Genomic DNA, 112,761 nt, shown 5'->3' with positions numbered 1-112,761 from the left:
AAATCTGGTTAAAAGAGCAAATATAGCCAGCTGGCGTTGCAAAGTTCCTTATATCCCATTAGATCAGTAGTTATCATGGGATTGGTAACTTTTTCACAAGGTGGATAAGGAACATTAGCTGACCCTAGCGTCCACAAGTTCTGCCTAATATAGGAGGGTCAGTGAACCAAAATGTAGCAACCAGATGGATCAACCATCAAGCTTGGTTAATTTCATTCTTTAATTTTGGATAGGGCCACCCCTGGATAAGCAACAATCAATCTTATAAAATTATACATTCTAGATAGTTAAACTAGACCTTTCCTTAATCATGATTGAGTATGTAATTTGACCTACCATGCTGGACCCCAAGGGAGGACACACTGATTCAGGCAGTATCTTCCGTGCCAAGATGTTGAAAGAATCTGGGACTGTTTCCAGCACTAGAGGGCAACTGTTGAAAGTCTCCAGAGCCCAGAGGGAAAAGCAGCATCCCTGGAGGAGATGGACAAACAACCTTAAATTAGGCAAATACGTCACACCTCCCATCATCCTAACAAATACTGCTTAATATGAGATGTGGGTTGTTAGGATGAGAGAAGAAAGGGGCTGAACCTGGAGGAGACTGGGATTCATGGAGAGGGACATAAATGATTAGGTCTTGTCAAAATCGGAGGATTCCCTTCCCTTGACAAGGCCTAAGTGTTAAATTACGTGAGACAACGGACATATCAACCCCTCAGAGACCAAAGGGCTATCCTGCTCCTTTAGAATAGCGCGCTCAACAACAGTGCACAATGTCCAGGTATGACTAGATTTGTTTCAGCCCTCAGCTTGTGGGACTAGCCTTCCACCCTAACACCATCCAACAGATGAATTCTGTTTTATATCCTGAGATATAGAATGTCTACCTTGTGGGGAGGAGAGCCAAAGAGCTTTGCCTAAAGCCAGGCATTTGCTTCAAAGGGGGAGGTGTTCTGACTTCTGAGATCATCAGCAGAAACCACATCCATGCAAAACTCCATGACCTCCTTTGAAGCAGGTTTAATGAGCAGATCCTTTTCTGTTCTTTGGTAGCAACATTAAACCACAAAATGTCATAATTTTAGGGAATAAAAAAAAATCCCAGGCTGCTCTGTAGACCAAATATTTCAGAATTTCTGGAGGTGAGGTGAAAACGTCAGCAAAGCTCCCCGGGAGGATTCCAAAGTGCCCCCAGGTTAAGAATCCCTGGTTAGACTATTGGGGAGCCACCTGGATCTGGCACCCAGTTGGCTTCTCTGGAGTTCAGGTGCTCCAGGCAGGTGTAGATACCTGAGTGAAACTGGCCTCCTGACAGGAAGGAGGAAGAGGGGCAGGCGTACCCTTTAAAGGGTTAGGTCCCAGCTCCTGCTTTGGAGAGGCAAAAAGAGTGTTGGATTAAGATCACAAGACCTGGATTCCGGTCCTGGCTCTGCCATTTAGTATTTCTGGGACCTTAATAAGTGACTTAACCTCTTGGCTTCCTCATCTGAAAATGGGCAGACGTGATATGCCTGATGAGAAAATCACCAAGTACAGAGCTGACAGTTTTAGGCAAGAAATTATTTTCTGAAGACATCACATAATTTAAGGCAATTTCCAAAAAAAGAATAAAGATAAAGTGAGCTGGTGTCATCACGTAGCTCATAAACCTATAATCAATGAATATGTTTTGCTTTAAGGCTATGTTTATGATGTATACAATTTCACAAGGCACTCTCTCTTAAACTTATAGGGTCAAGTGGCATAGCAGTTCTTGAAACTTTTCTACGGAGTTTTATTACATCTCACTTTCATTTTTCAACGCTAACATTAGCACCATTACACAATAAGTACAAGGGTGAGGTTATAGAATGTAAAAACATGTAAAATTATAACTACATTTTTGCCACCTTTGTAATTCTTTGTTTTACCTTTTTTTTTGGCCATACCACGTGGCTTGCAGGGATCTTATTTCCCCGACCAAGGATCGAACCCAGGCCCCTGCAGTGAAAGCACCAAGTCCTAACCACTGGACCACCAGGGAATTTCCTTGTTTTATTTATTTTAAATAAACTTTTTAAATATAAATTTATTTATTTATCTATTTTTGGCTGTGTTGGATCTTCTTTGCTGTGAGTGGGCTTTCCCTAGTTGCGACAAGCGGGGGCTACTTTTTGTTGCAGTGCGTGGGCTTCTCATTGCAGTGGCTTCTCTTGTTGTGGAGCACAGGCTCTAGGCATGTGGGCTTCAGTAGTTGTGGCGCGTGGGCTCAGTAGTTGTGGCACATGGGCTTAGTTGCTCCGCGGAATATGGGATATTCCCGGACCAGGGCTCCAACCAGTGTCCCCTGCATTGGCAGGCGGATTCTTAACCACTGTGCCACCAGGGAAGCCCTTAAATAAACTTTTAACTTTGAAACAGTTTTAGATTTATAGAAAAATTGCAGAGGTATTACAGAGAGTCCCATATACCCCACACTCAATTTCCCATATTAACATCTTTTACGTATTATTTATTTATTTATTTATTTTTGGCTGCATTGGGTCTTCGTTGCTGCACTGGGCCTTTTTCTAGTTGTGGTGAGCAGGGACTACTCTTCATTGTGGTGCTCGGGCTTCTCATGTTGTGGCTTCTCTTGTTGCGGAGCATGGGCTCTAGGCACGTGGGCTCAGTAGTTGTGGCACACGGGCTTAATTGCTCCACAGCATGTGGGATCTTCCTGGACCAGGGCTTGAACCCATGTCCCCGCATTGGCAGGCAGATTCTTAACCAGTGCACCACCAGGGAAGTCCTCCCACATTAACATCTTACCTGAGAATGGTACATATGTTACATTTAAGGAACCAGTTGATCCACTGTTATTAACTAACATCCATATCTTATTCAGATTTCCCTAGTTTTTACCTAATGTCCTTTTCCCACGCCAGGATCCCATCCAGAACACCACATTGCTTTTATTTGTCATGCCTCCGTAGGCTCCTCTTGGCTGTGCAGTACATTTTAAAATAACAGCTCAATCACATCACCACAGGAGGTGCAGAAGCAAATCAAAACAACTGCCAAGTTCTCATGACACTCACAAAGGAGGCGGTCATTTGTTTACTGGTTCATTAGCATGAACAGTATCCAATTTCCTTCATGAGCTTTCAAATTGTGAATCCTGAAACTTTGTTTTAATTGGAGGGGATTGGCTTTATTTTGCTTTTTGTGTATTAAATGGATTTTATATCACATGCTTTCAAACTACTCAACATCTCATAATATGCATCCAATAACACCACACAGATATAAGGCAGTTCCCTTATTGAGCAGAAGACAGATTCCAGATTGTGGGGCTCACCTCTGGAGACTGTGCTTTTGAAGGTCTAGGACGGGGTCAGAGCTATCTGTATTTTAATTCCGAGGTGGTTAAGTCTCCACGCTCCCAATGTAGGGGGCTCGGATTCAATCCCTAGTTAGGGAACTAAGATCGCACATGCCGCATGGCCAAAAAAAAAAAAAAAAAAGAAAAAAGAAAGAAGAAAAAGAAAAAAAAAGTCACCTTAATCATATGGAACAATCCTTTAGAATTTTTTTTTTTTTGGCCGCGTCGCGCGCTTGTGGGATCTTGGTTCCCCAACCAGGGATCAAACCCGTGCCAGGGAATTCCCAGCCTTTCAATTTAAATTCAGTGTCCAAGTAACACAGCCAGTCTGGACGCTAAAATTCACACTCAAGAGAATGAATGATGAATATTTCAGTGAACATGTGCCAAGACACATAAGTATACAGGCATCCTTCAGCCTACATGCAGGAACTGCTCCTAAATTTCATTTTTAGATTAGTTATTGAAACGAGAAATACATTTATTTACCTTCAGAACATTGTTATGACTATTGGATAAGTTTTCCTAACAACCCACAAAAATGTATTTATCCATTAACACAATGATACATTTAAAAGTGCTATCCAGGGACTTCCCTGGTGGCTCAGTGGATAAGACTCCACACTCCCAGTGCAGGGGGCCTGGGGTCAATTGCTGGTCAGGGAACTAGACCCCACATACCACAACTAAGGAGCCCGCATGCTGCAACTAAGGAGCCCGAGAGCCACAACTAAGGAGCCAGCCTGCCAAAACTAAGACCCAGCACAACCAAATAAATTAAATAAATAAATATTAGAAGTGCTTTCCAGGGGCTTCCCTGGTGGCGCAGTGGTTGAGAGTCCGCCTGCCGACGCAGGGGACGTGGGTTTGTGCCCCGGTCCGGGAGGATCCTACATGCCGCAGAGCGGCTGGGCCCGTGAGCCACGGCCGCTGAGCCTGCGCGTCCGGAGCCTGTGCTCCGCAGCGGGAGAGGCCACAACAGTGAGAGGCCCGCGTACCTAAAAAAAAAAAAAAAAAAAAAAAAAGTGCTTTCCAGGGTTGAGAACGACTGGTAAAGCATGGACTTAGAGACAGCCCTGCACTCCACTTACTAGCTCTGCATACTTGGGAAAATGACCTCAGCTTTGCGCCTCAGTGTCCTCACCTGTAAAATGGGATAATACTAGTACATAGGGCTCTTGTGAGAATTAAATGAGATAATGCACAAAGAACACTTAGCATATGCTAGTCACTAGAATGTACGCAATGACAGTTACTACTGCAGCAACTGTTGGTGCAAGTAAGGAGAGGAGAGATTTTCGGGGATGAAGACGCAGTGTCCTCAATGGGCGTCAGGTGGCGCCACAAGCCTAAAAACCAAGTCCAGCCGCGCCTGGGAAAGTAGATGAGTGAAAAAGTTGAAATCTCAGAGCACTTGTCAACCTGACACAGCTGCCACTTTGAATAGATGTGGTGTCTTAAGTCAGGTGTTTACATTTTAATGGACCCATAAAATTCAATATATAGACTGTTCCCCTCATCCAGATTCTTTCTAGTTATTCCTATATCAAGGGACATGTTGAAACATGCATTACTGTATGTATATTACTTATTATAAAAATAATATCATAACCGGCATCCCAAACAAGACAAGCCATTTCTGTTGGCAAATATGGCATTGAAACAATCGCCCTGGTGGAGAAAGAAAAGAGGAAAATGTAACAAACATTCGTGACAACTGTGGCGGAGATGGGAGGTTGCCTATCCCAGTATCACCCACCCCTCCTAGAATCCCAGAGATTTAGCAGGGTGCATAGCTTCTTGCAGTAAAGAGTACAATTCCCAGTTCTCCTTGAGCTGGTGTGGACATGTGGCTAATCTCTGGCCTGTGGGACGTGAATGGAAAGGGCAGCTTGTAGGAAATTTCCTTGAGAGACAGATGGCAAGTACCTTCCTCCATTCCCTGCCTGCAACATGGTTTTGATGCCAGCAGCTCCACCTTGTACCTGAAGGCTGGGGCTGCACCCTACGGATGATCCCAAGAGACTATGAGGGCTCCATAGGAACTCTGAATTGTCTACCTCTGGCCTTTTATGTGAGAGAAAAATAAATTTAAATCACAAGTAAGCCATTTTATTTGGGGTCTTTGGTACTCATAGCCAAACACCATCCAACTGATACTCCATGTAAGAACCCTGGTTTTGTTTTTAAAGAATACTTTTGTATTTTAAAAATATATGGATAAGGAACTTCCCTGGTGGCGCAGTGGTTAAGAATCCTCCTGCCAATGTAGGGGACACAGGTTCGATCTCTGGTCTGGGAAGATCCCACATGCCGCGGAGCAACTAAGCCCATGTACCACAACGACTGAACCTGTGCTCTAGACCCCATGAGTCACAACTACTGAAGCCTGCGTGCCCTAGAGCCTGTGCTCCGCAACAAGAGAAGGCACCACAAGGAGAAGCCTGCGCACCTCAACGAAGAGTAGCCCCCGCTCGCCGCAACTAGAGAAAAACCTGCACGCAGCAACTAAGACCCAACGCAGCCATAAATAAATAAATAAATAAACAAACCAAAGATGGGGGGAACCTAGCATAAAATATATATATATGTGGATAAAAAATGGAAGGTGAATAGACGGTGACAGAGATGTGAAGACAACTCCCAAACTTTTAAGACTGAGAAGGAGAAGGGGAATGTGGACAATAATACAGTAAAAAAGATCACTAATTTGAGTCTTCTTTCAGTGCAGTCTGAGAGCAAGAAGGGAAAATCCACAGTGGGAAGATTAAGTGAAGACCCGCAAAGCTCCTGCTGTTGAAACAGCTGGGCTCTCCCACTAGCTGTTTGAATGAGTCACCAAACTAGTAACCAGTGGGGCTTAATCAAGGCCAAAGGTTTCTGAGATGAGAGAGTAACAAGTGGAGGTGAAGTTTAAGGTACTAATCACTCAATAAATCCTTACTGAGTCACCATGGACAGGCACTCTTCCAACAAGTAGTTCGCTTTTACATTTACAGAGACTCTCTGGGATGGTAGTAAGGACTATTAGATAAAATACACTGTACTTACGTATTTAGTAGTAGTCATTTCCCCTGGGAAAAGGGATGCTTTGAGAGTAAAGACCAGAGGCCCATTAAATGGGAAAGTCACAGATGGGCTCCTCCCAGATAGCCAAAAACAAACAAGGCCCGTTACCTTGCCTCTAGTCCAGAGACGTCTTTTGTTTGATATTCGGTGGAATTCTTCTTGGGCTGCTAGATTTAGCAACATATAGACAACTATAGATGTTTGTGCTCTTTTTGATTTGCTTTTTTTTGGGAACCTTTATCTTTGGGTACTTATAATTGGTTTAAAAATAAAGTTCTGTGACTGAGTTGTTTTTGTGTTTTTGGCAATGCCCCGCGGCATGCGGGATCTTATTTCCCAGACCAGGGATCGAACCTGTGTCCCCTGCAGTGGAAGCATGGAGTCTTAACCACTGAACCACCGGGGAAGTCCCTGAGAATTTTTTTTTTTTTTTTTTTTTTTGGTGCGGTACGCGGGCCTCTCACTGTTGTGGCCTCTCCCGTTGCAGAGCACAGGCTCCGGACGCGCAGGCTCAGCGGCCACGGCTCACGGGCCCAGCCGCTCCACGGCACGTGGCATCTTCCCGGACCGGGGCACGAACCCGTGTACCCTGCATCGGCAGGCGGACGCTCAACCACTGCGCCACCAGGGAAGCCCCTTGAGAATTTTTTTTAAAAAAATAGAAGTCCTTCAAGCTGCCTTGGATCCAAAACAATCTGAAGTCTTCCTGTTCTGCTCTTCCTGGGTTCTCCTACAAGAATATCTATGTTGGGAGTCCCCAAGACCACCCTCAGATTTGATGATTTGCTAGAAGGCCTCACCAAACTCAGAAAGCTGGTTTATTACAGTGAAAGGATGCAGATTAAAATTAGCAAAGAGGAAAAGTGCATAGGGTGGAGTTCAGGAGAGAGTGGACACAAACTTCTGTTTCTCCTTTTCCTGGGGAATCACATGGACAGTGCTTAATTCTCCGGGCAACAATGTGTGAAAACCCATACAAAGTGTTGCCAACCAGGGAAGCTCACCCAAGCACTGGAGTTCAGGATTTCTGTTGGGGGTCAGTCATGTAAGCATGGAAAGCCTGTGTGACTGACTTTAGCTATTCAGTCTCCAGCCGATATGTGGCCCAAAGCCTGTAGGCATACAAAAACTGGTGTTCACCATGCATCACATTGTTAGCATAAACTATCTGGTACGGCCCAAGGCCTCAGATATACAGATACTTTTAGCAGGCAAGATATTCCGGGCTCAAAGGTTATCCCCCCAGGAGCTGGTTAAGGGCCAGTCTTAAAAATCTTGGGAATGCGCAGCTTGTGCAGCCCAGGCCTGCTGAGTTCGCCCTCTATTTTTACAATAAAGCCATAAAAGTTAATAATAATAATAATAATAAACCTAACATCTTTATAATAAAGAACCATTACCTGAGCTAGTTTCTGAAGACCTCCTTGGAAAGAGACCAATCCAAGCATATTTCTAACAGCAATGTGTCTAGTGTGGCAGCACTCAGTAAATGAGTCAATGAATATAGGGAGGGCCAATACTGGCGCCTCTGGAGATGTGAGATCTGTATCTTAGAGCTGCCCAGTTTTTCCAGCTGTGGCTCTGTGACTAAACCCACTTCTACAGCTCTTTCCCTTGGCTAGCTTCCTCCCAAGTGTTTCCTTCATTTTTCCTTCCATCCCTTTCTCTCTCCTCTAGCTGTTCCAAGACCCCAAAAATCCAGATTTCCATTCAGTCCCCTCCAAGCAAGGCATCCAGGCTCTAGGGCTTCCCTGCAGGGCCAGGAGTAGGCTGAGGCAAGTGAGGCACAGGTCACAATATTTAAGGAGGCATCACTCTTAGGGTCGTGCAAGAAAGTGAGTGCCTCTGTAAATTCTGTACCCCAGGCACTCACTCTCGTCCTGGAACCACATTTTGTCTTGAAAGAGTCTCTGCACGGGAACCTGTATCCCTCAGTTTTGCATGGGCAGGTATGAGAAGAAACAGAGAAGCCAGGTCCTGGGAAAGAGTCAAGCATTAATTCATATGAGCATGAATGCATCTTCATTTCCTCCTCTATACACCATCCCAATGGGTAATTCAATCAACATTAAATACCAGAAAATAACTTTAATGCCAGTATCCACTTGTCTCATTTTTACCAGGGCCCCTCTACCCTTCAACAGTTTCAAAGGCATAAGCGCTTTTTTACCACAGCACCCCGAAATCTTTCTTCCCAGTATAAACTACTTGGTAGTTTATACTTGGAGAAAATTTGCCAGGATCCTTCAAGACCTTCTTGCATTTCCCTGATTCCAGGTAGGAAATTACTACAAGAGCTAGCAAGAGCTTTGACCCTTATTGACAAGGACGTCTGAGCTACTTACATGGCATGACAAGTCAGAATGTTTCCATTAATTTCCAAGAATTGCAACCAGTGCTTTTCCAACTGATGTGGCACTTCTGATGATATAGAAAGAGGAACTGCAGACAAACTTACTTCCAGGTTTACCATCTGATCCATTATTCACATAAGAAATACATGAACCAAGGCAGTGCATACAGAAATCAGCTAGCAGCTTCGTGTCACAAAGTAAATACACAGAGACATTCCAATTGCTCAAGTTTTTATCATCTCTTTTTTTCACAAAGCAGATTCTCAGGCACAAGTCTAGCTGAGGGTATCCTCACGTTCATTACATTCATAGGATTCTTCCCTAAAATGAATTCTTTGATGTTGCTGTAAAGCTTGACCTAGGTCAGAGAACATTTCCACATTTATTACAGCCAGTTTCTCCCCCATATGCATTCTCCGGGTTTCAACTATAACCGAAGGCCTTCCAGCACTTATGATGTTATTCACAGGGTTTCTCTCCAGAATGAATTCTTTGATGTTGAATAAGACTCGAGCTGATTAAAGGTTTTACCACATTCAATAAATTATAGGGTTTCTCTCATGAGTAGGCTCAGTGACGCAGAATAAGATGTGGGCTCTGAGGAGCAGCTTTCCGGCAGTCACTACGCTTACAAGCTTTCTCTCCTAACATGAAGTCTCTGAACTGGTAAGGCTGAATTATATCTAAATGTTTCCCCACACTCCTTACATTCATAAGATGTTTTTCCAGTGTGAATTCACTGATGTTCAGTGAGACCCAAGCTGTAGCTGAGGGTTCTTCCACACTCGATGTACTCACAGGGGTTTCTCTCAAATGAATTTTCTGATGTTGAACAATGTATGAACTCTTCCAGAAACTTTTCCCACACTCATTACATTCCTATGGTGTATTTCCACTGTGAATTCTCTTGATGTTGAGCAAGTCAAGATTGCCACCTAAAAAAGTTTCCCCGCATTCCTTACATTCCTAAGGTTTTTTCCACTATGAATTCAGTAATACCTAACGAATTCCATTTTCCCTTTGAAAACTCTGGTATTCATTAGGCTTATATGATTTTTCTCCAGTATGAATTACTCTATATGGAGTATGGTGTACATTTTTCAGCCACTCATGTCACATTTTCACCTAACTCATTAGTAAAGATTAAAAACAAAAACAAAACCCTCATAAAACTTTGTTGGTGAGGTGGGGTGGGGACATGAGCCCTTGTTCACTGCTGGAAGACTGCCAATTGGTACAAATTCCAGGGAGAGCAAATTTTCCCAAATGAAAAATGCATGCACCTTTGACTGAACGATTCTACTTCTAAGAATGTGTTCTACAGATGGGCTTTATTGTGTGTAAAATCACAATTGTACAAAGTTATTTAGTGCAACATTGTTCATAATAGCAAATGGTTTGAAACAGTCTAAATGGATCCACAGGGAAGTGGTTAGACAAATTATGATACGTGCATAAAATGGGATACCTTGTAGCCATGACTAAGAATGAAGAAGCTCTTTACAAACCAATGTGAAACTATCTTAAAAATAAAAGTAAGGTTCAGAATAGTCTTTACTGAACATTACCATTTGTGTAACCAAAAACACAAAAACAAAGGAAGGAAAACCCCACAAATCTGATTGTATATGCACAGCCTGTCTCTAAAAGGATGGAGATCCTTATTCTAGGGAGAAAAAACTTCATTCTGATGCCCTTTTGTTTTGTTTTCTGTACCACACAAATGTACTGGTTTTTTAAAAAATTAAATTGAAAAAATCCTGGAATCTAGAAAAGAGACAGATGAAGAAATGTGAATTCAGGCAGGCGACAAGGTTACGATAGAGCAAGGAAGTCAAGAGAGTTCATTATTTAAAACTGTAATCTGTTGCAGTTTCTAGTTCCACATGTACAAAGCTTGGAAATTGCCACTCCATCCTAACAACAAGTAAAAAGCTAGACAAGCTGAAAAATCAAAAACTCTCCTAAGATCCATAAGAGAAGTGAGTTCACAGGGCAAATGACTGCCCCCCAAAATTGGAGAGACAGGCAAACACAGAGAATCACAACATACTGGAGCAGAAACCTCCACTGGAACAAGTGCTGGGCTAGGGAAGCCTCAACTGAAATTGATGAATTACTGGAGGCAATTCTGAGAGTGTGAACAAGTCTTAAGAGTTAAAAACTCTAGGAGTGGGACTTCCCTGGTGGTGCAGTGGTTAAGAATCCACTTGCCAATGCAGGGGACACGGGTTCAAGCCCTGATCCAGGAAAGTCCCACATGCCGCAGAGCACACAACTACTGAGCCTGCACCACAACTACTGAAGCCCACGTGTCTAGAGCCCATGCTCTGCAACAAGAAAAGCCACTGCAATGAGAAGCCCGCGCACTGCAACAAAGAGTAGCCCCTGCTCACCGCAACTAGAGCAAGCCCGCATGCAGCAACAAAGACCCAACACAGCCAAAAATAAATAAATTTTAAAAATAAATTTTTTAGAAAGAAAGGAAAAAATCTCAAGAGAACTTTAAAAATATTTTGAACTGAATGAAAATTAAAACACAACTTATCAAAATTTATAGGATGCAGTGAAAGCAGTGCTTAGAGGGAAATTTATAGCATTGAACAAATAGATTAGAAAAGAAGATCTAAAATCAATCATCTAAGCTTCCACCTTAGGAAACTAGAAAAAGAAGAGCAAATTAAATCTAAAGTAAGAGAAGAAATGAACTAATAAAAATTAGAGCAGAGGGACTTCCTTGGTGGTCCAGTGGTTAAGAATCTGCCTTCCAATGCAGGGGACACGGGTTCAATCCCTGGTCAGGGAACTAAGATCCCACATACCTTGGGGCAACTAAGCCCATGTGCCACAAACTACAGAGCCCACACGCTCTGGAGCCTGAGCACCACAACTAGACAGAAACCTGCACACCGCAACAAAGAGCCTGCCTGCTGAACGAAGATCCCGAGTGACGCAACTAAGACCTGACGCAGCCATAAATAAATTAATTAATTAAATATTTTTAAAAAAATTAGAGCAGAGGGCCTTCCCTGGTGTTGCAGTGTTTAAGAATCCACCTGCCAGTGCAGGGGACATGGGTTCAAGCCCTGATCCGGGAAGATCCTACATGCCATGGAGCAACTAAGCCTGTGCACCACAGCTACTGAGCCCACATGCCTAGAGCCCATGCTCTGCAACAAGAGAAGTCACCACAATGAGAAGCCCACACACCACAACAAAGATTAGCCCCCACTGGCCACAACTGGAGAAAGCCCACGTGCAGCAACGAAGAACCAACACAGTCAAAAAGAAAAAAATACATTAGAGCAGAAATCAATAAAATTGAAAACAGGAAATCAATAGAGAAAATCAATGAAACAAAGCTGATTCTTTTTTTAAAATTTAATTAATTAATTTATTTATTTATTTTGGCTGCTTTGTGTCTTCATTGCCACACCCGGTCTTTTCTCTAGTCGTGGCAAGCAGGGGCTACTCTTCATTGTGGTGCACAGGCTCTAGGTATGAGGGCTTCGGTAGTTGTGGCGCAAGGGCTCAGTAGTTGTGGCTTGAGGGCTCTAGAGCGCAGGCTCAGTAGTTGTTGCACATAGGCTTAGTTGCTCTGTGGCATGTGGGATCTTCCCGGACCAGGGATTGAACCCGTGTCCCCTTCATTGGCAGGTGGATTCTTAACCACTGCGCCACCAGGGAAGCCCCTGATTCTTTAAAAAGATCAATAAAGGGAAATCCCTGGTGGTCCAGTGGTTAGGGCTCTGCATGTCCACTGCAGGGGGCATAGGTTCTACCTCTGGTCAGAGTACTATGATTCTGCATGCCACATGGCACAGCCAAAAAAATTTAAAACGTAAAAAATAAAAAACAGTAAAAAGGTCAATAAAATGGACAAGCCTCTAGCCAGGCTGACTAAGAAAAAAAGAGTGTTCGGCTAATAACAGAAGTAAAAGAGGGGACATCACATCACTACAAAGCTTATGGACATTAAAAGGATAAGAAAGGAATACTATGTACAACCCTATTCCCACAAATTTGATAACTTGGATAAAATGAATCAATTTCTTGAAAGGCACTCACCCAAGAAGAATAGAAATAGGCCTGTTTCTATTAAATAAATTGAATCAATAATTAATAACCTTCCAAAACAGAAAGTAGTTTGGGTTCATTGGTGAATTCTACCAAATATTTAAGGAAGAAATTATACCAGTTCTCCACAATTTCTTTCAAAAGATAGAAGCAGAGGGAATACTTCCTATCTCATTCTATGAGGCCAGAATCACATTAATAGCAAAACCAGACAAAGAAAAGAGAACTACATACCAATTTTTCTCATAAACACAGATGCAAAAATCCTCAACAAAATACTAGCAAATAGAATCCAACAATGTATAAAAAGAATCATATGCCATGACTAAGTGGGTTTATTCCAGGTATGCAAATCTGGTTCAACATTTGAAAATCAATTAATATAATCCATCACATGAGCAGGTTAAGGAAGAAAAATCACATGATCATATTAATATCAAATTCAGAAAAAGCATTTGACAAAATCCAACATGTATTCACGATAAAAAAAAACCCTCAGCAAACTAGAAATAGAGGGAACTTCCTCTACTTAATAAGAATACCTGGGACTTCCTTGATGGTGCAGTGGTTAAGAATCCAACTACCAGTGCAGGGGACAGGGGTTCAAGCCCTGGTCTGGGAAGATCCCACATGCCACAGAGCAACTAAGCCCATGCACCACAACTACTGAGCCTGCACTCTAGAGCCCGTGAGCCACAACTACTGAAGCCTGTGTGCCGCAACTACTGAAGCCCGCACGCCTAGAGCCCACTCTCTGCAATAAGAGAAGCCACTGCAGTGAGAAACCGGTGCACCGCAACAAAGAGTAGTCCCCATTCACTGCAACTAGAGAAAGCCCGTGCACAGCAAGGAAGACCCAGTGCAGCCAAAAATTTAAATTTTATTTAATTAATTAATTTTAAAAATATATATCTAAACAACAACAACAACCCTGCAGCTAACATCATACTTAATGGTGAGAAACTTGAAGCTTTCCCACTAAGATCAGGAACAAGGCAAAGATGTTCTCTCTCAGTACTCCTTTTCAACATTGTAATGGAAATCTAATGCAACAAGACAAGAAAAGGAAATAAAAGATATACCACTTGGGAAGGAAGAAATAAAACTGTCCTTATTCACAGATGACATGATTGTTTAATGTAGAAAAATCTGAAAGAATTGACAAAAAAAGCTCCTGGAACTAATAAGCTATTACTGCAAGGTTGCAAGATACAAGGTTAACATACAAGAGTCAATCACTTTCCTATATACCAGTAATGAACAAGTGGAATTTGAAATTAAAAGCACAATACCACTTACATTAGCACCTCAAAAATTAAATACTTAGATATAAATCTTAAAATATACATACAAGATCTGTATGAGGAAAACTGCATACATACTGTTCAAAGAAATCAAGGAAAAGCTAAATAATCAGAGAGGTATTCCATGATCCTGGATAGGAAGACAATATAGTCAAGATGTCAGTTCTTCTCAACTTGATCTATAGATTCAATGCAAACCCGATCAAAATCCCAGCAAGTTATTTTATAAAAAGATTGACAAGCTGATTCTAAAGAGGAGGCCCAGAAGAGCCAATAAATATTGAAGGAGAAGAAAAAAGTTGGAGGACCGACACCACGTGACTTCAAGACTTACTATAATGCTAAGTAATCAAGACATTGTGGCATTGATAAATGAATAGACAAATAGATCAATGGAACAAAATAGAGTGCCCAGATAGAACCATATAAATATAGTCAACCAATCTTTGATAAAGAAGCAAAGGAAAAAAAAAAGAAGCAAAGGAATACAATGGAGAAAACATAGATTTTTTAAGTGATACTCAAACAATTGGATATTCACATGTAAAAAAAATGAATCTAGAATCCTCAAAACTTACACTCTTCACAAAAATTAACTCAAAATGGATCACAGACCTAAATATAAAATGCAAAACTATAAAATTTCTAGAAGCTAACACAGGAGAAAATCTAGACGACCATTTTAAAGATATGACACTGAAGGCATGAGCCATAAAAGAAAGTATTGATTATCTGGACTTTACTAAAATTAAGATATTCTGCTCTGTGAAAGGTACTGTCAAGAGACTGAAAGAACAAGTGACAGAATGTGAGAAAATCAAAAGATATATGCGATAAAGGACTGTTAAAATATACAAAGAACTCTTAAAACTCAAGAATAAAACAACAAACTGCCTGATTAAAAAATGGACTAAAGAGCTTAGCAGACACCCCACCAAAGAACATACACAAGTTAGAAACATGAAAAGATGCTCCGTGTCATATGTCTTCAGAGAAATGCAAATTAAAGCAACAATGAGATACCACTAACATACCTATTAGAATGCCCCAAATCCAGAACACTGACAACACCAAATGCTGACAAGGATGTGAAGCAAAAGGAACTCTCACTCACTGCTGATAGGAATGCAAAATGGTACAGCCACTTTGGAAGACAGTTGGCAGTTGACAGTTCTTACAAAACTAAACCTATCCTTACCATATGATCCATCAATCATGTTCTCAGTATTTACCCAAAGGAGTTGAAAACTTATGTCCACACAAAAACTGGCACATGGGTGCTTAAAGCAAATTTATCAACAATTGTCAAAACCTGGAAGCAACCAAGGTGTCCTCCAGTAGGTGAATGGATAAACTGTGGCACATCCAGACAATGGAATATTATTTATTGCTAGGAAGAAATGAGCTATCAAGCCATGAAAAGACATGAGGAAAACTTAAATGCATATTATTAAGTGACAGAAGCCAATTCGAAAAGGCTGCATACTGTATGATTCCAACTCTATGACAGGCTGGAAAAGGCAAAACTATGGAGGCAGTAAAAATATCAGCAGTTGCCAGGGGTTAGGAGGAAGGGCGGGATGAATAAGCAGAGCACAGAGGATTTTTCCGGCAGTGAAAATGCTCTTGTGTGGCGGAACCACACCACACTGACTCCATTCTGTCAGCTCCATCTTAGGACCGCAGTTCTATTCCCTCGCCTTTCTGTGTTCACAAAGAATGCGCCCAAGCCAGATAAGTTCCCTATCAACTTTCACCCTTACCTTCTTCATCTGATATGAAAGCTGGAAGAATGTCTTTTGCTGGTGCAGATAGTTAATGGTCATGATACCCACCGGGGGGAAGAAAAACCCAGGTTCCAGTCCGTGCAGCCATGCTTCTCACTTGGTAGTCAGATTCTATTTTTAGCTTTGGCCACTTTACATCCCCTTGTACCCTCTGGATTGTCCATTTGCCCAAGCCTTCCTACACATATGTAAGTTCCCCACAATAAATTTCATAATTGTACTTCGGAGCTGCCTGCTTCGTTTTTCTGTCTCAAAGTTCCTTCTCAGTTTGGAGGATATTATTCAATACCTCCTCCTCCCTGTATCAAGTCGGTATGATACGATGGTGGATACAGGTCATCATACATTTGTCCAAATGCACAGAATATACAACACCAAGAGTGAGCCCTCATGTAAACTATGGACTTTGGAACATGTTGATGATGTGTCAATGTAGGTTCATCAATTGTAACAAACGTACCAAGCTGATGGGGAATGCTGTTAATGCGGGAGTCTTGGCATGGGATATCTCTGTACCTTCTTCTCAACTTTGCTGTTAACCTATAACTGCTCTAAAAAATTTAAAAATTATGTACTTCCCTGGTGGCACAGTGGTTAAGAATCCACCTGCCAATGCAAGGGACATGGGTTTGAGCCCTGGTCCGGGAAGATCCCACATGCTGCGGAGCAACTAAGCCTGTGCGCCATAACTACTAAGGCTGTGTGCCACAACTACTGAAGCCCGTGTGCCTAGAGCCCGTGCTCCGCAACAAGAAAAGCCACCGCAATGAGAAGCCCGCACACCGCAACCAGGAGCAGCCCCCACTTGCTGCAACTAGAGAAAGCCCGTGCGCAGCAATGAAGACCCAGTGCAGCCAAAAATAAATTAATTTTTAAAAATAAAATTTAAAAAAATAGAAATTGTGATCTTTCCCACAACTCCATTCTCTTTCTCTGCTTTATTTTTCTCCATAGAATTTATCACCATCTGACATACTATTTATTTCACTTATTTGCTTTCTTTATTGCTTTTCCCTTCCATGAGAATGTCCATTGAGGGAAAGGCTTTTTTTCTTACTGCTAAATATTTACAGCCTAGGACAGTGCCTGGCACAGAACAAGTGTTCTATAAATAACTGTTGGGCTTCCCTGGTGGCGCAATGGTTGAGAGTCCACCTGCCGATGCAGGGGACACGGGTTCGTGCCCCGGTCCGGGAAGATCCCACATGACACGGAGCGGCTGGGCCCATGAGCCATGGCCGCTGAGCCTGCGCATCCGGAGTCTGCGCTCCGCAACGGGAGAAGCCACAACAGTGAGAGGCCCGCGTACCACAAAAAAAAAAAAAAAAAAAAAAAAAAAAAAAAAAAAAAAAACCTGTTGAAACTCCCGGCTCAGGGTCTCTTCCCACCGCCATCACGGAACTGCCCCGGAGCCCGAGGGGAGGGCGGCCTCACTGAGGCTGCCGGCTCTGGAGGGGCCCCGGACGAAGCTGCGACAGTCCCAGGGACCGTGGGCCGGTGTTTGACCTGTGACGTACCTTCCCTTCTGGAAGATGACAAGCACAAAGGCAGAAATGCTGGCCTTGGGCCCTTGAGAGAGTTGGGGCTGGAGTTCCAGATTTGCAAAAGTGGAAGTGTTGATGCTGTGGCAAGGGTTCCTCTTCCCTGCTTTATTGGTAGATTAAATCACAAAATGAGGGAACCTGTGTGTCTCTTTGACAAAGCATAGGCCCTGTTGCCATGGGACTCCCTGCAGTTTTCCACTATGAGAATTATTATAAAGATATGTGCACAAGAAGAACAGATGAAAGGACTCATCAAAATGAATGTGTTCTGGACACCTCATACTAATAAACTTCCTTCAGTTCTTTTAATAGAATATAAAGGACAGTGCTCTAGTGAATGGTGTCGTTCATCCATTCAGCAGATATTTACTGAAAGCCTCTCATGTGCTGGTGAGTGTCCCAGGCACTAGAGATACAGAAATGAACATAGTAAAAAATGCTCCTACCCTCAGGGAGCTTGCATTCTGGATATTCTGAAAAGGTTTTGCCCCTATAAAAAAGGATGCAATCCATTTTTCTTGTTCATATATCTTTACATTTGGTGCTTTTCTGCGCAGGGAAAGATTCCCAGAGGTGAGATTGGCTGTGCCACTAAGAATTTGGAGAGGAAATGATGAGACCACTACCTCTGCATAACCCAAGAGGAGGCCCCTCTTTTGCTCTGTCTTCAGTTAACCCTCAAGCACCCCTCAGAGTCTGTAAGTCACAGATCTCCTGTCTAAAGCTAGGACTGAGAGCCCTTAGGGACAAGAAGGAAATAAGGTTTAAATGGCAAAACAGGGGAGGCTTCCTTTTAAATGCTAGAGAGTGCAAAGGAGAAGATGAAAAAGAAAACAGAAGAACAACTACAATAATGAGAATTAATATCTATTGAGTGCTTACTAATTGATAGCAATTTACATACCTATTGTATGTATCTGTATAGAAAGTTTGCAAAAGGTTTGCAAGTATTACCATTTCCAGGAGGAAACAGAGACTCTGACACATAAATTTCCCAGATTACTCAATTGGTGAATTAAAGTGTGGACTGGAACTCGGGTGTGTCTGCCCCAAAAGTCCTTTATACAGTCAGACCTCCGCTTGCTGCGGTTCCGCCCCGCCACGGTTCCACCTCCCAGGTAGGAGGGCCGACTGTGCTATGCCATTTTATACAACGGACTTGAGAGGGCACCTGCTTTGGTGTGGACCGGGATCTTGGAACCAGTCCTCAATGGATACCGTATCACCATTTCCCTCTGTGGAGGAAGTTCTTCTCAGGGCCTGTGACCTTTGGGAAACTTGAGTGCTGCAGCAGGTAGAAGCCCTCTGTTTCTGTGGCGCATCATCTGTCCTTACCTCTTGCCCCCCCTCATTTCCAGTATCCAGATACCTAACAGGGCTGCCTGCTGGAGGGGCCTCGGTTGACTCTGGCCAATTCTTATGCTGCTTTTTACCCTTGCCATGCCCTGCCTGGCCTCACTTTGCTCCAGTCTTCCCCACACCCTGCCCAGGAGTCATGGCCCTCGCCATATCCTCATCTCAAAGACTCATTTGATGGTGGGGTTCCTTAAAGCTCGTTGACCAGCTTGTGGGATGGAGGAAGTCACAGGGGAAGTGTCAATCAGTGCAGGAGACCCAACCCCTGCAGCACTTGGCCCGCTGGTCCAGATACCTTGGCGGCCTTGCCCTTGCTTCATGCACACCGGGAAGCACTTAACCTGTGGGTATAAGTCAGGACCACAGGCTGGCCTCCCAGCTCCAGAACTGAATATTTATCTTCCTAATCTAATTTAAATATGGGACATAAATACAAGGTTTGATGATTCCTGACTCCTGTATTGTCTGCTGCTTATCTGAAAGTACTGAGGACAAAGATCACAGCCTGCCTACTGTTTCAATAAACAAAGGATACTGCCACTGTAAAGCCATCAGCCACTGCAGGCACCGCAGACAGTGCACCCTGAGGGGATTCAGGATGGAGAAAAACTGGATACTGGCCCTAGATAGTTAAGATGTATACGAAAGGAATGATTCAATAAGCCCAGGCTCTTGCATCTTCCCATGCAGAGAAAAGCACTAAAATAGTTAACTTGAAATGACTGTTTTTTGTGATTAGCAGTAATCTCTTAAGGTTCGACTACATTTTTTTTCCCCAGCAAATCTCTTAAGTATCCCGGTTCCTCCCTTAGGTCTTCAGAACAGTCCCTCAGAGCTCTCTGGGGGGCTGCCATCCCAGCTACAGCTGAAAGCTCAGTTAACTGCATTCTGAACTTTCTGCAAATGAGCAAGGAGGTGAGACCAGATCCTGGTGTTACTCCGACAGCATTATATTTCCCTCCCAGAAGGCCTGTTTCGGAAGCACCAAACCTCAGAACAAATAAACACTACTTTTTTGGGACAATGACCTATAGCTCCTATTCCCTTTACAATCACAGTTTGCAAGTTAAGCTTTGCCCGTTGAGTGGCTGTCCTGTCGCTGCTGTTTGCCTGTGACTGTGCACTGGAGCATCTGCTCCGTGTCCTGGTAACGCTCACTAGTGGCAAACACAGTGAAGGTGCTTCAGGGGCTTGTGAATGAGAAACACTGCCTGCCATATCAGTAAACAAAGGATGTTGCAGCCATCCAGCCATCATCCCCGCTGGTGAGCCCTGAGGAAACTCGGGATGGCAACAGGATATCTGCCATCAAGCAGTCAAACACAGCAGCCAGCCCCAGTGGCGCGTCCTGAGGAGACCCAGGGTGAGGAAGCACAGGGTACCGGCCTTAGTTGGCTGAACTGCATATCAAAGGAATGATTTTAATGAGCCCAGACTTTTGCATCTTCCCATACGTAGAAGAGCACTGCATTCATTAATTGAGATATCTGGTTTTCTTTAATTAACAATATTTTTTTTGGCGTTCAGACTTTCCTGGTCTTTGTTGCAAAAACTACATATCCTGGCTCCTCCCCTCCCTCTTGGGAGTCATCCCTCAGAGTGGTCCCAGAGCCTGCCTCCCGGGCTTGAAGTCCTCAGGAAGTTTGCTAAATAAAACATAATTCTCAACGTTTACATTGTGCTAGATTGAGTTTCTAAATTCAGTCCTAGATTGATTTTCTAAATTATGTGAAATATATTTTATAACTGAAAATAATAAATTTATTTTTTAAATTGAAAAAATAAAAAAATAATAACTGTTGACTAAAAGTACAGTTAGGACATACCTAATCAATATGCTTGCTCTTCTGCCTTCAGTAACAGATCTTGCCTCTACCTCACAATGTGGACCCACAAATCCAAGCTAAGTGCTCCCCCAGGTAATGGTGGGGGTCCCCAAAGGAGGTCTTACATGTATGTACCAATGGACAAGGCTGGTCATCCACAGACTGACACCAGACATTTCATGCACTTCTGCTCAGGACTCCTTCCACTGGGTATCAACTTGTCCTGGCTCCTAGAAACAGACAATGTCAGCTATTATTCCTCTGTTAAATGCTCCAAACCTTTGAAAGCTGTATAGAAACTGCTATTATAGAGTTATAAAATTTTTTTTAAGATTTTTTTTGATGTGGACCATTTTTTAAGTCTTTATTGAATTTGTTACAATATTGCTTCTATTTTATGTTTTGGTGTTTTGGCCAGGAGGGATATGGGATCTTAGCTCCCCAACCAGGGATCAAACCCACACCCTCTGCATTGGAAAGTGAAGTCTTAACCACTGGACTGCCAGGGAAGTCCCTAGAGTTATAAAATATTAATGCTGCAAGTGATTTTTAAAATCAGTTAGTCCAAGACTCTCTTTTAGTACTTGCACAAGATGAGACACAAAAAGCAGGAGTTTTGCTCACAGCTCAGTCTGGTGTCCAAGCCAAGCCCAGAATCCAGAGCCAGGACTAGACTCCCTGAGATTCCCAAGCACTCAACGGTTTGCTTAGATATAGTCATAGTTCTGTTATACTTTCTCACTTGGTTCATAGGTTATTTCATCTTTAATTTTCAAAGCTTGGTTTTCTCCTGTACTAATGGGAGGATAAATCAGCATCATTTGGGAAAGAAACAAGAGCCTTAAATGTGTCCATACCCTTTCACCCAATAATTGTATTTCTGGGAATTTACCCAGAAAAAGAAAAAAAAGAATTTGAAAACTTTTGCAATGGGCCCTTGCTGTTTTTACCTACCCAGTGTTTCTTTCCCTTTTGTTGGTATCTAGATCCTTCTTTCATCTCCCAATTTATGCCAGCAGGGTTTGAGACTTTCCCTGAATTCTAACCAACCAAAAATACTTATAGAATATGTTTTCCTTTGTTTTTCTTTGATACCTATTCAGAGAGAGCACTTTTTCCATACGCTTATTGGTCACTTGTACTTCCCATTTATTTATTGAATAATCCTTCCACTCTCCCCCTTCCCACAATTTTGTAATACGACCTTTGTCACTCTCATACTACTAGGGGATAACTCTGAGGTATGTCTCTTCTCTTATTAACCTCTCTGTGCTTGCAGGCGTGGCATTCTGAGCTGAGCCTGGATGATGAGGATTTCCACGAACAGGAATGGGGCAAGGAGAGCAGTCTGTAGGAACAGGGTGGACAGGCTGTGTTGACAAAGGGGCTCACTGTATGACAACATGGTGCTTCCCAACACTTTTATTCTCAATTTTACTACCCAGGAAATCTAAATTGTGGAGCCCAACATATATTTTAGAACATTTTTCTAATACAAATACTTGTCTTTTAATTTTGTCAATAAAGATATTTGACAAGGGGAACACTATCAACATCATTTTCTTTTTAAAAAAAAGAAAGAAAGAAAGAAAAAGAAGAAAACAAGGAAGGAAATAATTTCAGAATGAAGGAAAAGCCTTCCCAACACATTGGGAAGCCTTCTCACACACATTGCACACACACCGTCCGGGGTACCCAAGCACTTCCTTCGGGTCCAGGGCAAACCCCAGCGTGCAGCTTGTGTTTGGAAACTCCTGCAGTAATAGAGGAGAAGTAGGGTCTACAACACTCAGAAATGGATCAGGACTTTTCCCCACGGGTTCAAAGGTGCCTGGGTGGGGAGAACACAAGACTGTGGACAGTCAGACTAAGAGCATGGAGCCTGACTCTGATCTGACTGCCCCACGCTCCTCGATGTCTTTCCTTCTTTCTTCTCCCAGTCCTGCCTCCAGACCTGATTTCAGACCTACTGGGGGCCTATGATTCTTTCATGAAAGGCAAAGGGAGAATTGTCCTTTGCCTGACTTAGAGATTTATTTTGCTGTAGGGCTGAGACTTCTCTTTTGTCCCTGAAAATCACCATCTAACTTGTGGGGGACAAGGGGGATATTTTAGTGATATTTTAAAAGTGATCAGGGACTTCCCCGGCGGTCCAGTGGTTAAGATTCTGCGCTTCCACTGCAGGGGGTGTGGGTTTGATACCTGGTTGGGGAAGTTCTGCATGCCGCATGGTGCAGCCAAAAAAAAGTGACCATCGTTTCCTTTAAGACAAACTAAGTGAAAAAAAAGCAAGGTCTCACACACACACACACACACACACACACACACACACACACAGGTTTACCTCATTTTATTGTGCTTCTCTTTATTGTGCTTGCATTTTTTACAAATTGAAGGCTTGCAGCTACCCTGCTTCTAGCAAGTCTATTGGCACCATTTCCCAAGAGCATTTGCTTGCTTTGTGTCTCTGAGCCACATTTTGGTAATTCTCCCAATATTTTAAACATTCCACCAGCAAAAAGATTATGACTCACTGAAAGCTCAGATGATGGTTAGTATTTTTTAGCAATAAAGTATTTTTAATTAAGATATGTATATTCTCCTTTTTTAGTCATAATGCTATTGCACATTAAATAAACTACAGTATAGTGTAAACACAACTTTTATATGCACTGGGAAACCAAAAAATTCATGTGACTCGCTTTATTGTGATATTTGCTTTACTGCTGTGTTCTGGAACTGAACCCGCAATACTCTGAGGTATGCCTTATATATACATACACTCATATATATAGGAAAAAAGGTAAGTGTGTATGTGTATACCTGTATGCGCGTGTGCACAAGCGCATACACAAACACACACATTCAGCATTTATAAGAACTGCTGGTAGTTTTGGCTATTGTCTCTGGGGAATAAAACTTGAGGCCCTACATCAACTATACGTCAATAAAAAAAGATTTAAAAAACACCAAACACTTGAGGTCCACCATAGGAAGGAGACCTACTTTTTCTTATACATATCCTTTCATATTCACATGAATTTTTTTTTTTACCATGCTGTTTTCAGAGTGATTGTTTTAAAATCTTTATTTTGTCTCAAAAAAGGTAACAGATTATTTTCACTTTGGCATTCTCTTGCCCAGCCATTCTCTCGCCCATTTTTTGGTAGCTATAAAATAAAACTTGAAGAAAGATAAGAAAAACTAGTGACGATGCAAATTATCAGCTATGGACCTTCTAGATTTCTTTGTTGGTCGGCCAGGTTCTCAATGCCTACAACAGAACCTGCTCTCTTCATGTTTCCCTGACACGTGAGATAACCCTTCTTTAGGTGGTAACTGTGGGATTCAGCTTTTACCATCGCCCATTTTCTGTCTTTTCATTTCTCACAGCATTTTAGGTGGTTTGTGTGTGTTTTAGTTTTTAAAAATTCATTTGACTTGTTACTATTGAAATTTTGAAACACATACCAAAGTCGAGACAATAACATAAGGAACCTCCAAGTACTCATCACCCTCATTCAGCAAACATCAGCTCACAGTCAATCTTATTTCATCTATAACCCCATCCTCAGAGGGGACATTTGCCTCCTTAACTAAAGTTAGATCTGGAATTTGCTTTTCTTGGGGGACAGGGTAGGGGAAGCTTTTATTTAATAGCTTTATTGAGATATAATTCACATACCGTAAATTTCACTCCTTAAAGTGTACAATTCAGTGGTTTACAGAGCTGTGCAATCACCACCATCACCTAATTTTGGAACATTTTTTTCATCCCCAAAAGAAACTCTGTATGTACCCATTAGCAGTCACTCTCCATCCTATACCTTACCCCAGCCCTAGGCATCCACTGGTCTACTTTGACTCTAGAAATTTACCTGTTCTGAATAGTTCATACAAATGGGACCAGAGAATATGTTGGGATTGCTTCTTTATGCCTCTCATAACCTCAGTGACTCAACGACGTAGTCCAATGTCTAAAGCTCAGAGAAATCTAACCTCTGAACCTCCTCAGGCCGTTGGTCTTCTTCAATCTGGATCCAGCTTTCCGACAGCGGAATGCTGCTTTTGGGAGTGCCATGTCTCCATGGTTACTGTCCCGAACTCCCTCTCAGCTGCAGGGGAGCACTCAGTGCATGATGATGGTAAACTGCAGTGTTCTTTTAATGGAAACATAAAACCTGCTCAGGATGCACAGTTAAGCCTTCTAAGGTCTCTCCCCCCTTCTCCTTCCGTTCCCCCTCGCACAGCTGTACAGAAGCAGGAACAGGCCCCCTGCCTCGAAGTTCCTCTGATTGTCCAGTCCTCCATGGAAAATCTCATTATTTGTTTGTCAGAACAGAGACAAAATAAATGTCCTTAAAAGGAAAGAAGCAACTGCAGAGGAGGACAACGCTCACCCAGGCAGCCTCCTCCTTACCCCACCCCAGCCTGTACGGAGCAGGGGACAGGCAGACAAGCTTGGGTCCGTTCCAGGGAAGATCCCAAAGAAGGGTGTCTGTAGTCTGTCCCCTCCTTGAAAGAAAGCAGGGCTTGAAAAGGCTCCCCTTCCCTGCAGGCCTCCCCCTGGTGCCAGATGCAGGTACTGTGAAAAGCACGGCTGCAACCCAGGCCTTACAACAGGAAAAGCTTCTGAAACAAGTTATTTGTGGTGGAGGGCAGCAGAACAGGCCAAGGGCCAGCAGGACCCAACTTCGCTGTGTTTCAGAGCAGAGAATCACAATCAGAGCAACATGTTTCTTCTCCCTTTCACTCCACTAATTACGTTCTCTCACCTCTTCTCCCTGTAGCATCTCAACCTCTTTCATCTGATAATCCAACCTTGGCCGGTGGAATTAAAAAACCTATAATACCAAATACTTTTGGTGTAGATAGAAGTGCTTAAGAAAGGCAAGCCCTGGGCTAGCCATTAACCTTGGTTTTCCAGAAAGATAAGAAATAGGTGAGGAAATATTTACATACTAGGGACCACAAAATGTACGTTAAATCTTTACTTGTTCTGTATCCTGTCCTGCAAAAACTGGAGTTCAGGATCTTTTAGTTTTCTTTTTCTTTTTAACCTTCCCATTTTATTTTATTTATTTACTTATTTTTTAAATTGAGGTACAGTTGATTTACAACGTTTCAGGTGTACAGCAAAGTGACTCAGTTATCAGGACTTCCCTGGTAGGGCAGTGATTAAGACTCTGTGCTCCCAATGCAGGGGGCCTGGGTTTGATCCCTGGTCAGGGAACTAGATCCCACATGCATGCTGCAACTAAGGAGCCCGCCTGCCACAACTAAGACTAGGCACAACTTAATTTATTTTTTAAAAAGTGATTCATTTATATATATATATATATATATATTCTTTTTCAGATTCTTTCCCCTTACATGTTATTACAAAATACTGAGTATAGCTCCCTGTACTATACAGTAGGTCCTTCCTTTAGTTCTCCTAAAGGGTCAAAGAGCTTTTTCCATCAATATTAGAAGGGCTGTTTTCATGATTCTAAGAATCATTTGTCTGTAGCCTCGAGCCCGTGAATGTTACAGGAATCTTCATTTGTTTGAGTGTTTGGTATAGAAAGCTGTCTTTGTTCACTTAAGTTGTAAACTGTGTTAATCAACCCAAGACGTTGACTTTACTCAGGGACCTGGTCACTGTTAACCCTCTGGGACATCACTGCTCTATCTCTAATGAACTCCACTAATAGAAAAACCTCTGTGTGTCCTCAGGAACCTATCTAAAGGCATTCCTTCTTGTAAAAACAAAACAAATGCAAATTAACAAATAAATCTATAAGATTAACTGGAAAACACAACGCAGAATCTTACTTTTCCAAACTCACTTGTACACCCAAACCAAGGAATCCATGCAAATATCTAGAACAACGTAAAGCCGTCTGGGAGGATTTTACAACTCACCAGTGGTTCAGTCACAGCAGATTTGGGGATGCGGGAAGAAGTCACTAAGTCAGAGAGGGAAAAATTCGAATTACCTGTTGGTGTTTCCATACTGATGACAGTATTTCCCACTCTGACACTCTTCGAGGAGGACTGGACTAATGGTTAACACAGTATTGCAGGCTAAGTGCTCACTGACTCCTTAACACAGCCTCAAGAAGTAGGTACTATTATTCCTGTTTACTGTCGGGGAAGCTGATGCACAGAAAGCTTAAGTAACTTGCCCAGAGTCACACAGCTTGTGAGTGGCTCGGAGTCCACGCCACTGGCCACGACTCTTTACTGAATAAAAGGGAATCTTTCTCTCAGTCGACAAATATTTGAGCATCTACCACAAATTAGGTAATAAAATAAGGGAGCTCCACAAATACGATCTTTGCTCCCAAGGAGGGGAAAATTAATGGGGGTAATTTAGTAGGAGAAACAAGAGAAGTTCATAAGTAAACAGTGAAGCAGAACAAGATTAAGTTTCCTAAAAGAGGTATATACCTTTTTCCATAGGGGTTCAGAGCAAAGAGGAGATACTCTCACCTCATACTTGGTTTGGAAGATGAAGGTTTCACTCAGGAGATGGGATTTGAGCTGGATATTAAAGGAGAGCAGTATTCTGACCAGAAGACAGTGGAAAAGGCCAGAAGTTGCTCTAGGTCGAGGAAAAGACATGACATGTTGGGGAGTCCCATTTGGCCAGTGGGTTCTCATGTGGACCAAAGTGGATCAGATGGAACAAAGTATGAACTAGAACCAGGTCTCCTGACACCCCGTCTTGGGCTCCTTCCCCTACGCTTCACCGCCTTGTCAATCAGAACATTCACCTGTTGATGACTCGGGCTTCTACGCTTGATAGAACCTCCCCAGGACTCAAGGTCTTTAGTCTAGAAGGAAGTGACTCCTTCCCGGGCTACTTCCTTCAGCTGGAGGTGGACTTCTAGTTCTAGCCTACTGCCAAGAAGCCGTTAGTGACTTAATGCTACTCTTTTACTGTTCTCATGATATCTGCCATGCCCACCTTGACACACTCCTTTTATAAGCCTCATGATGGCTTCTCTCTCCTGCTAGTCTTTGCTCAAGGAGAATATGGGTCTGACTCAAAGATAAACAGGTTCAGTCCCTAACCTCAAAGAGTCCACAGTCAAGGGGAGATGACAAAATTCACAATTGCATCATCACATGGTACATGTAGTGACAGAGATGTGTCCAGGATAAGCTGGAAAAGAAAAGGGTCCCCAACCCAGACTGAGGGAATTGAGGTTTCCTGAGATGACAGCAGCTAAGCAGAGACTCCTGGGTGACAGGAGGAAGCCAGTCGAAGGGGGCTGTCAGGTGTGGAGGACTTTCTAGGAAAAACACAGAGGCAGAAAAGTGTGGGGTCTGTAAAAAATATTTGGTGGGAGGCAGAGAGCTCTCCAGAAAGAAGGCAGGAGAGGAAGATAGAGATATTTAATATGACTTTTGTGTCATCCAAAACACATAGGAAAATGCGTCCTAAGCAGTAGACCCTCCATAGTTTTTTTTTTAAATAAATACAATAAGATGACGGATTAAATGTTCTCTAAAGTCCCTTGCAGTCCCCCAAAGTCAGTTCTGCTGCTCAAGGCCTCTTTGAGATTTGAGTTCCAAAGACTGCAAGTTTCTAATGGGAGATATCAAACCTCATCTATGGGGTTATTTTCCAGAAAGTGTGCTCCATAGAAGTATCTACTTGGGTGAGGGGGAAGGATGTTAAACCTACCTTAAAAGTAAGCTATACTGTTTGCTGGGTTTGCTCTGCCCTTGGGTGAGTTGTCAAAACAAGGCCCTGGGGCTTCCCTGGTAGCGCAGTGGTTGAGAGTCCGCCTGCCGATGCAGGGGACACGGGTTCGTGCCCCGGTCTGGGAAGATCCCACATGCCGCGGAGCAGCTGGGCCCGTGAGCCATGGCCGCTGAGCCTGCGCGTCCGGAGCCTGTGCTACGCAGCGGGAGAGGCCACAACAGTGAGAGGCGCGCGTACCACAAAAAAAAACAAGGCTGTGGACTGGGGACAATCACACGGGAGGGGTAAGAACTGTGACCCTTTAAAACCACCACGTTGAAGCAGAGGTAATAAGCAAGATAAGGATCAGGCTGATTTGGGCTTATCTCCTCTGACCTCTGAGGCCAGTGTTCCTGAGACAGAGAGGCGGGGACGGGGCGGGGGGGGGGGGGGGGGGGGGGGGGGGCCCGCTGTGCTGCCGGAACAGAAGGGAAACAGCAGGAAGGAGGCAGCACTCACCTATGATCTCCTTCTTAGGCGACTGGCGACTCAGACTGAGTGGGATAAGTCACCAAAATCAGTCGAAGGGTTTACCCCACGCACAATGGTGCACGAGTGAAGGGCCTTCACAGCGCCCGCCCCAAGGCCAGTCTTCACAAGGCAATGAGGATTCTCTGTCCACCCTTGCTACCCACCCACAATATTAGAATGTTAAATGCTGCTGTGAGGTCTTCACAATAGGAACCCTAGCAATCGTCTAGGATCCCAGGTACAGTAAGTCCCCTACATACAAACCTTCAAGTTGTGAACTTTCAAAGATGCGAACGTGCGTTCAGGGATGAGTGAAAGTGCAGCTCGCCCTCCGTCTCCCGTTGCTGACCTCCTCTCCCTCGTCCAGTGAGTAACTCTTCTTGCGTGTTCCCTCGACGCCAGCCGCTGTATGTTAGCTGTCGTACTGTACTACTTCCTTTTCAAGGTACTGTACTGTAAGATTAAGAATGTTTTATTTTTTGTGGGTTTTTTTCTGTATTATTTGTGTGAAAAGTATTATAAACCTATTACAGTACAGTCCTATATAGCCGATGGTGTTAGTTGGGTACCTAGGCTATCTTTCTTGGACTTACGAATAAATTGGACTTACAGACACACTCTTGGAACGGAACTCGTTTGTATGTAGGCGACTTACTGTACTTTGTGGCTAACAGGTAAGGAAATTACAGGAGGGGAAAAGTCAGGGGATGGAGAATCCTTACCACTTGCCCCTCTCAGCTATCTGGCCTGGATATTACGAGGGACCACGCGGAAGCATCATCTTTCTTGTATGCAGAATGAAAACAGTGTTAGGTCCCCCTAACTCACTGACTCCCTATCTAAGAAGTGCTATTCAAAAAAAAAAAAAAACAAAAGAAGAAAGAAAAAAAACAAACATCTTTCAAACTAGAAAAAAAAGGAAAAAGTGCTATTCTGCCTGGCAGGTAAGAGCCTTAGGGCTGTTTAGGCACCGTGAGGCCGTCCACCAAGAAGCACAGGGATTCTCCAGGTGAGATGGGCATGTTAGACCCCTGTTCCCCTTGGTCATTCCCCTGCGCCCGTCCCCTCCCCAGGGCCACCACTCCTATGCCATGTCCCCCAGCTTCTACTCGTTGTGAAAATTCATGGTGAATCCCAGGTTTGAAGCACTTCCCACGGAGACCTACGTCTCTACTGACCTTCCTTCCATTTATGTCCACCCTCTCACCCGAGACGCGAACAAGTGAAACCGAGGGTGGTTTTCAGTCAGATCCATGAAACTCCAACTTCCTTAATAAATAATAATACACTGTAACCTACCTTCACTGATCGGGCTCACCTTAATTGTTTTTACAAAACTTGCATGTCCGCTAAGCTTCGCGTAGCCTAAACGATAAGAAGTCTGCCCGAGTTGTCGTCCTGTCGGCCGTGTCCAGTTTGAGCTCTAGCCGGTTAAGACTGGTTGAGAGCGCGGGCCTTCCCTCTGGGCATGCGCAAGTGTCCCTGCGGTGACCTTTTGACGTCAGCGGGACCCCAACTCCACCCTCAGAACGTGCTAACGGCGCCATTTGCTCAACAGCCGGCCCGTGAAGAACCCAGTAGCTTAGCTGCGCCTGCGCAGAACAGAACGTGGATTACCTCGTCTTTTCTTATTCTCATCACGTTTCCCCACGCTCCCCGGGCCTCAGACGGCCTTGCTTCTTTATCCCATAAACACCCCAACCCCTCTCATTCCTGGAGGCGGATCTGAGATTTGTTCCCCTGTCTCCTCGCCTGCCTCGTGAATAAACACTTTGCTGTAAACCTCGGGGTCTCAGCGTTTGGGTCACTGCAGGTGCCCAGTGATATTCTTCCTTAAGGAATATTCCACTTATTACTTCAAGTATCCATTCCTCCCTGGCCCCCAAACAAGAGGTGCTCTTATAATCCTACAAGCCATAAGCACCCCAGGCACACTTAATTTCTTTCTTTTTTTATCTTTGGCTGTATCGGGTCTTCGTTGCTGCCCACGGGCTTTCTCTCTAGTTGCGGCAAGCCGGGCTACTCTTCGTTGCGGTGCGAGGGCTTATTGGGGTGACTTCTCTTGTTGCGGAGCACAGGCTCTAGGCGTGTGAGCTTCAGTAGTTGCAGCACGTGGGCTCAGTAGTTGTGGCTCACGGGCTTAGTTGCTCCATGGCATGTGGGATCTTCCCGGACCAGGGATCGAACCCATGTCCCCTGCATTGACAGGTGGATTCTTAACCACTGCTCCACCTAGGGAAGTCCCCAGGCACACTTATTTCTGATAATACCTGTTCAAAGCCCACTCCTTGACCCTGTCTTGTGGGTCTTGCCTCTCCTGTAGTCTTTCTATCATCTGCTTCTCTTCAATAACAGAGCTTCATTTCTAAGACACAGAGGTTTCTTTAGTCTCAAACTCATTTCCAGAAAAGCATCTGCACTTAATTATTTTCCTTTCCCCGCTCTGCAAGGCCCCTATCACATAGGCAACATTGTCTATACATTGTCGTGATTCTTCTCATTATTTCCAGCCATTTAAAAATGTAACAACTGCGCTTAGCTCTCAGGCCATACAAAAACAGGCGGCGGGGACTTCCCTGGTGGTGTAGTGGTTAAGAATGCGCCTGCCAATGCAGGAGACATGGGTTCGAGCCCTGGTCCAGGAAGATCCCACATGTCGCTGAGCAACTAAGCCCATGCACCTCAACTACTGAGCCTGTGCTCTAGAGTACATGAGCCACAACTACTGGGCCCACCTGCCGCAACTACTGAAGACCGCATGCTGCAACTGCTGAAGCCCGCGTGCCGCAACTGCTGAAGCCCACGTGCCACAACTACTGAAGCCCGTGTGCCTAGAGCCCATGCTCCGTAACAAGAGAAGCCACTGCAATAAGAAGCCCACGCACCACAACGAAGAGTAGCCCCTGCTCACCGCAACTAGAGAAAGCCCACGTGCAGCAAGGAAAGACCCAATGCAGCCAAAAATTAAATAAATTAAATAATTTTTTTTTAAATGGCGGCGGGCCAGAGAGACCCCTGAGATGGACAATAAACAAGTGAAGAAGTACAAAGTAGCCTTTCAAAGAGAGAGGAAGGCTATGTGGAAAATAAAACAGGGTGAAATACACTAGAGAGTGTGGGTGTCTCTGGGTAACATGATGGGAAATCAAAGAAGGTTCTCTGAGGGAACACGATTCAGTTGAGACATAAATGATACACAAAGATGGGGAAAGAAAGTGCTTAGACACTCAGAGATAAAGTGAGAAAGGTGGGTGAAGACCAGATCCTGTGGACCTCATGAGCCATGGTAAGGAGACTGGCTCTCAATCTAAGTGCCCTGGGAACCACAGATTTGAAAGAGGGGAGAGGCTGTGAGGTTGGGCCCCAGAAGCTTTATTTCTAAGAAGCTTCATATGTGATTCTGATGTACAACCAAATTAAGAACTCTATAGCATCCTAATCATTTTCCTTCAAAGGTCTGACTCTGGATCTTCTGTCTAGAATCTTTTCAAAAGGATATTTCCGGGCTTCCCTGGTGGCGCAGTGGTTGAGAATCCGCCTGCCGATACAGGGGACACGGGTTCGTGCCCCGGTCCGGGAGGATCCCACATGCCGCGGAGCGGCTGGGCCCGTGAGCCACGGCCGCTGAGCCTGCGCATCCGGAGCCTGTGCTCCGCAGCGGGAGAGGCCACAACAGTGAGAGGCCCGCGTACCGCACAAAAAGAAAAAAAAAAAAAAAAGGATATTTCCAAAGGCCTTCTTTCCCCTACCATGTAGTGTGCAGTAAGGGCTTCTAGCTGAGTCCTGGTCTCACAGTCCCACATCCTGCCCATTTCATGACTGAAGAAAGATCAAGACGTTCTGAATCATAGAGAAAGCAAGCTGGGTGGTTCCTCCATCATGGGAGTGACAGCCACCCGCCTGGTTCTGCATAAACTTTCACAGGAGCTAATTCAAGTGTGGATGCCCTGGAATTTAACAAGGATGAGAATCCATCTGACTTTTTACCATATTTATTAAATGTATTTAGTTACTCTCCAATATAGCTCCTGCTGTCTACTACAAGTTATGATATAGCCAAAAGCTATTCATTATGTTTACAGACTATCTCCTTAGTAAGAATTATCCAAGAACTAATTATTATCTGAGAACTCAAGCTTTGATTAAATTTGTAGACTTTTTCCCTCCAGGACGAATGCTCTGAAACTCAATAATGTGAGAGGGCGTCCCTGGTGGTGCAGTGGTTGAGAATCTGCCCGCTAATACAGGGGACACGGGTTCGAGCCCCGGTCTGGGAGGATCCCACATGCCACGGAGCAACTAGGGCCGTGAGCCACAACTAGTGAGCCTGCGCGTCTGGAACCTGTGCTCCACAACAAGAGAGGCCGCGATAGTGAGAGGCCCGCGCACCGCGATGAAGAGTGGCCCCTTTTTGCCACAACTAGAGAAAGCCCTCGCACAGAAATGAAGACCCAACACAGCAAAAATAAATTAATTAACTCCTACCCCCAACATCTTCTTAAAAAATAATAATAATAATAATGTGAGAAATTCATTTAAAGCCAGAACCACATCTGCCTATCATGATACAACAGAAACAGTACCAGCCTGGAAATCTGAGATCTGGTCCCAGACTTACTAGATTCTAAGCAAGTTAGTTAGCGTTTCTGGGCCTCATTTTCCTCATGAGTATTAAAATTCTGATAGTGTTTACAATTTTGTATACAATTAACATGCATTATTTTGTGACTTTAAGTCAAATAAAAACCTTGCAAGAAAAAAATCAGAGAATTGGGCTAAATAATTTTCCCATATATATTCTCTCAGGTGCAATTCAATTCAAATACAGGTTGTAATGCCTTTATCATTTTCACAGCTTCTGTGTGTGTGTGTGTGTGTGTGTGTGTGTGTGTGTGTGTGTGTGTGTGTGTGGTTTGGTTTGGTTTGTTTTGCTGCTGTTTTGTTGTGTTTTTGTCGCCCCCTCCCTGCAGGGCTTGCAGAATCTCAGTTCCCAGATCAGCGGATAGAACCCGTGCCCTCAGCAGTTAAAGCACATAGTCCTAACCACTGGACCACCAGGGAATTCCCTCTGTTGGTTTTCTTCTCTGAAATCTTCCTAAGGTGATTGTCTTCGCTTTTGCTATGGGAGTTTCCCTTTAAGACACTAACATGCACGCATTTGCAGATTTCTGAAAATCCTGTTTCCTGGTCATCATTCATTTTCCTCTGCAGTCCCACACAACCTAACATGCTAAGCACATAGTTGGTGGGTGTTCAATAAATACTTGTTGAACAAACGTTTTAGGGTACATTTATAGGAGACAACAAGAGATCCTTTGCGGTGAGGAAATGAGGATTATTTCCATTTTCCTCCTTCTACTTTTCTGTATTTACCGAATTTCAAACAAAGCGAACCCCAATCCAAGAGCTCCTCTAGTATGGGGGAATCGTTGCCCCTAAGGTTGGTCCACTTCCCTTGCACCGTCCCTATGTCAGAGGGTGCCCAGTGAATGTCCCTTCTCTTCCCTTTCTTTGGAATTCCTGATCATCCATGATGGGGAAGAAAATACTAACTCTGAAGGGAGTGAGGTCGTTCCCTCTGGAAAACGAAGATGACAGCTGGTCTCGGAAGAAGAAATGCCTGCAGAGCTCCAGGCCCTACACTCCACACCCGTGCCGCTCTCCTCGGGCCCCCAAGTCCCCCAGCCTCAACCTTGGGCAGCTCCAAGCACGCGGGAAAGGGAAGCCCAACCTAGCGCCGCGTCACGTCCAGCCTCCTGAGCGCGCACGTCCCCCGGAGACTCAGGAGCGCGCCAGGCCGCGCTCTCTCAAGGTTCTGTGAACGCGCTAGCGAAACCTACCCGCAAGCGAACGTGCGCCCTTTCTCCCCCTGGCGGACAACAGTGGAACAACAGGGCTTGGGGGCGAGGCTTTGGTGGATACGGCGTACCATGCATCGTGGAGGGTTGAGCTGGAGAACACCTTCGACATTTGGGGGGACCCGACCTCATTTTGCGACACCTCCCTTCTTTTTCCAGTCTTCATTTCCAGTTCATAACAAGGGAAAAGGGAAGGCACCAACCTTGAGCTCCCGATATGTGCCAGGCCCTTTTCATGTATTATCTCATTAAATCTTCCCATTGATTAGTCCTAGTTACAAAGAAGGAAACTTGAGGCCCAGAGGGGGTGACTTACCCAGAGTAACACAGCTAACTGGTGATGAGTCTGGAACCCAGGTCGGTGTGCTCCAAAGTTTGACTGCAGCCCTAACCTTCTGGAGATGGGGCCCTGGGCTTAAAGAACAAGACCCTGCTTCTCCTCTCTGGCTGAGGAGTCTCTGTAAGAACAGCCAGAACCGTTTCCGTGATCACTTGAAAGAAGCTTAGCCCATTAGGCATGAGAACTTTTCAGGCTGGTCCATGTGCCTGGGGCATCAGGCAGGACCCCAGCTGCAGCCTAAGAGCTCCGGGAGCTCCGGGCAAGACCTTCCCAGGTATCGGAACACACAGTACTTCTCCAGGTTCGAGAGCAGAGGGAGCATAAGAAAGGACCTGGAGGAGTCGAGATGGAAATCCTCATTGATGAGGCTATCGGGGCATTGCAGGTTAATGTCAGCTCCTACAACTGTGGGATTGTTTAGGGATGAGAGAAGCAGCTTCTACAACATCCATCTGGTGACCAGATCTTTAGGAGAGACATACTATCCAGATGATGCCACAGTCTCCTCTTGCCTTTCAAGAGAGACAGAAGTGGGTGGGAGTGAGAATGTGTATAATGAGGCAGAGGCTGCTGGCCTGAATTTCCAAGGAAACCAAGGGTAAAATTGAGGGAGCTAGAAAGCTGGCAGGTTGTCTGCATGACTTTTGTCCATGATCCTGGAGGAGGCTTACAAATAGTGGTTCTCATTTCTTCTCAGGGCAGCTTTGGAAGAGACCAGAAACTAGAGGCAGGCTCACGTGAGGAGAAGGCAACATGGTTTCTAGGAGGAAAGATGATCGTCCTAGAGGCATGAAACAGTCTGAGTTTCAGTCAAGTTGACCTGAGCTGGAATCCTAACTTTGCCTCTTAGGAACTGTATCACATTGGGCAACTCATTAATCTATTCAAACCTCAGTCTTCCCATCTGAAAAATGGAGACAAAAAGAGTCCTTTACAGTTTTAAGGCTGATACGCATAAGGGATGCTAGCATGTGTAGAACAGATAAGAGATTAGTGGGCAATTCTCTGAATAAAATCTAAAATTCATCACATTTTAAAAGACTGAGTTGAGGGCTTCCCTGGTAGCACAGCGGTTAAGAATCCGCCTGCCAATGCAGGGGACAAGGGTTCGAGACCTGGTCCAAGAAGATCCCACATGCTGCGAAGCAACTAAGCCCATGCGCCACCACTACTGAGCCTGCACTCTAGAGCTCACGAGCCACAATTACTGAGCCTGCATGCCACAATTACTGAAGCCTGCACGCCTAGAGCCCATGCTCTGCAATAAGAGAAGCCACCACAATGAGAAGCCCTCGCACCGCAACGAAGAGTAGTCCCCGCTCCCCACAACTACAGAAAGCCCACGCACAGCAATGAAGACCCAATGCAGCCAAAAAAAAAAAAAAAGATTGAGCTGGAAGAGAGAAATGGATAAAAATGGTAGAAAACACTTATACAAGGTAGTCTTGAGGGGAAAATAATCCCACTGTATTTTAAATTGAGCTATCTTTCCCATCTCAAATCCCACAAACTGCCTGTACCACTCAGCTTGCTCTGACGTGCAGAGAACTTTGTAGTCTATCATTTTCTCGCTCACATTTAGTCTCCTTGACCAGATTATAAACTGCTCAAATAAACACAGTCAACAAACCATGCATTACATTCCAAATCTTGGGTCACTGTCAACAGATCCCTTTAGACCTGGCACTCAAAGTTGCCAAAATAAAGGTAGCCAGCGTCAGGGTGCAGAAACCAAGAGTAAACAATTGTAGCCTTGTCCAGGGCTGCGGTTTGGCTGCAACTGGGATAATGTCTATGGTTTTGGCTGCTTGCACCTCAAGACTGACATCAGGAAGCTGTGGGCAAGCAGCTCAAATTCTCAAATGGGTGGAAGTGTTTTCCTGAGGTTGAAAACATGGGGATTCTGGGGTTTGGTCTGGTGCAGGCAGAGCAGGGTTGCAATTTAACCTGCAAAACACGTACGGTACGGCACTGCCAGGGACATGCTCCTCCAAGCCAGAACGTTAAAACAAGCAGGCAACATCCTCCTTGAAAGCAATCTTAAGACAAAATACTATTTGGAATACTAAATGTGCCCTGATAAAAGGCAGGAAACACGAACGGGATTAAATAATCAGGTGGGTGCTGTAAGCTTGATCAACACGTTCATTGTAAAACACGCCCAAGACAGAACAGAACCTGGGGAAGTTGTGGCTGCTTGGGAGACCTTTCAAATAGCTAAGTGATTCAAAGACGCAGACCCCCCCCCACCGCCCTGTCCCCCCAATCCCTCTATTTCCTGTTAGGAACAGCCAGTTGGGCACTGCCAGGCTGAGACTCCCTCCTCCTCCCCTCTCATCCCTCCCTCACCTCCCTCCAGGACAATGACAGCAGTTTGGGGGGCAGAGATGGAGACACTGGGTAAGCAAAAATGAAAGGGATATAAGGAATGGGTTACACACTCAAGAGGAGATGTGATGCTGAACATTCCAGAAACCATGATGGAAACATTCTTCTACCTTAACCTGAGTGGTGACCTACACAAAACTTCACTGAGCCGCACTTGAGATCTGTGCACTTTACTTTTATATAACCTAAACCTCCATTGAAAACCAAAACCAAATGACCGCCAGCCACAAGTTCCCTCTGTTTTCCATCCTTTATTGGAAGGTCCCACATCCTCAGGGACCCCAGGCAAACCAGACACCAGCCAGGTCCCCCAAATACAGCAGGAGGCCTGAAAGGGGGGAGGAATGACTTGTGATCCCACCACACCTCCCTGGAAACAGAAACCCACCACAGACGGACAGACAGACAGGGCCAGGAGGGGGGAGACCTCACCCCCCTCTAGGTTCTCTCCCCTCTGCCCCCACTTGAAAAGAAAGTCAAACACCGACTACGCGGCACCCCAGCCCCCCACCCACCCTAGCAGCGTTTGTGGGAACCCCCCCCCCCGCAAGGGGCAGCCCCGAGGCAGCTTCCCATCGCTCTCCTGCACTTTGGTTCGCTCCTGGCAGCTCCGTGCCCTCTTCCTTCCTCCCTCAGCCTCCGGCCCAGTTACCCCTACATCTTCTATCACCTACTCGGACCTTCTCTCTGGTCTCTAGGGGCCTCCTGCCCCAGGGCTTCTGGGGAAGCAGCATCTCCTCCCAGCGAGGGGCTCCGCCAGGCCCTCTCTGCCCAAGATGCGGGGCTCACACGGCCGCCCCACTCTCCTTGAGGTCAGGGGCTGAGCGCTGCCGTCTCATCCGCGGGGGCGTAGTGTATGGGGGGTAGCGGGGCCCTGGGGGCCTCTGGGCTGGGTATGGTTGGGGCTGCTGGGGATAATAGTTGTGCTTTTTGGGCTGGAAGTGCTGGGGTTCGGGTTGTGCAGAACCCCCTCCCCGGGACCGACCCCCTCCGTCCAGGGAATTCCTGCGGGGACGGTGGGACCTGCGGGGACTTGGGGGCCTGCGGGCAGGGGTGGCCGGAGAGGGGGTGAGCTCCTCGGGGGGCTGGGGTGGCGCTGGGGACTCCCCGGCCCCCGCCCCCGGCCAGGACTCGCGGTGCTGGGGGTTGCTCTTGAAGGGGAAGCGCAGCTTGCAGTCGTGAGGGGGCACGAAGCGGGCGGGGGGTCTGCGCAGCCCCCCGCCCCGGCCCCCGGAGCCCTGCAGTCCCTGCAGCCGCAGCTGCTCCTGCTTGAGCCAGCGAAGGCGCCCCCGACGGAAGGCGGGGTCCTCCTCCATCAGCCTCGACACCCGCTCCCAGCTCGACAGGGGCGGCGAGGAGGGCCGCGCGGGAGGTGCTCGGTCACTGGGGGCTTCCTGCTCCGCTGCCTCAGACCCTTGGGGCTGGGCCCACGTGGCCTCAACAGCTTCTTCATTCTCATCCTCGTGATCCTGGGAGGGGGAGGGGGTGAGAGAAAAGGGGGCACGTGAGGAGAGTGGAGTCCTGAGGACGTGCAGATTCGGGAGGGCAAGCTGGAAGGCCCTGGAGCAGCGGGACGTCCAGGGGTCCTGAGACAGAGGCATGGGGACGAGGAAGCTGGAGGGACACTGGTTTAGGAGCCCGGACCCAGAGTCAGGTGGCCAACTCGGTCCGGGTCTGCCACCTCCTAGCTGTGGGTCTGGACCTCCAGCTTTGTAGCCTCCGTGCCTCAGTGTCCTCACACGTAAGATGTCATCAACAATGACAGTACCTATCACACAGGGCTGTTGTAAGATTGCCTGAGAAATTCTACCATGTCTCACCTAGTGGGCGCTCGGCAAATACTGCTGAATAAATGACGTGCCCTGGGGATATACCAGTCAACAAAGAGGGAAGAAAAATACCTGCCATCATTTTAGGAGACAGACACAGTTGATAAATAAATAAGAAAAATATATAGTATGGTACATAAGCTGTACTTCCATAAAATGTTAAATATAAATACGTAAGTTATTTAATATATATTATTTACATTATGTCTAAGTACCGTATTATATATTTTATATATTTTTTATATAAATGTGTATATATGTATGTATTTTATACACATAAAAATATATATTCACATGGAAAAGACCAGAGCAAGGAAAAGGACAGGAGGCCAGAGTGGGGGTAGATGCAGTGAAAGGACAGGAAGAGATTCACAGAGAAGTTACCATTTTAGGAAACACCCGAAGGAACTGAGGAACGAGCTCTATGGCTCGGAGAGGGAAGGGCATTCTGGGCAGAGGAAACAGCAGGTGCAAAGGCCCTGAAGCAGGAGCGCACCCGGCAAGTTCAAGGAGCAGCAAGGAGACCCAAGGGTCTGGAGAGGGGAGAGTGAGGAGAGGGGCAAGAGCTGCACTTGGAGCCATAAGCCTTCAACAGCCATGACTGCTGTTATGACTGGCTGCCTGTCATCCTCCTTTAGAAGGCAAGCGGGAGCACGGCAGAAATTCTGTCTGTTGTAAGTAACCCTAGTAGCTAGCACGATGCCCGGCACACAGTAAACACTCAACTATTTACTTGTTGAGTGAATAAACCGGGTAGGTGGTAACACTCCCACTCGCAGGGCCACTGTGAAGGTTTACACGGTGACACAGAAGTGCTCGACACAGCGGCTACCAGAGTAAAGGAAGGCTCACCCAGGAGAGGGGTGGTTCTAAGTGTGGACACCTACGGGAACACTCATTAGGTGGTAACTTAAGGACTGTACCCTTTCTATCAGTGGTTCTCAAACTGCACTGCATTTCAGAACCACCCGGGGTACTTATTATAAATGCAGATGTGTCCCCAAAGATGCTGATTCAGTAGGTCTGGGGCAGAACCCAGGAATCTGCATTTTCAGTTAGTGCCCTGGTGATTGTGAGGCAGGTGATTCACAAGCTATGCTGTGTTAAATTTCGATAAGATTTTTTAAAGGAAGAGGAGGAAGGAGGCTGGACTCTGAGGTGGGAGGTTCAGGTTGCTACAGGGGAGAGATGCAGGCGGGGGAAAAGCGGGGCAGGGCCCGTCCTACCTGGGTCAGGGGGATGACCCTCTCCATGCGAAGCATGCGGTCCCTCAGGGCCTGCAGCTCGCGGTCCTTGCTGCTGTTCTGCAGCTTCACCTCCTGCAGGATCCCCGTCAGCTTGTCGATGTGAGCCCGGAGGTCCTCCACCTCTGCGCCGCGGGCTCCCTCCTCACTGCCGCCACCTCCACCTCCGCTGCCTTCCTCCTCGCCCACCGTGTCCCAGACATCCCGGGCCACTGCCCTCCAGGCGTCCCCGGGCCCCTCAGGCTTGCCGTAGGTGCGGCACAGCTCCCGCATCTTGAGGGCAGCCAGGGCCTCAATCTCGGCCCGCCCGTGGCGGAAGTCGGCCAGGGCCACCTCGTAGCAGATCTCCTTCACTGCCTGCATCTTCAGGTCGGCCATGGTGGCCCAGCGGGGGTCTTTGCCCTGCAGCCGCCGTCGCTGGGGGATCTGGTACACCCTGCGGGGGGCCCTGCGCTTGCCGCTGCTGGGCAGGCCGCAGCGCTTGACGATCGTCTGGAGCGTGGTGGGCGGCAGCTGCTCGCGCAAGGACGAGATGAGCCGCCAGCTCTCTTCGCAGGAGCGCTTGTCGGAGTCGTCCCCGCTGTCAGAGTCCGCGTACTGAGAGAGGGAAGACAGACGGGGAGAGGGCTAAGGGCACCCCAGAGCCATGTGTCCCAGCGGCATGCAAACACTGTGGTCAGAGCGGCTCGGTGCTGGGTGCACGGCTTAACCTCTCCTGGTGTGCACAGCGGAGGTAATGATGGCACCTCCTCACATACACGTTTTGAGGATTAATGCGCTCGGAGCGTGTGGCACAGAGAAAGGGAGTATTAGCTGCAGCCGTACCAAGTATGGGTTTTGTGTGTATATATCGCTCAGGATGCGGTCAAAGATTTAAAAGTAAATCCATTCAAAGAACAATCTTTTTTTTTTTTTTTTTTTTTTTTTTTGTAAATATTTATTGATTGATTGATTTGGCTGTGCCGGGTCTTAGCTGCGGCATGCGGGATCTAGTTCCCTGATCAGGGATCGAACCCAGGCCCCCTGCATTGGGGGCGTGGTGTCTTAACCACTGGACCACCAGGGAAGTCCCCAAAGAACAATCTTAAGTAAATAACAACACGGGCGGTACTTGGATTTGGTAAAAATCATAAAGGTGGTACAGGTTCAGCTAGAGTCCAGGAAGCCCCAGTCACCTGGGAGGAACCCTAGTTCCCTGCATGGGTTCCTCCCTGGGTCACATTTCTCTCCCTTCTCCTAGATGCCACCTCTGCCCCCCAGCCCCGGGCCCACTCCCCATTCTGGCTCAGGCAGTGTGACCAAAATCAGAGTCAGGCTGAAGCTCTGCCAGGCCGGCTGCTCCAGTGCCCAGCAGCTCACCTCCCGCCTCTGCCTGCCCCACTGCACCCCTGGCCAGCCCCTCACCAGCCGCTGCTGCTCCAACAGAAGATCAGCCTCCTCCTTCTCTTTCCGGTACTGGTTCTCCAGATCCTGCAGCCTGGGATTGGGTGAGGAGGGGAGGAAGAGGTTCTGGAGCCACCTCCATAGGGCGTCTGACAACAGGAGCTCGCTGGGGGCTGGGCACCTGGGAGGGATGGTCAGCAGGGCTCTGGGGCAAAAGCACCCTCCCCACGCACCTCTTCTCCATCTCCAGCTTGATGTCAATGCCTTGCTGCTCCAGCAGTTCCTTCTGGGCAAAGTTCCAGTCGACGGGCTCGAAGGGCGGTCCTGGGGGCGGGGGGACCCCTCGCTCCCGCTCTAGCCGCGCCTGCTCCGGGTGGTTGAAGCGGAAAACGTGGTTCTTGCCCATCACAATCCTATTCCCTGGAGACAGGAGGGTGGAGAAGTGGACTCACTCTCCCACGGCAGCACACCGCTCCCCATGCCCACAAATCCCAGGAGCCCCAAAACAATCTCTTCCAGCACCCCAAGTCCAAGAGTGGCTGGAGCCAAGGCTCCCCTAGCTGACCCCAGGAACCGCCCTATCCCTGACAGCCAAAGGAAATCAGGAGCTTGCCATCCTCTTCCTGTTGCCCTGAGGCAGCGAGACAAACCAAACCGTGACTCCCTCTCTCTTCCCTTCCCAGTTCCGTCTTCACATTCCCACGCTGTTTCCTATTTGTTTCTGGCTCCTGCCCAGGAGTCACCCAAGAAGCTCTTCCTTGCACAGCCAGGGCCCAGGACGCTCACTGCCCCCTCCTCTACCTGACTTCAGCACCACGGGCTCAGTCACAAGTTTCCCGTTGACGTAGGTCTCGGCTCCTTCACAGGGCTCCAGGGTGACCAGTACTGAGGCAGGGAGAAAGGAGAGGGAGCGATCAGACCTGGGGGGGGAGGGGTATGGTCACAGATTCCCACCCTGCACTCCCCCCAACACACACACACCCCCAGTCCCACCACCCAGTACCTGTCAGGGGTGCCATGGCCCCTCTGGTGGCAGGCAGCACGGGAAAGGAAGAGCAGAGGAGGGTTAGAGCCCTGGCTACAGTTCCCAGAAGCCTCTAAGGGGGCTCCCTTCTCACCCTCTGCCAGCCTCCCCAGCAGCGGCTTAGCAAGCCCGGAATTCTCAGAGGGCGTGGTCTCTCAGGTCTAGCTGGTCGGCAGGCCCTGTCATTTCTGCCTTCCAGATGACCACTCCTTCCTTCCCAAACAACACTGCTGCTGGCCAGGTCTGGATTCCTCCAGCAGGCTCCTAGCCCCACTTCTGTCTGATGCATCTTGCACACTGCTACCTAACTAATCTTCCTAAGTCACAGTCAACTATCTTCAGTCAAGATCACTATCTTCAGGGGAGGAGATAAAGTCAATCCAACCCAAACACCTCTCAAGGTGCTCCTTGTACAAATCACCAAGCTTGCTGCTTGCTGGGACACGAGGATGCCCGAGGCACTTCCCTGTCCTTGAGGACCGGTGCCCCGTTGTCACAGAAGGGCCCCCGTATTCCAAAGACCCAGACTCTATGACTCCTTAGCTGAGGGACATTAAGCAAGTCACCCGATTTCTGTGAGCTATAAAATGGGATAACAAAGTCTTTCTTTACAGAGTGGCTGAAAGGCTCAAATAAAGTGATGTGGGAAAGAGAGTTCTCATTTACCTTACAAGGAACAGAGAAACCAGAATGAATGGTAACGTAAGGCAGAGACGAGCCTACGGACGCTGTAGGAGTACAAAAATAGCAAAGAGTAACTCGGCTTAGGGGCAGAGGACTGGAAATGATTGTGGGAAAGCGGTAACTCCTGAGCTGATGCTTAAAGGGAAACTTGGATGAAGGGGCAGAAACGATGAAGAAGAAGATGTCAGACAGAGCTAAAGCATCACCACGTCGGTGACCAGCAATGGAAGAAGGTGGCAGAGATGAGGACGAGATGGCTATAAGGGTACCAGTCTATCCCCGCCCTTATTTCCCACCACACCCCCAATTCATCCATCCATTCCACAAATATATTGCATCCCTATAATATGCCAGGCACTATTTTAGGTCCTGGAAATACAGGAGAGATAAAAACCAAAATGCCTGCTCTTACAGAAATCACTTCCACTTGGTAAGAAAGACGATAAACAAGTAATTGAGCAAGTAATCTAAAGTCAGGGTTGGGCGGGGATAGTTGTTATGGAGGGAAATGGGGCCAGGTGAGAACCCACACGAACCCACAATGATCTGAACCGAGGCAGCCCAGGACTCACAGCACAGTCCCTGGAGTCTGCCATGCTGCATTCCAATCCAGTTCTGCCATCTTCTAGCTGTGCAGTCTCGGGCAAATTCCCTAACCCCTGGGAACCTCAGCTCCCTCACCTGTGAGCTACGTGCGAAAATGCCAAGGCACAAAGTAGATGGTAAGTAGTAACTATTCTTCTGTGTTCACACCTCTATCCGTGCTGCCTGCTCTTCTAGGCGTCTTTGGTCAAGTGTCAAATCTTAAAGGTCCAAATGAACTAACCCTTTCTACAGCCCCCATTATTGGGGGCACAGAACCATCTGCTGCTTCCACTGTGATGTAACCTATTCGGGCCTGTCACCTCCCCAAACACACCCTGAGCTCCCGAGGGTGGGCTGCCTCCACGGGCCTTGTGTAGTTTTGGTATCACCCCAGCACATGGCTTGAGGGAACTGCAGAACAGGAACTCGGCAATAACTCACTGGGCTGAACGGATTCAAGAGCTTGCAGCCCACAGAGCCGGAAGCGTTTGCTGCCACTAGGGACTTGAACGAGACCAGAACAACTGCGTTAATCCACTGACCAGAAACCGGAACTGAAGTCTGCCGGGCAGGTCTTCAACCTGAGCTTCAGGCCACACGAGAACATCTTTTCTTATTTTAAAACACACTCAAAAACAAAAACAAAACCAAAAACACACGCTGACCACTGGTGCCCTGTCTCCTGTCACCCAGAAGCATCAGACTTGCGGCACATAGCACAGGCTCCAGGTGAGGGAGAGCTCAGGTGTGACACGGCCAGCCTCCCTGCCCGACTCACTTCCCAGAGCTTGACTTCACTTGGGCACAACTGAACCCAAATCAGTCCATTAAAAAAAAAAAAATGACCTGAACTTCCCTGGTGGCGCAGTGGTTAAGACTCCACGCTCTGAATGCAGGGGACCTGGGTTCGATCCCTGGTCCAGGAACTAGATCCCACATGCCGCAACTAAGAGTTCGCATGCCACAAGTAAGGAGCCGGCGAGCCGCAACTAAGAGTTCGCATGCCACAAGTAAGGAGCCGGCGAGCCACAACTAAGGGAGCCCTTGAGCCACAACGAAGGAGCCCGCCTGCTGCAACTAAGGAGCCCATGTGCCGCAACTAAGAAACCGGTGAGCCACAACTGCCTGCCTGCCGCAACTAAGGAGCCCACATGCCACAACTAAGAAACCAGCAAGCCGCAACTAAGGCACCTGTGAGCCACAACTAATGAGCCTACCTGCCGCAACTAAGGAGCCCACGTGCCACAACTAAGAAGCAGGTGAGCCACAACTAAAGGAGCCCTTGAGCCGCAACTAAGGAGCCCACCTGCCACAACTAAGACCTGATGCAACCAAATAAATAAATAAATATTTAAAAAAAGAAAAAGACCCAACCAGAACAAAACGGGTGACCTCAGAATATGCCCTAAGTGGTACTTAACCATGAACATTGTTTTGTTACCTGTCAGACTACTACCCACACCCTGAGGGCTTGTGATTCCTAAAAGTTTTTGCTGCTGTGGTCAAAAACAGCTAAAAACCTCTGTAAGTTTTGGAGCCAAAGGGAGACATGGGCTGACTAACTGCCTGAAACTTTTGTAGTCATAGCCACATAGATAATCAGGTTTTCAGAGATAAATTCAGATATCCCACTGAAAAACCTACAAGTGTTCATAAAAAATGACCAGGGTGCTATTTGAGGCTAAAAAATTAAGGAAGAGGGCAGGATCTCCTCTTCCCAAAACCTCACCCTCTGAAGCCACAGTCTTCTGTTTCTGCCTTTGGGACCGTCACCACTCCCAGCTCATAACAAGAGTCTGCGCCCTGAGGGCAGGTGCAGATAGCAGGGCCCCCACTGCTGACCAGGAGTTCAAAGCCCCTCTCAGGGCGAGGACACATCCTCTCACGCAGCGGCTGCACTCCCAGTGCCCGAGCCAGGGCTCTGTATCCAGTGAGGGACCTGTCTCTCTCCTTGTCTGGTCACTCCAGTCTCACCCCCTTAGCCATTACCTTCTCCGTCTGGCTGAGGGATGCTCCGGAACAGACAGTGTTGCTCCCGAATGAACTGCCCGGTCAGCTTGATGTCCACATCGACCTGGCCGACCCTGGGGAAGCAACGGCCAACGTTTTCTGAGCATGTGCCAGTCATACATACACCGAGCCCCTTCCGAACACAAGTTCGACCAACGCAGTAAGCCAAGTATAATTATTCCCATTTCACAGATGAGGAAGTTGAGGCTCAGAGATGTAAGTAACTTGCCCAAGGTCATGCAGCCCGGCAGTGGTGAAGGTGGGATGTGAGCCCAGATCTGCCTGGCTCCATAGCCCACATCCTCCCTGTTATACAGCAAAGGCGGAAGGGAACCTGGAGTGGGGTGGGTGCCCTCAGCCTTGGTTCCTGCATCCTTCCCGTGATGATCACCAAGAAGAGCTGAACAGCCTGTGTCGGGAGAGGAAGGAGCAACCTCACCCCTTTAACTCCAGGAGGTGACCTTGGAGGCGCTGAGCCCCAGCGAAGTGACCTGTCATGTGGGCACTGCCCTCAACAGCATGGGGCCAGGGTTATGTTTCTCTTCTCTCTCCCACCCCAAGGGAGGGTCCCACTAAGCGATGCCCAGGCAGTGGTGCTGGGGGCCAAGAACGCAGTGGTCCAAGCTCCCACCCACTCTCTGCCCCAGGAGATCAGGACCTATCCCCGCCAGCGCTGGGTTGGTTTGGTCCCAGGAGGGGTGTCACCCACACCAAAGCGAGGAGGAGGCAGGCTCAGCAAGTTCTCAGGAAGCCTGGAGCTAACAGGGCTGCAGAGGAGCTGTCCTGAGACCTGGGGTGTCCCCAGGAGATCACTAGAGAAGGGAGTCGCCAGCGTGGCCCTCCCTCTGCAACCACACCCTAAAAGGAGAGGCTGCCCCACTGGCCCCAGCAAACGCTACCTGGTGACACCATCTTTGATGTGGTAGAGCAGACATTCAGACATCAGGGGGTCTTCATTCAGGTTCACCAGGTGTGGAGTCTGAGGGGGAAGGGGCGGCAGTCAGGGGAGAGCCGCCAGGGGTGCGGCCAAGAGGGAGGGAAGGTGCTTGGCAGACATCCCTGCAGGCTCCCCGCTGCGCCCCGCCCCCTCCTGCTCCCACTTACCCCAATGCCTTCGGGGCAGCCTGACCCACCCTCTCCTAGCACACAAGATGTCCCCACCCTTCTAGTCCCTCCCCAGGCCCCATTTCTTCAGAGGCACCTGGACACGCCAGTCTCCCTGACCCGAAACCTTAGAAGCTACCTGCCCTCTCTCTGCCTTCCCTGTATTCCCTCTGGCCCCAGGGCTCATCACTTCTTCCCTCAAAATATATCTTGCCACTTCGAGAGGGGACTGCTCAGACCTCTCCAGCCCACGCACCGCATGCCTGCCTGACCTGAGTCTGCTTTTTATGCCAGTACTCCTGGGCCTCCTCTACGGCAGGGCCCCAGCCCACTTATCCAAGCCCCTTTCCGGGGTCCCCTCTCCCCTTCTGTGCTTGCAACCAGCGGACTCTTGAGCACTCACTCCAAAAAGCCAGGCTCATCCCTGCCCATCCTCTCGCCTGGAACAGCCTCCCTCCTGGCCCCACCCCCATCCCCACCTGTCAAAACCATTCACGTCTCAAATGCCACTTCTTCCACAAAGCTTTCCCAAGCCTTCCACCCGAACACAAGATCCCCTGCCTCTGTTCTGCAAGGATATACCGTGGCCTTTCGACGTGCAAGACCCCACTGAGGTGCCCGGCAGGACGGAGAGATGAGTCACACCCAGAGGCTGCTGCCCCATCGGTCAGGAAGTCAGAGTCAACTTGGGGAGATAAGACTTGGCGTGGAAACACCATTGCAGGTGAGAAACACATGCCTCATAACAGACTTCCTGAACTTTTCACGCCCTCACTTAGCTCATTCATTCATTCATTCATTCATCCCACTGTATCCTGGGAGGGGCTCATACACAAAAACGAATAAAATGAAGACCAATGGGAGCTCATGGGGGTCAGGGGAGCTTCATGGAAAAGGCAGTATGGGAGCTGGTCTCTGACGATGAGGAGGACATGGACATGAAGAAGGAAGAGTGTTGCAGGTGAAAGAGCAGTCTGAACAAAGGCACGGAGGCAGGGGAGCACAGGGTGTAGGGGAAGACAGCCAGCGCTTGTCAAGGCCCCGTATTTCTCTGGGAGCCCCCTGAACAGGAAGCCCAAGGCTATGTCCACAGTGGATGCGTCGTATATCTGCCTCTCCGAGGACGACGACTGTAACACTTCCTCTTCTCCTGAGGGAAGACCACGCCCCTCCTGACACTGCAGCGTCAGGCCTGCTTGGGAATAGCAAACACGGACGGGTCCTGGAAGCAGAAAGCGATCTATCCCTCGGGAGAGGGGACATGATTTAGGGCAGTGCTTTTCAATCTTTATTCAGCCCTGGAACCCTTTGTTCACAGGAAACCTTACCTAGAAGCCTAACACGTCAAGCAGATAAGCAAGAGAGCCGCTCAGGCCGAGGTGGGGGCAGGGGACCCACAGTCCAGTCCTGCCCCCCACTCCCCATTCCCTGTCAAGGAAGCTCCGAGCCAGGTTTGAAAATTACTGACTTAGGAAGTCCTCAGGCCTGGTGGCGAGGCCAAGAGCCCTTGGCTCTCTCTGGGACAAACTGGAGCTTTTGCCCCAAGGACCCAATTCTCCACTCCACGTTTCCTAGGCTGGAGTCACCCCCACCAAACCCGTTTCTCCTGTGAGTCTAACAGCTTTCTCTCTGAAATCCACATGACTTTTAAACTTATCTCACCACCTGGAGAAAATGCAGAAGTTACCTCCCCTAAGACACTTTTTTTTTTTACCAATCAGATGGGCAAAGATCAAAAAGTTGAAGACGATGAGGGAACATGGGCTCTCTTGTATGATACTCTTGGGAGTATAAGTGGGCATGGTTAAAATCTCTGGAGGCACACTGGCAGAAGAGATCAAAGTTTTACCTGACTACTGGTGGACCCCAAATCTCCACTTCTAGGAATACGTTCTACAGACAGCAGACTATTAGTAAAACTATCTTCTGTAACATTGTTTATAGCATCAGAGAATGGGAAACGACCTAAATGTCCATCAGTAGGAAGCTGGTTAAAAAAAATTATCCTACGTCTATACAATAGAATAGTCTGACACTGTGGGAAAAAAAAAACAACAAACGGACAGAACTGCGATACACTGATATGTGAAAAAGTAACACATCAAGTATGGAACCAGCACCATGGCAAAGAGGGGCGATGTGCGCATGCGTATGTGGATGATCATAACACGCGCCTGTACGTGCAGAGACTACCTCTAGAAGAACACATCAGGAGCCAGCAACAGGACTTGCCTCTGGGAGGGGAACCCGAGGGTGGGAAGGAAAGAGATTTCCTTTTCACCTCACTGTACGAAGTGAACATTCCCTGTGGGGCGGGCCACCTTTACAAGAACAACTAAGAACAAAACAAAACAAAAGCCCCTCCTGTTGATCCCAAGCTCTAGCAGGTGGCACCCTGCAGTGTGAACCTCTCCAGGAAAGAAAACCCATCCATCAGCCTGTCCATCCCCTTCTACCTTTCCCTAGCCCTGCAGCTGTGGCAGAAGCTCCACAGGTACCTGGCACCCCCAGGTGGCTGGCAAGCCACGCTGAGAGCCCCCTGCAGTCCCTCCTCCCAGATGTGCGCCTCTGGGGGATCCCAAAGCCCTGGGTGCCCAGTCCCGGACCTGACCCCTCAGCTCTGCCTGCCGCCCTCAATCACCCACCGACAGCTCTCTCGCCCCTGGCCGTGCCTCAGCCCAGGCAAACCCCTCTCCTCTGTCTGGATCCCTGTTCAATGGTCCCTGCTTGCTCAGTCACCCAGACGCCTTATCCGTATGAAAATCGGAGGGGTCTCCTTCCAGTAACCCACTGCCTGGAAGAGGTGTGTCTCACTTAGAGCCTGATCCTATGATGCTTCGTACCACGGCCCTGACAGGCGTGGCTGGCTCCATTCCAGGGCTGGGACTGGAAGTTCCTGCTTTGCCCAAACTGGCCTCTGCATCGCCGCTTCACCAGTGTGCACCGGTACGGCTGTGCTGGCCGTCAGAAGCCAGCGCCCACTCTGACTGGTTGGTCCCCGTGCTGTGCTGGTTGCTAAAGGTTTTGAATACCATTCCTGCCTCCAACAGAGCCCGATCACTCCTGCCCTGCTGCTTTCCCTCCTTCCTCTCCACAAAGCCTTACTGAGCACTTACTACACAGCGGGCACGTGACAGGTGCTGGTGCGCCCCACTCGGCCCACAATACCCCACATTTGCTCGGCCCGATGTTCTCTCTGCTCCTCTCTACCACCCCCCGTCCATCTTTCAGGCTCCACTTTCCAAACCACCTTCTCCGGGAAACCAGTTTCCATACACCTCCAGACTGCACTGACGCTTCCATCTTTAAACCTCTCGCTGCGTTTACAATCGATATCCTTCAGATCAGTGCTTACTCTTCTCCTATTCCTTTTACAGTCTTGCCTTCCCAAGTTATCCTTTTGAAACGTACTTTGCAGGTTTTTTTGCGTTTATCTGCTTGTTTTTGAATAGCTAACACATACACAGGTTACAAAATCCAAATGATAACAAAAGAGCACACGGTGGACAAGTCGCCATCCCAACCAACCTGCAATCTCCCAGGTCCTCTCCCTTCCCCCTGGGGTAACCACCGTAACCAGTTTCTTATAAATCCAGAGATACATTCTATGCATGAACTCATACACACACATGTGTGGGTTTCTGTTTATAAATACCTAGATCCTAAGCAGCTCTTGAAATCCCCCTAAGGGCAGGGACCCTGGCATCCTGTGGTCCCTAGATAGAGGGAGAAGACAGGGATGGCCGGACAACACAGAGAGGAGGGGGCAGGAGTGGGGACAGAGATGATGGAGGGACAATTCGGAGACCTGAGATCAGAGTTAGAACTCATGACCCTGCCACCCCAACCCTTTTCTTTCAGCATCCAGAGTCTCCGAGGCCTCCTCACTCACCTTCTTCGGAGAGAAGACGCCCACAGTTCCCCCATCTTCCCGGACAGCCACCCCCATCTCAGCCAGCAACGCTTCTCTGTAGGCAAAGGAGAGGCAAATATTGGTCTTGTCACGGGTACCCACAAACCCCTCCCCTGCAGGGCCTGACCTTCCCTTCCCACCCCACTCCTTCCAGGGCTCCAGCTGTCGGCCCCACCCTCACACCTCTCCATCCTCAAGGCCTCCGTCTTACGTAGCTTCTCCTCCCAGGTCTCATTCAGCTCAGCTATAATCTTCTCTGTCTCCTGGGGGCACAAGACAGGCAGGGATCAGGTCAGTCTGGGACAAGCACCTCCCAGGGGGTGCTTCCCAGCAGCCCTCGGAGCCCCACCCCTTGCCAGCTCCAGCTTCCCACCTGCAGTCTCTCCATGGCCTCCTCAGGCCCAATCTGGGGCTCGGCATTGGGGGAGAACGAGGGCTCCAGCTCCCCGTTGTGTGCTGTGGGGGATGAGGGCGAAGCTGGGGCAGAGGGAGACGATACAGCTGGCAGAGCACCTCCGGGACTCCCCTCATCCACCTTCAGGCCTAGGAGGGAGAAGAAGGTAAAAGAAGGAGGCCAAGGAAAGATGGAACTGATCGGAAACAGAGAAGGTCTCACAGGGGACCAGCCTGGAAGGACTGCAGAAGACCCATGGTCCACCTCCACAAAGTAGGGAGCCCTCCTACTGCAGACGTGACAAATGGACACCGAGTCTCTGCTTGTTCCCCTCCAGGGATAGAAAGCTCCTTACTGAACAAGGTAGCCAGCTCCTTCCACGGTAGGATGACTCATACCATCAGAAAGTTCTTAGCTGAGAACTTTTCTTAGCTGAAATCTGCCCCATGTTACATGTAACTAACTCTGTTTCTAGCTCTGCCCTCTGGGATGAGAAAGACTAAACTGCTTTTTTCTTTTGCAAAACTACCCTTCAAATGTGCAGAGGCCAACATCGTGTCTACCTTCTCTTCCCAAGAACCCTTATTCTCCCCACCGTGCCCCTTAGCACCCCAACTCCTCAATGGGATGGACCCCAAGACGGAATGCAGAGTCCACACCGGACACAGCCGCCACGGATCACAGATTCTCTAATACAGATGCCATTTCACAGTAAGGAGGCTGAGCCTTACGTTTCAGAAATTAGTCCGCTGTTGACTATTATTAAGCTTACGGTCAATTTAATTCCCAATGTTTCACAAGAACTTCTGTCACGGCAGGTGCCCAGCAGCCTATTCTTAATAACTTACTGTTTAAACCATAAACGCATGACTTGCCATTTACTCCTGCTCCTGTCATTTCAGTAGTTCCAGGAGCCTGTCAAGGTCCCTCTGAATCCTGCCTGCCTCTCCCCAGGAGGATCAGTCGCTCCCAGCTCTGTAACACCTAAAGGCGTGACCTGTCCCCTCTCCACATCTGCATCTAAGTCAAGGGGCACTTGCTGGGCTTTCTGGGCAGTGGTCCCTCCCTGGTCCCAGGCCTGGGCAAAGGCAAATGAGGAGGGATGAGCGGGGCCAAGGAGCCTCCCCGAGCTGCCCCTCCCAGAGTCCCACCTCCCAGGGCGGAGGCGGAGAGCCCCTGGGCCATCAGCAGTTCCCGAAGCCGGGCCACCTCCTCCTGCAGCTCGCGGATCAGCCGGGCATTTGGGTCCTCGTTGATGACGGCATTGCAGCGAATCTGCTTGGTGCGGTCGGCGTACCTGGATGAGGAGGGAGGAGTGGGACCAGTGAGGCCTAGACACGGGTGACCCTGGCCTGCTGCCCGACTCCCTCTCCCTCCCAGGTTTCATCACAGTGCAGTAGAGCTGAGGGTCAACGCTATCTCACTGGGAGGGTCCTGAGCCACCCACCGCTGAGCCCCTGGCACTTTTCGCGTCCCGCCCCACCCCTACTAGAGCCCCACCTGAGGGTGCTAAGAGTCTCCTCATAATTGATGTCCGCGGGGCTCAGGGCCGCAATCATTGCTGTGCGTGAATTCCCACCTATGAATGGAAAGGAGGGGAAAGCTTGAGCTGGGCAGGGTCCTAAGAAAAGTCAGACTGGGTCACAGGGTCAGGGGGGCCTCATTGCTCAGGCAGGGGTCCAATAGGGTCACTGTCCAAGGTAGGGTAAAGCTAAGAGTTGTGGAGCTGATCGTGAAATCTGGTGGTCAGAGGAAGTGGGGGTGAGGTCAGAGAGCAGTCATGGGTGGCCAAGCCAGTGAGGCCCTTAGCTTGGCAGGGAGGGTGTGGCCTTGACCTCAGCATCAGGACACCTTCAAAGGATGCCCCTGGGGATCCGGGGGAGAGTCAACGGACCACTGGAGGATTTGAGGTTCCAGGGGTGTCAATGGGACTGGCATCAAAAGGGGGCTGGCAGGGCTGGTGGCAGGGTTGGCAGAGAGGGACAGAGAGGAGAAGCCCCTCACCCAGATTCTCCTTGAGCAGCCAGGTGAGCACAGAGTCCCTGTAAGGGATAAAATCCGACTTCCGCTTCTTTGATTGCTGAGGGACGGAAGGGGGAAGGGGGTTACGGTGGGCCACCCGCTTTGTCCGCTTTCCCAGAGCCCCTTCTCTTCCCACGCCCAGGTCTCACCATATCCGCAAGGGCCGAGATCACCTTCCCTAGAGTAGTCAGGGACTTATTGATGTTGGCGCCTTCCTGGCAAGAGGAACGTGGGGAATGAGGCCTTCTTCTCCCACTCCGATCCCCTTCCCCCGCTCCCCCCACAGCCAGAGTCCCAGGTTATGATTTGAGACCACGGCACGCAGCCCCCGACACTGCCCTGTCTGACCCTCCCAAGCCCCTCACCTTCAGGCGCATCCCCCGGGCCCCTGAGGAGTCAGCCCGCTCACTGCCAGCAAGGTCCACCAAACTGATCTTACTGACCTGGGTCAGAGGAAAGAGACAGGAGGCGACTGGGTCAGTGCGGGGCAGGCATATCAAGGGAACACCCAGCAAGGGGACTAGGCAGTTGGCAAAGGATGGAGAAAGCCAGGAGTGGGGGACAGAAGGGGGATACACAAGATGACGGTGAGGGTTTGGTTACTTGACCGTTTCTTCATTTATTCAATCACAGATATTCATATGCCCACTGTGTGCCGCGACAAGGCAGACAGTGGGCTCCAAGACCTGCCCCAAGGAGCCTAGCTAAAAGAACAAACATGCAAAAGGAGACTATCCCATTGATCTGATAGGGGAAGCACGGGGGGCTGTGGAAGCTCAGAGGAGGCACTCAACCAAGCCTGGACAGGGAGGGAGGACGCAAGGCCCGCTGATCACATCTCTGTCTGTTACCAGGTGGGATGGAGTTGCAGTGGGTTGGTGGGGGCAGGGGGTCCTACCTTCTCTGAGTCCAGTCCAGTGAGCTGATCGTGGCAGCGCTGTGTGAAGACAATGGTGAAGACGGCGTGGGAACGGCTGCTGGTCTCATTCATGTTAGTGGCAGCCACAGTCCTGGGGGTGCGGGGGGAAGGAATGGTCAGTGGGTCCGGCCCCTCATATTCCTAACCCCGGCTCCCTTGCCCTCCGCCCCATCAGCCTGCCTCACCGCGCTTTATTTCCACAGTCCATGAGGTCAGCAATGTCTGCGTAAGAGGTCACAGCCAATTTAGACAGGTCCTGCACGTAGGGGCCCAGGATAGGGTGCTCTCGGACCCTCAGAGAGCCCCGACTCTTGGGGTTCAAGAGGTCTCGTACCCTCTCACAGTAGATCTCCATGTAGCTCACCTGAGCGGGAGAAGCAGATAAACAGTAATAAAGCTGGGCTTCCCTGGTGGCGCAGTGTTTAAGAATCCGCCTGCCAATGCAGGGGATCTGGGTTCGAGCCCTGGTCTGGCAAGATCCCACATGCTGCAGAGCAACTAAGCCCGTGCGCCACAACTACTGAGCCTGCGCTCTAGAGCCCACAAGCCACAACTACTGAAGCCCGCGTGCCTAGAGCCCGAGCTCCTCAACAAGAGAAGCCACCACAACAAGAAACCCGTGCACCGCAACAAAGCTCCCGCTTGATGCAACTAGAGAAAGCCGCGCACAGCAACAAAGACCCAATGCAGCCAAAGATGAATAATAAATAAATAACTTTTTTTTAAAGTAAAAAAGCTAACAACCGTACCCAACGTGAAACTTAACCTGAACTCCACTGGATATAATGCAGGTAACCTACACTGAGTGTTTACTATGTGTTGCTAAGTATTTTACGTGTGCAAGCTCACTGAGCCTTCCAACAACCCTAGGAGGAGACGCCTGATCATTATCATTTCAGATAGACACACTCAGGAGCCGAGAGAGAAATCGTTTGCCCAAAGCCACAGTTACTAACTGGTGAAGCCTAGAGTAGATCCCAGGGTGCCTGACTCCAGAGGCTACACTTGGTCTTAATCTCTCTGCCTACCTCCTCCCTACCCAGGGGACACTGTGACTCCCCTCCCAGCCCCCTCCCAAGACCTGGGCTTACCTCCACAGAATAGGATAGCTGAGCGCTCTGGTTCTTACTAACACGAGAGAAGAGGTCCTCACAGAGCTGGAGGGGGACACAGAGAAGCACAAAGATGCTGCTGTTCATGGCACACCTGTGGCGCCCAGCACCCAGGCCAGGCCAGGTCTCAAGTGACCCTGTTTAACCCTTACCACAGCCCCAAGGGAGGGATGGGATCGTTCCCATTTTACAGATGAGAAAGCAACCTTTGAGAGGTTCACACTTGCCCAGGGTCACAGGCTAGTATTCAGTGAGCCAAAATGCAAACCCGGAGCCTGTATGCAAAGTCACTACCCTACAGTGAGGGAGATTATGGTCAACTCTCAGTTATCCACAACTGGCTTTTCCTACAGTAAACACCTTGACTATGGTACACAAGCCTACACGGGAACTACACTCACAAGTAATTACGAGACAAGGTAAGACAGCAGTAAGTGATAAAAACAAGGTTCAAACCCTGGGCGCTCTGCCGCCAAAGGTGTGGCTGTTCTCACTGAGCCTTCTTGGCCCTGATGTCCAGGTTGGAGGCAACCTCATCCCCCATCACCTTCCCTATTACTAACAACCTCAGAGAGCCAGGTCTCTGCTCCACAACGCTTAGAACCCAGCCTACTCCCCTAGGGGCAGCTGAAGATGCTTCAGCCCTGGCCGCCCTGCCAGGCCCCGAGTGTACCTGGGGCACAATGCCCTGCTGCCCTGGCTCCTGCCGCCCCATCATGGTGTAGGATTTCCCAGCCCCCGTCTGCCCATAGGCAAAGATGCACACGTTGTAGCCTTCAAAGGCATGGAGCAGCATCTCTTCTCCAATATCCCGATACACCTGTTGCTGAGACGCAAACTGGGGGTCCTCGGCCTACGTGAAAGGGGGGCAAGAAAGACAGCAGGAACCCTACATGACTTTGTCCTTGGTATGTGCCCCCACTCCGATCACGGTCCTAATCATCCCTGAGGATCCTATCTAGTCTCCTGCCAGCCCTAAATTATCCCAGGGATCCTGCCTCCCCCATCCTGGTCCTAGTCACAAGTTCAGGGTCCTACCCACCCCCACCCAAGGGCCTGGTCCTCCCAACCAATTCCCTGGAGGTCCTATTTCCCAGCAATGCCCCCTCCCCAGGACCTGAATCCCCCGTCCCTTTTCGCTTAGCTCTTCCCCCAACCTAACAACCTCACCGAAGTGTGTGACCAGTAGGAGTAATCGAAAGTGAAGCTTTTGGGGGGGGCATCCTTGCTCTGTCTGGGATTGATGATGGCTGAGAAAGCAAAGGCACAAAGGCCAAGGTCAGGTACTCCCAACCGCTGCCCACTCCTCACAAGCCCTCAGAGGCCGGGTGTCCCACTCCCCACCTCTATCCTAGTTCATCTCTCCCCTTTAATACTCCCCACCCCCTCCAGCCACCAAAGCTAATTTTGGCTTCCCAGGACCCGCCCCCCTCCCAGCTGCCTCCCTGGATTGGGCAATGGAGGGCTCCAGGCCAACATTCCCCCTCCCAGGGACTGGGAGCACGGAAAGGCCAGCCTGTCCCAGCCGCCTTCCTTACAATTAGCACCTGCTCCGTGCCCAGCACGGCCCTCCTCCTGGTTCGGCCCATACAGCGGGCCCAGGCTGCCCTGCCTGTGCCCAGACGGGTCCCCGGGACTCACTCACAGGTGGTGCTGCCCTGCATGCTGACCACACACTTGGCATCCTGGCTGGTCTCACGGGCGTTGAAGGGCCGAACCCTCACTGCCACTTTCACCGAGGCGCCAGCCATGGCTCCAGATACTCCCACCCTCCTCAGCTGGAGGACAGAGACAGAACAGGAGGTCAGAGCTGTTGGGAGGCAGTGTCTGGGGGACCCACTGCCTCCCAACTTCTCCCAGGAACCAGTCTCTCCACAGCCCCTTCACCGGCTACCCAGCCCCTCAAGGCCCCAGTTTCTGTTTCCTTGGCCTTCCTCCCCAATGGCACTCTCCTCAGGGACTCCCGGAGGTGTTCCTGCCTCTCTCCCCAGCCTTTTCCCAGCAAGCAGGGACCTGGGATGTCACCCCAGAGTTACCTGGTGTCCTGGCCCCAGACCAGGGGGGCTGTATCAGTTCTGGCTGCCACCGGCCCTCGTAGGAGGAGCCCCATCCTACACTGGGGGCCTGGCCACGCCAGCTGGGGCTGTAGCGGAAACCCTGGTTGCGGAGGAAGAGTGGTTAGGAGGCACCCGTGGCTCCAGAGGTGTGTCTGGGGCTCCAGGGTTGGAGGACAAGGGGTGGGGGGTAATGTTAGGAGAGGTGAGGATGGCTGTTCCTCTGGAGTGGTCGAATGCAATGTGAATCCAAGGGCAGGGACGGTGATATTTTTATTCCTCGTCACTCACAAGTGCACTGAACGTTCAGAGAGAGAAGAGAGAAAGAAGCTGGACAGAGAGAGGGACACATGGGCAGAGACACTGAGGGTGGTGGGAAGCGGGGAGAGGAGAGGCAGAAAGTCCCAAACACCAAAAAAAATGAGACAGACAAGAAGACTGAGGTCATGCTACCAAGGAAATAACGGAAGAAAAGGAAGAGGACACACAGAAGACACCAAACACAGAAATGTTAAACAGGTAGGGGAAAAGCACAAATTGGAAGCCCAGAAAAGAAACAAGATGAGAGAAAATCCCGAACATAAGACCTGCCCTAAAATTCCCGCACAGGGTCAGCCAGGGAGAAGTAGAAACCAGCTCCCACCTAGGGTCCATAACCTCCACACAGAGGGAGGGACTGCTGATGGGCAAAGTCCAATGGCTGGAGGTACAGCCTAGAACTGGGATCCACAGGGCCTGCCTATAAGCCCCAAACCCCTTGACCAGCCCCCAGCACTTCCTCCTTAGGACCCAGGACAATGGGCAGGAGAGGGTGGGGTCATCCTGTAACCATCCTACCAACCACCAGGGTCCTCTGTTGGAGGATCCAGAATACCTGTGTTTATGGGAAGGGAGAATAGCAGTAGGATCCCCATGAAGAGAGAGAGAAGGGAAAGGAAGCAGGCAGGTCCCAGCTCCAGCCTGGGGCTAGTGCTATGGCATCCACTGCCCTGGGGTTAAGTGCCAGGCTGGAGTCCAGGAATGTGGGTGATCCGGTGCCCACACCCTGGGAGGAGAGGCTGAGCAGCCCACACCCACGGACAACAGGGTGGAGGGTTGTGAAGAGAGATCAGAGATGTTGAGCCCCCTTCTGTGGCCCCAAAGGGCCTCAAACCCCTGTCCTGCTGGGCCTCACCTCACCAGCCTTTCTGGCCAGGGCATGGGAGGGGTGAGAGAGCTGCTCTGTCCCAGGACAGGAAGGGAGTAGCTGAAACCACAGAGGCTTGTCTCAGGAAGAACAGCCCTGACCCCCAGACCCTGACCAGGGGAGGGAAAGGACACTGATGGAGACACGCAATTGTAACGCCGTTGTGGCTAACGGGGCAGGGAATGAGGTAGCACTGCTGGTGGATGGCGGGGTAATGGACCAGGAGAGAGGTACAGTGGTCAGCTGGTGCAGCGTAACGGGTCAGTGGGGTACAGGGAGGAGCCGCGGCTGGGGTGAGGCCGAGCGACCCGAAAGGGGGCCTAAGGGCCACCTGCACCTTGCTCACCCAGCAGTTTTCACACAGGCCCCCGTCCCGGCCTTTCTGGGAGGCCATGCGGACAGTGTCCTCCGGTCCAGCCAACCGACGGCCGCCCCGGGCCTGGCACCTCTCTGCGCCTCCGCGGGACAAATAGCACATGATCCCGGCTCCCGCGGCCAGCCGGCCCCCGCCGGGTGGTGAAAACCGGGACCCCGGCTCCCCGCCCCCCAGCCCGGCACATTCCTCCGCGGGCGTCCCCTCCCTCACCCCCCCTCTCCCACAGCTCTCACCTCGTCGCGGCGGGGCTCCCGGAGCGGTTGGGCAGAGTGCAAAGGGCCAAACTTTCCAGGAAGCGTGAGACGGGAGCAGGGGCGATCCGGGGACGGTTCGGGGCTGCCCCCGCCCCTCGCCGGGTCCCCGGGCGGCGGGCGGCGGACTCGCGCCCCGGGGGCGGCGGCAGTAGCGGCGCCAGCGGCCGGCGCCCGCCCGGGCAGCACGAGCTGGGGCGGGAGCGAGGGGCGGGGGACCGGCGGGCGCGCGCGCGCGCGCGCGGTTGGGCGGGCGGGCGCGCGCCGTCCCGAGAAGGGCTAGGCAGCGACCCGGACAGCTGTTAAAGGGGCAATGTCCCCAGGACTGCGGGGCCCACCGGGCGGAGACGGGGTAACCGAGCTGCGGACACGGGAGGGCGAGTAGGACGCAAGCACTCGGGAGGGTGGCCAGCGCCCAGTGAGCCGGGTAAAGTGGAGGGCGACCCAGGTAGGAAACCCAGGAGCCGGACCCGCGCACGTCGCCGCCGTCGGAGGCGCGCTTAGGGGGCGGACCCGCCCGCAGGGCCCCGCCCAGGAGGTGGCTCGGCGCAGGCCCCGCCCCCAGGAGCGCGGCGCCGGCCGGCTCCGCCCTCGGCTCCCGACACCGCCTCGCTCCTCCTCTGCGCCCGGCGTATAGTTCTAGAACTCGCCGCGCAGCTTCTTCAGGTTCCGTGGCCAAATGTAGTCGGTGGCGGTATGGCCACCCGGGCGCTGGGTCCCTACCTGGCCCTCACGTTCGGCAGGCCCCGCAGGCCCGGGTCGTCCCCTCAGGCTTGGGTGCCTTCTCAGGCCCAGGCCACCCCTGCCTACCCAGCCTGGCCCCCCGCGGGCCTCAGGCAGTCCTTCAGGCGCGGGCCCACCACCTGGGGGCCACATCGACTCCTCAGGCCCCCAACTGCGCCTTCAGGCTTAGTTGTTCCCCACGCCCCAGTCCACCTACTAAGGGTCCCCTGAGCCAACTAAGGCCTGGCCTTCCCTCCAGGCAGGGACCCACCCGCCCAAGACGCCCAGGCTCTGGCCAACTCCTCAGACCAGCCGGACCCCTTAGGTTCTCAGCTGCCTTGTCAGGCTCAGGTTGCCCTCCCAGCCTTGGCTGCCCCTGGGCCAACTGTCCAGTCCTCTGTCTAACTTCCTTAGGCCCGTTCTCCTCATAGATCTGGGTCACCCACCTAGACCCAATTACCTGAGGTCTGAATGCCCCTCAGCTTCCACCTGCCCTCTAGTCCAGCTTCCCCTGCTCTGGCCCAAGACATCCAATTTAGACCCCATCTGCCCTTTCAACCAGATTTTAACTAGGGCATTTGCCACCTCAGCTCTAAATACTCTTCTCTCCATCCCTCACTTCGCCTAACTCCGTTCTCAGCCCATCCTTAGTTGCTTTTGGATAAATACTTATTCACCTGCAACAGTTTCCAATTTTCTGACATTTATGCGGCCTACAGTCACTCTCCTAACTCATCTAACATTCTTTTCTGCCAACCCCCCACTGGCTGTCAGGTCACCTTTGGCTGTGTATATTCTGACACAGAATTCTGGCTCTGTGTAACTGACCTCTGCTCACCTTCTTCACCCACAGACATTCCCAACTGCCTCCTCCTTGTCACCAACTGACCACTCTGTCCACACTTACCTTTTATTAATCCCCCATACCTGGTTTATTTACCAACCATGAATTCTCTAACTGACCCCAGCCACCAGTTCTGTACCAACTATCCCCAAATGCCTCTGCCCTATGTAGCCCACCTGTCACCCTTTTTCGTTTCATTATCCCATGTTGCCAGTTAATTCACTCCACTGCCATCTGTAAATTTCACTTACTCTGTATGTTTGGCTTCAGAACGTTTATTTTCCCTTTTCTCTTTTACCACATCCACATTTCCTGTGTCCGCCATCTTGAACTTGCATGTTCAGCTAATAGAAATGTTCAGTACTTGAAATACCTTTTCAGCTCACTTTCTTTTTTTCTGGCCCCATACATCTTCTTTCCAATGTCTAGACCTGCTACAGGTTCATTCCTACAGCCATTATGTGAGTGAATGTTTCATTTTCCATTATCCCCCCAGCACCAATGAGGAGACTCAGTCCAGCCACCCAGCCCAGTCCAGTCATGCAAGCACAGAAAGATGGAGACAACCTTATCCCTTTTGTCAAGTGAGTCCTCCCCACACAGTGGGGAGGAGGGAAGATTGCATGCCTGGGTTCTTCCCTAAGAGGAGTAGGAAATAAGGAACAAGAAGCTCAGTGCCTGCTCTCAGGGGATTGGTGATTTATTAATTTATTCAGCAAATTGCTTTTGAACACTACAATATTCTAGGCACTGTATATTAGGCATTGGGAATTCAGCAATTAGAATATAGGGATCCTGCCCATAGAGCTTACATTCTAGGGGGAGGAGATAGAATGTGCATACGAATAAATATAATTTCAAATAGTAATAAGTACACGAGAAAAATAAAATAGACGTACAACATAATGTAAAACAGACTGTCTTGGAGACACAAGTTTATATAGGGTGATTGTGGAAGAGGAGGAGGAAGTGAGTTTGAATTGAGATCTGAAAAATGAGAAGGAGCCAGTCTGATAAGAACCAGGGAGCAAAAGAAGGAATAGTAGGGCTTCCCTGGTGGCGCAGTAGTTGAGAGTCCGCCTGCCAATGCAGGGTACATGGGTTCAGGCCCCAGTCCGGGAAGATCCCACATGCCGCGGAGCTGCTGGGCCTGTGCGTCCGAAGCCTGTGCTCCGCGACGGGAGAGGCCACAACAGTGAGAGGCCAGCGTGCCGCAAAAAAAAAAAAAAAAAAAAAAAAGGAATAGTAGCGGGCTTCCCTGGTGGCGCAGTGGTTGAGAATCCGCCTGCCGATGCAGGGGACATGGGTTCGTGCCCCGGTCTGGGAAGATCCCACATGCCGCGGAGCGGCTGGGCCCGTGAGCCATGGCCGCTGAGCCTGCGCGTCCGGAGCCTGTGCTCCACAACGGGAGAGGCCACAACAGTGAGGCCCACGTACTGCAAAAAAAAAAAAAAAAAAAAAAAAAAAAGGAATAGTAGGTTTAAAAAAAAAAAAAAAGCCCAAGAAAGAAACTAGCTTGCTACCTTCTAGGACCAGGAAGCAGGTTAGCATAACTGAAACTTAGTGATTAAGGGAAAAGTGGAGTAAAGTCAGACAGGCAGAAACCAGATCATATAGGACCTATAGGATCTTATAGGCCATTGAAAAGAGTTTGAATTTTATTCTAAGGACAGTAGAAAGGTTCTAAGTAAGGTAATGACATAAGCAGACCTTTTTTTTTCTTCAACTTTTTTATTATGGAAAATTTCAAACAACTGCAGGAGTAGAGAAAATAGTAATCATGAAGCTGGAGTATCGTTTTTAGTCAGCTGCAGTAATTATCATTACATAGATAATCTTTTTATTGATACACCCATTTAGCCTCCTACTACTCAGACTATATTGAAGCAAATCTTAAACCATATATCATTTCACATAAGCATTTAAAAAAGATTATTCTTGGGACTTCCCTGGTGGTCCAGTGGGTAAGACTCCATGCTCCCAATGCAGGGGGCCCGGTTTCGATCCCTGGTGGGGGAACTAGATCCTGCATGCATGCCACAACTAAAGATCCCACATGCTGCAACTAAGATCTAGTGCAGCCAATATAAATAAATTTTTTTTAAAAAGATTATTCTGTGCAGAACAGATTATTGAGCGCTTCAGGTGGAAGCAGGGAATGGAGGAGGAGGCTAGCTCTGTAGAGAGGGGAAGATGAGCTGGAATATGATGGTGGGAGTGGAAATAGTGAGGAGTAGTCAAATTTGAGTGTATTTTATGGGGGAATTCCTGGGCAGTCCAGTGGTTAGGACTCTGTGCTTTCACTGCCAAGGGCCTGGGTTTGATCCCTGGTTGGGGAACTGAGATCCCACAAGCCATGTGGGGCAGCCAAAAGAAAAAATGATTTTTTTCTTTTTTTAAGTGTATTTTAGATGTAGATCTCACAGAACTTGCTGATAGATTGGATATGGGAGGTGAGGGGAGTAAGGCATACCAGATTTTTGGCTCTAGCAGCTGGGCATTTGGGGTGCCTTTCAGCGAGATGGGGAAGGCTAGGGAGGAGTTGTTGAGTGGGCAGTTGAACCTGCAAGTCTGGAGTCCAGGGGAGGAGCCAAAGCAAGAAATACGGATTTGGGAGTCGTCAGCACATGGGTGGTTTAAAATCATGGCCTGAAACAACAAGGTCCTACTGTGTAGCACAGAGAATTATATTCAATATCCTGTGACAAACCATAATGGAAAAGAATATTTTAAAAAGAGAATGTGTATAACTGAGTCACTTTGTTGTGCAGCAGAGATTGGCACAGCATTGTAAATCAATTATACTTCAATTTAAAAAGATGATAATAAATAAAGTCATGGCCTGGGTGAGATCACCTAAGGAGGAATGGAGATGAAGATAAAGTGCCAAGGACGAAGCCCTAGGACACTTCTAGAGAGCGGACATCAGTCAGTCTGGGGGCTTTAGGAGGGATGAGAACTGTTCTCGAACAGCTTTGCACACCCCTTCCTACCTAAAGGATATCAGTATTTCTGACATGGGGAGCTAAAGCAGGGGTGAACAGAGGCCCTGCTCTCCTGGATACTTGCATTGACTAAAAGGAACCTGTCGCATCACTAGGCCTTTGTCTTTGACAGCCCTGCTTGCTCAATATCATGTTCCCTGGTTGTGAGGTGTACTCGTTTGAGATTCAGTGAGATCTGAAGCTCAAACAGTTGCTAATCTCCATGCTCACTCCAGCTCCAATCTCCTTTCAAATCAAAGGCCTCACCACCTTCCTCAGCTAAAATGGATAAGGGAGGACAAGGCCTGAGGGAGCCTGGGCAGCTGTATGGTCCCGTAGTGAGATAAGAGTCCTCAATTCCTGGAGTGAGTAGATGCTGTAAAGGGAAGAGCCAGACCTGAGCCCACCTTGTCCTCACCTCAGGTGTTCCAGGGTGGTCAGCCGATCTCCACCACCCAGCTTGCCTTCCCAGAGCCTCAGACTGATGCCCCAGCGCTACGGAGACACCTTCTGGGACAACCTTAGTCAAAGGCCCAGGTGGGTAGAAGTGGAGAAAATGGGGATTAACTGGAGGTAGGGAGAGGAAGCTCTACAATGTTAAACTACCATAAAGCCTTATGGTAGCAATAAGCTTTAGTCTGGGGATAATTGCCCCACCAGCTGATGGACATTTTAGCTCCTGATGCCAAATAGGTGGTTGAGAGAGGTTGTTAGAGAAACAGTATGGATGGGGGTGTTCTCTCTGTACTTGGCCCCCTTTTTGTGCTTCACAGCCCCACCTGGATGGAGGAACAGTACATCCCACCCCTGCTGGTATGACAAACTTTCTGCCCTTCGACACCTCTCGGTTAAAGTTGCACCCACTGCTATCCTAGCCCCAGCTCTCCTTATTACCCCTTTCCTCTGGTGTCCCCCAGCCAGTGCACTGACCAGGCCCTCCTTCCTATGAATCAGTCATCATGTTTTCCAGATCACAGCTATGTTTTTGTGATCTGGGCTTCCCAAGACCCCTGACTCCCTATTTCAGTCCCAGCTCCCCTGAGAGACTCAGTTCTGCCTTCTAGCTCCTTTTTCCCATTCTCTGGCACAGAGAGCCACTGCTTGCTCCCAGCCTGGCCTGTACTTTCCTGAGGGGCTCCCACCCCCTGCGGTGCTCTGCAGAAGAAAGAGAAGGAGGCCATATTTGGCAGGAATGCAGCAGGGATCTGGGAGCATCCCAGCCCGGGTAAGGGCTGTCACTTATCACCTGGAGGATCTAAGGAGGCGACAGAGAATCATCAATGAGTAAGGAGAGATATTTGGGCTCTGGGAGCCAAACAGGGTATGGGGACAGGACGGTGTGAACTAAAGAAGAGGTGGAGAGCTTTGAAGGAATTGGAGGTTGTTTGGGAATGTGCCATGGTCTTGGTGAGATTGAAGCAAAATTTCTATAATATGGGAAGGAGGAGGGAACTAAGGGATGGGGGATGAGCCACATGAGCCGAAAGGAGTGGAAACGAGGTCACTGAAGACAGGAAAGCACTCCATACAACTGGAGGATAGTGCAGAGCGAGAGGTTACCTCCTGAGCCCCTGAACTGAAAATACTTCAGCCTGAGGGGAGCAGAAAGTTGGGAGCGGAGAGGTGGAAGTCACATGACAACACGCCTGGGTCCCAGCAGAAGTATTTCAGGGCAGAAAGGTGAAGAATGGAGAGTCGGGAAGCCTGGCCTCCAGGCACCTCTTCCCTAAGTCTGAAGTCTCCACAGACTGAAGAAGGCCCAGTGGGGTGGCTCTAGGGCTGCGTGTGAGCCCCTGGTGCTTGACGGCGATGGCTGTGGACTCCCCAACACCACCGAACACCCTGGTCTGGAAGAGGAGAGGGTAAACGCTCCACGGGAAGAGGAGCACTTCCTCGCTCCTGGCAGGGCCCAGGTATGGTTGAACAGGAACTGGTGGGGTGGTGGAGGGTGATGTGGATGCCTGGTCTTGCATGGAGAGACCGCGGGAGCCAAGAGGCACGTTGGATAGCTGGATTTGAGAGAACAAAAATAAAGTAGACGAGAACCAGAGACTTGGGAGTGCCTGGGTTTGGGGACTAGGAAATCTGGAGAGAGACCTATTTTTTGATTCTTCCTTTTTTCCCCTTCAATTTCTCATCCTTACAGCTGCTTTGGTCTCCCTGGAGTCCCCTGGGCCAGGAGGGGTCTTGTCTCTCCAGGCCGCCGAGTTCTCTCCTTCAGCACTATCACAGCCAGTAGGGACCCCCTTTACAATCCCTGGGGGGTGGAGTTGCGGTCTGAGGAGTAAGGAGAAACCGCGCACGCCCAAGATGCTAGCGTCCTCCAGGGCCCACGACTAGTTCTGGGCGCTGGAATCTCCAGCATTTATGACATCAAGGCATTCCCCCTTTCCCTGACCTTTCTCACTTTCCTCTCCCATCCTCTGAACTAGGCACGAACGGGGCTCCCTTTGCCTCCCATCTCTACCCGCCCCTCTCACAGGAGCTCCCCAAGGCCTGTCGTCCCGCAGGCCGGCTCCCTGCCGCTGCGTTCTCTTCTTGTTCTGTTATTAAAAAGCAAGCAAGTTGAGCCCGGAGTTGTCTTTCTCTGCGCGAAGTAGTGATGGAGAGGCTTGTGGGGCGGGAGGGCTCCTTTCACCTTCGTGAGACCCCGCTAAAATAAAGTCGGGCTGTGTCCCCCAAATTCAAGGAGTTGTGCCCGAAAAAAAGTCCTGCCGGCTCCAGCGTTCCCCGCCCAGCGCTGCCGGCCGCCCGCGCCCCACTCCCCTGGCCGAGGTCACGTCAATCGACCCAGCTTCCGCCTCCGGGACCCCGCATCCTGGCCCTCAGAGCTGCTGCCCCTTCCGGGACTTCCCGGCAGTCCGTCCCTCCGCCTGGCTCGGGGCCCTGGAAGCCGAGTCCCTTCAGCCAGCGCCCCACCCAGAGCCCTACGTGTGCTGACCCCAGGTTCCCGTTCCGACCCCCATCCCCTTAATTGGGAGGCCCCGCCCCGTGCGCAGTGACGTCGGACGCCGCTGTCAGCCGGCGCTGGGGGGGGTCGGTGTGGGGTAGAATGGCCGCTGCCGCCGTCACCCGCGGGACCCCGGGAGGTAAGAGCCGGGGCCTCTCGCCCGCCTCTCCGCCCCCGCGCCAGGGGGCGCAGCTCCACCGGCCCGGACGTTGCGCGCCGCGCCGGGGACCACCGGCCCTCTCCCGGTTCGCCCCCACTCCCCGCTTCCGTCCTCCTTCCCCGCGCCAGGGGGCGCAGCTCGGCGCAGGGCCCCACGGCGGACCTGCCGGGCAGGACCGTTCCGGGGACCCCCGCACCCCGGCACCAGCACTGCCCCTTGCCCGCCACGCGTCCGCGGACTTTGCTCCGTATCTCCTGCAGGACATCCCTCCATGCGGGAGGGAGGCGGGACCCTCCCACCTCGGAGCGTCTCCGAGGACCACCGCCCCGCCGTGGGGGGTGTCGCCCCCGGGCCCGCTTCGCACCCTGGCCGGCTCCCCATCCCGGACTGCGCACCTGCGCCCTAGGGCGGAGTCCTTACCCCAACCCAGGCTCCAGTGCTCGCAGCCGAGCTCGGACGGGCCTCTTCTCCCTCCCCATCCCCGGACACCTGGTGGAGCCCGCGCTGAGAGCATCCTCCAGCCTCCATCTGTTCCCCCAGGAGGGTGGGGGCTCAGGCTGGAGCCAGAGTGGTAGATGGAGTAGAGTAGGTCTGGAGGCCGAGGGAGGCAGAGGCTCTGGAGAGAGAGGTGCGGCAGGGTGCACAGGGCGGTCAGCCTCAGGATGGAGGATGGGTTGTCCTGAGGGTGGGTAGCTGGGTCCTGGTGTCTAGCCCAGATTCTACCAGGCCCTGGCCAATCTGGAGGGAAGGGTGTAGGTTAAGATCAGTTGTCAGATCTGCCTTTCACCTTCGAAAGAATCAAATAGAGAAGTAACTCAGGGTGTGTCTTCTAAGGCCTAGCTCTCCACCCGGACTTAGATCTCCTGCCCTCCCCGCAGCATCCAGGCTCTCATTTGCCAAAGCATCCTCCAAGAACCGGATGCTCTGAGTCCCAGCCCCAGGACCTGACCTCACCATAGCCTCAGACTCGAAAGAGCCCAACGCCAGCCCCGCCGGCCTTCTCCCCTCCCCCACCCTGCCCATCTCTTCCTGATTACTCTGTTCTGTTGTGTCTCCCACTCGTGTTGGTTCCTGGCACCATGTCTGGGTTTTCCCTCTCCTCCATTCCCTGGCTGTACTCTGACATCATGGTCCAGTCCCTTCCTCTCGCTTCCTCATCTTTCTTAGATATCACGACCCAGTTCTGTACCTGGTCTCCCACCTCATCCTCCTCATCCTGGATAGTGAGGAGGCTTCTATCATGACCTTGTTCTCTCCCTTCCCAGCACAGACTCCCCCTCCCCCCGGCCCCTCAGGCCGGGGGTGACCTTGCCCCCTGGAGCCCTCACCATGAATACCAAGGACACCACGGAGGTTGCTGGTGAGTTCACACTCCAGGTTCGCAGTTTGGGCACAGCCGTTTTTTCTCCCCAAGTGGTGGTGACCTTCTAATTCTTGGGTCCCTGCTCTCCTTGTCACCATTTCATCCCACCCTCCTGCCCCGCTCCACCCCGCCCCATGCTCTGGATTTGGCCCTTTTCCCCTGGGTTATCACAGGGATATCAGGAGCAGCACCCTAAGTCCTCCCTTCTCATCCCCTCTAGAGAACAGCCACCACCTGAAGATCTTTCTACCCAAGAAGCTGCTGGAGTGTCTTCCTCGCTGTGCACTGCTGCCTCCAGAGCGGCTACGGTGGAATACAAATGAGGTTTTCTAGGGAGCCTGGGGGATTAGGGTGTAGCAGGGCCTGGTGGGCTGGAGGAGTGTGAATGGGGGTCTTGCTGTGCCTGTCGACATTCTCAAGGCTCTTTGAAGATCATAAGAGAGGTATAAAGCCCTGCATCTTGTAGTAGCTTGCTTCTCCTTGGCATATCCACCTGTGTAAAGATACTATCGACCACTTACAAAGTATTTCCTACAAACCAAGCACTGTGCTCAGTACTTGTCCTGCGTTATCTCATTCAGTCCTCCAAGGACGCTGTAGAGCAGACGCTGTTGTTATCCCCGAGGTATAGATGAGAAAGACCAAGAGAGCAGCCTGAGACTTTGGAAAGGGGACACCCACCTGAGTGCCTCTTCTCCTGCAGGAGATTGCATCCTACTTGATCACCTTCGAGAAGCATGATGAGTGGCTATCCTGTGCGCCCAAGACAAGGTGAGAAATTTTGTGAAGGTGGGGAGTGGCAGGGATCCTGGGTTCTGTACACAGAACTCGAGGCCAATCCTTACCTCCTCAGGCCTCAGAATGGCTCTATTATCCTCTACAACCGCAAGAAGGTGAAATACCGGAAGGATGGTTACCTCTGGAAGAAGCGGAAGGATGGCAAGACCACCCGAGAGGACCACATGAAGCTGAAGGTCCAGGGCATGGAGGTAAGCGAGGCCTCCGGCTCACCTGCCCTGGCCCTCCTTCTCCCCACTAGCTGGGTTCCAGCCCTGCCAGGGCTTGGTGACATTCTCTGTCTACCACCCTCCCAGTCACTCTTCCCTTCTCACTCACTTTGGATCCGCTAGGTGGTTGCTTAGCCCACTCTCTGCTTCCCATTTCCCTCCATGACCCAGTTCTCCAGGACTTAGGCCACACCTTCCTCTGGAGGACACAGATGCCCAGTCCCCTTCCTTCTCTTGCATTTCCCGCAGGGGTCTGAGTACTGACCCTCTAAGCACAGGTTTCTCTTCCCTCAAGTCATTGCTCCTCATCTTGGATGTGTTGTTGCCATGCTCTCTGATTTTTGGATAGTCCCATATGGCAAATCTGGTCCTTGTTATAAGGCCCTGGCCCCACTGTTCCCTCCTCTCCGTCCCGGGGTGACTTTGGGTGCTGGGATTTGAAAGATGTGGGGAATAGGTGGGGGTGGGTGAGGGTGAAAGAGGAACTGGTGGAAAGATTGGGATTCCTGCAAAGGGACTGAACAGAGGAAGAGTTGGGGAGCAGACTAGCCCTCCCCCCACCCCAGCCTGTCTCCTGGCAGTGTCTCTATGGCTGCTACGTTCACTCTTCCATCGTCCCTACATTCCATCGGCGCTGCTACTGGCTGCTCCAGGTGAGGATGGAAGAGCTCAGGGAGACAGAGTCTACCTGGCTCTTTGAGGGAGGTGGGGGCCTGCAAGAATGAAGTGGAAGGATGACTAGGTTCTGAGCGGGAAAAGGAGACTGGGAAGAAGAGAAAGGGGTTTGGGGATGGAGAGAGCCAGAACTTGGGGGGGTGAGGTTGGGGGTGCCTGGGAAGAAAGTGAGGACTAGGAGGCTGAACCCCTGGGCGGCAGGACCCCATAGCACTCTGCATGTACCCTTGTGCTCTCAGAACCCTGACATCGTCCTTGTGCACTACCTGAACGTCCCAGCCCTGGAGGATTGTGGAAAAGGCTGCAGCCCCATCTTTTGTTCCATCAGCAGCGACCGTCGAGAGTGGCTCAAGTGGTCCCGGGAGGAGCTGTTGGGACAGCTGAAGCCCATGTGTAAGGCAGCAGGGCTAGGACAGCTCTCAATGGGGAGAGTGGACATAGGGAGCTCCCAAAGGGGCCAGGGTTCTATACTCAGGAGTCTGTGGGGTGACCATTTCCCCCCAAGCCAGGAGGGGTCTTTCCTGGGTGGGTGGGTGGGTACCAGGGTCCCTGGTGTGATCTAAGGTGTTGGAATACGGAGGGCAGCTGTGAGCTACAGGTCGGAGCCATCTTGAGGCTGCTGGCCTCTGTTCACCTGGCCAGAAGTCTTAGAGCACCTCAGGTGCTTGGAAGAGCCATCAGGGTTCCCTGGTGACTATTTTGTGGGGGTCCCACAGCACGTCCCCCCAACTCTCCCCTAGTTCATGGCATCAAGTGGAGCTGTGGGAACGGGACAGAGGAGTTCTCTGTAGAGCAGCTGGTGCAGCAGATCCTGGACACCCACCCAACCAAGCCTGCACCCCGAACTCATGCCTGTCTCTGCAGTGGGGGCCTTGGTTAGTGACCCCTGACCTTGGAACCCCCCTCTCTCCTAGTGTGCTGCCCTTACTCACACCAGGGGGATAGCTGGGATTTGCATGCTTATTTGCATGTCTTTTGCATGTTCCAGAAAGATGGGCCAGATGAGCAGAGGCCTTCCCATCTGCACACTGCCTAGTTCCTTTTACTTGATTCCTGGCAGCCCAGGCTCTCTATTTGCTTTCTTCATATAGCAGCTCCTGGCCACCCTAGCACTACCCGTGACACACAGGCTTAGCTTTATTCTTAGTTGTTACCCACTTGGTTCTGTTCTTTTGTCCTTTTTCTATGCCTTTACCTATTTCTCTCAGCTATTCCCCCAAGCCCTCAATCCTCTCCTGAAGTGCTCCTCCAGGGGGAGGGAGGGGGAGGAGAAATATTTCTGCCGCCTCCCAGTGGCCATAATCAGCATGACACCTCTGGTATTTAGTGACATCTCAGGAAATGCATGAAAGCTTTCCAGTAAGGGAAGGCTGGAGAAAGATGTGTTGTATCCCTTCTCTCCCCACCACCCCTTCCACTGCAGGTTCTGGGAGCCTTACCCACAAATGCAGCAGCACGAAACACCGCATCATCTCTCCCAAAGTGGAGCCCCGAGCTTTAACCCTGACCTCTGTCCCCCATCCCCACCCCCCCGAACCCCCTCCACTGGTAGCCCCACTTCCCCCAGAGCTCCCCAAGGCACATACCTCCCCATCTTCTTCTTCCTCTTCCTCCTCTTCCTCCGGCTTTGCGGAACCCCTAGAGATCAGACCTAGCCCTCCCACCTCCCGAGGGGGTTCTTCGACAGGAGGCACCGCTATCCTCCTCCTGACAGGACTGGAGCAGCGAACTGGGGGCTTGACGCCCACCAGGCACTTGGCTTCCCAGGCCGATCCTAGGCCTTCCATGAGCTTGGCTGTAGTCGTAGGCTCTGAGCCCTCTGCCCCGCCAGCTCCTCCCAGCCCTGCCTTTGACCCGGATCGTTTTCTCAACAGCCCACAGAGGGGCCAGACATATGGAGGAGGGCAGGGGGTAAGCCCAGACTTCCCTGAGACAGAGGCCGCCCGTACCCCCTGTCCTGCCCTAGAGCCCGCGGCTGCCCTGGAGCCCCAGGCAGCTGCTCGGGGTCCCCCTCCACAGCCCGGAGCAGGCGGGAGAAGAGGAAACTGCTTCTTCATTCAGGATGATGGCAGTGGGGAGGAGCTCAAGGCCCAGGGGGCTGCCCCCCCTGTACCTTCACCCCCTCCTTCGCCCGCACCCTCACCTGCCCCCTTGGAGCCATCGGGCAGAGTAGGAAGAGGGGAGACCTTGTTTGGAGGAGCTGCTGGGGCGAGTGAACTGGAGCCCTTCGGCCTTTCATCATTCCCTGACCTCATGGGAGAACTCATCAGTGACGAAGCTCCGAGTGGCCCTGCCCCAGCCCCCCAGCTCTCTCCTGCTCTGAGCACCATCACAGACTTCTCCCCGGAGTGGTCCTACCCTGAGGTGAGTCTCAGGCCTCTCTCCTCCCTCCCGCATCCCTCTTACCCGTGGTCTGTGACCTAGTTTCCCTCAGTTCCCACGGCTGCTTAGTTCTCTTCCCAACCTCTATTTTTCGTAGAGTGTAGCTGTTTCCTGTTTTCGTGGGCCCTCTGACTAACCCTTTCTCCCTCCCTCCTCCTTCTACCTGTGAATTGTGATTGTGTGAGTCCCTCAAGTGCCCCAGGGGACTTCATTCCTTGGTGGCTGTTTCGTGAGGTGGGGTGGGGTGGGGTGGGTTGGGGCTGGGGAGGGACTGGTGGGACAGCTCAGCCTGGAGAAGAGAAAATACAACTGGGCTGTGACTGCGGACTCTGGGGAGCTGAAAGACTGTTCAGCAGTGGAGAAGTTCTGCTTTTTGCTGCTCCAGGGAGGGAAAGCAGGAGCTACAGTGGGGGTCCAGGGGGGGCCTGAGAAAAGGACTTCCTTCCAGTGACAGCTATCTGCAAATGGGTTGGTAGCCTTGGGGGAGGCAAAGAGTTCCCCATTTCTGGCAGATTCAGGTAGAGGACAGGAGTGTGGGGAGAAGGGCCAGTGGGTGGAGTTCACTCCACTGGGTCCTGTCCAGTCCTGCACGCCAGACCCAGGGGTGTACAGAGGACAGTGGATACTATCTTGGGGTCTGAATGAATGAGTGAGGGAGTGAGAGTGAAGGGATAATCAACAGAGAGAGCTCCAGTCACACTGCGCTCTGACTTCCGTCTGCAGGGTGGGGTCAAGGTGCTCATCACAGGACCTTGGACAGAGGCCGCCGAGCATTACTCCTGTGTCTTCGATCACATCGCAGTGCCAGCCTCACTGGTCCAGCCTGGTGTCTTACGCTGCTACTGTCCCGGTACGGGGACTGGGAATGGTAGGGGAAGGGACTGAGATAGGACAGTGAGGACTTCCAGGAAGCACTGGGTTGTTCCTGAGAGTGGAAGGGCCTCATCCAGTCCTGGGGCTGAGCCCTGTGGCCCGCCAGCAGGCACGTGACTCTGAGCTTAGGTGTCAGAAGGTCGAGTTCTGGTCTAAGAATTCTACTTCTTAGCTGACTGGTGACCTTGGGTAAGTCTGTTCCTTTTTTAGGTCCTTGGCCTCCCCTCCTGTAAGGTCAGGCATTTGACCCAAGGAGTCTCTAATGTCTGTCCAGGCCCTCTGGCTCCAATCTAGGGAGTTCTTGGGAGAATGAGAAGGGAGAGATGTTGGTCTGTTCCAACCAGTCTTGGGACTGAAGGACATTGGCTTGTAGACCTGTGCTGTCCAATATGGTGGCCATTAGCCACATGTGCCTATTGAAATGAATTAAAATTAAATAAAATTTAAAATTCACTCCTCTTTTTTTTTTAATTAATTAACTTTTTTTTTTTACCTTTGGCCGTGTTGGGTCTTCGTTGCTGTGCGCAGGCTTTTCTCTGGTTTCGGCGAGAGGGGGCTGCTCTTCGTCGCGGTGCGCGGGCTTCTCATTGTCATGGCCTTCCCTTGTTGCCGAGCACGGGCTCTAGGCGTGCAGGCTTCAGTAGTTGTGGCACATGGGCTTGGTAGTTGTGGCTTGCGGGCTCTAGAGCTCAGGCTCAGTAGTTGTGGCACACGGGCTTAGTTGCTCCGTGGCGTGTGGGATGCCCTTCCTGGGCCACGGCTCGAACCTGTGCCCCTTGCATTGGTAGGTAGATTCTTAACCACTGCGCCACCGGGGAAGCCCTAAAATTCACTTCTTCCATCACACTAACCACATTTTGGGTGCTCAGTGGCCACATGTGCTAGTGCTACCCTATTGGACAGTGCAGATGCAGAATGTTTCTATCACTGGGGAAAAGTTCTTTTGGACAGCCCCGGTCTAGATGTCATTGCCAAGGCTCATCTCTGCCCTTTTGCCACCAACTTTGCCCCTTACCCGGCACTCAGCAATGTTGCTGTGGGACCCTAAGGACCACTAGAGTGACAGGTTGACAGCTTTGCTGTCTATGAGTGTGTCCTCCCCCAGTCTCAACAGCCCTGTTCAAATGGTGGATTTCAGGAGAGGGGCTGAGACCAGAGAAGCTAGGAATTGGGAGTCTCAGCTTCTGGTCTTGGGGCCAGGGCCTGGTGGTTTCATTCTCAAGGCTATAGACATTGAGACCCTGGGAAAGTGCTTTTATTAGACCCTGTTGGTGAGCAGCTAATTCCTTCCCGCATCTTAGTAACAAGGTTATGACCTCTGGACCTTGATCTTGGGGAATCAAGAGATTTCACCATCATCAAATTGTTTATAAGTATTGGTGTTTCTCGATCCTCTGCTTCTATACCTTGGTGCTGAACAACAACATCATAAAGTACAGGGTCTAGAACCCAAGGGGTCTCTGGCCTATAGTAGGTATTAAGTTCTCAAATGAAGGGAATCCCTCCCCAGTTCGTGCCAATGCCACTGAAGCCAGGAGCCTCTGGGGCCCACAGCAGAGGGAGTAGGGGAGGTAGATGTGAAATGATCCCCTGTGACCCTGACACAGGGGGTCAGAGAAAGAGCCCAGGAAAGAGAGCCCCCTCGCTGATCCTTGCCCTCTCCAGCCCATGAGGTTGGGCTGGTGTCTTTGCAGGTGGCAGGGCGGGAGGGACCCCTTTCTGCTTCTGTGCTCTTTGAGTATCGAGCCCGCCGATTCCTGTCACTGCCTAGTACTCAGCTTGACTGGTTGTCACTGGACGGTGAGTACCTAGCCCTCTGACCCCACAACCTTTGAGCATGTCATGTTCCTAGACCCCTCAGGACTCAGGCAGCCACTGCCTTGCGCCTGCTCTACCGCTCTTCCCGGCTCCTGCTTCACTGGTCATCTCTGAACGAGGCAGCAGACTTCCTTCGCCTCCTCTTCCCTGTAACTCTCGGAGCCACAGCTTCGTCCCAGCGCTCGCCCCGTCCTCTGCGTCTCACAGGGTGGAGGGGCGGCGACAGGGTGTAGAGCAACATACATGGGATGCACATGAGTGTATATATGTACCTAAACACGTATTTAAACTTTCTTATCCTTTTTTCCTCTAATTATAAAGATAGGCATTTATTATAGGACATTTTGAAATTACAGAAAAGCACAAAGTAGAAAATGAAAATTGGCTATAACATTGCTCAGTAATATCACCACCTTTAATATATTTTCTTATACAGAGGTGCACATACACACACACGTGTGTGTGTGTACGCCTGTGTATTTGTTGAAATCGAGAACTGTGTTTGTCCCTTTTACTGGTTATCCCTCCTGTGGCTTTCAAAATTGATTCTGCATCTGCTTCTTTCTCAAGGTTTGCTTGTCTCCGTCTCCTCCTGCCCCCATCTAATCTGTGCTTTACCGTCTCTCCTGGGGGTCTCCTGCCTCCCTCTTCTTTCCATTTCTCCTTGGACCCTTGTCTTAACTTCCCCTCTTCCTTATCGCCTGTTTGATACGTCCCCCAGCTCTCCTTTGCCCTTTCTCTCCTCTCCTCGTTGATCCCTTCCACACTCTCCTGTCACACCTGAGTCTCTGCTCATCCCTCTCCACCTCCTCCCCACTGTCCCCTCTCTACCTTCACGCCCTTCTGCCCTGGCATCTCAGAACATCCCCAGCCTGCACCGGTTTCTCTGTTTCCCCGTGGCTCTGATCCCCTCCTGCCTCCCCTCCTTGTCCTTGTGTGATCTCAGGAGGGAACAGATATAGCTTGGGATGTGTACATGTGCACGTGTGCATTTGTGCATGGGGCGGGGGGGGGGAGGAATGGACATGGCCATCCATCTCTGTCACCTCCCCTCCCCGCCATCCTCTTTGTGGACAGCTGCGGGGGGCCAGGAGGAGGGGGTGGTGCTTTCCAAATCACAGTCTCTGAGCTCTTTGGGGCAGTGGTTAACAGAGAGGAGGGACCCTGGAGTCCTTGAGCCCCAGCCCACTACAGAGGTAGTGTCTGGGGCAAGAAGGGACTGAACCGTCACCTGGAAGAAGGCTGGGAGCGTGTGTGTGAGGCTGGGAGCATGTGTAGGGGGGAAGGCGGGGGGGCGGGATCTGTGGCAGCTAGGGCTGGATTCCCTGTGGGGAGTCCTACTGTCTGTGTGGTCTTGAAGGATACAGTCTTGGTTCTGGATTCAGGTCCTAGGTCGATGGCTAGTATGAAGACCCCTAGTTTGAGGACTGGTCCTGGGGGGCTGTATTCAGAAGGTGGGTGGGTGAAGGGCCATTGCTTGGAGAGGAGGAAAGGATATGATTGTGTCTTCACCACCCAGACTCTGGAACAGTGTCCAGTTTGGGTGTCCAGGGCATCCCCTAGACTCTGCCCACTGAGCCCCCCATGTCCACTCCCTCTCAGACAACCAGTTCCGGATGTCCATCCTGGAGCGACTGGAGCAGATGGAGAAGCGGATGGCAGAGATTGCAGCAGCTGGGCAGGCCCCCTACCAGGGTCCTGATGCCCCTCCAATTCAGGTACCTCCATGAGGAGGGCACTCGACGGTAGGGAGCAAGGGGGAGGGTCTTCCTGTAGAAATAGGCTCTAGTGTGTGACTCCCCTCGCTCTCCGGTCCCCAGCCAGTCCTCCTCCCTGCTCCCTGACGTCATCCTGCTCCCACCCCCGCCCCGCGGCAAGAGTGGCTATTCTGGGCACCCTCTTGGCATGACAGGCTTCAGACTATTTCTGGCCTGAAGGAGGGTGGAGGTGAGGGAGAGGGTGGGGGAGGGGATCCAGGGAGCTGGGGCTCAGGGCTCTGGGGGTCCCAGGTCTCAGAGGGAAGAAGGCTGGGAGAGGACTCTGCGTTCTGAGGGGGAGAAGTCATCTGTGGATATGGCACTGATCTGAGCCAAAGTGAAGGCACAACATGAGCAAGTGGGTGTGAGGTCTGGCACCTGGAGGAAGCTGCCTGTTGGGGGTGGGGGACACCCAGGAACTTGAACTGGGAGGACTGATGGGCCATCAGAGATCCGAGTGGTGGGAACCTAGACTGGGACGTGTGGGGAGAGGGCAGAACTGGAAGCTGAGAGGACAGGCGTGGGGCGGCTAAGGCCATCCCAGGCTGGGGATGCTCAGGTCTCTACCTAAGGGTGTGTGCACCACAGGATGAAGGCCAGGGGCCCGGGTTCGAGGCACGGGTGGTAGTCTTGGTAGAGAGCATGATCCCACGTTCCATCTGGAGGGGTCCTGAACGTCTGGCCCATGGAAGCCCCTTCCGGGGCATGAGCCTGCTGCACCTGGCCGCTGCCCAGGGCTACGCCCGCCTCATCGAGACGCTGAGCCAGTGGCGGTGAGCCGGGGCCAGTGGGTGCAGGGCGGGGGTGCCCAGGGACTGAGAAGGAACTGGAGCCCTGCCATGGGAGCTGGGGTCACTGTGGAAAGGAAGAGGGGCTGGAAGAGGGTTTGCACTTGGGGGAGTGACTGACAACGCTGACCTCTTGACCTCCTTATATTCATTAATCTCTTTGACTGCTTATCCCACTGACCTTAGTGCTTCCCAGTCGCTTCGATTCTGAAGTTTCTACTGGGCGCCCTTTCTCCCTAACGGGACCCTGCTGTCCCTTTCCCAAATCCTCCAGGAGTGTGGAGACCGGAAGCTTGGACTTAGAGCAAGAGGTTGACCCACTCAACGTGGACCATTTCTCTTGCACTCCTCTGGTGAGGATGCTGGGTTCCTGAGTGCACATGGGCCATGAGGAACGGGAATGGTTCTTCAGAGGGAATATCCTCTGAGGGATACAGGGAAGGAGTGAGGACGGGCCCCAGGCCTCACCTCCACCTCCACCCTCTTCTCCTCAGATGTGGGCTTGTGCCCTGGGCCACCTGGAGGCTGCCGTGCTCCTTTTCCGTTGGAACAGACAGGCACTGAGCATTCCCGACTCTCTGGGCCGCCTGCCCCTGTCCGTGGCTCATTCCCGGGGTCACGTGCGCCTCGCCCGCTGCCTTGAGGAACTGCAGAGACAGGACGCTTCAGCTGAGCCCCCGCTTGCCCTGTCGCCACCCTCCTCCAGCCCAGACACTGGTGAGGGTTTAAGAGGGGACCGTGGGTGGGAGGACAGGCCAGGGGAAAGCCAGAGGGTGGGAGACAGAGTGCAAGAGGAGGCAGCGGGGAGTGGGAGGTAAGAGCAGCAAGGCCAGGGAGGTTGAGAGCAGCAAGGGGGCAGGTGGCACCTTCTGCCCTCACCCCCTTCCCTCACCTCGCAGGTCTGAGCAGCGTCTCCTCACCTTCGGAGCTATCGGATGGCACTTTCTCCGTCACATCAGCCTATTCAAGTGCACCGGATGGGAGTCCTCCCCCTGCTCCTCTGCCAACCTCTGAGATTACAATGGAGATGGTCCCAGGCCAGCTCTCCTCTGGTGCCCCAGAGGCCCCCCTACTCCTCATGGACTATGAAGCCACCAACCCAAAAGGGCCCCCACCCTCACCGCCTCCTCTCCCACGGGCCCCAGATGGTGGGGCTGCTCCAGAGGAAACTGACAGCCTACCAGCTGTGGATGTGATTCCGGTACCATTTATGCTGATGGAATTACGAGGGCTGGAAGTAGAGTGGGGAGGGGATGGGGTGATGCCGACCATTCCATGAAACAGAATCAGAGTCTGGCTGCAGTTTGGGAAGAAGGGGCCATTTACCCTCATTTAGGGACAGGCAAGTTTATCCTCCTCTTAGCTCCTGTCAGAGCTTGTGACTCAGAAGTCATGAGGCATCGGAGGTTAAAAATTCTGGGGAATATCTTCAGTTAGAGCTGGGTTGTAGGGGTTACTTGTTGATCCACGAAGGGACAAGGTTCTTAGGGAACGAGAGCAATGGCAGGAAGTTGGGAGGAGTGAGGAGCAGAGAGGTTGGCAAGATGGAAACATCTGGCAATGACCTGGGGCAAGGGGGCAGGGGGTGGGGGTGGGGAGGCTTGCACAGGGTTAAGAGCTAAGAGAGTCTTGTGGAATGAAGGAACACACGAGAGAGCGAATCTTCAAGTGCAGCAGCATACTCCTCCGCTAGGACTAGGGACATATCTGCTTTAGAGAGGCTAATGGATTACTGGGTAGCACTGGAGTACAAAAAATGTAGACAGTTCCACAAGGTAGGCTGCTTTACGTGTGGCCAGCAGGAAGTGCCACAGGCCTCAGGCCTGGAGCAAAGGCAAGGCTGGAGCCATTCAATAGGGTGTCGTGTGATTGGCAGGCTCTGAGCTGATTCTTGGAGAGTGGGACGGTGTGGCGGGCATGGCCAGGACTGTGGGAGCTGGCACGGGGCAGGCCGGGTGGGACAGTGGGCAGTCAGCCTGGAAGGGTAAGCCCTTCATTTGCCCAGCTCCTGAATCCCCATGTGGTATATGTCCTTCCTAGCCTATGTTTTCCATGCCTCAACACAGAGGGCTGTACTCCTGAGTGGGACCCCAAGAAGTATAAATGAATCTGGAACACTGGCGGAGAAAGGGTTAGCAGGGACGGTCGTCCCTGAGGCCTCATCGTCTGGTGCTGAGAGGAGGAACAAGATAGGAAGTGGACTGACGCTACGGCCTTGGCTAGAACAGGCCAGAACAGCTGGCAGTCGGGGCTCCTCGAGGCTCACCCAGCTTCTCCTCCATCCAGGTGGACATGATCTCACTGGCCAAGCAGATCATTGAAGCCACACCAGAGCGGATTAAACGGGAGGACTTTGTCGGGCTGCCTGAGGCCGGAGCCCCAATGCGGGAGCGGACAGGGGCCGTGGGGCTCAGCGAGACTATGTCCTGGTTGGCCAGCTACCTGGAGAATGTGGACCATTTCCCCAGCTCAGCCCCTCCCAGGTGACCAGCTCAGGACAAAGCCTCCAGATCCTTCAGAGGAACATGGGAGGAAGGGAGGGAGGAAGCTTGCTCATGGCCAGAGCTCCATCTTGGCTCAGGCCCCAGGGCCTTTGAAAAGGGGATTGGCACTGGCTGCTGAGTTCTGAAGTCACTCTACAGGCTCTGTTGCTGGGGCTGTGCCTTCACAGCAGTCTCCAGGTGGGAGAAGAGGGACTGCAGATGCCCCATGGCCTCCCTTCTCCCTGTCCCCGCAGCGAACTGCCCTTTGAGCGGGGTCGCCTGGCTATGCCTCCAGCACCTTCCTGGGCAGAGTTTCTCTCTGCGTCCGCCAGTGGCAAGATGGAGAGTGATTTTGCCCTGCTGACCCTATCGGATCACGAGCAGCGGGAACTGTACGAGGCAGCCCGAGTCATCCAGACGGCCTTCCGGAAGTACAAGGTCAGGGGGCTGGGCGTTTCATGGGGTGAATTACACAATCTTGAGTGGGGAGATTACCGGTTCCCAGGACTTTGGGAGGGACAACAGTCATCCACACAGGCCTGGGATGGGGTGATGGGTCAGGGGACCCCAGGCAAGTCGGAAGGGCAGGTCAGATGTCCGTTAGGTGGGCAGTTAAGTGCTGAGACCTCCTTCTCTACCCTTAGGGCCGGCGGCTGAAGGAGCAGCAGGAGGTAGCAGCAGCTGTGATCCAGCGCTGTTACCGGAAGTACAAGCAGGTGAGACTGTCCTCTCTTGAAAGCATACCCACCAACCCACACCCACACCCCCATTCCAGCCCAGAGCATCCAGAATGCTGCCGGGGCCCTAACTCCCCTTCTCTCTCCACAAGCTGACCTGGATTGCACTTAAGGTATTAGGCGTGAGACCTGGGTGTGAGGTTGGGTTGTCTGTGATGATTCAGCCTTTCCATGAGCGTGTGGATTAGAGAAATAGACTTGCATCAGCTGAACTTGGGGGTGACCCTCAGGGGTTTGGGTCTCTGTCCATTTCAGCCCCTGCCCCTCCTCCCCACTCCTGCAGTTTGCACTCTATAAGAAGATGACCCAGGCGGCCATCCTGATCCAGAGCAAGTTCCGAAGCTACTATGAACAGAAGCGGTTTCAGCAGAGCCGCCGGGCGGCGGTGCTCATCCAGCAGCACTACCGTTCCTACCGCCGCCGGCCTGGGCCTCCCCACCGGCCCACGGGCACCCTGCCTGCCCGCAACAAGTACGGCGCTAGCCCTCCGGCTCTCTCTGCCCACCCACTGTGTCCATGCCCACAGTCCGTGGACTCCCGACTCATCAGCCTGCCCCCCTGCCTTTCCTTGCCAGGCTCCCTAAGGGGCGGAGGGCAGGGGATGCCTGAGTGTCTTGTGAGGTCTCATCTTTTCTTTCTTCCACCAGAGGCTCCTTTCTCACCAAGAAGCAGGACCAGGCAGCCCGGAAGATCATGAGATTCCTGCGGCGCTGCCGGCACAGGTGCTGCCCTTTCCCTCACTGGATTTGGGCCTGCCACCTCCCCTACCCCACCTCCCCGATCTGCGGGTCTCTTCTGACTCCTTCCTTGTTTCTCCGCAGGATGAGGGAACTGAAGCAGAACCAGGAGCTGGAAGGGCTTCCCCAGCCCGGACTGGCCACCTGACCTCTCCACTGCCTTTCTCATCACCCTGGGGGCCGCTTCTTGCAGTCTTAACAGGGACAGGGCTCTCTGGGGGGAGGGGGAGCCCCCTGTCGGCAGCTTTCCCGTCACTTCTCTTGGAGCCCGTCCTCGGTCTCCACCCCCTCCCCCTCCGAAGTGCTGAACTCTCTTTCCCACCCCCCGGCTCCTTCTCCTCTTCCCTCCGGGTCGTGCCCCCCCCCTTTTAGTCCCTGGCTCCAGAAGACCCACGCCCCACATACCTGCATCTTCAGCTGTGACCTCCGGAGCCCTGCCTGCCCCTTCTCCACAGCTCCCTCCCTGTGCCTGTACCCACCTCGGCCCCTTCCTGACTTGCCTTATTTATTTGTTCGACGCGTCTCTGAATGTATCCGCCTCGATCCCACCTCTGCCTTCGCTACGCGCACGCCCCTCGTGTTTCAGGGCTGACCGTGCCCCCACCCCGACTCCGCATGTCTGCGTCTGTTTCCTCCCTTTCTGGCCCTGTCTTCCCCAGTCACCCCGACCGACTCTGGCCACCAACCTCCGGGCCAAAGGGGGGTGTATATAGGAACGCGTTACGGAGTCCCGCCCCGTCCCCGAGGGGGGGGGGATTGTACATAATGTAACATACAGAGTATAGTGAAGAATCTATTTAAGGCGCCGCAGGGAGGGCTGCACGGCCGGGCTTGTGGCTCCAGGCGCGGCGGGGGCCTCCTGCCGGCTCCACGAGCACTTTCTACTTGTGCATGGGCTTGGTTTCTACGAATTGCCATTAAACATCGCTGCACCAGCCAGCCTCCGGCCTCTGTCTGCGGGGGGGCGGGGCCTCGGCCGGCGGGAGGCTGCGGGCGCGCTGGGCAGGGATCTAAGCCGCGCCGGGGCGGGTGCGTGGTTTTCCGCCTCCGACGTGTTTCCGGCCTTAAAGGCATTTTGCCCTTCCCTTTAAGACGCGCCGCCCCCCTCTCAGTCACTCCCAAGATGGCGGACCTACTGGGCTCCATCCTGAGCTCCATGGAGAAGCCACCTAGCCTCGGTGACCAGGAGACTCGGCGCAAGGCCCGAGGTGAGGATCCCAAATTCACAACCGGCTTTCTTCGCCCGGTTCTCAGGACCGCACTCCGACCCCTTTGGACGACCCTGCCTTCTCAACCTTGAAAGACCCCTCACGGGCCCCTTCAGAGACCCCCTGAATCCCTAAAAGGGGTGCCGACCCGCCCGCTGTTCTTAGCGGACGATGATTGGCTACCTGAAGCCCAGCGCCAGGCCCCTGGCTCTTTCTACCCTGGCCTTCCGCAGTCCTTGTTTTCAATTCGCCGATGCGCCCGTCTGTCCGCCGGTAGCGTGCTCTGATTGGTAGGCTGCCTTCAACCCCACCCAACCCCTTGGTATTCCTCGGCCCGCCTTCGGATCGGAGGGGGTGGTGAGTTCGACCGCTCGGCCCCGCCCACCTCCCGGCGCTCGAGTCCCTGCGCCTCGTCCCCTTCCGATTGGATCCAGGACACGCCCATCCGCAGTCCTTTCTCCCCTATTGGCCACCTCAACTTAAAGGTCTACCTATTAAGTTTTGTTCGACCTTCCTCTAGCCCACCCTACCCCCAGCACCTCTAACTGGTTGCGGGGTCCTTTGGGCGCTCTTATGCCCCTCCTACTTGGGGCCGCCCTCCAACCTTTATCTCATCTGTACCCTTAAATTCCCGAGCTCCCCGGGCGGGTCGTGAATGTTGATTGGAGGGATGAGAATGCCCCTGCCCGGTCCGATTGGCCATGGTCTCCCCGCCTGTGTTCTCCGAGTAACTTCCCAGCAGGCGGCTCAAGTTGGGCTGCAAGCTTAGGGCGCGGCCCGCCGGGCGGTGCAGGCCTCTCTTGCTGTCTTTAAGGAGTGTGAATGAGTCTGACAGAATGACTGACTACCTTGGGGAGGACACCGGCTCCCTACCCGTCCGAGGAAGGCCAGGGCAGCCTGGGTGCCTTCAAAGCGCTCAAGTGCTGCTTAATATCGAACTAACATCCATATTTACTGAATGGTTGCTAGGGGCCAGGGTACCCTCAAGGAGCCCACAGTCTGGAGCATCGATGAAATGCGCATTGATGAAGCGATCACACAGGAGTTTAATAACCAACTCTATAAGTGCTCTGAAAGAAAAATAACTTACGAGAGGGGCTACCTAGGGGTCCTAACCTAGTCTGCAGTGAGCTGAGATGTGAAGAATAGGTAAGTCAGTAAGTGAGAGGGGAGCACAGTGCTCCAGGCAGAGATTTGAAAGCTCTGAGGAAGGAGGGAGCATAATGGGACCTGGGAACTGGAGTTATTTAACACCATGACTGACTAGGTGGGTTCACCAGCGGCCGTTGACAGACTCGGAAGCTGAAGTTCAGAGTTTTAGTCAGTTGCCTGCCGTTACACTGTTACTAAGTGGTGGGGTTTCAAACCCATGTGTGACTTTTAAGGCTATGTTCTTAACCATAATCTTACGCCACCTCCTCAGATGCACAGAGATGACTCATAAGCCAGTTCGAGAACAGTCGGTGACCAATATGGGGTGTGCTGATGGTCAGAGCCTTTGAGGTGGGAGAGAGGAGAGCTCCTGAGCTGTCGGGGCCCTGGGGCCACAGACAGTAACTGGATAGGAGATGAACAGGGTTTGTAGCTTCTAGGAGCTCATAGTGGGGTAGGGAGGACAAAAGTTACACTCTTATCTCTCAGCACATGCTGCAGTGGGTGTCTAAACCGAATGTGCTTGGGCCCCAGAGGAAGAAGTGAGTAACTCTGACTCATGGTGGATCTCAAAGTTTGCAAGAGGAGGAAGAGCATTTCAAGCAGTAGGAACAACATGTGCAAAGACATGAAGTAATTAAGAAAATGGGAAGAGGTTCAGTGCAGCTGAAGGAATTCCAATCCTGTGGAAGAAGTGGGCCTTAAAGATATAAAGAATTTGAAATGGCGGAAGAGAGAAGAGGGGACAGTGAGACCCAAGGGTAGGGAGTTCCCTTTACAGCTTACCTCAGACACCTACACTCCCAAAGGAGAAGAGTGTCAGACTGGCCATTTCAGCTTCATCTTGGCTGTAGAAGTAAAAAGTGGGGGTGTTACACAATATAGGAACTTAAATAATTTCCTCTTCTCTATGCAGACAATGAGATGATAAGCTCCTTGAGGCCAGGGCTCGGTTTGTTCTCGTTACCTCCCCAAGTGCTTTATAGTTCTTGGTATGTCGCAGGCATTAAATAAATGTTTGTTAGTTGGTTTCCCCGGTGGGTTGGGAAATGGGGTTGGGCATGATTCTAATCTTTGTTACTCCCACTAAACTGTGAGCTCCTAAAGGCCAAAGCTATGTCTTAATCCTCTTTGTATTCCAGGTCCTAGCACAGTGCCAGGTATAGAGGAACTATCAATAAATGCTTGGCAAATAAACAGTAATCCTACCTTCCTAGCCTGACACCCTCCCAGTGGACATGAGATCCCTTCTGAAGCCTTACAAACTCTCCCCACCCATGCCTCCATCCCTGGCCTCATGCTGCCATTTCTTCCCCCCAGAGCAGGCAGCCCGCCTGAAGAAACTACAAGAGCAAGAGAAACAGCAGAAAGTGGAGTTTCGTAAACGGGTGAGAACAAATGGAGAGATCAAAGGCAGCCTCAGAAAGGACTTCCAATAAGTTAGAATTGGGAGGTTGAAGAGTCAGTTTGTTTGGAAACTGTCTCGAGAGAGGTGAAACCCAGAAGCCAGTGGCACGGCGGCTGGGAAAGGCGTGGGGAGGCCAAGGCCTGTTGGCCCGGCGGCGGGGGAGAGGGATATTGGGATGGGGCCATCATCTCATACATTCTTCCCTTTTCCCTTTACCAAGATGGAGAAAGAGGTCTCAGATTTCATCCAAGACAGTGGGCAGATCAAGAAAAAGTTTCAGCCGATGAACAAGATAGAGAGGAGCATACTGTGAGTGTCTCTGGGCTGGGGAGGCAAGAAATGGGTAGCCAAAGAGGCATAAAAGGGCCAGACGGAAGAGCCCTCCAGAGGAGGGCGCTGGGCCCCCTCGTGGCTCTACATAGTCTTTCCCCTTCGCTCCCCATTCCCAGACACGATGTGGTGGAAGTGGCTGGCCTGACATCCTTCTCCTTTGGGGAAGACGACGAATGTCGTTATGTCATGATCTTCAAAAAGGTAAAAGGGGGACCTCCCTGATGGTCCAGTGGTTGGGACTCTGAGCTTCCACTGCAGGGGGCACGGGTTCGACCCCGGTCGGGGAACTAAGATCCTGCGTGCCGCGCCGCACTGCCAAAAAAAAAAGGTAAAAGGCCTGAGTTCCCCGCTGTCTCCTCTCTCCTTTTCAGTCTGTGCCCCACGCTGGGGGAGAGGAGTGAGATAAAACATGTATGTGGAACCTTGACCCCATCATCTCCTTCTTTCCCAGGAGTTTGCACCCTCAGATGAAGAGCTGGACTCCTACCGTCGTGGCGAGGAGTGGGACCCCCAGAAGGCTGAGGAGAAACGGAGGCTGAAGGTGAGTTATGCCTGGCAGTCCCTGGGGCCCTGCAGCCCCTCGCCTGGGCGGGGTTGGGGTCAGGCCCTGAGCTCTGGTGCCTCACCTTGGCACCCCTAGGAGCTGGCCCAGCGGCAGGAGGAGGAGGCAGCCCAGCAGGGACCTGTGGTGGTGAGCCCTGCCAGCGACTACAAGGACAAGTACAGCCACCTCATTGGGAAGGGGGCAGCCAAGGATGCGGCCCACATGCTTCAGGCCAACAAGACCTACGGCTGTGGTGAGGCCACAGTGGGGGCTGGGAGGGCAGGGGAGGGGAGAGGAGCACAGGATGGGGGGAGGGGAGGGAGGCTGAGGCACAGGGCTCCTAGGCCCTCCCACCCTCCCGTCTGCCCCCAGTGCCTGTGGCCAACAAGAGGGACACACGCTCCATTGAAGAGGCCATGAATGAGATCCGGGCCAAGAAGCGTCTGCGGCAGAGTGGGGAAGAGTTGCCACCTACCTCCTAGACACCCCAGCTCCCTGGGGCAGGGCAGAGGGCAGGGAGGGACGAGGCTGCTGCTATTAGAACCCATCCTGGAGCCCCACCTCTGAAGCACCTCCTAACAGCTGTCACTCAGGCTGGGGGAAGCAGGTGTTTGATTTGTCACTGTTGGAGCTTGGATGTGTGTGTGTGTGTGTGTGTGTGTGTGTGTGTGAGTGAGTGAATGAATGTACAGGTGGGTATTTAATCTGTATTATTCTCTGTTCTCCCTGGAATTTTCTTCCCCATGGGGCTGGGGTTACTTTACATTCAATAAACACTGTTTGACCCAATATCCTGGTTTGTTTGAACAGAGAAAGGTGGGTCCTGGAGCAGAAGAGAAACAATTATAGATTGAACAGTATAAGATTGTTTTTGTGGGCCAAAGATGGCGAAATATTGACACTTTTGTAGAAATTTATAAGAGATAGTATTTTAAGAGCACAGTCACTACAGCCAAATGGCCTAGGTTAGGATCCTGGCTCTGCCACTTACTGTTACCTCGGTTAAAGTATTTTACCTTTTTGTGCCTCAGTTTCCTCACCATTAAAATGGGGATAATAATGGTAACTATCTGATAGGACTGTTTAAAAGATTACACAGGCCAGTATATGTCAAATAGTTAGAATAGTTTCACGTCCTCCAAGCTCCATGGAAATGGTAGCTGCTCTGGTTACACGCTCATCCTCACCAAGCACTTCGATTTCATAAGGACGAGCACTCAGACTTAACACTGCAGTGACCTCTGCAGACCGTGCACTTCAACTTACGGGCAGGTCTGATCCAGCTTCCCCCTCATGGTGATGTCAAGCCTTGGCCCCCACCCTGCTCCCCTTCTCCGGAGCTGGTTCAGTGTTCTGTCAGTTCCTCTTCAGCTTCATTTCACATAATACACCCGCTTCCCCCAGCCTCCTTCCATAATGTGAGCTTTGGGGTTCTAGAGCCAGCCCAACTTTCTCTCTGGCCAGTCCCTCACTTCCTCCTTGTCCCAGCAGGTTCCATGTCCATTTTCCCTTCCTGCCCCTACTTCTCCACCTCCTGTCTCCTCCAGCTCAGAGACCAGCATCTCCTCCCTCCCTCCCACAAACAAGCAGGCCACTGCCTTGGTTGGCACCAGTGTTTATTTCAGGGGGAAGGGCTTGAAGGCCTAGATCTGTCCTGTGGGATCCTGGGGCCTCCAGCTTCTCACTTGGCCTTTGGGTTACGGAACTTGCGTCCAGCAAAAACAGCCTTGTCCCCGAGAGCCTCCTCAATCCTGGAAGGCAGACAGAGTCAGGGCTGTGATATTCCAACCCAAGAGCCCTCAGCTCCTTACACCCAGGCCTACTGCACCCACTGTACCTCATGAGCTGATTGTATTTGGCCAGACGCTCTGAGCGGCAGGGGGCACCAGTCTTGATCTGAAGAGGGAAGAGGAATTCCAGGAGTTGCATGAGACCACGGACGAGGGATTGGGCCAGGCCCTGAGGGAGCAGCCTGTGGTGGCATTCAACTCCAGGGCATGAGGCCAGGGATCCCAAGAAAACTCAGACAGTCAGCAGAGGGGGGCCACTAGTACCTGTCCCGTGCAGAGCCCAACCACGAGGTCAGCGATGAACGTGTCCTCGGTTTCCCCGGAGCGGTGGCTCACCATCACCCCCCAGCCGTTAGACTGAGCCAGTTTGCAGCTAGGTGGAGAGGACACTCAATAAGCGCCGGTGGGACCTCCTCAGTGGGAAAGCCAGCGGCTAGGTGGGGCTTTTCCCTTCTGTTTTGGGGAGTGGGAGATTTGAGGGGAGGGTGATGACTAAGTTCTTTGGGAAGCAGGAGAGAAGGGGAGATTCTTGATCTTGAATTTGGGCTCCTGAACGCTGGTGGGAAGCAGCAGAATCTGGGAGACGGATGGCATGGGGCGGGGTGGGGATGAGGCACGGCAGGGCAACAATGGCAAAGCTCGGGGTGAGGTCAAGAGTTAAAGCCTTGAGGTCGAAAGGGCGGGGTGGGTCAGGAGCCAAGGGAAAATCGGACTCGGAGTTAGTGGGCAGTCCTGCAGCTAGCCGGACTGGGTATGGGTGGAGGGAGGCCACGATGCCCCAGGGCCAGAGGCACTCACGCCTGGATGGATTCGGTCACTGAGCCGATCTGGTTGACCTTCAGCAGCAGGCAGTTGCAGGCCTTCTTCTCAACGGCCTGGCTAATCCTCTTGGGGTTGGTGACTGTGAGGTCGTCCCCCACGATCTGGATGTTGACCCCCGAGAGGAATGAGGTCCAGGTAGCCCAGTCATCCTGGTCAAAAGGGTCCTCGATGGAGACCACTGGTAGGGAAGGGGAGCAGATTCGGGTCAAAGGTCAGAAGGGCCTCACAGAGGAGTGACAGGTCAGGAGAGTTTGGGTGGAGATTGCAGTGGCGCTAAGGATTGGAAGGACTGAGTTGGTGGCGGTGGAGAGGCTGAAGCCAGTGTGCGGGGCGGTTGCTGGAGACTCAAGCAGGAGCGATGGAACCCCAGGGTCTCACCAGGATAGCTCTTGATGAAGCTCTTATACAGCTCCCCCAGCTCCTCCCCAGAGATGTGCCGTGCGGGGTCGTCAGGTGACTTGAAGTCGAGATCATACTTCCCGTGGCGATAGAACTCAGACGCCGCCACGTCCATGCCAATCACCACCTTGTCGGGGTAACCAGCTGCCTGGATGGCGGTCTTCAGCAGCTCCAGGGCTGGGGGAGGGAAAGAGAGGACCCGAGGCTCCGGTGCACCCCGTCTCCACGGGGACCCAGGGGTTCTGCCCCCCCGAGTGCTCACACTGACCTTCATTGTTCTCCAGGATGTTGGGTGCAAAGCCGCCCTCATCACCCACATTGGTGGCGTCCTTCCCATACTTGGCCTTGATGACCCCCTTGAGGTGGTGGTAGACCTCGGCACCGATGCGCATGGCTTCCCTGAAGGATCTGGCTCCCACGGGCAGGATCATGAACTCCTGCATGGCCAGCTTGTTTCCAGCATGGGAGCCCCCGTTGATCACATTGAAGGCCTGAGATGGGGAGAGGGTGCTTAGACCTGGGCATCGATGTGGAATCCTGGATCCACTACTTACTGAAGGGTCTAGGATGAATAATTTTACTTCTCAGAGACTCCATCCTCATTTCCATAACATGGGGACACCACCTGCTTACCTGCAGGATCTTATGTGTTGAATTAGAGCAACGGGATGTAAAGTTCTTAGCCTGTGCCTGGTGTAGCAGCTAACACTGATATGGCACTTACTACAGGCCAGGCACTGCTCTAAGTGCTTTACATATATTTTATTGGCTCATTTTATTCTCAAAACTACCCTGTAACTAGGTACAATTTATTATCCCTCACTTTACAGATAAGGAAACTGAGGCATAGACAGATTAAATAAACTTGCCTAAAATCACACTAGTAAACTAGTAAAGGGACGAAACCAGCATCCGAACCCAGCAGCTTGCCTCCAGAGCTCAGGCTCTTAAACAATCTAGCTAGTAAGTAACAACAAATGGTAACATTATTATTGCAATGAAATTCAAAGGATTTCCATAAAGAGCAAATTTGGTTTGATAAGTATTAAAGAAGATACAAAAATAAAATGCCAAGATCTTTGCCATGAAGAAGCTCTCGATCTGATTTGGGGTTGGAGCACAGGACAGAATGAGAAATTGGAGTTACTGAGCCTGGGATTGGAATGTGAAGGAACCCGGTTACATCAAGGGAAAGAAGCAGAGAGAGGTTAAAGGGAAGGTTTCGATTGTGGGAAAGGGGGAGGGCTGGACCACAGCAGGAGAGGTTCCATTTCAGGAAACCATTTCTTTGGAGCTGGGTCTGAAAGGTGGACTTTCCAGGGGCTGCTTATGCCCTCCCTGCTGGGTGGGGTCACTGTGGGATGCGGCGGGGCAGCTGCACTCACAGGGACCGGGAGGATCAGATCTGGGTTGCCGGCGAGATCTGCAATGTGTCGGTAGAGCGGGACCCCCTTCTCAGCTGCTCCGGCCTTGCACACGGCCAGGGACACGCCCAGGATGGCATTGGCCCCAAACTTGGCTGGAGAAAGCGAGTACAAAGAAAGTGTGAGAGCCCCTCACACAGGGTTTAGGGTCAGCTCCTAGAATGTCCCTTCTGGTCACCCCAGAAAGAATCCAGAACTCCAAACCACTGGGCACTGTGTTTGTTAACAGATCTCTCCCCAACAGCCTGAGGTGCTCTGGGAACACCCAGCCCAGGGGAATGTGTCCGCTTCACGGCTGTGTCCACAGCCCAGCCCAAGCCTGGCACAGGGCAGGCATCAGGAAATGCCTGTGCGATGAATACAAATCCAGCCAGTTACGGTGTGCCCCAAAATGCGAGACACAGAAATAATCCTAACCAGACCTCAGTCCTCGGTCTCTCCCCCACCCCTCCCACAGCCCATCCCGACCCCTGTCCCCAGCCCTTCACTCACACTTATTCTCTGTCCCATCCAGCTCAATCATAAATTTGTCAACTTTTTCTTGATCCACCACGCTTAGTTTCTGGAAGGGCAGGATTGAGGAGGGGAGAACAGAGGTTATATTTCTCAGGAGTCAGGGCATGTGCTGGAGGAAAGAGAAGTGCAGGTATTTGGGGCAGACGGGATGGTTGGCCAAGCCTGAGCTGCTTGGGACCAGGTAGCAGGTGAGGGGGAGAGAGGGTCCTCCACTTGCCTTTTCCAGCAGTGCGGGGCCTAGAGTCTTATTGATGTGTTCCACGGCCTTCAGGACCCCTAGAGGCCGAAGCAGGGGGTTCAGATCTTCTATTCAATTAGGTCTCTTCCCGTGGCCCCCAGCTCCTCAAGAGCTTTGGGTTCCCGTCCTCTACCCTGTGCAGACATGGCATATTACGTCCTGAAACCACCCCCTTGGTCTTTCCTCACCTTTCCCCAGGTAGCGAGATTTGTCTCCATCTCTTAGTTCCAGAGCTTCATAGATACCTGTGGAAGCTCCACTGGGCACAGCTGCTCGGAATCGGCCTGAGGTGGGAGGAATTGAAAGATCACAGAGAGTCAGTCCCATTCACCCCCAAAGGACTGATGTCTCCTCTCCGAGCCCAGGGACAGGAGGCAGTGCAGAGAGACTCGTGCTTCTCCGTGCTGGGGAGCAGGCTGGAAGAGCAAGGCCTGGGAAGAAGGCTGGGAGGGGGGATCCCAGAGAAAGGAGCGGATGTGGCATAGAGTTGGGGGGCAAAGGCAGATGGAGTTGGGGTCTTCCCAGGTAAACCCATTCAATGGGCCTATTACCCTTGGCCGTGTGCAGGTCCACCTCCACTGTGGGGTTGCCCCTGGAGTCCAGGATTTCTCGGGCAAAGATTTTCTGCATGGCCATGGCTGCAGGGCGAGAGGTGTGAGTGAGTGTGGACAGTTGACCCCTTAAGGAACCTGAAATCCCTTACCCTTTAAGAGTCTTCCTGCCCCAAGAAGGCAGGTGCTGGAGCTAAAAATATCCCACAAAAAGGTCACACACCAAAGTGGCAGGCGCAGCCCCTCCCCCACTCAGAACAGCTTCTATTCCACTCTCCCATCTTAAGAATCAGGAGGCCTCTCTTAAAACTCCACTACTTGCTCAACCCCACCTCCTGCAAAGCTGCACTTCTGCCTTCTCCCTCCACCCTCCGGCCAAGTACTCTGTTCTCCACGGATCCCTAGCCCTCGGATCCTCTCCTGTTAGTCTACCTCATTTTCCTGCCCCTCAGCCTTCTCCAAATCCTCAGGGGCCCCAGATTCCCCCACCTGGCTCCAACTCTAACCACGCTTCTCCATCGTCTCTGCCTGCTTCTCTCCACAGTCTTGTTTGTTTCCCTGTCCTTGGGCACCCCCATCCTGCTTGCTCCAACCCCTCCAGGCTTCTTAAGCACCCCCAGTCCCAGAAGGAAAAGAATGCTGACATTTCTCCCCTTTTCTCCAAGCAGCACCACCCTCACCTTTGACCACCTCTATACCCCGGGGCTGAAAGAGTCACCAGACCTGGGATTTCTTCGCTGGGCTCCGAGTCTAGGTGGCAGCTGGGACAGTGTCAGCTCACCCCCTCTCAGGCTGGGCATTTATCCTCCAGCCACCCTGTACCCCAGCCAGCCCCGCCTCTCACCCTCTCCATCTTCCCCCTCCAGCCCGGCTGGCAGCCAAGTGCCCACTATAGCCTAAAACAGAAGCCTTTGGCACTAGACACCTGCCCCCTTCCCAAAAGATCAATGACTTACCCCCTCCTTTCTCTCTGTTCCCCAGTAAAAGTCCTTATTTTTAATTCCACTCCCGGAGAGAAACAGGGGAGGGGCTTCAGAATGGGGTGTGTGTGTTCCTCCTCTCCCCAGGATTATATTCCTCTTTTGCAAAGGTTAAAGAGGAACTAGTGCCCTTTAGGAAAGGCCAGGGGTAACCTGAGTCCTGCAGGGCTGGGGAGGGGGCCTGGAAGAGGGGGTGCAGGAACGACATCCACACGTGCTCAGCTCACTTGGAGGGCGGGGGACTGCCTCTGTCCTCAGTGGGGGCAGGGGCAGGGGGTTCTGGGCAAGCTCTGAGCTCTAAAATTGAACTCCCCACTCAGAAGGTGAGACAGTCTCACCTCTCAGGGTCCCCATTGCGGCCTCCCTCGGCTCCACCCCATCCTACCCTCTCTCGGCCAGCAAAGGCAGTGGGGGAGGGGACAGGCTGACGAATTTAGACAGGCCCTCAGAGTTGGCGCGGCGCCCTACTGACAGCGCTAGGACAGCACTTATCGCCCTGCGCGGAGACAGTCAGGAGCCCTTTCCCCCAGACCTCGGGCGCTTCAGGTCGTGATCCCAGCCCATCAGTGAATGAAGCTGAATCAAAAGTGAAAAAAATGAATGGACGAGAGGAGGGGGTGGCCCTTTCTGAGCGTCTGACTGCCGGGGTCCAGTCGGGTGGTCGGCTAGCAGCATTGCAGGGAAGTGGGTCTCTGCACTCGGTGACTCTCTCCGCCTCGGCGGGCCTGGCGGGAGTGAGGTCTGCCCCGACTTTGGCTGCAGCCCCTGCGGGAGCTGAGGGCACGCCCGGGCTCCGGCCGGCCGGCGAACAAGGGTCATCGGCTTCCCTCCTTGTCGCCCCCGACTCGGAAGCCCTTCGCGGCGCCGGCGCCCGGTGACTCAGCCCCCGGCTCTCTCCCGAGCTCCCTTCCCCGCCCTGCCTGCCCCGCGGTGTGTCTCCCAGCCCCCACCTCAGGATCCCTACCCCCGGTCTTCCATCTCGCCCTCCCCCCCTTATCTCTGGCCGCTCCCTCTCCGGAGATTTCCACCCTGGGGCAGGGGGTGCGGTAGGCCAAGGGTCAGGAGACGGCGGGCGGGGAGCGCCGCCACGTGCCCGCATGCGGCCCCGCCCGAGCCGGCCAGTGATTCAGCCACGGCGGTTGTCGAGGAACACGGGTTCGGAGAGCGTGGATACCCCTGGGGTTCGGAGTGGCCGCGAGGGCACCGCGCCGCTGGCGAGGACCTGAGAGGAGCGGAGCCCCTTCCCGCCCGGGAAGCGCCCCACCCCCGAGGGACCGGAAGTGGCCAAGCCCCTCAGCTGCTCGGGCGGCCAGCAAGGGCTAGTTTACCTAAGCAGGCCTCTGGGTCCTGCCCCACCCTCTTCCCGGTGGGCGGTGAGTGAACTAATCGCACACAAGTTCTTACCATAAGTTTTACTGAAAAAGAAGAAAAAACTTAACGGGCCAAAGTAGAAGGGACTTTCCCCTTCTTGAAAAAGTTGCAATCTTGAAACCGCTTAGTATTCTTCCGCCTTGAAAAATAGGCCCGCTCTTCTCGCCCCACGGTCGCTCAGTGACCTCTGCAGAGACGGGCCAAGGGGCACGGCCGGTGACCCAAACTGCTGACCGGGGGATGGGCGGAGCTGGGACGTGGGGGTGAGGCCTGAGGCTGGAGTTGATCCAGCGCGAGGGATAATCCCCTGGAGTCGAGGTGGGCTCCAGCCAGTGCCACTTGTGCCGCCCGGGTAGATGCTGGGGACAGAAATGTCCCTGGTGGATGCCTTCAACTCTGAAAACGGCCGGGGTATTTTGTCAAATTTCCCTTTACTCCCTTATTTCTTGAATAAATAAAATCAAGGGGGGCAGAAGCGGCAATGCGCACGCCTCGCCCCCGCCCCTTCCGCCCGGCGGGAGACACGTCCCCGGCTGGCCTTCCTTCGCAGGGGGTCCAAATCCGTCCCGCCCGGTGCGCCCGGGCGTGCGCCCGCGAAGCCAGCCGCCAACCCCAACCGCGCCACGCGCTTTCCCTCCCGGCCCCGGCGCAGGCGCAGGCGCGGGCGCAGGCGCCGCCGCCGCCCGCCGTTCCTTTCCCCCAACCCCCCCCGCCGGCAAAGGTGGGGGAAGGGGGAGTCATTCCGTTTAACCCTGAGTTACCCGAACCCTCTTTAATTTGCTAAATTTGCAGTTTGCTAATTCTTTCTCTTTTCACTTTCCTTCCTCCCTCTGGCTCACTCCCTTTCCGTACACCAAAGTCTGACTGATATTCTATGCGAAGTGGAGGGAGCCCTAACCCTAACCCACCCCCGCCCCCCATCCTTTTTGCGTCGCTTTCCATCGAACTCTGCAAATTTTGCAGTAGGGGGAGGGATTTTTTAAATTGCATTTGCAAAGTTCGCTATCTGGGCAGGCGAGGAGAGGGAGGGAGGGAATGGGGAGCAGGCCCCGCCCCCACCGCCCTTTGCAAATAAAAATCTAGGGGGGTGGGGAGGAGCAGGAAGTGGCGGTGCGAGGGCTGCTGCACTGCTAGCAGAGCCGCGGTCCGGACAGCAGCGCGTGCCCCAAGCTCTCCGCCTTCCCCCGTCCGCCAGCCCGAGGCAGCCCGAGCCCAGCCCGTGGCCCCAGCAGCAGCCCCGAGAGCACCCCAGTAGCAGCGCCATGGCCGGCTGGAACGCCTACATCGAAAACCTCATGGCGGACGGGGTGTGTCAGGACGCGGCCATCGTGGGCTATAAGGACTCGCCCTCCGTCTGGGCCGCCGTCCCCGGGAAGACCTTCGTCAACATCACGGTACTGCGAGGCCTGCGCGGAGACTGGCCGGGCTTGCACCCTGAGGGAGGGACTTGGGTGGTGGCGGGCGCGGTCTGGGGAGGGCAGCGAAAGGCCGTGACCCGGTCCTTGCCCTGGAAGTGGCGCGAATGGTGGCTGCACGTGAGCGGGTCCCTCCGTGGCCCCCTGAGTCCTACGCCCCTGGCGGCGGCGCCCAGCCAGCCCGCCGCTCTGCTTTCCGCGACGGGGCGTTACATCCGGGACACAGGGCGGGGAGGGGCGCACCGCCCGGTGCGGCGGCCCACTTCCGCCTCCTCCAGGGTGGGTCGGGCACGCACCGCAATTTCCGCTCGGGATTGTGATTGAGAAGGGACTTGGGGACCCCTGGACCCCTAGCTCTACTTCCGGCCGCCAGCTCGCGCCCCCTCCACCATTGTTCCACTTTATGGGGGAGGGAGCCCCAGTCGCACGGCCTGGGTCCCATGTCCGTGCTCCGTGGGCTCCCTGCCCCTCCCAACTCCGTAAGAGAGGGCTAGGCCGCCACACGACCTCCCCCCACCCCAAGTCGGCACGTTGGACTCAACATTCCTGTGAGGCCAGCCCCGGAAGTCCCCTCGCCCTCCCTTCCCGCCATCCGGCGGGGCCTGGAGCAGGGGAACTTTGTGAGAAGTTCTAGGACAGTATGAGTGAGAGAATAAGGGACGACTACTGCTGTCCCCATCACCACCTCCTCTATCCACACTGCCCGGAAGTGGGGAGGGGAGCGGAAGTTCGAAATGGGGAAGGGGATTTCCGGGCGGGAGGGGACCGGATGTGGGGATTTGGGGTGTTACGGGGGAGGGGGAGATACGTTCCATGGGGTATCTAGACCCGAGAGCTGGCTTTCCGGGTCTAGTCCCAGGTCCCCTCCAAAAGTTTTTTAACTTTCCCGGAAAGCCCCCAGGCATCTGCTTCCTCATCTTAGAGCATAAATACCTGGACCTAAACTCGAGGTTACTTGGAGACCCAGGCGTCCGGGCCCCTAACAACTCCTGCAGAACCTTTGACCAAATAAGGGCAAAGTTGCTTCTCCTGCATTGCCCGCCCCCTCCCTTTCCCTCTTCGCTTCTGCTTTTCCTGAAGGAGTTCTGAGCATCCAAAGGCTCCCCACTCCATTCTCTTAACTGGTTTTTGGCCCCCTTTATTTTCTGGGTTTGTTTTCCTTATTAAACGACATCTAAGTTTCCAGAGGATTATGTTGTCCCTTATTACCGTTCTCTAGGTTTGAAGATCATGATCTTTTTGTGTACTAACTTCCAACAGTCCTGAGTCAAATTTCACGGATGTGTACAAAGCACATAACATACGTTATCTCCCCCCCCAGGGGGTTTAGCTTCCCAGAGAAGTGGAAGGCAGGTGGGTCCTTGGAGAAGAAGGTGGGAACCTTGGTGTACTAACTTGATGGGTGCTTGATTCCCCTTCCAGCCAGCTGAGGTTGGTACCCTGGTTGGCAAAGACCGGTCAAGTTTTTACGTGAATGGGCTAACGCTTGGGGGCCAGAAATGTTCTGTGATCCGGGACTCACTGATGCAGGAAGGGGAATTTACCATGGATCTTCGTACCAAGAGCACCTGCGGAGCCCCCACCTTCAATATCACTGTCACCCTGACTACCAAGAGTGAGTTTGAGTCTTACCCTTTCTCTAGCTCCAAAATCTCTAATGTACTTCTTTCTGTTAATTTTTTGGGTTCTTCTGTGTGGATCACCCAGTATGAAGGGATCAGACCAGGTTTCTACTCCCAGCCTGCTGGATGCTGGGACACTGGATTGTCCCTTCAGTTCTCAGTTCCTCATCTTACAATGTAAAGAAGTTGAACTGTATTACCTAAGTTCCTTCTTGCCTTGAGCCATTTCAGATGAGAAACTTCCTATTTTCTTGTAAGAGGTAGACTGTTAGTCATAAGCCAGCACTTAGCTCTTGTGTTTTGAGCTCTAAAAACTTGGAGGTGGTAGGCTCATCCACAGCCGTTTCTAGCCTGAACACGAGTCAACTGTCCACAAGCCTTTGACCCCTAAATTTTACTGTGTTCCTTTCCAGCCTTTAAGCTTGATTTTCCTCTTTTGAAAAGCCCTATTGTTTCAGGGTGACTGACAGCCTGCCTGTGTGTGGGGGGGGTTGGGAGAGATGAGGTTGGGTTACAGCCCCCAGGGCTGGACAGCTGCTGAACAGCTGGCCGGGGGTGGGATTGTGACACCTGGGTCCTAGCCTCCTTTCTCTTTCCTCCAGCGCTAGTCCTGCTGATGGGCAAAGAAGGTATCCACGGTGGTACGATCAACAAGAAATGTCATGAAATGGCCTGCCACCTGCGGCGTTCCCAGTACTGACCTCGTCTGTCACTCCCCACTGCTTTTGCACCCCTCTCCTTCTCACACACACATACACCATTTTTATTTTTTGGGCCATTACCCCACACCCCTTATTGCTGCCAAAACCACATGGGCTGGGGGCCTGGGCTGGATGGACAGACACCCTTCCCCCAACCCATACCCCTCCTGTGTGTGGTTGGAAAATTTTTTTTGGTTTTTTTCCTGAATAAAAAAAGATTATACTGACAAGGTGCTGTGTGGTTTTAGCCTGGGTGTCAGGATGGAGGACAGCCACTGTGATCTGCCTCCTTCATCCTGGCTTGGGGTCAGAAGCAGCAGAAGGGTTGAGGCACTACAAAGTCTAGGATTTTGAGCTTGCTTTCATGTCCAGAATTAAACACCTGCCTCAGGCCTACCTGGCCAGGTGGGCCAGCCCTACCTGCGTCCTCAGTGTGCTAACTGAATCGGTGGATAATGGAATAGAGCCATCCAGACCAACAGAATGGGCCCAGGCCTGCTGGCAAGGCAGGGCCAGTTGAGTCATCCTCACATGTGGGTGGGGCTCCCCCTCCCGGAGTCACAACAGATGCCTACTTGGGGCTGCCCTTAAGACTACAGGTTAGCCTCCCAGCACTCCCTTGCCCATGTATGGCAGAAAGGGGCAATTCCCCAAAAGGGTACGTTTACCTGTGCGAGAATGACCTCACCCGTAGTCCACAAAAACAATTTTATTAACCCAGTAAATGAAAACCCCATCCCTTTGTACCCCCAACCCCTTCAAGAGGATGGAGTTAGGTAAGGGAGAAACCTGGGGTGGGAACGACTCCTATTCCTTGTCTCCTATCCCTCAACGTAGAAGACCGTAGAGAGGAAGAGGAGCTGTGCAAATAGGTCATCAGAGGTGGAGGGGAAAGGGGACTACTAGACCAGGATGGCAGCTGCAGAGGTAGAGGGTGAGGGATCTGTGGAAGACCCAGGAAGGACTAGGGGAGCTGGGGCCAGAGAGCCAAAGGAGGTGGGAGGTGTGGGGGTAGAGCCCAGAAGTGGGGTCCGTTCTGAAGCAGGGTGGTCCCTTGGCTCCCCTTCCTCATCACCCTCTTGCTCCTGGGTTTCTTCCTCCTGCTCCTCATCCCCAGGACCCCGATGAACAGGCTGCTTGCAGATGGGACAGGTCTTCCGGGTCTGAGTGAGCCAGGGGTCCACACAGCGGATGTGATAAGCTGCCAAGAGGAATGAGATGAAGCACGTGGTGCCTGCTGGTGGAGTGGCGGGGCACGGGCACAGGAAGTGAGGGCCTCACCGTGAGCGCAGGGGAGCACCCTCAGCTTGTCCCCATCCTCGTATTCATCCAGGCAGATGGCACACACATCATACTGGTCTCCTGGTGGAAGAACAAAGTTCTTTTACTGAGCCATCCTGGACCAGGGCCCACAACTCACTCTGGGAGGCCGGTGGCGGAGCTAAACCCTGCAAAAGTTATTTTCTCTGGTTCTACAGAACCAGTGGAAGAGCTAAGACTGGAGCAGGGCAGAACATGAGGAATCCGGGGTTAGAACAAGTAAAGAGAAACAGAGGTAAGAAGGGAAGTGGTTTTTTGGGGGGGAGGTATGAGGGTGGAGAGCGGGAGTGGGAGGAGCAGAAACGGGGCAGGGCTTCTGCCACAGCCTTATATGGGCACTGGAGGCTCCAGTGCCGAAAACCCAGCCCCTCCTTACCTGTGTCTTCCTTCTCTGGCAGAATCTTCCCCACTCCTTCCATTTTTCTGCTTTCTCCACCTTCTCTCTTATGAGCAAGGTCCTCCATCTCCCCACCCCCAGTCCCAACTATTACATTTAATCATGTTTGCTTTCCATTTCCTGCTCTAATCCCGTCCTGTCCTCACTGTATGCGTAAAAAAAGGAACAAAGCTGGCGTCTCAAGCTGACACCTCCCTGCCATCTCTGCCTCTTTTCTCCTGGGCTCCAGCTCCTTCAGAGCCAGGGAAACAGTGGGAAGGGCCTGCTCTCCTCCACCCTCCTCACCCTTCTGATAGTCATGTGTAGGAATCTGTTTCAGTTGCTCTTTGGTCAGCCGATTCCTCTGGAGCCGTTTCCTGTGCTGGATACAACGAACTATCTGGTGAGAGGGGGAGTGGATGGATCAGTCTTGGAGAACACATCTGGACAATCCCGTACAAACCAGCCCTATCTCGCAATCCCAGAGCCAGTCTGGCTTTAAAGGCCTCAGCTCTTCCCATCTTGGTCCCTGAGCTACTCACCATCACTGCTCCCATGGCCAAAACCAGTAGTCCCACAATCCCTGTGAAAGGGATGAGGTAATAGCCCAAGGGGAAGCTATTGTCTGGGACCAGAAGCACCCGAGCCCTGGGAAAAGGAAGACGAATATCAGAGGGGCAGGAAAGGCAAAGGGACAAAGGAAGAGGGACAAAGTAACTGGCTCTGGACAGGGCCCACGGAGGGGGAAGGGGATGGGAAGAAAGTACCAAGAGGCAGAGCATGATGGGCCTGAGGCTGAATGGTTGGGGCACAGGCTTGGAGTCCAGGTTGGCATGGAAGTGCTGAAGGAAGAGTAGGAAGGAGGGACACGTCCTACCCCTTCTCGTAGACAAAGAGGGCACGCAGGTATTCGGAGCTTCTCTCCCCAATAAACACAGACGGGATCCAGATCTGCTGCTGGATTTCCTCTGCAGGGATTAGGGCATTACACTGGGGACCCCAACCTTCCATACGAATCCTTTGGTAACCCTCGCATTTGGCTCTCTTGCCCCATTCCACCTAAAGGACTGATTTCTTTTCCCTAAGGCTTCAGCCCTCCCGCCGTCTCTCAGTCTAAGCTCTACTGAAAACCCAGCTGTCCAGATCCTCCAACCTTACCACTATTCCACACCATATTCAGAAGTTCATTGGAATTCACATTGTGTACCACAGCTGCACCATACCCAGCCTTCTGAGCATTTAGGACCTAGGGAGACAAGGCAGATAAGAAGCCATCATGGGCCTTGCCACCTTTCATTCCTGGTGCCTTTTTAACCCTCAGCCTCCCAGCTCCCACTCCACATTCAGCAACCTTGAGGTCAAAGTTGCAGTCGAATCTTCGAAGCAGTGCAATAAAGACTGACCCGTTGACCGGGGCTGGGGGTGGTGGGGCAATGGGGCTGCAGGCATTGTCTGGGTGAGCCTCCACAAGGAAGCCCTGGAGAAGAGAAGCAAACAACAGCTGGATTTCATCTCCCTAGGTGCTGCTCCCCACAGGTCCCACCAAGCACAATGGCCCCCACAGGTCAGTGGGGTCTGAGCTCATTCCTGGGGTCTGAGCTCATTCCTGGGGTCTGAGCATCCCACCAAAGTCAGACATCTATCTCTTCTCTTAGCCTCCTGAAGATGCAATCACATCAAACAACATTCCTTTACCAGACCCTCCGTCATCCCTCTCCCTTTCCTAGATGAGCTAATATACACTCCACACTCCTAGCTTATTGTTTTGCCTTCCAGTTTCCCACTGATTGTAATTCAATTCTCCATTCATCCAAGTCACTTCTCAAGTTGTTTCACATTCCCTGCTCTAATACATACTCGTAGGGAACATATTCCCGTTTAAAAAAAACACAAGACCAAACCCAAATGGAGTTATTTGTGCTGACCCCCATGTCACCAGACTCAATACTTAATTAAAATTTTAGCCTCCCCCAGGAATGGAATCTTAAACCACTCTATCTGGAGTTACTTGGTCAGCACTAGTGAGGTAATCTGCCTGGCAGACCCCTGCAGTCCCCCAAAGAAAGGAGATCTTGCCACAGACAATCTAATCTTTGCTAGTATAACTTCCTTGCCCCACTCTATTCTGGCTGTAAGTCTGTCATTTTGTATAGTTCTTCAGAGATCCTTTCTATCTGCTAGGTGGAATGCTGCTTGATTAATGGGTCATTAAATAAAACCAGTAAGAGCTTTAAAATTTACTCAGTTGAATTTTTTTTAACATCTCCCTTTAATTTTCCAATTACCCATCTCACAAACAACTACTATACTGATATCTACGGCCCAACTGAGTTCTTGCTTATATGGCAGTCTTTGTGAAAAACTACTACAAAATTGCTTATCTAATTCTCACAATAACACATGTGATAACTTCTATTGTTATCCCATTTTACAGTAAAACAAACTAAGGCTCAGAGAGATAATTTGTCCAAGGTCATAAAACCAGTAACTGGCTCTAGAGACCCTACTGATATGCACCACTCGTCCTGCCTTTTATCTTAGTCCACTTTCAGTCTCCCTTCTAAGGCTCAGAGTTCTAGGAGCAGACTTTGTATTCTCCCTCCAGATTCTGGATTCCACCACACTAGATGTGCTCTTGCACTTAGTTCCTAACTTGACTCTCTTCCTACCTCCAACTTCACCCAAGAAAGGCTCCTCAACCCCTACCCAGCGGGGAGAATTCAGGGAAACAGGAAAGAGGGAAGAAAATCACCTGAAGCCCCTCCTGGCTCAAGGCAGCCCCAAAGAGAGCTGGGAGGTCTGCAAAGTCCATGCTGGCATTGTGGTCCGAGATCTGCGGACAAAAGAGTCCATGTTTGCCCTTCAGCCTGCAACCTCTCCCTTCGGCGCCCTTCCCCTAACGGCCCCTCAGACTCACCGCTCGAATGAGCCCCCGGGTGGGGGCCGCTCCCCACAGCACAGTGGCCACAACCACAGGAAGCGGGAAGGCCGCAGGGTGCATGGCAGCGGGGGGGGAGAAGCGGAGGAGGCCGCGTCCCGATAACAGGAGCAGAAACGGAGTTCTGCGTCCTCTCTTGCCCTCCTTCAGGATCCCAGGGGTCCAACCACCCCCAGGTCCCACTTCCCAGCTACATGGGGGCGCGGGGAAGGACCCCCGACTCGGGGAGTGAGACAGCCAACCCGTTTAATGGAGCTAGGAGGGAGACACCAAAAATACCCCTTTCTGGTACAGGAATAAAACGGGGAAAGGGAACGGAGGCAAGCACAGGTGACAGAAAAACTTCTGGAAGGGTGGGGGAGCTCAAGGAGGTGGGACTTCCGGCCAGGTGGGCCGTCTTTCCATCCCCTGGAAAAGGGTTTCCGGCAAACAAAGGCCGCTTCCAGCAATGGACGCTCAAGACGAAGGACTTCCGGTCCTAAAAGGCCGATTAAAAGAAAGGTTAGAGGTGGAGGGAGTGCCTGTGGAGATGAAAGGAGCACCGAGGCCCCAGAAGACGACTTAGTCGCTTCTCCGCTAGTGCCCGGGATCCCTCAGCTGCCCGGTTTCCAAACCTCTCCTCCTCCCTCTGGCCACGGCCGCCGTACCTTCAAGTCTCGCGAGAGTCGTCACCACACTCCCTCCCACCTGCTGACGGCTTCCTGTATCTATCGCGAGAGACCGCCTAACTAGTCTAGCTCACTCGATCTCGCGAGATCTTCAAATAACCCTCCCCTCTATTTTCCCGCGACTCCAATTCGATAAAAATTGCGCCTATGCTCTGGCTGCCTGAATAGCTGCACCCCGTCCCCTCACCCATTCTTGAAGCTCCTCCTTCAGCTCCGCCTTACTCCCGGACGCCTTTGCGCTCGCGCCTGCGCCTGCGCCAACTTTCTGCTGGCGCTGGACCTGAGCGCAGGGGCGTGCGCGCGCGCCCTCGCCCCTGTTGCGCGCGCGGTGTCACCTTGGGCGCGAGCGGGGCCGCGCGCGCACGGGTCCGGGAGCCGAGGGCCATTTAGTGGCGATGGCGGCGACGTCGAGTCCCGGGGCTTGTGGGATGAACGGGAAGCCCCGTACCTCCCCTAAGTCCGTCAAGTTCCTGTTTGGGGGCCTGGCCGGGTAAGCTCAGGCCCCAGGGAGGGACAGGAGGAGGCAGGGACGGGTGCCAGGAACCGGGCCCTGTTCTTTGGGTGTGTTGCAGTGAACCGAGGTGACACGGGGTCATTGCTGTCCCCATCGTATTACGAGGTCATTGATGGGCTGCTAGGATCTTTTCACCCATCGCAGGGCCCCTTCAGGGCTGCATACACGGCCCCCACCGGGCCACCAGGGTTTCCCAACCCATTGCTTGGCTCTGCGGGGCTGTTTGGGGTTTCAGGTCATTGCATGGCTCCTGCTGGAATACGTGGAGTCCCAGGTCATGAATGCCCACCTCTCCTCCTTGGGCCGGACTGCATGCAATCTCTGGGTCACTGCTTGACACCCTGGGAGCTGCATGGAACACTTTCATTGCATGGCCCCTACTGGACCGCTGGACTTTTCAGACCCATTGCTCTTGGTACACGCAGAGACTCATGTACACATGCCCACCAGCCTCCTGAACATGTAGTCCATCGCATGGCAGGCCCTGCCCTTTGTGATCTCTTGTTGCCGGGCTCCAGGGGCCTTTGGTAGATCTGGCACACCTATCTCTTGACCCCACCCCTGTCTTCCCCCAGGATGGGAGCTACAGTTTTTGTGCAGCCCCTGGACCTGGTGAAGAACCGGATGCAGCTGAGTGGGGAAGGAGCCAAGACACGAGAGTACAAAACCAGCTTCCATGCCCTCACCAGCATTCTGAGGGCAGAAGGGCTGCGGGGCATTTACACCGGGTACTGGGGCCAAAGGATGGGGGTAGGGTGTGGGTTGACAGCTCTAGACTTTGGCTTGATGCACTGACACCTTCGCTCCCCAGACTGTCAGCTGGCCTGCTGCGCCAGGCCACCTATACCACTACTCGCCTTGGTATCTATACCGTGCTGTTTGAGCGCCTGACTGGGGCTGATGGTACACCCCCTGGCTTTCTGCTGAAGGCCCTGATTGGCATGACTGCAGGTGCAACTGGTGCCTTTGTGGGAACACCAGCTGAGGTGGCTCTTATCCGCATGACCGCTGATGGCCGGTGAGTTCCAGGTCTGAGCCTGCCCCCAGCCCCATTCCCTGGAATCTAGAACCGATTTCTTATTCTAGATCTAGAGCACGGCATTCACCTGATCACAGTATTCTGGCCTCCCTTTCTTTGCTCCTGTGGGGGCAGGGTGGTCTATCCCAAACTTGGCCTCTCCCTACCTTCCCACCAGGCTTCCAGCTGACCAGCGCCGTGGCTACAAAAACGTGTTTAATGCCCTGATTCGAATCGCCCGGGAAGAGGGCGTCCCCACATTATGGAGGGTGAGTGAAGGGGCTGGAGACTGGGGATGTGGGGTCAGGTCTTGGGCATTTCTGACCTCTCCCCCATCCCCCCCACCCCAGGGCTGCATCCCTACCATGGCTCGAGCCGTCGTCGTCAATGCCGCCCAGCTCGCCTCCTACTCCCAGTCCAAGCAGTTTTTACTGGACTCAGGTGAGACCCAGAGCTGGGCCCTCAGCTCCCAGCCTAGCCTAGGCCAGCTCGGAGCTGACCGCCACCCCCTACCCTGCCTCCTCCAGGCTACTTCTCTGACAACATCCTGTGCCACTTCTGTGCCAGCATGATCAGCGGCCTGGTCACCACTGCTGCCTCCATGCCTGTGGACATTGTCAAGACCCGGTGAGTGTGCAGACCTGGGCCTGGAGAAGGACGGGAGAGCCCTCTTGAGGTCTCTCACGCCCCTGCCTCCTCTCCTTCAGGATCCAGAACATGCGAATGATTGACGGGAAGCCGGAATACAAGAACGGGCTGGTGAGGAAGCAGGGCTAGGGACTTGGGCTGCCGGATTGGATGCCCTGGGAGTGGGAGTGGGGGATAGCTGGGTAAGAGGAAGAGGGTCCCAGAGGCCAGGTCCCAGCCTCAGTGCCGTGCCTGCCTGGCTGTCTAGGATGTGCTGGTGAAGGTCATCCGCTACGAGGGCTTCTTCAGTCTGTGGAAGGGCTTTACACCATACTATGCACGCCTGGGTCCCCACACTGTCCTCACTTTCATCTTCTTGGAGCAGATGAACAAGGCCTACAAGCGTCTCTTCCTCAGTGGCTGAGGCGAGCGAGGGGCCTGGAGCCGCTGTGCCGGGGCTCCCACTCGCCCGCTGCTCCTGCAGTCAGTGTGCCCCACAGGGGACCTAGACTCTGCTGCCCTGGGCCCCTCTATTTATTTTCCCTCCACAGTATGGTTCTCTCCTCTGTGATAAAGGACTTTTGGTCTGTCCTGCCCCTGCTCCAGCTTGCCCTCCTTGTCCTAATCATCATGATCTCTCTGTCCCTGCCTATGCCTTGCACAGAGGTGGGAAGCTCCCTGCAGATCTCTGGTCTCCTCTTGGGTATTAGTTTCAGGGCACATAGTACAGCAGAAGGCCCCCTTTCTCAGTGGGGAAACCAAGGCAGAGCTGAGGGGACAGGAGAGTGCCGAAGCTGTCAAGATGATCAAAGGTCTGCAGTGGGAGGACATGGCCCCTCCTTCCTCCACCTCTCTGAGGACGTAATCAATAAATTGGATTGATGACACCACCCCCAAATCTGGAGAGTTGTGGGCGCAGGAGGGGGAGGAGACTGGACAAAGAAGCGGATGCCCCTGGAGAACAGGAACTGGAGTTTTTAAGAAAAATTATTAAAGAAAAAGTACCCGCTGTTTTTATGCAAATGTTATGTAAATCAGTCATGTCACAGCAGCTGAAGGGTGAGAAAAACGCAAACTCCAGGCCCTGGGTGTTGCTTCCCAGCCCCTTGCTCAAGAATGCAACAGACGCCCAGGTCATATGTAATCCCCAGGAAAAACCTCTGGGGTCTGGTGACTGTTTCTGCAGCCTGAAGAGGGAGGGAATAGAGTCTGAGAGGGGAAGGCTGACCTGTCGGGGGCAGAGTGGGCACAGAGCCAGGCCCCCAGAGCCTGGAGGCTTGATGTGAGCCGTAAGCTCGGGAGAGTGACTGCCTTCTCCATTTCTTTAGGAGATGTGTGACTCCCAGGCCCTGCCCTCAAGGAGCTTAGGAACCTCTTGGGGCATAAAAGGGCATAGGAAGGTCAATTGGAAGGAGGACTGGGCGGCACGAGGCCTGAAGGCTTCTCCCAAGCCAGGCCAGGGGACAGGCAGGCCAGGGGACAGGCAGACGGCAGGTGGGAACTGTCGCCTTGGCAGAACCTCGTCAGTAGAAGTTGAGCTCAGCAGCCTGGCGGTGCAGCCGGGCCCTCCCACCTCTGCCTCCTTTCTTACCCTCTCCATGCACATGCTGGCCTGGGCCACAGGGGCTGCTTTGAGACACTTGAAGCCTGGACCTTGTCCTTAGGAGTGCCAAGTCCAGAGGGGAGGATGACACAGGGAAACTGGGAGTCAGCAACAGAGCGCTGCAGGGTGTTGTGGGGCACCCGGGCCAGCCTGGGTGAGGGGAGATGGTGCCCAGTGCCCGACTGGCCAGAGAAGTGGGGCGGGGCAGCACTCCTGGCCCACTGAGAGCAAAGGCCTAGAGGAGAAACGCGGGGGAGCTGGTGATCTCTGCAAAGTTTGTAATAGCTGGAGCACAGGCTGTGAAGTGTCTGCTGTGGAAGGGGAAGCTGCACTGTTAGATGGGTTGGTGCACGGAAGTCCTCAGTCGCCAAGCTCAGGAGTTGTCCTCTATTTCGGAAAGAGTTCAGAGCAGGAGAAAGGTGTGGTCAGGGTTTCAGGTTAGGAGGATTCTTCCTGCACCATCTGGAGGAAGGGGTCTCCGTGGAGCCAGAAGTGTTGGCTTGGGCTGGAGGCAGGAGAGAAAGCCCTACCCAATGTGGTCAGGTGAACGGCAGGATCCATGGCACCAGGGGCGAGAACTGGGCTCCATCCGCCTACCTCCTGGCTTGACAGCAGGAAACCGAGATTAGTTCAGTAAAACCCATCAAGATAGCACTCACTGCCAGGCCCTCCCCTTCCCTTCCTGCTGCCCTGGGCAGAGCAGGAGAGCTGCGGTTTCTGAGGCCACAGGTGCCAGGAGGCACCCACCTGTCCTCCTAGTACTGCAGGTTGCAGGCAGATAGCCTCAGTAGTACCACTGAGCTCCCAGGAAACTTCTGGATCTTGAGCTGGAGCTTGCTTGTGATTGGCCTGGTGGGTGGTTACCCTTGGAGGAGGGAAAAGGCAGCCCAGGCAGGGGAAGTGCAGGCCAAGGCTAGAGCTTTTGGGGGTGAGCAGTGCAGCTAGGGTGGGGCAGCTGGGGCCTTGGGAAGGCTGGTGATGGTGACCCAGCCTCGTTTCCCTCTCCAAAAGAACGAACATTCTATTTTTAAATTATTTTTATGATACAAATAATATATGATGGTGGAAAACCAGAAAATGCTAAGCAGAGGAATGGAAAATAAAACTACCCGTATTTATACCACCCAGAGACAATCAGGGCTCTCACATCTTGACATCTCTTCCCAAGTTTCCTTCAATACACGGATACATGTGGGAACCGTGCTATATTCTGTTGTTTGCTTTTTCCTAAAACTTCCCCGAAGTGACGGTAATAACCTAGTGGTCTGGGAACCCCACCGTCCGTGCAGCATCAGGAGCTCTCTTTGTTCTGTGACCCACTCAGCTCCACCATCTCACTACCTCTCCAGATACGCTGGGTCTGGGATTGTGTGCCCGGGGTGTGCAGAGAAGGCTCCTGACAAAGAAGCAGTAACGAAGCCCTCCCCCGACCCTGTGCTCTGTACCCACCCGCCCCCAGCTAGATCCCAATAGGAAAGCCCGTCAGAGTCTCTCTCGAGGTCCCCAAACCACTCCCCCTCAGAGGCTGTGGCCAGAGTACCTAACAGCCACTGTCCCCAGCAGGTCCTGACCACGACCCACGCTCAGGGCTGAGGGCCTCCGTCCTGCCAGCAGAGGCCCCACACGGCCATTAGGCCGCACCCACAGGAAGAGGCTAGAGCGGAAAGTGGGGAGCGAGCCTCGGAGGAAAAGCAGCCAGGCCCGGGCCACTGTCACTTGCCTTCCCCTCTGCAGCTCTAGATGCGAGGTGTGTGTGACTGTGGCCAGGGCCTGTGGTTTCACGTGCTGGACCCAGAACAGCAGCAGGATGAGGACCACAGAGGCAAACAGGAGCCAGAGGAGACCCAAGATATAGAAGCCCAGGAAGAGGCAGCAAAAGTCAGAATTGAGAAAGGGGTCATTTCTGGAACTCTCCGCATTCCACTGAGCCACCCCCTGGGCCTTCAGGAGGTTGACAAATTCAGAGAAGGTGGCTGTGGTGGATTCTAAGATAGTGGGAGGTGAAGTGGGTTCTGTGGAGGTTAAAGATATGGTGGGTTCAGAGGTCTCGCTTGTGGGCTCTGGGGTGCTCCGGGCTGTGGGCTCTGGGGTGCTCCGGGCTGTGGGCTCTGGGGTGCTCCGGGCTGTGGGCTCTGGGGTGCTCGGGGCTATGGGCTCTGGGGTGCTCGGGGCTGTGGGCTCTGGGGTGCTCGGGGCTGTGGGCTCTGGGGTGCTCGGGGCTGTGGGCTCTGGGGTGCTCGGGGCTGTGGGCTCTGGGGTGCTCGGGGCTGTGGGCTCTGGGGTGGGTTTTAGAGTTTTGGAGAATGTGATGGGTCCTGTAGAAATTCGGAACGTGGTCTGTTCCTTAGTTGGAGGCAAGGAGGACACTTGGGGGCCTAGCAGAGCAGTCGGCACGGAGTAGAGCAGGCCCCAGTGGGTGGTGTGGGCACTGGTGTGGGTAGAGAAGCTGCCCGCAGCCCTTGTGGTAGGCACCTCGTCATCCTCTTCGTAGACATCGTAGTCTATGCTGTCCCTGTCGCCAGGGGTGTGGCAGCCCTCCCCTGAGTAGGTGTAGACAAACGTGTTGGGCAAATTGGCACACCCCACGCTCGTCACGTTGGGGGTCATGGCCTTGGCGTCCACACCCTCCTTCCATATGTACACGTTGTTGGCATTGTCCTGCAGCCAGTGGCTGAAATAGAGGATCCCGCAGTCACAGAACCAGGGGTTGTCATGGAAAAAAGCAAAAGGCAGGAGGAGGTCCCCAAAGAAGCCTTTTGGTATCGTGCGCAGCAAGTTCCGCTGGAGGTACAGGGTGTCAAGTTCCTCCAACCCATCCAGGAACCCAGGGGGCAGCTCACTCAACCCATTTTCAGCCAGGTTGAGCTTCTTCAGCTTGGGCGTGGGCTGCAGGAGCCGGGGGGGCAGAGTCCTCAGCTCGTTGCCACGCAGGTAGAGCTCATGGAGGTGGCTCAGGCCATCCAGGGCATCAGGAGACAATGAGGCCAGCTCGTTGAAGGAGACGTCCAGGGTATAGAGTGCTGGCAGCGCCCGTCCCAACAAGGGCAGGCTTCTCAGCGTATTGTGGGATATAATCAGGGTCTCCAGCCGGGGCAACGTCGCGTCAGTCTGCAGGCTGGTCAGCTGGCTCTTCTCCAGGTGCAGCTGAGTGAGGTGAGTCAGATTCACCATGGACACCATGGAGAAGGTGCCCAGGGGGTTCCCACCCAGGCGGAGGATGTTGGTTTCTGCTTGCAGACCTGGAGGTGGTGCCTTCAGCCCCTTATTTTCACAGTTCATTTCCACCTCGCTGGCCACTTTGCTGATGCCACAGATGGGGTGGGGGTGTGAAGGGCTTGGCAGCAGGAGCAGCAAGAGGAAGAGAGGCATGGGGACCTGTGGGCAAGGGGGGCTTGAGTGGGCGCCCCTCCGGCCCCCGACAGTATTCCTCCAGGCCCCAGCCCCCACTGCAGCCTCCAGGATCCCTTCCAGAAACTCAGCTCCCACACCTCTTCTCCTCCACTCCCCTTCCCTCCCCTAGCCCCCCAAAGCCTAAACTGCTAGCTCCAGGTCCTTGGCTGGCATCCGTCCCTCAGGCTCCCTCCTCCCCCGGCCCCAGCTTACAGGCCAGCAGAAAGACCTCCGGAGCCACAGAGCTTCTTCCAGGGTGTGACTTGGTCCTTCTCTCTTCCAGCTCCAGGGAGGGCCTGGTCAGCGGGTGGAGATGGGGAGGAAATGCCAGCCTGATAGGGGCTCCTGAGACCCGGGGATCGGTCTCGCTCCCGGACGCAGGCCTTTATCATCTCCTTCCGCAACTTTCCCCAAGCCCTCCTTTTGGTCCTGCTCTTGCCTACTATCCTTCTTCACCAGGCGATTGGGAGCGGGCTCCAACCACCACTCTCTCCCAGCTTTGAAAAAACCTCTCCAGCTGCCCCTCTAATTTCCCCTTCACAGCTGCATTCTTTCTTCTTTTTTTTCTTTTTTTTTTTTTTTGGCCACACCACACGGCATGCGGGATCTTCCCCAAACTCGTGCCCTCTGCATTGGGAGCGCAGAGTCTTAACCACTGGACCGCCAGGGAAGTCCCACAGCTTCATTCTTCGAATGGCCTAACTTTTACCCTCGCCTCCCTCTCCCTCCTCATCCCACTCTAGGCTGTTTCTCCTCCGCCCCCACTCCATGGACTCAGTTCTTACCACGGTCACCATTGACCCCCAAGCCTCTCCATCCACTGGACACTCCTTGACATGATCTTACTTGTTTTCCGAAGCGTGAACACCTGTGGCCACTCCCACTCTGGGACTCATGACAGTAATTTTTCTTTTTTTAGATTTTAGATTTTTCTTTTTTAAATTTATTTTTAAGCTTATTTTTTATTGAAGTATAGTTGATTTACAATGTTGTGTTAATTTCTGCTGTTACAGCAAAGTGACTCAGTTATACGCATGTACACATTCTTTCTCATATTCTTTTCCATTATGGTTTATCCCAGGATGTTGAATACAGTTCCTTGTGCTACACGGTAGGACCCTGTTGTTTATCTGAGAGTAATTTTTTCTTGGTTTTCCTCTTGCCTCTCTGGCTGACCCTTCTCAATGTCCTTTGTGGATTCTTCTTCCCCTGCCCTTCATGAAAAATTAACATGCCCCCGGAGTTCTTTGGCCCTCCTTTTCTCTTACGCTACACAAACACCTGAGAGTCTCCTCATCCATTCCCTTGCCTTCGACCACCACCTGTTCCCCAGTGACTCTCAAATCTTTGTCTCTAGCCCAGACCCCTCTCCTGAGACCTGAACACGTATGTCCCACTGCCTTTTGGATTTCTTGGCTCTCCCAAAGGCCCTGAAGCAATATGTTCAAAACTGAGCTCATCATCTGTCTTCAAATAGCTAATCCTCCTGTGTTGTCCAACCTGGTGAGTGGTTCTGTAATCCACTCATTTATCTATCCTTTCAACCAGTACAAACAAAATCCCTGATAGTCATCCTAAACTCCCCCCCTCCATTCCCACATGCAACCTTCTACCAAGTCCAGCTGATTTTACCTCCTTTTTTAAAAAAAAATTAATTAATTAGTTTATTTATTTGGCTACGCCGGGTCTTAGTTGCAGCACATGGGATCTTTGTTGCCTCATGTGGGATCTTCGTTGCCTCATGTGGGATCTTCATCTTCACTAGATGCCTCATGCGGGATCTAGTTCTGTCCAGGGATTGAACCCGGGCCCCCCGCGTTGGGAGCATGGAATCTTAACCACTGGACTGCCAGGGAAGTCCCTGATTTTACCTCCTAATGCCCCTCAAGCCCACCCCTTCCCATCCCCCCTGCCACCATTTCTTGTCCAGGGTGCCATGTTCTCTCCACTGCTTCACTGCAGCAGCCTCCCCGATGCTCTCCCAACTTTCTAACTCCCCTCCTT

At 52.1% G+C, this 112,761-nt stretch overlaps 9 protein-coding genes across 30 annotated transcripts; 5 read left to right on the top strand and 4 right to left on the bottom strand.

Annotated features, from left to right (window-relative positions):
- Positions 1-37,689: 37,689 nt before the first annotated feature.
- On the bottom strand, positions 37,690-59,704 carry KIF1C (kinesin family member 1C). Of its 2 annotated transcripts, XM_059046666.2 has the most exons (23): positions 59,531-59,704; positions 57,718-57,838; positions 57,327-57,459; positions 56,852-56,931; positions 56,355-56,534; positions 55,661-55,726; positions 54,755-54,933; positions 54,549-54,660; positions 54,016-54,093; positions 53,800-53,865; positions 53,633-53,708; positions 53,129-53,207; positions 52,780-52,925; positions 51,608-51,777; positions 51,418-51,497; positions 51,214-51,289; positions 47,117-47,196; positions 46,197-46,291; positions 42,716-42,799; positions 42,148-42,334; positions 41,936-42,008; positions 40,514-41,128; positions 37,690-38,927 (listed from the first exon to the last, which is right to left on the bottom strand). In XM_059046666.2, the coding sequence occupies exons 3-23, from the start codon at positions 57,430-57,432 to the stop codon at positions 38,244-38,246; spliced, it is 3,312 nt and encodes a 1,103-aa protein (XP_058902649.1). In that variant the 5' UTR covers positions 57,433-57,459; positions 57,718-57,838; positions 59,531-59,704; the 3' UTR covers positions 37,690-38,243. The 2 variants fall into 2 exon arrangements, with proteins under 2 accessions (XP_058902649.1, XP_066877292.1); XM_067021191.1 differs by lacking the exon at positions 56,355-56,534 and having other exon boundaries at positions 59,531-59,651.
- Positions 59,705-59,777: 73 nt separating this feature from the next.
- INCA1 (inhibitor of CDK, cyclin A1 interacting protein 1) lies at positions 59,778-66,668 on the top strand. Its single transcript, XM_059046823.2, has 7 exons — positions 59,778-59,996; positions 61,612-61,699; positions 64,523-64,636; positions 64,873-64,912; positions 65,190-65,383; positions 65,847-66,012; positions 66,246-66,668. Exons 2-7 carry the CDS (start codon positions 61,617-61,619, stop codon positions 66,336-66,338), a joined length of 690 nt encoding a protein of 229 aa, XP_058902806.1. The 5' UTR covers positions 59,778-59,996; positions 61,612-61,616; the 3' UTR covers positions 66,339-66,668.
- Positions 66,669-66,947: 279 nt separating this feature from the next.
- CAMTA2 (calmodulin binding transcription activator 2) lies at positions 66,948-82,764 on the top strand. Of its 13 annotated transcripts, none has more exons than XM_067021182.1 (23): positions 66,948-67,188; positions 68,475-68,569; positions 68,793-68,896; positions 69,276-69,343; positions 69,426-69,561; positions 70,161-70,232; positions 70,494-70,647; positions 70,995-71,129; positions 71,678-72,618; positions 73,360-73,486; positions 75,175-75,309; positions 76,930-77,045; positions 77,673-77,857; positions 78,147-78,225; positions 78,367-78,589; positions 78,772-79,073; positions 80,159-80,355; positions 80,610-80,793; positions 81,000-81,071; positions 81,185-81,205; positions 81,376-81,563; positions 81,740-81,814; positions 81,914-82,764. In XM_067021182.1, exons 2-23 carry the CDS (start codon positions 68,539-68,541, stop codon positions 81,975-81,977), a joined length of 3,609 nt encoding a protein of 1,202 aa, XP_066877283.1. In that variant the 5' UTR covers positions 66,948-67,188; positions 68,475-68,538; the 3' UTR covers positions 81,978-82,764. The 13 variants fall into 13 exon arrangements, with proteins under 13 accessions (XP_066877283.1, XP_066877284.1, XP_066877286.1 ...); XM_067021181.1 differs by having other exon boundaries at positions 67,102-67,188; positions 70,146-70,232; XM_067021186.1 differs by having other exon boundaries at positions 67,119-67,188; positions 70,583-70,647.
- Positions 82,765-82,904: 140 nt separating this feature from the next.
- On the top strand, positions 82,905-87,263 carry SPAG7 (sperm associated antigen 7). The gene is made up of 7 exons (XM_059046814.2): positions 82,905-83,037; positions 85,510-85,577; positions 85,818-85,906; positions 86,047-86,131; positions 86,382-86,471; positions 86,571-86,727; positions 86,847-87,263. The coding sequence occupies exons 1-7, from the start codon at positions 82,953-82,955 to the stop codon at positions 86,954-86,956; spliced, it is 684 nt and encodes a 227-aa protein (XP_058902797.1). The 5' UTR covers positions 82,905-82,952; the 3' UTR covers positions 86,957-87,263.
- An 810-nt stretch (positions 87,264-88,073) lies between these two features.
- ENO3 (enolase 3) lies at positions 88,074-95,231 on the bottom strand. Of its 4 annotated transcripts, none has more exons than XM_067020917.1 (12): positions 94,599-95,231; positions 92,215-92,301; positions 91,852-91,947; positions 91,643-91,701; positions 91,402-91,471; positions 90,871-91,004; positions 89,754-89,976; positions 89,465-89,662; positions 89,063-89,264; positions 88,529-88,637; positions 88,312-88,370; positions 88,074-88,225 (listed from the first exon to the last, which is right to left on the bottom strand). In XM_067020917.1, the coding sequence occupies exons 2-12, from the start codon at positions 92,297-92,299 to the stop codon at positions 88,156-88,158; spliced, it is 1,305 nt and encodes a 434-aa protein (XP_066877018.1). In that variant the 5' UTR covers positions 92,300-92,301; positions 94,599-95,231; the 3' UTR covers positions 88,074-88,155. The 4 variants fall into 4 exon arrangements, with proteins under 4 accessions (XP_066877018.1, XP_066877017.1, XP_066877016.1 ...); XM_067020916.1 differs by lacking the exon at positions 94,599-95,231 and adding an exon at positions 93,171-94,459; XM_067020915.1 differs by lacking the exon at positions 94,599-95,231 and adding an exon at positions 92,895-94,427.
- Positions 95,232-95,328: 97 nt separating this feature from the next.
- PFN1 (profilin 1) lies at positions 95,329-98,533 on the top strand. The gene is made up of 3 exons (XM_059046834.2): positions 95,329-95,959; positions 97,403-97,595; positions 98,205-98,533. The coding sequence occupies exons 1-3, from the start codon at positions 95,828-95,830 to the stop codon at positions 98,300-98,302; spliced, it is 423 nt and encodes a 140-aa protein (XP_058902817.1). The 5' UTR covers positions 95,329-95,827; the 3' UTR covers positions 98,303-98,533.
- A 464-nt stretch (positions 98,534-98,997) lies between these two features.
- RNF167 (ring finger protein 167) lies at positions 98,998-104,035 on the bottom strand. 6 transcript variants are annotated; one of them, XM_067020966.1, is made up of 10 exons: positions 103,793-104,035; positions 102,917-103,415; positions 102,752-102,832; positions 101,351-101,476; positions 101,158-101,245; positions 100,877-100,967; positions 100,542-100,647; positions 100,306-100,399; positions 99,585-99,665; positions 98,998-99,504 (listed from the first exon to the last, which is right to left on the bottom strand). In XM_067020966.1, the coding sequence occupies exons 2-10, from the start codon at positions 102,998-103,000 to the stop codon at positions 99,206-99,208; spliced, it is 1,050 nt and encodes a 349-aa protein (XP_066877067.1). In that variant the 5' UTR covers positions 103,001-103,415; positions 103,793-104,035; the 3' UTR covers positions 98,998-99,205. The 6 variants fall into 6 exon arrangements, with proteins under 6 accessions (XP_066877067.1, XP_066877066.1, XP_058902776.1 ...); XM_067020965.1 differs by having other exon boundaries at positions 103,585-103,809; XM_059046793.2 differs by lacking the exon at positions 103,793-104,035 and adding an exon at positions 103,552-103,604.
- SLC25A11 (solute carrier family 25 member 11) lies at positions 103,716-106,787 on the top strand. Its single transcript, XM_059046799.2, has 8 exons — positions 103,716-104,095; positions 104,695-104,847; positions 104,931-105,137; positions 105,316-105,406; positions 105,488-105,578; positions 105,665-105,764; positions 105,845-105,896; positions 106,033-106,787. The coding sequence occupies exons 1-8, from the start codon at positions 104,001-104,003 to the stop codon at positions 106,186-106,188; spliced, it is 945 nt and encodes a 314-aa protein (XP_058902782.1). The 5' UTR covers positions 103,716-104,000; the 3' UTR covers positions 106,189-106,787.
- A 1,609-nt stretch (positions 106,788-108,396) lies between these two features.
- Positions 108,397-111,042, bottom strand: GP1BA (glycoprotein Ib platelet subunit alpha). The gene is made up of 2 exons (XM_067020960.1): positions 110,971-111,042; positions 108,397-110,742 (listed from the first exon to the last, which is right to left on the bottom strand). The coding sequence occupies exon 2, from the start codon at positions 110,734-110,736 to the stop codon at positions 108,886-108,888; it is 1,851 nt and encodes a 616-aa protein (XP_066877061.1). The 5' UTR covers positions 110,737-110,742; positions 110,971-111,042; the 3' UTR covers positions 108,397-108,885.
- Between the last annotated feature and the right edge of the window lie 1,719 nt (positions 111,043-112,761).

The sequence above is a fragment of the Kogia breviceps genome, chromosome 19 (assembly GCF_026419965.1).
Source record: "Kogia breviceps isolate mKogBre1 chromosome 19, mKogBre1 haplotype 1, whole genome shotgun sequence".
NCBI classification, from domain to species: Eukaryota; Metazoa; Chordata; class Mammalia; order Artiodactyla; family Physeteridae; genus Kogia; species Kogia breviceps.
Note: the sequence above shows the minus strand (reverse complement) of the source record. Positions and strands in the feature narration are given on the sequence as shown.

What these genes read in the sequence shown, in the direction of transcription:
- SLC25A11 (XM_059046799.2), top strand. Translation starts at nt 104,001, where the DNA reads ATGGCGGCGACGTCGAGTCCCGGGGCTTGTGGGATGAACGGGAAGCCC. An exon ending in CGCATGACCGCTGATGGCCG is followed by an intron (nt 105,138 to 105,315) that starts GTGAGTTCCAGG and finishes CCTTCCCACCAG; the next exon opens with GCTTCCAGCTGACCAGCGCC. An exon ending in CGGAATACAAGAACGGGCTG is followed by an intron (nt 105,897 to 106,032) that starts GTGAGGAAGCAG and finishes CTGGCTGTCTAG; the next exon opens with GATGTGCTGGTGAAGGTCAT.
- KIF1C (XM_059046666.2), bottom strand. Translation starts at nt 57,432, where the DNA reads ATGGCTGGCGCCTCGGTGAAAGTGGCAGTGAGGGTTCGGCCCTTCAAC. An exon ending in CCCGGGGGATGCGCCTGAAG is followed by an intron (nt 53,866 to 54,015) that starts GTGAGGGGCTTG and finishes TCCTCTTGCCAG; the next exon opens with GAAGGCGCCAACATCAATAA. An exon ending in GCCCGTGGTGCTGAAGTCAG is followed by an intron (nt 42,335 to 42,715) that starts GTAGAGGAGGGG and finishes TCCTGTCTCCAG; the next exon opens with GGAATAGGATTGTGATGGGC.
- CAMTA2 (XM_067021181.1), top strand. Translation starts at nt 68,539, where the DNA reads ATGAATACCAAGGACACCACGGAGGTTGCTG. An exon ending in CTCCTCCAGCCCAGACACTG is followed by an intron (nt 78,590 to 78,771) that starts GTGAGGGTTTAA and finishes CTCACCTCGCAG; the next exon opens with GTCTGAGCAGCGTCTCCTCA. An exon ending in TGACCTGGATTGCACTTAAG is followed by an intron (nt 81,206 to 81,375) that starts GTATTAGGCGTG and finishes CCACTCCTGCAG; the next exon opens with TTTGCACTCTATAAGAAGAT.
- SPAG7 (XM_059046814.2), top strand. Translation starts at nt 82,953, where the DNA reads ATGGCGGACCTACTGGGCTCCATCCTGAGCTCCATGGAGAAGCCACCT. An exon ending in AAGATAGAGAGGAGCATACT is followed by an intron (nt 85,907 to 86,046) that starts GTGAGTGTCTCT and finishes CCCCATTCCCAG; the next exon opens with ACACGATGTGGTGGAAGTGG. An exon ending in ATGTCATGATCTTCAAAAAG is followed by an intron (nt 86,132 to 86,381) that starts GTAAAAGGGGGA and finishes CTTCTTTCCCAG; the next exon opens with GAGTTTGCACCCTCAGATGA.
- INCA1 (XM_059046823.2), top strand. Translation starts at nt 61,617, where the DNA reads ATGAGGAGACTCAGTCCAGCCACCCAGCCCAGTCCAGTCATGCAAGCA. An exon ending in AGTACATCCCACCCCTGCTG is followed by an intron (nt 64,913 to 65,189) that starts GTATGACAAACT and finishes TCTCTGGCACAG; the next exon opens with AGAGCCACTGCTTGCTCCCA. An exon ending in CGACAGAGAATCATCAATGA is followed by an intron (nt 65,384 to 65,846) that starts GTAAGGAGAGAT and finishes AAGTCTCCACAG; the next exon opens with ACTGAAGAAGGCCCAGTGGG.
- GP1BA (XM_067020960.1), bottom strand. Translation starts at nt 110,736, where the DNA reads ATGCCTCTCTTCCTCTTGCTGCTCCTGCTGCCAAGCCCTTCACACCCC.
- RNF167 (XM_067020966.1), bottom strand. Translation starts at nt 103,000, where the DNA reads ATGCACCCTGCGGCCTTCCCGCTTCCTGTGGTTGTGGCCACTGTGCTG. An exon ending in TGAGCCAGGAGGGGCTTCAG is followed by an intron (nt 101,477 to 102,751) that starts GTGATTTTCTTC and finishes TCTCTTCTCCAG; the next exon opens with GGCTTCCTTGTGGAGGCTCA. An exon ending in GAATATGGTGTGGAATAGTG is followed by an intron (nt 100,968 to 101,157) that starts GTAAGGTTGGAG and finishes TAATCCCTGCAG; the next exon opens with AGGAAATCCAGCAGCAGATC.
- PFN1 (XM_059046834.2), top strand. Translation starts at nt 95,828, where the DNA reads ATGGCCGGCTGGAACGCCTACATCGAAAACCTCATGGCGGACGGGGTG. An exon ending in AGACCTTCGTCAACATCACG is followed by an intron (nt 95,960 to 97,402) that starts GTACTGCGAGGC and finishes TTCCCCTTCCAG; the next exon opens with CCAGCTGAGGTTGGTACCCT. An exon ending in TGTCACCCTGACTACCAAGA is followed by an intron (nt 97,596 to 98,204) that starts GTGAGTTTGAGT and finishes TCTTTCCTCCAG; the next exon opens with CGCTAGTCCTGCTGATGGGC.
- ENO3 (XM_067020917.1), bottom strand. Translation starts at nt 92,299, where the DNA reads ATGGCCATGCAGAAAATCTTTGCCCGAGAAATCCTGGACTCCAGGGGC. An exon ending in GGACCTGCACACGGCCAAGG is followed by an intron (nt 91,948 to 92,214) that starts GTAATAGGCCCA and finishes CTCCCACCTCAG; the next exon opens with GCCGATTCCGAGCAGCTGTG. An exon ending in GCCCCGCACTGCTGGAAAAG is followed by an intron (nt 91,472 to 91,642) that starts GCAAGTGGAGGA and finishes CTGCCCTTCCAG; the next exon opens with AAACTAAGCGTGGTGGATCA.